The sequence below is a fragment of the Doryrhamphus excisus genome, chromosome 1 (assembly GCF_030265055.1).
Source record: "Doryrhamphus excisus isolate RoL2022-K1 chromosome 1, RoL_Dexc_1.0, whole genome shotgun sequence".
In the NCBI taxonomy this organism is placed as follows: Eukaryota; Metazoa; Chordata; class Actinopteri; order Syngnathiformes; family Syngnathidae; genus Doryrhamphus; species Doryrhamphus excisus.
In genome coordinates this window covers 37,976,451-38,105,536 of record NC_080466.1, presented here as the reverse complement: position 1 = coordinate 38,105,536, position 129,086 = coordinate 37,976,451, and the positions used below count along the sequence as shown (strand labels likewise).

At 39.8% G+C, this 129,086-nt stretch overlaps 1 protein-coding gene across 3 annotated transcripts; it reads right to left on the bottom strand.

Moving 5' to 3' along the window:
* Positions 1-41,857: 41,857 nt before the first annotated feature.
* Positions 41,858-126,498, bottom strand: slc2a9l2 (solute carrier family 2 member 9, like 2). Of its 3 annotated transcripts, none has more exons than XM_058072016.1 (13): positions 126,409-126,498; positions 123,283-123,362; positions 117,211-117,312; positions 111,318-111,478; positions 106,279-106,403; positions 105,331-105,476; positions 91,307-91,439; positions 86,426-86,613; positions 86,106-86,216; positions 80,722-80,823; positions 79,568-79,643; positions 63,165-63,292; positions 41,858-43,654 (listed from the first exon to the last, which is right to left on the bottom strand). In XM_058072016.1, the coding sequence occupies exons 2-13, from the start codon at positions 123,343-123,345 to the stop codon at positions 43,412-43,414; spliced, it is 1,578 nt and encodes a 525-aa protein (XP_057927999.1). In that variant the 5' UTR covers positions 123,346-123,362; positions 126,409-126,498; the 3' UTR covers positions 41,858-43,411. The 3 variants fall into 3 exon arrangements, with proteins under 3 accessions (XP_057927999.1, XP_057928015.1, XP_057928008.1); XM_058072032.1 differs by lacking the exon at positions 126,409-126,498 and adding an exon at positions 123,602-124,013; XM_058072025.1 differs by lacking the exon at positions 126,409-126,498 and adding an exon at positions 123,719-124,013.
* Positions 126,499-129,086: the final 2,588 nt, after the last annotated feature.

Below are 129,086 nucleotides of genomic sequence, written 5' to 3'. Positions count from 1 at the left end.
TTGGCGGTCTGGAATTATTTATGTGGATATACATTCTTGGATGGACATTTTTACCTCTGAGTCGGGGAAATGTGCATTTTTTTATAGGTTTGTTCATTCCTGGTTGTAATTCCTACTTTTTGGATAGTTTGTCGATATATACGATTATGGTTGTTTCAGTAAAGTGATTGCTGATCGACCACCTTTTTATCATTCTTTCAATGTCCGGGCAAAAGCTACAGTATTTTATATTATAACACAAAACCTGGAGGTATCAATTCAGATGTTTAATCGTGATTAATCACATCTTGTCCATGGTTAACTCACAATTAATTGCAGTTACTCATTCAATATCAAAGACCTTAAAATATGTTTATTTTTATAACCTGAATGCTCTCTTCAAGGGCGGCACGGCGGTCGAGTGGTTAGCGCGCAGACCTCACAGCTAGGAGACCAGGGTTCAATTCCACCCTTGGCTCCACATAGAGATGGAGTTTGCATGTGTGGGTTTTCTCCGGGTACTCCGGTTTCCTCCCAAAAACATGCTAGGTTAATTGGCGACTCCAAATTGTCCATAGGTATGAATGTGAGTGTGAATGGTTGTTTGTCTATATGTGCCCTGTGATTGGCTGGCCACTAGTCCAGGGTGTACCCCGCCTCTCGCCCGAAGACAGCTGTGATAGGCTCCAGCACCCTTGTGAGGAAAAGTGGTAGAAAATGAGTGAATGAATGCTCTCTTCAAAAAAAGGTTTTTATACGTAAATCACTGCCACTGCAGCCATATAAACGGCCACAAGGTGGCAGAAGCGCATTTTATAAGAGCTCGGCATGTATCTTTTGCATGTATTTACACACTCAACAGCAAAGTGGAAGAACAGCATGGAGGAGTGTAGTGTGCAGAAGGTTACACATTGCAGGGAAACTTTAAAGCATGCACACACACAGTTTAGTTCCAAATAGGAAAATTGTTCATAGTACATGTCATTATATTTGCAAATTATTTGATATTTTAATGTAAACATTTTTTTGTGTTTCTTATATTGCGGTGCATTTGTTAATATATTTCAGTTGTCACAAAAGCAAAAAAAATTGTTAATGTGAGAGTTATACACTAAAAGCTGTTTCCCTCTTTTTGTTGGGAACTGATATTTTCCTGAAACTGACCTGTTGTCCTGCTGAAGAACAGATAAAGCTTGAAACTAACTTTTTTTTGCTGATGGAAGATGAGAGTCTACTATTTCCTTTGGTAGGTTTACTTAGCAATGGAACACAATAATCTGTGTGCCTTGAAAAATCAGTCAAAATAGTCTAAGGGGTTCAATATTGAAAAATGGCTTAATCACCAATAGAAATATGTTTTTACTGTTACAGAAATGAGGTTTGGAAGTGTCACTGTATTATATTTCTAGTCAGTATTCAAGCACAAATCTTTGTATAAAAAACAAACAAGTGATGACAATATGAATACATAATTATGTTCCTCCAAGCAAAGATGTGTCCTTGCAAAATAAAAAAAAGTGAAAGGTGGTTTGACCTCGATATTCAGTCATGACAGGAGGGCTGGAGAGGAGGTGGGGGCACCCTTTGGGGGCTTGCACCATCCGTCAGGTCACATTCATCAAAATCACTCTGTGCACGTATATGTGTACATCCATGCACAACACACATTTAAAACATATACGTACATGACGCTCTTCTGTGTCTATTTCCTTTCTATTTTTTGTATGCTTTTCACTGCTTTATTGACAAATTCAATATTTTCCATCACTTGTGGAAAATCAGGAGTAGGAATCTTGTTTCTTTTTCCCCTCACCGCTCAGAGGAGCAGGCCGAGCATGGTGAGTGACGTGTCTTTGAGCTTATTACTGCATGGGAGCTTATTGATTGAATTCTGTTTTTTTGGACTCATTGTGACCGACCTGGGAAGGAGGTTGTGAGTAAGGTTGCTTCAAAATAACAACACAAACATTATTGTGTAAATAGCTGGCAACCCAAGTGCATACACAACATACACGTAATATTGACATATCTGCTCTACACACATGGTAGACCTTAGAATCAAGCCTGCCTCAACATTCCCAGCATCAGTGAGCGACATGAGGCTGTATTTTATCCAAGCAGAAGCAGTAGTAATTCTACATTTCAAAGTTAATCAAAGTTACTTAAGATTTGTCAGATCAAAACACATCTATGTGTGTCTCTGAACCTCTCAGCGGTTCTAATTGCTTCCTGTTCGTTTGTTCGTTGGTATTTGGCTTAATACCAACCGTACAAGCACCAGCAATCACCGGTTCTGCTTCATAACACACCTCATACTAAGAAGAGAACCGTGTTGACAATTTAGCAACCTTAAAAGTGAAAGTCAGGAAGTGTTTCGTTCATTCATTCATCATTAATTTTCTATGCCACTTAATTGCCATTAAGGTCATAGGGATATGCTAGAACCTGTCCCAGCTGACTCCAGAGGCGGAGTACACGCTAGACTGGTCGGCAGCCAATCACAAGGAAGTGTATCTTGCATCATGCATTCATTCGGAAAAGGCGCTTTACCTCTGATTATACATAAGTATCACTGTGTAATGCCAGTCTGAAAGTTGCATAAACCCCTCCATGATGCATCCCCCTGATTGTACATAAGTATCACCGTTTAATGCCAGTCTGAAAGCTGCATAAACCCCTCCATGATGCATCCCAAACTTTGACCAGCGACAGAACCAAGAAGGCAGAGCTTGGACACACTCCTTCTTCTACTAATAACTAATAAAACACAAAGCTTTTTCTTTAAATATATGTATAACTTTGTTTATAATGTTGTTTAAAAATATATTATATATTTATGATGAATATCAAAGCACAGCTTTGACATACTGTAAATACACAAAGAGAAGTAGATAAGACAAAAACAGTGAGCTAGTATTGTTGAAACTATTAATGCTGACACCCCTATTAAAAAGCCAGCATTACAAGAAATGCTGCAAATGTTTGAAAGACAATATGAATTGCCTGTGAGAATGTTTATTCACTCATTTTCTACCGCTTACCCTCACGAGGGGTGCTGGAGCCTATCCCAGCTGTCTTCGGACAAAAGGCTGGGTACACCCTGGACTGGTGGCCAGCCAATCACAGGGCACATATAGACAAACAACCATTCACACTCACATTCATACCTATGGACAATTTGGAGTGGCCAATTAACCTAGCATGTTTTTGGAATGTGGGAAGAAACCGGAGTACCCGGAGAAAATCCACGCATGCACGGGGAGAACATGCAAACTCCACACAGAGATGGCCGAGGGTGGAATTGAACTCGGGTCTTCCAGCTGTGAGGTCTGTGCGCTAGCCAATCATGTCAATGATTCACACATCGGGTGGTTAGTATTTATCAGTATAATACCCACTCCACATGAACATCTTTCCCCGGCGGTGTCATAGTACACGCTTTTGCCTTTCAAGGCAAAGTGCATGGGTTCAATTCCCAGCCAAGGTTGTGTCAAGAAGGGCATCCAGCATAAAAGCGAAACTAAAACCATTCATGCCTTTGACTCGCTGTGGCGACCCCTGACAGGGCAAAGCTTGAAGCAAAAAAATATGAACTTCTTTCTTGTGGGATGTGAATGCTTTCCCTGTCATATACGTCATTATGATGTTATTGTGGAATATGTTATGATAATATGCCATGATGGACAATGAGTCATTATCATTAGCTATTATTCATAGCAGACCTGTGTGAATCACATCAGTCCTTTGTCTCATCAGTTCACAAATGAGAAGGAATTATTTCTTGTCTCGTCTGCGCAATTACACCAAATTATGTTTTAACAATGGCAGTTAGGTAGAAAAGGTGGAATTGACTTCAAATCATGTGCAAATAACATAGCAGAAGCCTCTCAAAATTGATGCTTAAGCTGTATGCTCTGCTCAATTAGCAACTTTGCAAATGTGAAATTTGGATTTTCAAAGGCATCCCTCCTCGGCAAATATATGCACGAGATTCTCAATGCCACAAGAGTAAAACTGCAATTAGTACATCGGAGATCCAAATTGAGCCGACCTCTGCAAAAAATATTCAACGTTTTCCTCCCTCAGCTGTCCATTATCCTGTTTATTGAGCTATTTGGTGGGTTTAAAGAGGATCTAAGTGAGGAATTGTATTGTAACAGCTAAATGGCTGAAGCTGGAGGACAGTGTAAAACAACATGCACTTTTTTTTTTTTTCCGCATCCCTTGCAATTTTATCAGCTCCTCATCCTTGGCACATAGCCCACTTCAACTGTACACTTTAAAAAAATGACCAAGATGATGTTAAATGAGGTATCCCTTTATTAATTTGTGTAATATAATTTGAGGTGACACTTCTGTTCAGATATTGCATTTGTTGTTTGCTTTGGTTGCTTGTAATTCTATGCAAGTGTACAAATAAAACAACATAAATGGTTCCATGGATACGACTAGACTCTATGTTGTCATTACGAATATAAATAAAAAGCCTTGCAACTTTACAGTAATGTGAAGAATTGATTCATTCACTTACTGGAGGTCAGACCTTGTGTTGTCTGTGTAGAGGACTGTGATAAAAGCACAGTTTATTCACAGATGTGTCTTTATTAAATAAAATGCCACTTTTCTATCTGTCTATTTACTTCTATTGTGCAAAGTGGATGGTTGATGGTGTTCATTTTCAATGCCACTTGTCCTCTCTAGGGTCAAGTGGGTATTATAGGCGAGAGGCGGGGTACACCATGGACTGGTGGCCAGCCAATCACAGGGCACATATAAACAAACAACCATTCACACTCACATTCATACCTATGGACAATTTGGAGTCGCCAATTAACCTAGCATGTTTTTGGAATGTGGGAGGAAACCGGAGTACCCGGAGAAAACCCACACACGCAGAACACGCAAACCCAAATCTTCCACATCCCCTGTGGTCAACATGCTAACCACTGCTCCACTGCACCAACAGTCTTCATTAATTATTTATCATGATTTTTAAATACTAATAAAGAAGTGTAAGGTAATGGCATCATAAAGTCACATAAGGGTGATTTTTACCACCCAATAAATAATGATCATAGATATAACTATTGTAACGTCCCAAAGGGGTCTAGGGCAAATATAGGGCGTAACAAAAAGTGTAAAAAAAGTATTTAATTATAGGAGCAATAGAAAACACACGGCGCACGCCGCACGCCGCATTCTCCTATTTCTCCTTAATTCCACTTTTTTATGCTTGTTTTTTTTAATTTCCCAAATATTTCATGATTTACCTTCTAACTTTATGACTTTATTCCCATAATATTTTGACTTTATTATTGTAATATTAGAACTCTTTTGCAACCTAATTTTCAAAACATTGCAGCTTTATTTTTTGTTTTGTTTTGTTCGTAAAAAAATAACGTCTTTTAAAAAAAAAACCTTTTCATTAAAAAAAAAAAAATTTTAATTTAATTTAATTTTTTTCAGGTTCTATTTTTTCAATTGAATTAATTTTAAGTTTAATAATGATGTGTTTTTCCTCATAATATAATGACTTTATTCTTGTAAAATTAAGCATTTTTTGTGTAATATATGTTCATATTTATTCATTAGTTCGACTTGGTCCTCGTAAAATTACGACTGTTTTTTTTCCATTCGCTGGGGTTTTTTGGGGTCATTTTCTTGTTTGTAGTTTACAATGTGCCGTTGGCCAATGAAAAATAGCCGCGGGTCACGTATGGCACCCCTACCTTACTCGTGCCTACAGTGATCAAGACCAAAACACGTCTTTGGGCTGGTTTACACACTGTTAGGGCTACTGTATGTCTTGTGAGGCTCAGTAGGTTTCCCCCTAATACACCTCTAATGGGGAATAAAGCTTTCCACCCTGCTTTTTTCTTGCTGGAGGCTGCAGAAATGGAATAATTGCTCTCTGTTTTATGTTGGGCAGTGAAATGAGGTAAACAGATGCTGTTTTCCATGTTGTCTTTATTGTCTGTGATGCCTCACACACAAGTCAGCGGATGCCAACCGTTTTTCCTGGTGGACCACCGTAGTTGCGCCGCGGGCCAACAATAACAGACGATCGGCATAACACAAGAACTTCATTCTAATATAGGGATATTGCCAGAAGATCTAACATCACAATTGCTGTGCTCCATTTGAGCACTGATTGTCCTTATTGATGCTCTAATCAAAAAGCTGATTAGACTGAATCTTATGCCGCCTGCATGTGGGCAATTATAACTGGAATACGTCCATGGGTCTTGCTGATTGTGACTCCTGACATATTACTGTTACACCAGCTTCAAGCTTTTTTTTTTTTTTTTTTTAGAATCTAAAGGTTTCATCGTAAAAAAATCTGAGATTTTGAAAATAGAGTCGCAAATTCACGAAGGAAACTTTTCTCTTCCTTCAAGCGAGAATTTTATTCAAAATGTGGCAGCAAAACAATTTAGAAATTGTAAACAAATGTGATTTTCCCTTAGGCATTGCTGGCAACATAAACAGAGAGCTTATCTGGCTTACACCCACGCCCATATAAGGAAGTCGTCTCCTCTGTGACATCACAAAGGGACAGTTTCACCACGCCTTCTGAAACGGAGCATTTTAAGCCATCCCAAACTTTTTTCCAAATGCGCAAACCTCATTATCGGAACCTTTGTCATTGCTTAACACAAGAATACAACATTTTAACAACATTTATAGAAAAAGCATAACATATGATAGCATTATCGTATCATAAAAACCTCTTCTCAAATGTATACTGACTTCAGCCGTGTATCAATGGTAGAAGACCCAGTGCTCCACTGCCTTCCAACTCGAGGAGTCAGGTTGCAAGCAGTGTCAGCGGACATTCATGCATGCGTGGGTGTGACTTTGCAGAATAATGACACGTGTGTATGTGCAAGCCCCCCCCGGCCAAACTAGCCATACGTTTATTTTCAGCCCCCCCCCCCCATTGCAAAATGACTATCACTAACAGGGGTGTCTTCCCCACATCTCTTTGACTTAACTGACCCATTAAAAGCTATTTTATACTGAAATTTGATTTCAATGCAAATCAGTTTGATGTGTAAACACACACCTCATTGTTATGTACAATATGCTTCAAATTGTGCAATACTGGACTTATGTGCAATAAGTGCGATACTACATTTTGTTTACTGAAATTCCAAAATTTTGGTTACTGTATAGGTTATTGTTTTTGATGTACAATATACAATATAAATATAAAAGTGGCAGGTGCTGTACTGTGTAAATATAAAGTGTAAATATGGCACTCAAATTTTGTTGTATGCAATACAATGTCAATAAAGGTGATTCTGATTCTACACAGGAAAATATGCAAAGCAGGGACTGAACCCACACCATCTACTCTCAAAGGGAGCAGCTGTACCATTACACCAACAGGCTCTCACAGGGGAATAGATGCATTTGATTGGCTTTTTCTGCTGTAATGATTGTGACAAACTGTATCAGATTACCTTTGTCCCTCCTGACTTAGTCCTCCATGCTTCATGACAGTGATGCACATCCTTTTTACGCTTGCACAGAATGCACTCCCTTGTGCAAAACTCAAGGTCAAGTTCAAGGGAAACTGTCATCCCAGAGGGGCAATTATTAAAAATAACAATAATAAATACAGCACCGACACTACAATAATATTTTCATATAAGACTAATCTGCTTATGACAATCAGGACCACTGCAACATTTTGTTGTGCTGAATATTATAATACGCATAAGAACACAAAAGACCTACTCCAAGTGTGATGCCAGGAAAGAATAAGCTTCTAGTACACAAAAGAAATGGAAAGATAATGACTCACACAGAATTAGAATTAGTTAGAGAAAAGCTTCTTAAATGAACAGGACATTGTCCTATACAGACTGCATGTTGTGTTGCAAAGCATCACCATGGCAACTGTAGCTTGACATTGCTGTAAAGATGGATCTATGGATGTAAATACAGTTACAATCAAAATTATTCAATCCCAAATATAAATTACAAAAAAATTACCACTTCCACATGGATAGGGAGGATAACAGTTATTTAACCTTTAACATGAACATTAATCAAACGTAATATTTTTTTCTGGGTACATGATACCATACAGCATCCATATCAAACTTGCATCCATATCAAACTTTCATATGAAGGCGGGGGCCTCAAACTAGTGTCCTGCGTGCCACATTTTTGTGTTTCAGACCGCTGATTTAGGGCTATCTGAGTAAATAATGCAGAAGAGTAGTTCTTGGGAGTCTGAACTGGTGTGAATGAAACACAGAAACACCGGTGCTTTACAGTGAAATCATATATTGTAAGAGGGGGGTGGGGGGGGGGGTGGCAAAATAAACAAAATCAAATTTTCACAAAAGAGGATCACAGCAATCTTGGTCAAGTAGCTGGTCTAACAGTTTGACGAGTCTCTGGGGTAATGGTGGCTTTAGGAACTCCACTCTAGAGGAATGGTCCTTGATCCTCGAGTCCACTAGCCACAGAGTCAAAAGGAAAGACAGTCCTACCCATTCGCTGCCAGTTCGGAAGGCTTCCTTTGCCAAAACAGTCTAAAAAAAAACCTGACCTGTACAGGCCAGAAACAAACAGGTATTAACATATCAGTCAAAATGTACATAATTTACTGGTAAACATTCTAATTACAATTTCAATTCAAGATGGCCGTACTTCATAATCTCAGTAACAGTTCACTCGTGGCATTCATCACACTTTGCTGGCTAGCAAAGAGCTTAGCAGTTGAGACATACACCAACGCATGTAGCGGCCGCAGACGTGGAAGGTGAAATGGAAAAACTTACCGCAAAGTTGTTTTCTTTAGGTTTGATTTCAAACCTAAATGTGAAATGTGAGCATGTCGCTTGTTGACCAGCCACAGCAGGAGCCGCTGATTGCCTACACCTGCTGGCCCTTTAGTGCTTTCTTGCAGCACAGATAGCCAATCAGGAGGGGATCTCACGTCAGCTGACCGAGTCATATGACTGACTCCTCATTAGGGTGGTGGCATGACATGGGTTACGCCTACCACATACATACTCATACATACTCATATATCACTACCACATACTACATACTCATATATCACTACCACATACATAATCATATATCCCTACCTCATACATACTAATACACCCCTCAGGCACACAGATGACAGCCCTCCATATTTCTATGTATTTATTTCCTTAACTGGGCGGCACGGCGGTCGGGTGGTTAGGCCGCAGACCTCACAGCTAGCAGACTAGGGTTCAATTCCACCCTCTGCCATCTCTGTGTGGAGTTTCCATGTTCTCCCCGTGCATGCGTGGGTTTTTTTCTGGGGACTCCGGTTTCCTCCCACATTCCAAAAACATGCTAGGTTAATTAGCGACTCCAAATTGTCCATAGGTATGAATGTGAGTGTGAATGGTTGTTTGTCTATATGTGCCCTGTGATTGGCTGGCGATAAAGTTCAGGGTGTACCCTGCCTCTCGCCCGAAGACAGCTGGGATAGGCGCCAGCATCTCCTGTGACCCTCGTGAGGATAAGCGGTAGAAAATGAATGAATGAATGAAGTTTTCCTCCTATTCCATGCGGAAGTGGTACGTGTTCAGTCTTCAATCTCCGCTTGACAACAAACAAATAAGAGCTTGCTATTTGCTGTGGGCAGCAGCCCATCTCTTATGTCCCTTGTGCATTAGTGTTGCACAATGTAGTGTAAACAAAGAATAATAGGAGTGTAAATGTGACTATAGGGGTGTTATTACATGTCTACAGGGCTCTAATCATGGTTAAAAAAACATATTTAGTACAAAAATGTGTTTGTCTATATGTGTCCTGGGATTGGCTGAAGACCAGTCCAGCGTGTACCCCACCTCCACCCCCGTGACCCTCGTGAGGGAAAGCGGTAGAAAATGAATGAATGATCACATACATACATGGGTGGAGTGGGCTTGGGCTGTGGGTCCCCCTCTGCACTTTGGGTTGGGTCCGGTGTTCTCCGAGGGGCGGGGTTGCTTGCCATTGAGCTGTGTGGTAATGTCTTTTGACATTTATTCTAATGTTTTTTTTATTTTTCAAACCAAACCAACATTATGATCACTATAGCCAATTGGAATGTAAACAATATTACAATAAACATCAGGAACATTTGTGTCCTGTGGTATTAAATCAACTTAATCACAAAATAAAACAAACAAGGCAAGACAGGAGTGATAAGAAAAATAGACCAAGAATTAACCATGGAGTTATTTTCTGTGTAAATATTGGTCATTATAATATGGGGTCCGCTAAAATAGGCTTTCCATGAAGTGGATGGATTTGCACTCAAAAATGCTCCAGATTTTCTAACATTGGTGCAAAGTTTATGTACGCAGCTATTTTTAATAAATAGAGCAATGCCCCCCTAAACTTGTTCCAATATTCCAAACTATATCCATCAATGAAAAATTAATCTGCATACAAAGCAGCGTCTGGAGTAGTCATTTAATTTAGTCACAATAACTAATGTCTGAGGTTCCTGAGGCCGAGTGGTGAGCATGTTGGCCTCACAGTCAGGAGTTGGTGAGTTCGATTCTCTGTTGGAACATCTCTGTGTGGACATTTGTGTGTTTTTCCCATGCATGTGTGGGTTTATTCCATGTACTCCGGCTTCCTCCCAGTCCATGGTGTACTCCGCCTCTCGCTCAAAGACAGCTGGGATAGGCTCCAGCACCCCCGCAACCCCTGTGAGGAAAAAGCAGTAGAAAATGAATGAATGAATGAATTTGTGGGTTTATTCCATGTACTCCGGCTTCCTCCCAGTCCATGGTGTACTCCGCCTCTGGACCGAAGACAACTGGGATAGGTTCCAGCATACCCATGACCCTAGTGAAGATAAGAGGTATAGAAAATAAATGGATGAATTTCCTGAACTTTGTATTTCAAGCAACATTTTGCTGGAGCCTATCCCAATTGAACAGGCCATTCCCAACAGTCTAAAATCAAACTAGCATGCATGTTTTGGGACGGTTGTAAGAAACTGGAGTAAAGTCCTCCGATCGATCGTTTATTCAAGTGGTTTTGTTATCTTTTAATGCCTGGGTTGCCTCTTTACCAGCGAGACCTCCTGAGGATCATGTTCACCAAAAAGCTGCTCTGTGACTTTGTGTTTTTCTTGCTTGACATCGTCCTGTTTTGTAGTTTTAGTCCCGTCTGTCTCCTTTTCATGTCAACATCTGCAGTTTCAAAATCGATCCTCTGCTTTGGTTTCTTCATGTCTTTGTTGTTGTTGTTGTTTTTAGTTTTAATGCTTTGCAAATCTGAAAATTTTTTTTTTTTTCTTCTGCTCAATTCCGTAAGGTTTTTCCGTAAGGTCTGTTGATGTGTAATAGTGTGTCAGTGAGCCCATTTAGACGGGTCTGGTTTGTAAAGAGTAATTAAAGAAATGAACACCCTCCAGAGCGATCCCCAGGAGGCACACTATATCTGCACAATCACCTAACATGATACCACCCTTGTGACTTGAGTGTGTGTGCTTGAGTGTGTGTACATGCCATAGGCGTCACTGGCTTTTCAAGGGACTGCCAGCTGCCTTTAAAGATATGAATATAGTTTTTATATCCCATCTTTTCTTGTTGGAATAGGTAAGACATATCATAAATATAACCAAGTGGCTACGTTAAACTCATTCATTCATTCATTTATTTTCTAGTGCTTATCCCCACAAGGGTGCTGGAGCCTATCCCAGGGTATATAGACAAACAACCATTCACACTCACATTCATACCAATTTGGAGTCACCAATTAACCTAGCATGTTTTTGGAATTCATTCATTCATTTTCTGCCGCTTTTCCTCACGAGGGTCGCGGGGGTGCTGGAGCCTATCCCAGCTGTCTTTGGGCGAGAGGCGGGGTACACCCTGGACTGGTGGCCAGCCAATCACAGGGCACATATAGACAAACAACCATTCACACTCACATTCATACCTATGGACAATTTGGAGTCGCCAATTAACCTAGCATGTCTTTGGAATGTGGGAAGAACATGCGACATGCAAACTCCACACAGAGATGGCCGAGGGTGGAATCGAACTCGGGTCTCGTAGCTGTGAGGCCTGTGCTCTATAACCGCTATGTTGAACTAATATTGCATGATCATAACCACACAATGACTCCAAATGATTGGTCGCTAATTTGAGACTACTCTGTTTTATATGCATGTACTATAAACCCAGATGAGTAACAATATCAATATCAATATATTCGACTGTATATATTAATGTGTCTTTCCAAAAGTCACAGTCTTAATCATAAAAAAAAGTTCCAAACTTGCAGAAGTGCTTGGAACAAATCCCTTGTATACTTTGCAAGCAAGGCCTTGCCAGCTGGCACACATCAAGTCCACGATTCCTCATAAAAAAAAAATATATATATAAAATAAAAAAAAAAACAAGAGACCAGAGAAGATGTTAAGAGATGTTGGCGTTTCAATGCTTGGCATCGTCACTCCTTGTTCAATTTGAAAATGACAATTTCCCATAGTCCCATGATACCTGGATTTTTGTGTCCTTGTCTTCAGAGCAAATGGAGCACCAAGGTCAAAGCACTAAAATCCCTTCAGTAACTGTTAAGTGGCAGTACTGCTGTTTCCTCATAAAGGCACCTATGGATATAACGTATAGCAGATGGAGTTGTACTTACTCATTGTATTAAGTCAAAAGGCACCAAAAAACACAGAAATCTTCAACGCCGTGGCTGTCCAATCAAATACAGCTATTTTTTACAAGAACGTCCTGGTTATCACCTGAACATCTGCTCATGTGAACGCGGTTTCCACTCACCGGATTGGATTAAGACCAGAACGGATTCAGTGTGGGCCCAGCCTCACTAGATGTTTCTCAGTTCAAATCCCCCATGGTTCCATTGAGCTTTTTCTAACACCAATCAGATGCAGGAAGTCCATGGAAATGCTGGAAAAAGAGGTGCAGAACCTGAAATATCTAGAAAAGCTTTCTGTGCGGGTTATTGTGTGTAGCTGCTCTATAGGTGTTGAAAGCGCTGTTGAAATGAGCATAATTGGTGCAATGTCAGGCTGAACGGTGGACGAGTGGTTAGTGTTAGAGTTCAATTCCCCCTTGGGCATCTCTGTGTGGAGTTTGCATGTTTTCCCCTTGCATGCGTGGGTTTTTTTCCCTGGTACTCCGGTTTCCTCCCACATTCCAAAAACATGCTAGGTTAATTGGCGACTCCAAATTGTCCATAGGTATGAATGTGAGTGTGAATGGTTGTTTGTCTGTATGTGCCCTGTGATTGGCTGGCCACCAGTCCAGGGTGTACTTCCTTCGCCTCTTGCCCGAAGACAGCTGGGATAGGCTCCAGCACCCCCGCGACCCTCGTGAGGATAAGCGGTAGAAAATGAATGAATGAAGGTCCCCTGTCGCTATCCAAGGTGCTGACTCATGATGTGGTCAGTGGATGGGTTAAATGCAGACAAATTTTGCCTTCAATTGTCCATGAGTGAAAATAAAGGAATGGAACTGCATTGCATAGTGCAATATACTGTAACTTATTAATCAGATGTATCAAATCATATATATATATGTTTAATGTGTTGTAGTTGTAAATGTATCCTGTGATATATATAGAAGTGTGAAGTCCAAGAAAATTGGCATTTAATAAGCCAGAATTCAAATGTGTTGCTTTATGCTAATTAAGAGAAACTGGCAGTTGCTTCACAGAATAATACTAGCTTATTGGTAACACCTTTAAAAATACTATTTTGATTAGTGGTGCAAAGCCAAGGAGACTAAGGAGACTACATTATTGACACCATTCTCACCCCCCACTATGGATCATCATGTTTAGGGTGCTATTACAGTTGTAAATTCCATCCTGTGTGATGATGCCTTCCTAGTGTATTTATGAACTTGGCAGCAGCTCAATTTGGTAATTGACTTGCTTGTTTGCGTGTCTTTTAGAGGGTCTTAGTTTTGTCCTCATAAAGTGAAACAAATACCCTATTGGCTGGGAATCAGACCACCGACTTGACAGTTGGAGAATATTAAACATCTTCGCCATCAAAATGTGTTGAATTGCTTCCATACTATTTAGGATAAGTATTTGTTGGTACTTTGTTGGTACTACTCCAGGATCAGGATGTGGGTGGATTGTTCGTATTGGGTTTCTGAGACTGCTTATTTTCTGTGACTGGAGTTCAGACTTGAGTGGGTATGTTTGCTGAAATACTTTATGATTTGTGTCATAGTTTCACATTGCCACTTTTTTGGAGTGCCGGAGTCTCTGAGAATATAATATTTTGGGGAATGAACAAAGATGAGTCTGTCCACTCTGTCCACTTTTCTCTTCTGAGAACTCCTCCACCCCACTCATTAGCAAACCGACGGGGGAGGGGGGGCAAAAGGTGATCCAAACAACAGAACACATCAGCAACACACATGTGACGCACAACTGACCTACTGACCTACTGAACCATGTGTGCATATAAATAAATAAATATGCAAAACACCTGTGCCAAAATGACACCCGCAAGGCATGCTGAGTAGCTTGCAGTAATTTCTCTCACAACATTTTGCTGTCCTTGTCGCATTTTTGCTTGATAGCAAAATTTGTTGAGGAGGTCATCAGGGAAGTAAAAAAGAAGGGACATTACATTATATACACTTGATTGTAGCTCATTCTGTTGTTGCTGGACTACCCAGCATACCTTGCGGCACTTGTAAATAATAGTTTAAGTGACATTTTTTGTTTTTGTTCACCGATTCGCTGTCGTTTATCACACACGTATAAGTAGCAGTTTGATGTGATGTGTGTTGTGTTTTCATTTTGTTGCACCGTGAGCAAGTAGGTTGTTCTCTTTGATGATCAACATTGTATGGACAATATTTTTTTTACCCAAATGCAATTTTTGTCCTTTAATTTAATTAAATTTTTTCAATTTTTGTCCTTTAAATTTAGAGGCTAGTAGTTGTACACCTCTTATATGTACATGTAAATGATTTGTTTGCCATCTTTGAAGTGTCCATACCAGCATAGGAGTCGTGTTATTGTTCTGTCGCTCTGAAAGTAGGCCGACCTTTCAAGGAGAGCAGACAACCGTCTACGGTCTACATTTCATCTCGGAATCCTGCAGTCTTACAGGGTTACTTTTAACAGGCGGCACGGGGGAGGGGGGGGGGGGGGGGGCTCTCAGCAGAATGCTATTCATTTCCCAAATGTAAACTGTAAGGATCAGGTGACCTGGAATCCTGAGTAGCTTTGACCCATTTAGCAAAGCTGAAATGATAAGTGAACAATAGGTTTTATGGTGTGGTCTGCTGTTGAGATAGTGAAACACACCGAGGGAGAACCCCCCCCCGGCTCATAGTGGGGATCGATTCTCTCACTTTGAAACAATCATCAGGAAGAGACAGGATTGATACTTGGACTCCAAAGGCCGGCCGGGACTTAAATCATCTCAGTGATCATTGCTCTGCCACGGTAGGTAGAGCGTGACAAGAATGATTTATGACCAAAAGGCTTTGGGTGTGTTGAAGATCTCAAACTCTATGGACAAACCCTCTGGGACACAACTGTTACATCATCATCATCTGTTGCTGGGCTTGACCCCTTAAAGCAGGGATGTCCAAACTTTGTTCATGGAGAGCTGCATGCTGAAAAATACAAGAATGGATGGGCCACTTTCAAAATTTACATTTTGTAAACCCGTGTAGCTTTGTGATATCAGTGATTTTCCAAATCATTTCAATATTTTATTTTTTGTATTATTATTTTTTATTATTTTAGATTTTATTATTTGTATTATTATTATTTTTTATTATTTTAGATTTTATTATTTGTATTATTATTATTTTACTTCATTTATATAATATATTATTATTACTATTATTATTTATATAATATTTTATTATTTGACTCTCATAATATTATTTATCTATCTTTTATTTGTATTATATTGTAGTATCTTTTATGACCTAATTTTTCTAAATCTAAACAGTATTTTTTGTATTTTTCAGTTTCTCATAACATAGAAATATAACATATTTTTTAAAAATATTTCAACTTTAATATCATTTCATTTATTTCTTATTTTAATAATTATGTACCTTGTTCTCATAATATTACAACTTTATTGTCATGGAATTACAATCTTTTTATTTTAATATTATTACTTTTTTCTTCCAATATTTCAGCTTTATTCCTGTAAAATTACTGCTATTTTAAAAGTTTTTGTAGATTTTTAAAACATTTGTTTGTTTAACTCGGCTTTCAGAATATACCGTGGGCCAATTACAAACAAAACAGCCACAAAGGGCCCCCTGGACACACTTTGGACACACCATATCAGATTCTATGGTGATCATCACATCTTTCCTCCTTTTCTTTCACTGCTACCCTTGTTTGTGATGATTAAATAACCAACTGTATGACCTTATGGCATGCGAATTTAGAAATATGTTGGGTGAATGAACAGGGCAGGTTGGCAGCCGGCTGGTTGACACAGGGCACGCCGACAAGAAAGAACACTGGCGGTTTCTATCAATCAGACCGGGCAGGAAGCGGGCAAACAAAGATACATGAAAATGTATGAACAGTATTCCCAATACATAGTCTTGCTGTTAAGACAAGGTCTGGAGAAATATGACCTTGACTCTTCTTGGGAAATGTAAAATTGAGATCGCAGTGGATATTAATGGATATATTATTGTCATAATCTAGCCATGGGATGTGTTTTTTGTTTTTATTAAAAATAATCATGTTTCATCAGGTTGCATCAAACCTGGATGTTGCCTGAGTTCTGGTGTCAGGGTACGTGTGCTCTCAAGTGTAGTAAACTTGACATTGTGTGTGTTTGTGTGTGTTTGTGTGTGTGTGCAACGACACTTTTTAGAACCACTTCAAGCAGCTCTTCATTGAGTGGGTGAGATGAGAGCTTCTCATCAAGTGAGGCACCTGAAGAGCTGCTAAGAGACCACATCAGTCACAAATCTATCATATCCAACTCACAAACACACTGAATGAAGACTGGGATGTTTAAAATTATGTGTACTAACTACTCCAGTCCAATAAATAATTATTGTTAAATATGGCCTTGTATGAAGACATAGAGATTTTTTTGTTTGTTTTTTTTTGCCTCTTAAGTCAAGGTAATCCAACAAATTAGTAGATAACAATTCCAATGCCAATGCCGGAGAAAACAAACAAAACGGTCTGAAGAAATTTATGTGTATGCATTTGAAGTTAATTAAAGAAGAACAGGATACTAACGTAGCAAAAGAAAAGTCTTGGTGTTTGTTATTGCTGTGGTTGGAGCTCTACTCCAACCACAGAGTAGAATATTTCCCATATAAGACTTGCCTTTATTCGTTCCTCAGTAAAAACAGTAGCGTCGTAATCCGTTCCAAAAGGTCAGACTCGAACCAAAACGTACTCTAACCAAATCAATTCACCAAGTATTCACCACTTATCCTCACGAGGGTCGCGGGGGGTGCTGGAGCCTATCCCAGCTGTCTTCACACCCTGGACTGGTGGCCAGCCAATCACAGGGCACATATAGACAAACAACCATTCACACTCACATTCATACCTATGGACAATTTGGAGTGGCCAATTAACCTAGCATGTTTTTGGAATGTGGGAGGAAACCGGAGAAAACCCACGCATGCACGGGGAGAACATGCAAAAACTACACACAGAAATGGCAGAGGGTGGAATCGAACTCGGGTCTCCTAGCTGTGTGGCCTGCACGCTAACCACTCAAACTCTGTGCAGCCCCCAAAGTAGAACATTTCCCATATAAAACAGTAGCGTCGTAATCCGTTCCAAATGGTGAAACTCTAACCAAAACATACTCTAACCAAATCAATTTAACTAATAAAAATACATTAAATACTTAAGAAAAAAATGAACATTTAAGGTTACTTAGACCTTCATTGAAGACATGACTGATGAGTATTTCTCACCTCGAGTCTTTACTTTACTTTCGATCACGGCTGCAGACTAAATGATCATATTTTAGGGGTTCGTGCAATAAACTCTATTTTATTTGAGTCCATAATGATATCATCCACAATAGAAAACAAAGTTATTTGTAGTTGAACTGAACCAAAATGAAATATAAGATGCCATAATGACTATGTGGCACACACACAAACTGAGTACTCTGCACTCAGTCATGCTGTGCTGATAAACCCAAACCCAAACAGCAATTCCAAACATCTAGCTGCATGAGTCAGTACCTGAAAAATGAATGCACACCGCCCCTCCCCAAACAAACGAAATTTTGTCCAACTCCTGTGCATCATCATCCCGACAATGACAATCACATCACTTCACAAAAACGGCGGTGTTCTTGATTGAATAGAAGGTTGACACTGAACTGTAAATCATCTCAGCTTCTCAAATTGCTGCACCTATGAGGTTGACGTGCCCAATACCTACTTTGATTTGTGCAAGTAAATAACTCTTTAGCGGTAGCATATTCTAAGCAATTCAATTGTGGGAGTCCTGATTTGCTTTGACACGCTAGAGGAGTTATTGTATGTGTGACAATCCGAGTTGCCATTAATTATTAAAATGGGATTTTTTATCACCGCAGCTGATTTAATGGACATCTGGCTATTACAGTGATTGGTGGAGGTGACAGGAACAATTGGCAGATGTCTCACGTGAAGCCAGGAAATGGGAAAATAAACATAAGAAGCATATGTACCATTTTCCTATAACTTTATGGTAATCGTTCTGGGTGTCTTTCCCGGTGCTGTAAACAGATCCTGAGTGGAAAGTTGCATTGCAAATGAGAGTGTCAAGTGTTGGTTCTTAGCTTTGGAAGTGTATTATATGCAGGGTCAGAACAGCTCAGCAGCACTCGGATACAGGAATGATGTAACAGATAGCTGTGTGCTAGAATCTTACGGATAACCTGAACTTCCCGACACCTTAAAAAGTCATGCTGGTCGATGGATTGGGAGTCTGGGTTTTTTGTTTACAAAAACACTCCAGGAAGAACAGATATACGGCAAGTCCAACTTACTGGACGCTTGTGTAAAGTCAAGAATACAAAAGCTTCTTTCTGCATTGTTATATTCCACAAAGACAATTGTTCCAGTAGATTATAGCGCATTTGTTGTGAACGTTGTGCGTAGGTGTGTTTGTATATGTGATGAAGAAACATAAGCTGCTGGCTTCTGTTATAGCACATTATGTGTTTGGCGGAATTAACACAAAAAGTGGCCTAAAATATCACGTGTTAAAACAGACAGGAAAGGAATTGTGCCTTTTAAGCGTCTGACTCCGAAGCAGGACCTCTTAAGTTGATAGCCCAAATTCGGAATATGCCCCTAAAATCAAAATCAATAACTCACCATCAGGGTGTATTTCTATGTTTTACAGCAGTTATTTCAAAACAAGGAGCAGCCTTAACAAAGCTTGTAAGAAGAATATACCTTGGTTTTCATGACCCATGCATCTTCAAGCAGGATTCTTCTGTTCTATTCTTCTCACTTTCAAAAAGGAGCCCAGAAACCATTCATCCTGAATGCCTGAATAACACAGACAAGGACTTAGTCCAGAAAATGAGACGAGGAGCAATTCATTCATTTTCTACCACTTATCCACACAATGGGGGTGCTGGAGCCTATCCCAGATGTCTTCAAGCAAGAGGCGAGGTACACCCTGGGTATACCATTTAACTCATCCGCTGACCACATCTGGGTCATGGGTCAGCACCTTGGTCAGCGACAGTGGACCTTCATTCATTCATTAGTTTTCTACCGCTTCTCCTCACGAGGGTCGCGAGGGTGTTGGAGCCTATCCCAGCTGTCTTCCGGCGAGAGGCGGGGTACACCCTGGACTGGTGGCCAGCCAATCACAGAGCACATATAGACAAACAACCATTCACACTCAAATTCATACCTATGGACAATTTGGAGTCGCTAATTAACCTAGCATGTTTTTGGAATGTGGGAGGAAACCGGAGTACCCGGAGATGGCTGAGGGTGGAATTGAACTTGGGTCTCCTCGCTGTGTGGCCTTCTCGGTAACCACTTATCCGCCGTGCAGCCTAGTGTTTATATATTTTGGGTTATTTTACGTTTGGGTTTAATGCAGAAAAAAAGACTCATTCATTTTTTTGTGTTAATATTTTAAATTGCCAGTCCACGCTAGACAGACAGGTGGCTTTTAGGTATAACCCAGAAAACCATGGCCTAAATCCTTGCTATAATCTGTCAGAGCACACATACGCACACATCAAAAGTGCTGCATTTCATACTTCTAGGGCGCGTTCTCCTCGTTTTTTTAACTCAACTCCATCCCGTGAGTCCTCTTTGTGGTATTTTCTGGAAAAACTGCGGTGGCCAGAATATTATGCACAGTGATATGGTTTTCCTCTTACTTGTGCATCAACGCGACAGCTTGGAATGCTGCGGGCGAGTTTGTCTCTCTCTCTCTCTCCATTCCTTGTGATACTTTGGCCTGGTGTGGTGGAAGAGAGCCTTTTTCATTACCTTCCCCCCTGACGGCTTGTTCGAAACACCTCACTTGATGCGCTGGCAGCCAGAACACTCACCAGACACACAAGTATCAAGTTATTGATTCAACAATACATTTAATATTGTGCTTGCTGTGGTGTGGAATTGCACTGAATCACGCCGAGGCCTATTTTCCTAGCCATAATGTTAAATTATTACCTCTGGAAATGTTATTCATAATCATTGGGATGATTTCCTTTACAGCAGGCATTAGTGGAGGTGTATCTAATGACGCTATGCCTCTCACAGCAAATTAAATCAGAGACGCTACTCCACTAAAAGTCGAGTTAATCAAACAAATGTTTAAAAAAATCTACAAAAACTTTTAAAATAGCATTCATTTTACAGGAATAAAGCTGAAATATTAGGAGAACAAAGTAATAATATTACAATAAAAAGGTTGCAATTCCATGACAATAAAGTTGTAATATTATGAGAACAAAGCATATCATTATATAAAAAAAAAAGAAATAAATGAAATAATATTAAAGTTGAAATGTTTTTTTTAAAATACGTTATATTTCTATGTTATGAGAAACCGAAAAATACAAAAAATTCAGTTCAAATTTTGGAAAATTAAAAGATACTACAAAATAATACAAATAAAAAAATATATAAATAATAAATAAATAAAATATAAATGTAATATAATGTACAAATATAATATAAATATAAATGCAAGATCTGAACACTCTTACTGCAAGTGTGAAATCCAGATTGGTCTTGCAAGGATTTATCACGCTCAAACATTTCATTCTACACTTTTACGTTGTCATTTAGCACTGATCACTGTCAAAAATATAAATTTAAAGCAGTTGCATCATAATAAAAATCTGAAAATAACAACATATAGTAACATTCAGGGTACTATAACGGAAATACCAGACTCATAACGCCTGGTCGGCCTGAAAAAGGTTTGTTCCAGCCAGCTCCAAAACAACAGAAGTACTATTTAAGTATCCCAAAAGAGTCGTGACATTAAAGTGGAAAAGCCCATTGACTGCACGCTGCCTCCCGGAGTCCAATCTACACTCTGTTATTGCTTGAACACAATGAACATCATTTACTAGCTGATGTCCTACTTTTCTTTTTGGATGACGGCCGTAAAGACTGAAACCATCATGTTATTATCTCATGTATAGAATCGTATTGACAGTGATGTCACCAAATAAAGTTACACCTCTCTGTGTGATAATACCAATAGTAAGCAAGGGAATTGAGACCACAGAAGAGTCTTAATAGCACAAGGATGAAGTCGTAAAAACTCTAATTTTACAGAAAGAAATCCCATTGCAAAAAAACAGCACCATAGAATGGTGATGTTTGGGGGTCTTGTCAAGTTAGCGTAGGTTTCATAACAATAAAGACTCAGTGGTTTGAAATGAGGAAATGATAACACTTTTTTTGTTTCTTTACTTTATATGCGTTTTATTTAACCTACAAATGTGTCAGATCATTTTGCCTGACCCTATATATATGAAGACTCGTTTTGGGGGAGAATACCCACTCAATGTGCTCCAGGATTTTATCACTGCGTCATGTGGGGATCTGAACATGTTAATCTTCTAGATTAAGGCTGATTTCTGTGTTTTTTTCATGCTTTTTGTTCTTATGATGACACAGAGCAATGAACAATTTCATGCTCTGTGTCCTTTCTGCTCCATTCTCTTTGTGATGTGAGGTGTTCACATAATTCATTCATTCATTGATTTTCTACCTGCCCGAGGGTGGAATCAAACTCGGGTCTCGAAGCTGTGAGGCCTGCATGCTAACCACTCGTCCACCATGCAGCCTAGTCTAAAGTTCATTCATTCATTTTCTAACACTTTTCCTCACGAGGGTTGCGGGGGTGCTGGAGCCTATCCCAGCTGTCTTCGGGCGAGAGGCGGGGTACACCCTGGACTGGTCGCCAGCCAATCACAGGGCACATATAGACAACCATTCACACTCACATTCATACCTATGGACAATTTGGAGTCGCCAATTAACCTAGCATGTTTTTGGAATGTGGGAGGAAACCGGAGTACCCGGAGAAAACCCACGCATGCACGGCGAAAAAGTGCAAACTCCCCACAGAGATGGCCAAGGGGAAATCGAACTCTGTGCGCTAACCACTCGACCACCGTGCAGCCTGACATTGGACCTATTATGCTCATTTCATCAGCGCTTTCAACACCTATAGAGTAGCAACACACAATAACCTGCACAGAAAGCTTTTCTAGATATTTCAGGTTCTGCACCACAGGGCACATATAGGCAAACAACCATTCACACTCACATTCATACCAATTTGGAGTCACCAATTAACCTGGCATGTTTTTGGAATGTGGGAGGAAACCGGAGAAAACCCACGCATGCACAGGGAGAACACGCAAACTCCACACAGAGATGGCCAAGGGTGGAATTGAACCTGGGTCTCCTAGCTGTGAGGTCTGCACGCTAACCACTAGACCGCCGTGCAGCCCTAATTGTAAGAATTTTTTTTTAATTTATTCTCGTACCCCTCTATGACAATTGATGTACCCCTGGTGATACACGTACCCCACTTTGGGAACCCAGGATGCCAGTCTTTCCAGTATTGGATCTCATGAGTCTGTGCAGGTGCTCTGTCATAGTCAGTGAATGCATCACATTTATATTTGGTATTCAATGTGTTTACAAAAGCAATCAGGTCTCCTTCATTTGTTTTCATGGTTACTAATTATTTTGTCACATGCTGCCAAAGCCATCAGCTGCGCAATCACATCATTATCCTCACCTGGTACCCCCCCCATGCGTCCAAACCCTCACCTTCACATGCTTGTGTGTGTTCCCCTGCCAACTCACACTTAATCTCCTCTTCCATCTTGACCTTCACTTTTGGATTGCTGCCATTGTTTGACCTGTGTGTTTTTTATATCCTTGTACTTCTGCTGAGTAAAGACCTATCTTTTCTTCATCCTTTTAAGGAGTTGAGCGGATATACCCCTTTCTAGAAGTTAAACAAGATGCATCTTTATTGTTGTTTCGACAAAAATGACAAGTGGTACTTTCTTTATTACACCACAGGCAAGCTACATAACCTTAATGTCGTATTTACTGCAGGAACGGCATCAACAGATTGCCTCATTCTGGGCAGGAGAGTAAACATGAATAATTAAAGTGATTTGTTTTTTGTTTTTTTTCCTGAAAATGTGTTTACCCCCCCTCATTCCATTTCCCAACTTATCTATTCCTTGCGCCTGTTTGCCGAGTGCCTTCAAGCACCCCAACAACAATCTCCTCGTATCGGAAAATTGTACCTGACTGATATCATGGATTTCTGTGTAGCAGGGAAGCTATACAAAGAATGCTCTCTGCACACTGAAATCTGAGTAGGAGTACAGAACTTAGCTTGAACAGACATGCCTTGACATATATGGTTAAAGTCCTGCATACTTACAGTGGTGTTTGCCCCTTCCTCGTAAATGTTTCAGATCATCAAATTTAATTATGAGTCAATGACAACACAAAACATGCTATCCAAGGCGGATGCTAACCAAGGAACTTTGCACAGGACTGTATATATTTAATTTTCATTTCTCCTTTTCATGCATGCATTGAAATTACTTTTCATCTACTGTGTGCATCTTCAAGCAGGATTCTTCTGTTCTATTCTTCTCACTTTCAAAAAGGAGCCCAGCAACCATTCTTCCTGAATGCCTGAATAACACAGACAAGGACTTACTCCAGAAAATGAGACGAGGAGCAAAACACGTTACATCTGAAAAGTACACTGTTTATATTCATTCATTTTCTACCACTTATCCTCAGAAGGTGCTGGAGCCTATCCCAGCTGTCTTCGGGCGAGAGGCGGGGTACACCCTGGACTGGTGGCCAGCCAATCACAGGGCACATATAGACAAACAACCATTCACACTCACATTCATACCTATGGACAATTTGGAGTAGCTGATGAACCTAGCAAGTATTAGTCAATGACAACACAACTGAACAAAATACAGTTTTAAATATAACCTTTTGCTATTAAGGAAGAAAAATTTCCCACAAGAACGCAGTAACGACTCATCCAAGAGGTCACAAAAGACCCCACAACAACATCCAAAGAACTGAAGTACCATGAAGTACCAACAGTAAAATATAGTGGTGGTAGTGTGATGGTCTGGAGCTGTTTTCACAACCTTGAAAGACTTGCTGTGATAAATGGAATCATGAATTCTGCTGTCTAACATAAAAAATCCTGATGGAGAATGTCCGGTAACTAGGGTTCTGCAGCAGGACAATGATCCAAAACACACCAGCAAGTCCACCAAAGAATGGCTGAAGACCGAGTCCGAGACCTAGAGTGGCCCAGTCAAAGTTTGAGATGCTGGGGCATGATTTTAAAAAGGCGCTTCATACTGGAAAACCTTCCAATGTGGCGGAATTACAACAATTCTGCAAAGATGACCAAAATTCCTCCACAGCGTTGCAAGAGACTCATTGCAAGTTATTGCTTGATTGCAGTTGTTGTTTTATTTAGGGGGTAATCACTTTTTCACACTTTTTTTCCCTTGAAAAATAACTAATTTTAAATTTGGTAGATGATCTGAAACATTTTAGTGTCACAAACATTCCTTCATTCATTCATTTTCTACCGCTTTTTCCTCACAAGGGTCGCGGGGGGTGCTGGAGCCTATCCCAGCTGTCTTTAGGCGAGAGGCGGGGTACACCCTGGACTGGTCGCCAGCCAATCACAGGGCACATATAGACAAACAACCATTCACACTCACACTCATACCTATGGACAATTTGGAGTGGTGGAATTGAACACTGGTCTCCTAGCTGTGAGGTCTGCGCGCTAACCACTAGCCCGCTGTGCAGCCCTGTAAGAGACTCATTGCAAGTTATTGCTTGATTGCAGTTGTTATTATTAGATTCAGGGGGTAATTACTTTTTTTTTTACACTTTTTCTCTCTTTAAAAATAACTAATATTTAAATTTAGTGTCACAAACATGCAAACAAAAAAAAAAATTCCATATTTACTTGTGCTACAAATAGAGAACTATAGGTCAAACTGATGTACGTATACGTCTTTCCAGGAAAGTATATAAGATCTGTTTGCAAGTCAGAAACTTTATCATGCATTGTGTGTCCCTTTTTTGTAGCATTGTGATGATATATATAGTTATACGGTACAGTCGTCCTCCATCTAGTCGTCTGTCCATTCATTGTGTGTCCACTGCCATGCTATCACCCACTGTAACATTAATCTCCTTGTGGAGCTAGAGGACTTAATCAACCTCCAGTCACACTCGCTTAAATGGAAAAGTTCAAACACCTCCAAGCTCACGTTTCCCTCAAGTCCATAGAATCAAAATGAAAAGCAAGAAGATGAGCGTCAGAATGTGACAACCATTCTGCCCCCGCATCATCCACTTCTTCCTGTGCAAGTGAATTGAATTCAGTTTTTCTTATTAAAAGCCTGCTTATTTATTGATAACCTTTTATTGTCAAGTCCGGGACACACTAGGGAACATTTGTTGCTTAAAGACTTTAAGACATTACTAAAAAGGCCACACATTTCATCGCATTTGAAGCGATTTCAGAAGCATCACCATTAGTCACCAATATCTTCTTAACATGATTAACATAGGAAACAGCTCATCATTGTCCATAAAAGGGCATGAGACCACAGGCTTTTGAACAGACGCAGATTCCCAAATACTGAAAGCAAAGGGTAATTCAATTAGAGCGCAGCAGGTGATCAAAAAGGTGAGGTGGAGGCACCGCTGCAGCCTTAACGCAGGTTACAGCAACACCAACAAAAGCAAGCATGGGACGTTGCCACAGGAAGTGAAAAAGAAATAGTTACAGCTCAAATCCAAAGCCAAAAAGAAATGCAACATTTCAATAGGTGATGTAACAGACAGGAGGGGGGGGCAGCATACCCCCAAAACCTGTCTAACTTGGACCAGCGCATCGGGGCCATCAATTTTTGGTAGCGTGGATACAGATCTGAGCCCCGAGGCAACGCTTCCATCCCCTCCCTGTGCGGCTGCTACTCATTTTTTTGAACACTTTTTTTATTTTAAATGTGTGTTCTCGTCCCATGCTCCTCCATGCCTGATCTCCGTAGCTGTTGGACAATCAGGACAGGATAGCTGACATGCTAACACTCGCAACCACATCCATTCATTCATTCATTTTCTACCGCTTATCCTCACGAGGACCAGTCCAGGGTGTACCCCGCCTCTCGCCCAAAAGACAGCTGGGATAGGCTCCAGCACCTCCGCAACCCTTGTGAGGATAAGCGGCAGAAAATGAATGAATGAATAATTCCATATGCTAATTAAGCAATATAGAAAGTGCAGTAATGAAACTGTAATTGTTTTTATTGTACAGAGAACAGAAATCCCATTTCCTGCAGTTAAATTAGACTTAATTACCATCATAGATTACATATTCACATGAGAAGCAGGTTTTTAGTAAGACGCTACAAAAGTGGACATTGTTTAGTGCTCTTGGTTCCAGACTCAACAGTGATAAAAATTAATTTCCGCGATATATGAATCAATGTTAATAAATTGAATATTTTTGTACTTGGAGCATAAAAAACCTGCTTAAAACCTTCTAAGTACATTTTAAAAAAAAAAACATTATTAGGGCCCTGTAGAAATACCCCATAATCACCTTTAGACTTTTGTTTGTTTCCTCTGGCTTTTCCCTGATTACGGAGTCGCCACGGCAGATCTTTTTGATCCGCATACTGATTTTTGGTTTGAGCCCTTCCGGGTGCCCTTCCTGACGAACACCAGTGATGCTTACTAGTGGAGATTCAAACCCGAGCCATCTGCTCCAAAGTCCAGAACGCTGACCACTAACTACACGACGGCGGGCTCCCCATAATCACCTTTACACTCATATAACTTAATAATATAACTTAATAATATAACTTAATAGTATATAACTTAATAATGATAATAATGGCTAAATGAACTAAAATACTAATACAGTATAAGGAGAAGTATTGCATCTAGGTGTTAGTAATGTTACACTAATGTGACAATAACCACTGCAGGAAGCACTGTACAAAAGAGGAAAAGGACCATGTGTGAGTGTTTTACTTATTTTACTCTCTTATTATGACTACTATATTGGGTACTACGAGTAATACTACATGTAAATGTGACTATAGGGGTGTTAGTTCATGCATGGAGGGCTCTGATAATGTTAAAAAAAACTGTATCTTTTAAACAGGTTTTCTATGTTGTAACTACAAAAGTATTCAAGGAATCCTACTTTGCAGAAATTCACTTATCACTGTAGGGTCTAGAAATTAGGGATAACTGTACATGAAAGAGACCTGGGTCGGAATTACCCGGCAGTATGTGTCTTCATTAAACCATTAAATGTTCCTAGCGTTACATTCTTTCAGGACTACACTAATGTTTCTCACCACCCTGAGTCTGTATATACAGTATGTGAGTATATTTAGCTTCTTAAAAATGTACCGCAATCACTAACAAATACACTTACATGCTAAAACAACGCAAATAAGGTGGCAAGGATGCTGCTTGTGTCAGCATTTCTTTCAGGTGAAGAGGAAAGGCACTTCTCATTAAAGCTACGCAGGGATCAGGAGGACTGGAATTAACTTGGAGAATGTCCCCAAATAGGCAATTTATCCCATATAATGCTTTCCATCACCTTCACACGCGTAAGGCGATGGACAACATTTAATACCGCTATGTTCCTGTGGCCATGATCTACAAAGGTGCTGCTGAGGTTAATGAGGGGCTTCAGCAGTTGTAATAAATCTTTGCACCTCCACCACCGCACGTTCTCATGGTGAAGCTGCAAATGAATTTGGACATGAAGCGATTGCTAAATACAGCAGTGCAGTGTGAGAACATGTGGATGTTCAGAAAATGAGAATTCCTTGGACAATTGAAGTGTTCACTGTCAATCAGCGTGTCTGTCAGTCTATCAAGAAGTCGATCAAACTACATACGAGTCCCTCCGGTGGGACCATTTTAATTGTCTTTTGTCTCGTGTCATTTCAGTTGAAACCTGGACAGAATTTATCACATTTAAAGGAGTTTTAAACGGATTCGAGTTACAACCAGCAAGTCAAGTCACTATAAATGTAACTTCATGAATGTGAGTGTGAATGGTTGTTTGTCTATATGTGCCCTGTGATTGGCTGGCAACCAGTCCAGGGTGTACCCCGCCTCTCGCCCAAAGACAGCTGGGATAGGCTCCAGCATACCCGTGACCCTTGTGAGGATAAGCGGTAGAAACTGAATGAATGAATGAAAGTTTTCCTCCTATTCCATGTGGAAGTGGTACGTGTTCAGTCTTCTTCTGGCGCTTGAAACCCTTTCTTAAGTTGACAACAAATAAATAGGAGCTTGCTATTTGCTATGGGCAGCAGCCCATCTCTTATGTGCCTTGTGACCCCGTAGTGTAAACGAAAAATAATATGAGTGTAAAGGTGACTATAGGGGTGTTATTACATGTCTACAGGGCTCTAATCATGGTTAAACATATTTAGTACAAAAATTTGTTTGTCTATATGTGCCCTGAGATTGGCTGAAGACCAGTCCAGGGTGTACCCCGCCTCTTGCCCGAAGACAGCTGGGATAGGCTCCAGCTTGCCCGCAACCCTCGTGAGGAAAAAGCAGTAGAAGATGAATGAATGTTTATGACCTTCTAAAACCAATACTATTCTAATAAAAATAATATTAGAGCCCTGTAGACATGAAATAACAACCCTATAGTCACCGTTACACTCATATTCCCCAATGTAGTAGACATAATACAGTGTTTCTTTGTTTGTCTTGTTATTATTCTAAATTGGCAGAAATCGGACAACCAATTCTGTTCAAATTCATACCATCATGAGTGAAAAGAGTGACATTTTGATAAAGTTTCTGACCAGTATTGACGTTAAGATATTATCAATTGTGTACATTGTGTTCTCACTTTCCACCCCCGTGCACTGTGTGAAAAAAAAATCATCCTCTTTTGTTACTGCCGGTGCTAAAATGTATGATTATACCTACAACATCTGCTCAGTCGGAGAGAGACAAGTGCATGTAGGTCACAGCATGGGTCTGTTCTGTGCTCATCTCTTGAAAAAGTTTCAAATGACAGCGTGCCCAGTGCACCATCTGTATAGCAGCTGATTATGCCAAGCTACCAAACAGAAGGTTAATGTGGAAGTGGGCCACATTATTCCTGGCCGCTCCACACACATATAGACTCATGGGAAGTCGTCACTCACTCACTCACTGACAATGGTCTTGTGTGTAAAGCCTGTTTTTTTTTTGTCCAAAAGACAATACTTTTTCAGCTTGAAAATGACGGACTAAAGGGAAAACTTCATATACCTCACACACAACCGGCAGCGTGAAACCAGACATGTCGGCTCAGAGGCGGTAGGTGCGTAAATGTGGCTATGGAGAGGGGATGATGGGGGGGAATGAATAGTATGGTAATGTCCAAGCATCTCAAGTGGATGCATGATGGACTCATTCATTTTCATTTTGTTTAAAGGGAGATACCAACAGAAAAAAAAAAAAATTATAAAGCGAGAGCAAAATTTTGAGAAATATTTTGACGCTAAAGCCTTCACAAGAAAAAAAACAACTAAAAAACACCAATAATGTTCCATTTACATAACTACTAACTAACTACCCCGCCTCTCACCCGAAGACAGCTGGGATAGGCTCCAGCACCACCCGCAACCCTCGTGAGGATAAGCGGTAGAAAATGAATGAACAAATGAATGAAAAGTTTTCCTCCAATTCCATGCGGAAGTGGTACATGTTTGGCTTCTCAGTCTTCAAACTCCACTTGTGACCCCATAGCCTGTGCATTAGCATTGCACAATGTCGTGTAAAAAAAGAATAATAGGAGTGTAAAGGTGACTATAGGGGTGTTATTACATGTCTACAGGGCTCTAATCATAGTTAAAAAAAACATTCATTCATTCATTTTCTTCATAAATAAACTTCATATATAATTAAGAGAGCTATATTTGTATGGGATAAACAGTACTAGCACCATCTGACCGGAGAGAAAGGGGGGGGGGGGGTATTGCAGTAATTACACCGGATCAGCCCCTGTTTATACACAGCAAATCCCAGCAACATGTGACACTGCTATGTAATTATAATATGGATCATTTATGAAGAGAACACCTTCCACCCTCAAAACTGATAGACTTGGTGATTCCGTTGCTTTCAAGAGTCTATTTTTCATTTTAACATCTATCCAACACCGATTACTCCTTTGAAAAGGCGAGTTGGTTCAATCGTACCATCAAGGTCGAACCTTAATACCTCACACACAACTGGCAGCGTGAAACCAGACATGTCTGCTCAGAGGCGGTAGGTGCGTAAATGTGGCTATGGAGAGGGGATGATGGGGGGGAATGAATAGTATGGTAATGTCCAAGCATCTCAAGTGGATGCATGATGGACTCATTCATTTTCATTTTGATTAAAGGGAGATACCAACAGAAAAAAAAAATTTATAAAGAGAGGGAAAAATTTTGTAGTGAGAAACCTAAAATTATATTTTTTAGATACTTTTTATTGTGGTTATGTCTCCGGGTTCACAGCTGGATCTAATTGGATTTCCTGATATTGTAGAAGTATCCCTCATCAACATTATTTTTACAAGGTGATAGATGTCGTGTCTGAATCATTTTGTCAAGTGACCAATGGACTTCAGTGCGAATGGACTGAATGTTTCATCCACCATTATCTTGATTATGCTGCATTTACTGGTGTGCTGATTTATTTTAAATGTTCAATGCCTTTCCCAAAGTGTGGAGCGACCAGTTGATCAATTTCATGATTTATATTTGGAGAACAGGCTGCACGGTGGTCAAGTGGTTGGTGTGCAGAGGCCTCACAGCTAGGAGACCCGAGTTCAATTCCACCCTCGGTCATCTCTGTGTGGAGTTTGCATGCGTGGGTTTTCTCCAGGTACTTTCCTCCCACATTCCAAAAACATGCTAGGTTAATTGGCGACTCCAAATTGTCCATAGATATGAATGTGAGTGTGAATGGTTGTTTGTCTATATGTGCCCTGTGATTGGCTGGCCACCAGTCCAGGGTGTAACCCGTGACCCTCGTGAGGATAAGCTGTAGTAAATAAATGAATGAATGAATATTTGGAGAACAATATGGAGCAGTGAGATAGAAAAGTTTCAGTTAAAATGAAAGGAAAGGTATACAAAACTGTGGTGACAGTGCCACTGAGGAAACGACAGGAAGCAGAACCGGAGGTACTCGCAGAGATGAGGATGCTGAGGTTCCCATTGGGAGTGACCAGGATGGATAGGATCAGGAAGGAGTACATCAGAGGGACATTACATGTTAGAAGCCTTGTAGATAAAGTCAGTTATCGGCCAGACTGAGATGGTTGGGACATGTCCAGAGGAGAGATAGTGAATATATTGGTAGAAGGATGCTGTGTTTAGAATTGCCAGGTAGGATGCTGAGGTTCTCATTGAGAGTGACCAGGATGGATAGGATCAGGAATTGGTACGTCAAAGGGACATTACAGGCCTTGGAGATAAAGTCAGTTATCTGCCAGACTGAGATGGTTGGAACATGTCCAGAGGAGAGATAGTGAATATATTGGTAGAAGGATGTTACCAGGTAGGAGGCTTACATGAAGACCAAAGAGGAGGTTTAAGGACGTAATGAAGGAGGACATGATGGTAGCTGGTGTGAGAGAGACACCAGGTTGGATGGAGGAGATTGATTTGCTGTGGCGACCCTGAAGGGAAAAAAGCAGAACAATGGAGCCAACGAGACTTGAGAAGCAAAGCAGGGAAGATAAGGGAGAGGGAAAAGAAGCAACCACCTTCATTGACAGCCGGCAGAAGAAGACAAATGTTTATACTAGAGATGTTATGATCAGGGTTTTTCATGCTGCCAATACCAATCCTGATTGACTTCAATCAGGATTGGAGCATCCCTCGTTTATACTGTACATGGATACATGGAAATCTGCCCAATATCGTTTGTTAATAATTGAACAGTAAGGCAAATGATGCCTGATGTGGAACCATCATGGCGAGACTGCATGATTTCCTATAGCGACAGCTGGGGCTTAGAGATACAACACAGCTCTGATTACAGATTAAAAACTTCTAAATAATTACTCTTAATCTAATTATTTCATAATATAATACATAGAGTCCATCATTAAATAAATTATTCATCTACAGGTTGGCAGCGGGGGTGCATCAAACTGTGGAAAAGGTCAAAACTGACATCTTGATCTATTCACATGGGCTGATGACAAGGTTGGGATGAATAATACACTTCCGACAAAATCATAGTCTCTGGTGAATGGGTGATATCTTGGTTAGACTGCAATAGCTACAAAGGCAGCATCAATGGTCAGATTGCATTGCATTTATGGCCTGCAGCAACAAAGGCATTCAAACAATGATGACGTCAAAAAGGCCGTTCAGGAAAATGTCATGTTAAACCAATCAGATTGACTCTGAGTACCTGCAAGCTATGTTGCTAGCTTAAAAGTGGAAATTAAATATTTTAGAAACAACTGGCGGGACGGATTTAAATGCTTGGCGGGCCGGATGTGGACCTCGAGCTGCAGTTTGCCCACCCCTGGCTTACAACGGGCCACTCGGTTCTTTCTAAATCAGGCGTCTCAAACTCAATTTACTTGGGGGCCACTGGAGCTCGGGTCTGGGTGAGACTGGGCCGCATCAGGCCCCCCCCCCCCCCCCAAAAAAACGCATTTATTAAAAACAAAAAAATAAACTTTGCTTTGGTTCCAATTTTCTACAAGAAAAGCTCTGATAAAACATTCCACTGTTCTCAAATATCTTACTTTTTATTTTTCTACACAAAATAAGATGAAAAATAAATAAACAAATCAAGAATAAAGAAAATCAATCAATCAGTAATAAATAAATAAATATAATAATAATAATAATAAAACGGCAAATAATAAAAACTTAAGAAACCACATATAGTTGGTGGGTAGACAAATTATTTTTTTTCAGACTAAAATGAACAAAGCCTTATTAGAGCCCTGTAGACATGACAAAACACGACTATAGTCACACTTATACTCTTTTTATTTACAACATATTGCGCAACTGCAGGGTCTTGAGACACATGCTAACTCGCAAACTAGAGAGCTAGCGACCTAAACGATAGCCTTTACATTATTTCCTTTAAACTTAAATAGCCAAAAACTTACCACTTCCACACGGATAGGGAGGATAACTATTAACAGTTATTTAACCTTTAACATGAACATTAATCAAACGTACTAATTTTTGTCTGGGTACATGATACCATACAGCATCCATATCAAACTTTCGCGGGCCGCACTAACATTAAACTTTCATATCATAAACTCCTTCGTTTGGGGCAAGATCTCAGAAATGGTACTCCACCTTTTTCCAGGTGAGAACCATAGACTCCATAGACGTGTTCCAGTACTCTTAGGTGACTGTAGTTTAAGTTAGTCTTATCATTTTCCAGCCTGCGACTCGTTAGCACTGGCCAGTGAAGGTGCTGCTGCAACATTGAGCAACAAAATGTATTTCCCGCAGGGGTTGCTGGACCAGCGCCGATCATAATGGACGGTGAAATTGAACCCGATCCCTGAGTTGTACAAGAGTGTGGCTCTAAATGAATCAAATGATAGTCTTGAGATTCCTCAAATAAAATGGCTGCAAAGGTTGTAGCCAAGCTGCAAAATAACCTTTAGTTGTATTGATGAGAGGCTGCACGGCGGGCGAGTGGTTAGGAGACCAGAGTTCAATTCCACCCTCGGGCATCTCTGTGTGGAGTTTGCATGTTCTCCCCGTGCATGCGTGGGTTTTCTCCGGGTACTCCGGTTTCCTCCCACATTCCAAAAACATGCTAGGTTAATTGGCGACTCCAAATTGTCCATAGGTATGAATGTGAGTGTGAATGGTTGTTTGTCTATATGTGCCCTGTGATTGGCTGGCCACCAGTCCAGAGTGTACCTTGCCTCTCACCCGAAGACAGCTGGGATAGGCTCCAGCACCCCCCGGTGACCCTTGTGATGATAAGCCATAGAAAAGGAATGAAAGAATGAATTAAAAGTTTTCCTCCTATTCCATGCGGAAGTGGTACGTGTTTGGCTTCTCAGTCTTCAAACTCCGCTTGAAACCCTTTCTTAAGTTCATTCATTCATTCATTTTCTACCGCTTTTCCTCACGAGGGTCGCGAGGGTTACTGGAGCCTATCCCAGCTGTCTTCGGGCGAGAGGCGGGGTACACCCTGGACTGGTGGCCATCCAATCACAGGGCACATATAGACAAACAACCATTCACACTCACATTCATACCTATGGACAATTTGGAGTCGCTAATTAACCTAGCATGTTTTTGGAATGTGGGAGGAGTACCCGGAGAAAACCCACGCATGCACTTAGATTTATATACATATATATATATACAAATATATACATTGATATACATTTGTATCAATTGAAGAAATCTCACTATGACCTCTCTGACCTTCACACCAGTTCTTATGAAAGACCCCTGGTGCATTAAGTGATTGTAGGAGAAGAGTGACTAGTGTTCAAAGCCTTAGGCAGCCCGATGTCCACTTCCCCTCAATCCTTAGTGGACATGAAGCCACCCACTGCTTCACCTCAGCGTGTATCATCCACCTCATCATCATGTCTATTTTAGGAGTGCTTGAGTCTGACTAAGTAGCTCAGCAACATCCTCGTGCACAGAGTGACTTCCTGTTCAGCACAAAGTAAGCTTAAAAATGAAAAAAACGCATTTCTGTTACACGAAGGTAAAGTGAGTCGAGAGAGTGAAGGCAGGGATGGAAGACCGTGAGCCAGATGATGCATGGTAGAGTACCGTACCAAAATGATTAAGTCCCATCAAGACTGCCAGTGGGAAAAAATTCCTGCTGCCTGTGATTGTTAAACATGGATCATGTGATTACTATATTTACATCAAGTTTTAATTACAAGGTATTATGTTCGAGGTTTGTTGAAGTAATCACAGTATGAGTAATATGAGCGTCTACCTGGATGGATGTGTGTGTTGGGATTGGTTTCAACGTCACAAAAGATCCAGTGTACTCCGTTCTGTCCTCCAGACTACAAATAAGGTCAGTACATTTGTTTAAGGCCACCGGTCCAATTCCCATTATGAATGAATCACTAACTACTCATCATATTCTTATAATAAACACCTTGATCACCACATCCCTCTTTAACATCACAGATGGAATAGTCAATAATCTGTTGTGCTGTTGACATATTGTTTTATTTATTATTTATTATAATTTTTATATTTCTATATATTTTTATTATATTTTTATAAATTATTTTTTATTTATTATTTAGCTTTTATTTAGTTCACTTCCTGAAAATGCATAGAAACTGTATGCTGAATACAATAAACATACAGATCAAATAGTCAATAATCAGTCAATCTGTTGGGCTGTTGGCCAATGGCAATATTGTTTTATTTATTATTTATTATATATTTTTATAATTTGTTATATTTATATTTGTATATATTTTTTATTTATATTTTATATTTTTATAAATTATTTTTTTATTTATTATTTAGCTTTTATTTAGTTCACTTCCTGAAAATGCATGGAAACTGTATGCTGAATACAATAAACATACAGATCGAATAGTCAAATCAGTCAATAATCTGTTGGCATATGGCCATATTGTTTTATTTATTATTTATTATATTTTTATAAATGTTTATGTTTAGATTTTTAGATTTTTTCATCTATATTTATATTTCTATTAATTATTATTTTTTATTATTTAGCTTTTATTTAGTTCACTTCCTGAAAATGAATGGAAACCTTACATTTACTTACATTTACTTACATAGGCTCTGCCCCTGGAGGGTTGAATCAGAGTAGCCTCCACCTATACCCCTTCATTTCAGGTCTGGTCCCAGACCACATTTAGTTTCTAGGACTGTACACCCCTTAGCATGACCCCTAAACCCTTTTTAAAAAATAATAATTATTAGTATTTTTTTTAATTTTATTTATTTATTTTTTTCCGCTTAATTCCCCGCTTGATTCTGGTGAATGCACAAAATAGGTAGAATTGGAATTCATAATGCGCAGCGATCTGATGAACAGCCTGATTCAGACCCAACAGAAATGGAAATCGGATGTTGCAATATATTGCAATTGGCAGATAGCGTGGAAAGATCTACCCTCAAAAAATATTCTCTTTTGAAAAAAAAATGAATATGATTAGTTATTTGGAAGTGGTCCTTTGGCATCCAGAGGATTAGCTGATGATTTCTTACATAAAGAAAACTTGAACATGATTAAAAATTGGAATATAGGCTATATCTCCTTGCTGGTTCTTGAGGACAACTGACACAATTCATTCATTCATTCATTCATTCATTTTCTACTGCTTATCCTCACGAGGGTTGCAGGGGGTGCTGGAGCCTCTCACATCTGTATTCGGGCGAGAGGACTGGTGGTCAGCCAATCACAGGGCAAACAACCATTCACACTCACATTCATACCTATGGACAATTTGGAGTCGCCAATTAACCTAGCATGTTTTTGGAATGTAGGAGGAAACCGGAGTACCCGGAGAAAACCCACACATGCACGGGGAGAACATGCAAACTCCACACAAAGATGGAGAAATTAAACTTGGGCCTAGCTGTGAGGCCTGCATGCCAACCACTTGTCCGCCGTGTAAACTGACACATTTTACAAAATAAATAAATGCAAAATAATCCAGAAGTCAAAGCAAGCCTCCAAACTATATTCATATGCATAATAAAGTCATTTAATTAATGCAGTCACAACTTTCAGAAGTAATTAATGACACCCGACATCTTCAACAAAAAAATCATAACTCAAAATGAATTGGAAATAATAATCCACAAAGTCATACTAAACTGTATTTTCATTCATTTTCTACCGCTTATGGATGGGTTGCAGGGTTGCTGGAGCCTATCCCAGCTGTATACACCCTGGACTGGTCTCCAGCCAATCACAGGGCACATATAGACAAACAACCATTCACACTCACATTCATACCTATGGACAATTTGGAGTCGCTAATTATGTTAGTCCCCATGTATGAACAATGTAATTAACGCAATCATGGTTTCATTATAGATGCAAATTTGTCGTCGGAATTACGGGAGTGACATTTACCCATCCGATGAAGCCACTTAGCAATGGGTGGTTTGATTTCTGTGCCGTCAAAGACGGTTTGCGGCAGCGGAAGAAATTGAGACAACAGCTTGTGAGGGTGTTTGCAGTAAACGCCAGTTTTCCTAGCACACTATTTGCTATGTATTACTGTATATGAGATCATGGCCACATTGGAACATCCAAATACATCCCACGCACAGCTTCCAAGCTAATGAGTGCGGATTTGCCCCCCAGTGCAGTATTTTTTTTTTCCTCTCGTAAAATACTGCATTTCAACACGGTCCCTTGCTGCTGGCACAACAACATAGAATCTCTTTTTAAAACGTATATTAACACATTTTTATCTCATCACTGTGCTATTTTAGATCAACTTTAGATAACTTAACTCATGGTGACTTTAAGTAAAACCCCATAGATGTATGACTTTTGGATAAACAGTATAATATCATTTATATTCTGTAAGAAACGGCAAAAAAACCTTGAAAATATACCAGCGCTATAACTCAGAGCCGCCCCTTGCATATGCCTGAATTTTGTCATTAAAATTCATACATGATTCAGTAAGAAGAGAAAATGTGAAAGGATCAAATGTGCACCAATTTAATCGGTTCTTTTTTTGGCCCACGCCATAACTCCTCCACAAGGTTGCCTGGAAAATTGCTAAAGCACGGTACATTTTTATATAAACATGCTCATACATAAACACACAAAGAAGCAACAATGAAATGACTTGATCATTTCAAACATTAACATCCAGCGCAAAGAATAAGTCAAAATTATGTGTAATAACTTGAAAAGTTCAAATTGATTTGGATGAAATTTTTCGGAATTGTTGGAAATGGGATATGGAAGAACTGATTAAATTTTGGGGGTGATACGGGTCAATGTCTGGGTCCAAGAATTCTCTAAAATGATTCTTTAACATGGTGAGATAGGACCATTGTAGCATTTGTGTGCATGTAACGCTACGGTTACTTGAGCACTTGCTGGAGATGTTTAGCCTTCTCGGTACATTGCATCATGCTAGGTGTTAGCATGCTAACATTAGCATACTAGCATTTTTTTCTTTTTTCATGGGTAGACACAAATATAAACACCTAACACTACCATGCAAAGTGTCAGGATGCTAATGTTAGCTTGGTAGCAGTGCTAATATTAGCATAGTAGCATTTTTAGACATTTTCATAGGTAAACACTGTATGTGAACACTTAGCACTCAGCATTCTAGGTGTTATCATGTTAACAACATTTATGTTTTATATTATTTTATTATTTTATTATTTTATTATTTTATTATTTTATTATTTTATTATTTTATTATTTTATTATTTTATTATTTTATTATTTTATTATTTTATTATTTTTTATATTTTTGATATTTTTTATATTATTATTTATTATTATTATTATTATTTTATATTATATTATGTTTTATATTATATTAATATTACATGAAAATCTGAGCTGACACAAATCAACTAAAACATGTTTGTGTCAGCGTGAGAGGTCTCACTCGCTCACATTTTGTATTTGCTGAGTGTTTATGGGCGAGTTTAAGAGCAAATATGCTAATAATAAATAAAAAATAGTAATACAAAAATATGATTGTTTTTAAAAAATGGCCCAAAGTTCTGAAATTGATATATTTTTCCATAAAATTTGATGTAATTATTGTTGTACTTGCACATCGAATCTTTACAACAAAGAGATTTCCCCTACTTATTATGGATATAAAGTTTTTGATGTGCAATTAAATGTGATTAATTCTGAGTTAACTATGGACAAAAAATGTGATTAATCACAATCAAATATTTTAATCGATTGACAGCCCTAGTTAACACAGTAACATTTTTGGCATTTTTAGCATTTTCAGGGGTTGACACTTAGCAAAAACAATTTGCTAAGTGTTAGCATGCTAATGTTGGAATGTTAGCATTCTTTAAGTCATTCAAACTTTCGAATGGTATGTTTTCACAGTCAAGGAACCTAAATATATGTAGATAAAATAAATGTAGGATTAATGTTTATGGTGTAAATCATAATATGAGGGGGACAATTCTGCTTAATTGGCTGAGGTCTGAGCTCCTTTCCTGGTTATATCAATGCACTGGGGACAATTTGAGGTGCATTATGGAAATTTCTATATGATTCCCTCTTTCAGGTCAGACTCGGATCACGGTGGATGATGGTGTACTTTGAGTACTTTGAGTTCAGCTGGAATCGCTTCAGAGACAGCTGTTATTGCAGCGATGCGGTCAACCCGCAGCAACATGCCCACCAGCTTGAGTGACTCATTAGCTTCCCATTTACTAGTGAGAGGTGGCACATGAACGACCTTTCTCAAACCTTTAGAGGTCAATCTGGTTTCTGAAGCTGCAAATTTGGCCTCAGGTTGCAGAAGTGTTCCTTTGGTTTCCTCTGAGCTGCACTGCAAATGAATTCCCCATTCTTGAAGTCTACATTCAATCGTGTATTATGTGTTTGCTGTTATGAATGCCTTTATTATTCACAAAAGGACTACCCTGATGGAGGCAGAGTCAGGTATCCCGTATCCTGCCTCCATCTATCTGTCGACGTGTGATGTTGAAAGGCCTGTCATTGAATGTAAATGTAACAAATGAATCAGAGGGGAAGAGTCATTGAAGCAAGCCTGCTCTTTGTTATTTCGCTGTATACAAACACACAGCAGCGGTCCCAGACACATTTTCTGACGCAAACTATACCTGAGGGTGTCTAAAGTACTCACTGGGGGTGAACTAGCACTGCAGACAGAACCAGAGTGCAGCTACTTCAGGGGCCATGCTGCCTTTTAAGTAGAAGGGTCCTTCAGCCAAATCACTTGACTCTTTATTAAGTATTAAGTATAGTGCAAGTAAATTCATTCAGTCATTCATTCATTTTCTACCGCTTTTTCCTCACGAGGGTCGCGGAGGTGCTGGAGCCTATCCCAGCTGTCTTCGGGCAAGAGGCGGGGTACACCCTGGACTGGTGACCAGCCAATCACAGATAGACAAACAACCATTCACACTCACATTCATACCTATGGACAATTTGGAGTCGCTAATTAACCTAGCATGTTTTTGGAATGTGGGAGGAAACCGGAGTACCCGGAGAAAACCCACGCATGCACGGGGAGAACATGCAAACTCCACACAGAGATGGCCGAGGGTGGAATTGAACCCTGGTCTCCTAGCTGTGAGGTCTGCGCGCTAACCACTTGACCGCCGTGCCGCCCCGTGCAAGTAAATAAAACGTTAAAAAGCCATAGCATTTCAGTATGTGGAATCAAACTATGGAATGGATTGAGTAAGGAAATCAAACAATGCACAACGATGAGCCAATTCAAGAAACAATACAAGCAGTTGATGTTTGCTAAATACAAGGATGAAGAGTCTTGAACCAGTCATGATGTGCTATATATATCACTATATTGACACTTACTATGGTACACATTATGTCATTGGATGGTCATATCACCGCGTATTTCGGTACGGGACAAAAAATAAATTAAAAAAAAAAAAATAAATAACTTAAATTATATTAGGAAAGCAGGAAGTGAACAAATGTAACAGTTACTGATTGTAAAAGTACCAGATGGAGGGATAGGATTTAATAAGCTTTGCTTCTTCCTACTCCTTTTGGACATGTGGAACTGGGAACTGATTATGTGATGCATTCAATTGTAATCTGATGCATGTTCAAATGAAATAAAACCATTACCATTACCATAGTTGTTTCTGTAGTAGTCGTAGGTGTTTCGTGTTTCTATAGTTCCGTGAGTTCCAGCTCTTTTACTCTTAAGTGAATTGAACATATGTGCAGTTTGAACCCCTAGGAGCAGCGACAGAGGACAAAAGATTATTTTATTCCAAGGGTGATGGTGAAAAGACAGGTCCCAAGAACACACAGTGAATAAAGTCCAAAATAAACAGCAAGCCGGACCACCAGGCAGGAAGACTCACTAACAGATTAGAACTAAAAAGGATGACAATACCGCAGAAGGTCGTGGCAAAAGGTTAGCAAAAAATCGAATGTCCAAGATCCCTGGAAAACTTGCTTTTCCAGGTTGTCACGTTAATGCTTGCACATATTCAAAAGTACTTTAATACAATCAGGAAATAAACACAAAAGTATTAACACAAAAGTCATGTGTTAAGGTGCACAAGTAAAGCACAAGTCAAGACAGGTACTGAAAATCCATTTATTTTGGTAAAAGAATAAAACTATTATTTATGCAGGTAGAACAAAATAATCCAAAATAAAACAATCACATTTCAAGCACAACAATGATCCAACAAATTATATAATACACTAAGGAATCTAACCCATCAGGGCAGGCGTGGAGGTACTTGGCTGATGAGTAAGGAGCAGGGCACGCTCACAGAGTGTAAAACCAATAAAATGAGCATCATAAAAAAAATTAATCAAACATATCAGATATATAATAATATAAAATCCCTCGTTTAGATTAGTGAATTTCCACGATTTTCATTGTAAAGAGCATAGAAAAGTTGTTCAGACTTTCTAAATAACATTATTAGAGACCTGTCGGCATCAAATAACACCCCTATAGTCACATTTACACTGACTTCCAACAATATAGCAGACATTCATTCATTCATTATTTTCTACCGCTTTTCCTCACAAGAGTCGCGGGGGTTGCTGGAGCCTATCCCAGCTGTCTTTTGGGCGAGAGGCGGGGTACACCCTGGACTGGTGGCCAGCCAATCACAGATAGCACATATAGACAAACAACCATTCACACTCACATTCATACCTATGGACAATTTGGAGTCGCCAATTAACCTAGCATGTTTTTGGAATGTGGGAGGAAACCGGAGTACCAGGAGAAAAACCCCACGCATGCACGGGGAGAACATGCAGGGTGGAATTGAACCCTGGTCTCCTAGCTGTGAGGTCTGCGCGCTAATCACGTGACCGCCGTGCAGCCTTATAGATAAAGCCTTATAAATAAGTCATAAGTACGACTTATGGTCGTGTGTGTGGCTATAAATGTGTTTTATCGGGGAGCAGAGTGAGTGGCGGACAGGAAGTGACACGCCTTGCCGTGTGTTAAGTCGCCTGCGTTTTTATCATTACAGTAACATTACTGACCCCATTGGACCAGTTTAGAATACTACATATATAAATGTATTTTTAACGGTAATGCAGTAAAACACAAGGCTTTTGTTTCCTGTGTTGTAAATCCACAGTCAGTAAGGTTTTAGAATTGAGGAAGACATCCTAATGTCGAGTAAAACTGTACTGTCCGCCCAATTCCACGCTTGTCTGCCTCTGTCCACATCACTTCCTCCATCGACTCGCACCATCTGGTGGGTGGGAAGTAGCCACATCTCCTTTAGATTTGGGACGGTACCACAACTGTCCCCGTCTGATTTACTGTGTTTTTTTTTTTTTTTTTTTTTTTTAAACTATCTCCACTCCACACTTTTTCAGCTGTTTGGAGGTGCTCGACTCTGTGAAAAATCCCAGCACTGTAGTTATACCTCAGCATCACACGCCAGATGGCTATTTCCCTCAAGGGTTGTTGCAACAAAACAAGGAGAAAACACAAAACTGTGTGATTTACATGCAAATCGGAAATCACACTCTCAAGCTACCCTGAGAGGCCTTGAATGTGCAAAGAGCAAAAAAAAAAAAAATTAAGTATATACAAAATACACATTTCATTTTAGTGTGAAACATTTGTAAGATACTGTATGTACATTTACACCCAAATTTTGGCATTAAAAAGAACTTTCCCTCTTAAAGTGATTTTGCTCTTTTCCGTTCTTATCCGAACCTACACACAGAACCAGCTTCATTTCATGGCTCGGGGGGGAAACAGGGACTTTGTTGATCTTGGCAAAACTGTGGCTTATGTCCATGAATGTTTTATTTTTGGTTTCAGGGAGGATGACACAGAGGTAGATTGATGCTATGACACAGACCCCCACAAACACCAGAAAGGAAAATGTCCCCAGGGTCTCCTGTGCACAAAAAAAAAGAGAAACAGAAAATATTAGATGCCAAATCCAGTCAGTGTCTCATAATTTCTGATGTTACATTGTCAATGGGCAATCCAGTGTTCATGAGTATGGAATACATGAAATCAAAGGTGTCCAAAATGTGACCCGAAGGCCATTTATGGTCTGTAACTGTTTACTGAACCATTCTAAAAATATAATTAAACAAGAAAACAAAAAAAACCCCACAGTAACATGGAAAAAAAAGATGACAAAATATTTAATTTCTCAACTTTGTATTGAGTTGTGGTCTCCTATAGAGCAGCTACACACAATAACCCGAAAATAACAGAACACTTTTTCGATTTTGCAGAATCTGCACCTATTCCAGCTGTATTTCCTTTGATTCGTGGTTCCTGCCAAAACAGTCTATTTTAATTCAACTGAGGGGAATTCCGCCCCTCTGTGACATCACAAAGGGGCGGTTTTACCACGCCTTCTGAAACAGAGCATTTTGAGCCATCACTAACGTCTTTCAGGGCTCGCTTTCAAATACGCAAACCTCATTATCTTAAACTTTGGCATTGTCTAACACGAGAATACAACATTCTAACTACATTTATAGGTAAGAAAAGTGGAAAAAGCACAATAGTTTCCCTTTAAAAGAAAAATTGCAAGAAATTGAAATATCTGCTGGAAAGCTACGAGAAGAAACTTTAAATATGTGATTTTTAAAAATAAAAATAATGAAAGACCAGCATAAAAAGTAGAATTTAATGAGAAAAAGACGAGTGGTTAGTGCACAGGCCACACAGCTAGGAGACTGCAATTCGATTCCACCCTCAGCCATCTCTGTGTGGAGTTTGCATGTTCTCCCCGTGCATGCGTGGGTTTTCTCCGGGTACTCCGGTTTCCTCCCACATTCCAAAAACATGCTAGGTTAATTAGCGACTCCAAATTGTCCATAGGTATGAATGTGAGTGTGAATGGTTGTTTGTCTATATGTGCCCTGTGATTGGCTGGCGACCAGTCCAGGTTGTACCCCGCCTCTCGCCAGCTGGGATAGGCTCCAGGACCCCCGCAAGCCTTGTGAGGATAAGCAGTAGAAAATGAATGAATGAATGAATGAAACTATTTGGGCCATTTGCCATTGACATTAGAGCCCTGTAGATATGAAATAACACCCCTATAGTCACCTTTACATTCATATTATTAATTTTTTTACATTTTTAGAAAAGTTTTAAATATAACGAGAAACAACCAAAACTAAGAATAAAGTTGCAATTTTAGGAAAATTTGGTTACTATATTACAATAATACAATCAAAATATTATGTAAATAAATACACAATATTACAAGAAAAAAGTACAGACAGCTGCTGGAAAGCTACAAGAAGACACTTTAAATATGGGATTTTTTAAAATAAAAATAAGAAAAGACCATCTTTCCGTAAAAAAGTTCATATTAACAATACGCTTTTTGGTCAGGCTGTTTTTCCTTTAAATATCTTTGCAACAGTTTAGATGCAAAAGTGTCCCCCGCATCATTTCATATTTCAGTATATGGAAAGGTTTTGCCACCCCTGCATAAACCCATAGTTGGACATGCATATAGATGACTAACAATTGACTAATTTTTGATCTGCCCATGTCATAAACCACTAAGACAACGTGATCTGCGTTCATACAAGTCACTTAATGAACCAAATATCCAATTTATGTCAACTATTTGCCCTATGGAAAGATGTTGTCTAAAAAGCTACACTGAAGACACTTGCACAATTTAGCACTGAAACATCCTGCAGGCTCGTAACAAACAAACATTCAAGCTAACCTTGTCCGATGAATGATGCCAATAATAGAGATTGGACAGATATAAAACTGTGAAGTGATTACCCACAGGGAGAATTTGTGATGAAAAGGCTGTTTGTGTGTATGTCAGACAAATACACTTGACTGACCCTCAGCTGTGTGTGTATGTGTGTGTGTGTGTGTGTCCTTGCGGATAAAGGAAACGGTCAGGGTAATTGAGGTACTCTGCACGCACCTGCTGGAGTACAAATAACTACAACCTCATTGAAGAACTACTTAGTGTTTCCGCTGTTATATCACACATGTCGTTAGCCCCTGACACGGTTTTGCTGTATTGAGTGTATTTCATTCATTCATTCATTTTCTTCCGCTTTTTCCTCACGAGGGTCGCGGGGGGTGCTGGAGCCTATCTGGAGAACGTGCAAACTCCACACAGAGATGGAGAAATTGAACTTGGGCCTCCTAGCTGTGAGGCCTGCATGCCAACCACTTGCCGCTGTGCAAACTGACACATTTTACAACATAAATAAATGCAAGATAATCCAGAAGTCAAACCAAACATCCAAACTATATTCATATGCATAATAAAGTCATTTAATTACAAGCAATTAATGACAGCCGACACCTTCCACAAAATACTCATAACTCAAAATGAACTACAAATAATAATCTAAAAAGTCACACTAAACTGTATTTTCATTTTCATTCATTTTCTACCGCTTATCCTCACAAGGGTTGCAGGGGTGCTGGAGCCTATCCCAGCTGTCTTCGGGCGAGAGGCGGGGTACACCCTGGACTGGTAGCCAGCCAATCACAGGGTACATATATGTTAATATGAACTTTTTGTCATTATGTTACACTCTTGCTGGTCTTTTCTTATTTTTATTTTTAAAAATCCCATATTTAAAGTGTCTTCTCGTAGCTTTCCAGCAGCTGTCTGTACTTAAGCGTTTTTTCTTGTAGTATTGTGTATTTATTTACATAATATTTTGATTGTATTATTGTAATAGAGTAACCAAATTTTTCAAAAATTGCGACTTTATTCTTAGTTTTGGTTGTTTCTCGTGATATTTAAAACTTTTTTTAAAATGTAAAAAATTAATAATATGAATGTAAAGGTGACTATAGGGGTGTTATTTCATATCTACAGGGCTCTAATGTCAATGGCAAATGGCCCAAATGGTTTCATTCATTCATTCATTCATTCATTTTCTACCGCTTATCCTCACGAGGATCGCGAGGGTGCTGGAGCCTATCCCAGCTGGCGAGAGGCGGGGTACACGCTGGACTGGTAGCCAGCCAATCACAGGGCACATATAGACAAACAACCATTCACACTCACATTCATACGTATGGACAATTTGGAGTCGCCAATTAACCTAGCATGTTTTTGGAATGTGGGAGGAAACCGGAGTACCCGGAGAAAACCCACGCATGCACGGGGAGAACATGCAAACTCCACACAGAGATGCCCGAGGGTGGAATCAAACTTGGGTGTCCAAGCTGTGAGGCCAGAGTGCTAACCACTCGATCACCGTGCAGCCTAGTTTAAAGTTAATTAATTAATTCATTCATTTTCTTCCGCTTTTTCCTCACGAGGGTTGCGGGGGTGCTGGAGCCTATCCCAGCTGTCTTCGGGCGAGAGGCGGGGTACACCCTGGACTGGTGGCCAGCCAATCACAGGGCACATATAGACAAACAACCATTCACACTCACATTCATACCTATGGACAATTTGGAGTCGCCAATTAACCTAGCATGTTTTTGGAATGTGGGAGGAAACCGGAGTACCCGGAGAAAACCCACGCATGCACGGGGAGAACATGCTAACTCCACACAGAGATGGCCGAGGGTGGGATTTAACTCGGGTCTCCTAGCTGTGAGGTCTGCGCACTAACCACTAGTCTGCCGTGCCGCCAGTGTATTTCATAATAGCACTAAAAAAAAAAAAACAACAACAACATCGTGCAAAGAGCTTGACCCACTTTTCATGTGGTCTCTCAGTGACATAACGCTCATCTGCAAAGTCTAAAAAAAAAAAAGGCGGCTTTTCTCATTCTCTCCTTTGAGTTGTTCAGTGCAATGAGTCGTCTTCAAACGGGACGTTGTTACGAGCCTTGAGGATTGGAGTAAATTTGGCAGATAGGTCTTTGATAAAGAGATTGACTGAGGCGTTGACCCAGCTGGGTTGGTTTTAGACGTGCACACAAACAAGCAGGCAAACACACAAAGCCATCTGTGGGTGAAAGGAAGGAGACACTCAAGGGGATAAAGCTGAGCAGGTAGCAGAAGATGACAGGCTATAGCAGGGGTGTCAAACTCAATCACACAAGGGGTCCGGGACTCTAAAGCCTGCTTTAGGTTGTGGGGGGAAAGTGGATATTACCCCCCCCCCCCAATAATCCCACCACCCCAAACTTGTATTTTTCTTATGATTGAACCTGAAATTTTGATTCTGCTTGTTGAAATATTAAAAACCTTCAAATCTTGTCCTTTTAACCAACATACATGGTGAATGTCCATCATTAGGGTACACACCAGTAACCCCAGTAACCTATCCTCATTAGGGTTGCGGGGTACACCCTGGACTGGTCGGCAGCCAATCACATATAGTAGACAAACAACCATTCACACCTATGAGATTTGGCATGATTGTTCGTTTCAATAAAGTGATTGAAACGATTGACGACCTCTTCGTCATTCTCTCGATGTAACCGAAGAGTTTGCAGCTGTGGAATGAGCAGATTACACATTTCCCAGCATGCTTTGCTGTAGTTAAAATTATGGCTTTTAACTGTGTTAGATAGATGGATGGACGGATAAACAGAGTACAGTACAGTAGATAAATGCAGTGGATGGATGGATGGATAGGTGGGTGGGTTGGGTGGTAGGTAGGTAGGTAGGTAGGCATAGGGTGGATGGATGGATGGATGGATAAATAGATAGATGGATGGATGGATGGATGGGTGGGTGGGTGGTAGGTAGGTAGGTATGTGGGTGGATGGATGGATGGATAAATCGATAGATGAATAGATTGAGTACAGTACAGTAGATAAATACAGTGGATGGATGGATGGATGGATAGATAGAGTACAGTACCGTAGATAAATACAGTGGATGGATAGATGGATGGATGGATTGGGTTGGGTGGTAGGTAGGTAGGTATGTGGATGGCTGGATGGATGGGTGGGTGGTAGGTAGGTAGGTATGTGGATGGATGGCTGGATGGCTGGATGGCTGGATGGATGGATGGATAGAGTACAGTACCGTAGATGAATACAGTGGATGGATGGATGGATGGATAAATAGATAGATGAATAGATAGAGTACAGTACCTCCAGTAAAAACCTCCATCTGGTGATGTTGTGCAAAGAAATGTTGTACTGCATATACATGTACATATTGATGTAGTACAGTGGCAGTTGGAAGTACACAAGTGAAGTACACACTTAGAGTCCATCATGTAGATGTGTGTGTATGTGTGTGTGTGTGTGATGATAAAGTGCATGTGTGTGTGTGTTTATGGTGTTATGTGTCTTTAAGCTGTTATTTTGTACAGACAGGGTGTAATAGTTAAAGTGTTAGTCTTTCATAGGTGAACTATTTTGACTTTTGGTCTGAATGTGGCACCCTAATATGCAATATTGATTCTAGAATCCAAATAAAAATTCCAGAGGAGTAGTTCATCCCGGAGGAATCACTTAATTATGCAGCTCACTGTTAGCACTTTGATAAGGTCTGCGAGGCGAGCCAACTTCATGCTATTTTTCAAACAGTTCCTCATACCGGATGAAATTGCAGCACAGGTAAGATTTGGCCCCCAGGTCCAAGTCTGACACATATGGAGAGTGGAGCGAGTAGAACCTGGCTGTCTAGGGATGGGATGTACAATGTGGGACAGAGGTGGGTCAGGATGGGAATGCAATAGAGGAGGCTGTGTGGTCCTTTAATACCTGTGGGATAATTATGGAAATATATGCTCCTCCCGTTGGGGGGCACGGTTAAACAATCCAGTTTCTGGGACAGCATTTAGTCCTAATCTGTGGTGGAGGTGTGCTTAGTCACTACAGAGGGATTACGGCGCTTGCATGTGTGAGGGTTTTTATAGATTTGGCGAATACCGATGGAAGCCCACTGAAGGACGGTGCCTGTGGTGCGTGAATGACTAAACTGCACACGAGATTATAGGCGCATCCATGCACACTGAGCTGTTTTAGAGCTTTTATAGGTTATTGCATTTCTGATAATGGGGAGACACGGAGAAGCACAGTTATGGATTACATAGCTCATATGGTCACATACGTACGTACCAATATGGTCAGGATAATGGCTATTATGCTTTATTGTTGTCATACCGAATACTAATCATACATTTAACTGTGCCAGTAATGAGATTGAAACTATTTAATCATTTGAGTTCAGTGCATGACCTGCAATTAATTGCAAATTATTCTTGCAATTACTCTGCATATGCTAAAATGCTCTCATTGGCTAAATTTAGTTATGTAAATATAGGAATCCTCATGCATTTATGTGCACAGTGAATGAAAGCACAGTTTGTGTACAGTAGGTGCTTCACCTAGTGGTGAACTTGGAGAATTACACTTTAGTGAAGACATTCTTTGTGGACGGAAGCAAAACAGTTGGTCCAGGTGAGGTCACACACACGGCATCTGGTACCGTTACAAGCATGTTACACATGCTGTAAATAATATCTGTGTTTTGTACATATCAATCTCAGCAATCAATGAGTAGCAACACAACAACCATAAATTCCACCTATCCTGGTGGGATACCATCACAGTGTTTTTCCAAGAAAATTAATTGTTTTGGAAAAGCAAATCATCCTGCACATTGAAAGCTGCCGACACTCACATCTGGCCCCTTTGTATATGATAGTATTATTTTCTGCTAGTCCCATGTGGGGCATGTTGTTTTTGTAGCTTGAGGACATGAGCATTGGGAAATTGTGTTTTCTGTGAAGGGGTTTATTTGTGTACTGAAATAAAAATGGACTCATAAAAAACTCAGTCAATAATTAGTATACCACCGACAAGTTCCTGTATACTTATGGCAATATTTGTAAATCTGATGATAGTAAAACCTCATTTATCGTTGTTAATTGATTACAGACCCGACCGTAATAACTGGATTTCCATGAAGCAGAATTCCTTCTTTAGAAAAGTAATATTTTAGTATTTAAGAGCATATCAAACCATTTGGGGGCTGCACGGTGGTCGAGTGGTTAGCACACAGACCTCACAGCTAGGAGACCAGGGTTCAATTCCACCCCCGGCCATCTCTGTGTGGAGTTTGCATGTTCTCCCGTGCATGCATGGGATTTCGCCGGGTACTCCAGTTTCCTCCCACATTCCAAAAACATGCTAGGTTAATTGGCGACTCCAAATTGTCCATAGGTATGAATGTGAGTGTGAATGGTTGTTTGTCTATATGTGCCCTGTGATTGGCTGGCGACCATTCCAGTGTGTACCCCGCCTGTTGCCCGAAGACAGCTGGGATAGGCTTGAGCGCCATCTGCGACCCTCGTGAGGATAAGCGGTAGAAAATGAATGAATTAATGAATAAAACCATTTGGGCCTTTGACATTAGAGCCCTGTAGATATGAAATAACACCCCTATAGTCACCTTTACATTCATATTATTCATTTTTTTACACCACAAAACAACACCTATGCAGTAGGGACTCAAGATTTATTCTAAACGTATAAACCCAAAAACTACTTCCACATGTGATGGGAGAACTTTGCTTTCGTTCCATCATGATGTACATGCAGTGTTAAGTTTTGCGTCATTACTGCAGCCTAGTAACCAGGATATTACATATGAAGCAGTGATAGATCATCTCTAGAGAACTCCAATACTGTTAAAAAACATATTTAGAAGGTTGTAAACAGGTTTTCGGTGTTATAACTACTGATATATTAAATTTATAAATGAGGATTTCTACTTCAGTCAATTAACTTTTAGAGCCCTTTACAGTACACAAGGTGACCAAAGCGCTTTCCATTAAAATCAACATTAAAACAATTTAAATACAATATAATACAATTAAAATGGCAAAAAAAGTGTCTAAAATAATTACTGTGTATGAAAAACCACTTCCACATGTGACAGGAGAACTTTGCTTTTGCTTCATCATGATGTACATGCAGTGTTAAGTTTTGTGTCATTACTGCAGCCTAGTAACCAGTAATATTACAGACGATGTGTACTTCGATATGTTTTGACTAATAATAGACCATAGTTTACCATGTAACAGTGATCATTTCTGAAAAAAAAAAACACAATACAGCGAGAAAATACTAATTGAGACACTCATTGTTGACTAGGTTGTACTCCACCTCTCAACCAAAACCAGCTAAAATAGGACACAGTACAAAATGTGTGTAAAAAAAGAATGATGTAATGAAGTTAATCTGTCTTTTTAGAGTAGGTCGCAGTGACATTATCTGCGCATAACACAGATACTGACGAAATGACGACAGAAATGTTCTTTTTATTGTTTCGTCCAGATAAAAAACTTGGATATGACAGAAATATGGTAGTTTAGATTCACCTTTGCTAGATAATAGGGTTATCTAAGTGAATCTTGGGCCATTCTCAATCTCATTATGGACCTACAGCCTACCAGGATTCAAAGACATTGAATATTAATCACGGATAAATCCCTTTATCCCTTTGTCTCAAAGGAGCATCAAGAGTTCTCAGCGCTGAACTTTTGTTGACGTTGGAGGAATATGTCGATGCGGCAAGGTTCACGTGTCACAACAGGGGTCAGATGTGGTTTCAGGTGTGATTTGAATGGCTGACAATGCAATATTTGAGGAACTGGCTGGCTAAAAATAACATCCCGTTACTTCCTCACACCTCACCCTCAATTTATCTGGGGGACACTGGAGCTAGGGTCTGGGCAAGACTGGGCCGCATCAGGTTTTCCAAAAAAAAAACCCCAAAAACGTATTTATTAAATTTTCTTTTTAAACTTCGCTTTGGTTCCAATTTGGTTCCAGAAAAGCTCTGATAACACATTGCACTGTTCTCAAATACTTTTATTTTTCTACACAAAATAAATAAACAAATCAAGAATAAAGAAAATCAATCAATCAGTAATAAATAAATAAATATAATAATAATAATTAAAACGGCAAATAATAAAAACTTAAGAAACCACATATAGTTGGTGGGTAGACAAATTATTTTTTCAGATTAAAATGAACAAAGCATTATTAGAGCCCTGTAGACATGACAAAACACGACTATAGTCACATTTATACTCTTTTTATTTACAACATATTGCGCAACTGCAGGGTCTTGAGACACATGCTAACTCGCAAACTAGAGAGCTAGCGACCTAAACGGTAGCCTTCAAGTTATTTCCTTTAAACTTAAATAGCCAAAAACTTACCACTTCCACACGGATCGGGAGGATAACTATTAAGTTATTTAACCTTTAACATGAACATTAATCAAATGTAATATTTTTTTCTGGGTACATGATACCATACAGCATCCATATCAAACTTGCGCGGGCCGCACTAACATTAAACTTTCATATCGAGGCGAGGGCCTCAAACTAGTGTCCTGCGGGCCACATATGGAGACCCCTGCTCTAATGCAATTGCACACGGCATCGCTTGATCTTTGCTGGAAGTCTCTATTATCTGTATAATTGCACATTCCTCTCCGCGGAATCTTCATACCGGGGTGACGCCGGCAGTCATCGTCTCGCAAGCATCCATCAAATTGAAGCATTCATCATTGTTATCGTCACATTACGCCGCTACTCTCTGTCTTCCTTCAATCAGTGACGAACACAGACATGTACTAGACGTGTCGATTGCGAGCTTGTGATGTAAAAATGTAAGACACGGCCTGTCAGACATGGAGCACTTGAGGCATGAGTACCGTGTGCACACGTGTCTGGCTTTGGATTCTGTGGCGTACTGCTGATAAAATGATGCAGCGTTACCACTACCTGTGCTACAGCTGTACAGATGGATTAGGATGCAAAGCATTCCGTTAAAAGGAGCTCGAGAACTTATTGAGGCAAGTAAATTCAACATTATCCGGGAGCCAGGAGGTGCCAAAAACTCTTTCCAGTTAATCGTGTTTTTACCTTAACCGAGACAAGCCATCTGGTTCGGCAAACTCAAGATGCCATGATGAATTCCAAATTAGATTGTCATTTTGAATGAATACTTTTGTTTAGTCAAAAAACTAATGAGGACATTTATTCATTAATTTTCTACCACCACCTCACGAGGGTCGCGGGGGTGCTGGAGCCTATCCCAGCTGTCCTCGGGTGAGAGGCGGGGAGAACAACATGGCCGAGGGTGGAATTGAACTCGGGTCTCCTAGCTGTGAGGCTTGCGCGCTAACCACTCATTCGCTGTGCAGCCCTTTCCTGAACATTTTATGGTAATGGTAATGGTTTTATTTCATTTGAACATGCATCAGATTGCAATTGAATGCATCACATAATCAGTTCACAGTTCCACATGTCCAAAAGGAGTAGGAAGAAGCAAAGCTTATTAAATCCTACCCCTCCATCTGGTACTTTTACAATCAGTAACATTTGTCCACTTCCTGCTTTCCTAATAAGTTTTTTAAATTTTTTTTTAAGTTTTTTTAATTTTTTTTTAAGTTTTTTTAAAGTTTTTTTTAAGGTTTTTTTAATTTTTTAAAAAATTTTAATTTTTTTAAATTTTTAAATTTTTTAATTTTTTTCTTATTTTTGTCACGTACCGAAGTACAAGGTGATATGACCATCCAATGACATAATGTGTACCATAGTAAGTGTCAATATAGTGATATATATAGCACATCATGACTGGTTCAAGACTCTTCATCCTTGTATTTAGCAAACATCAACTGCTTGTATTGTTTCTTGAATTCACTCATCCTTGTGCATTTTTTGAGGGTCTTACTCAAACAATTTCTATTTTAGTGGGGTTAATGATTGTTTGCAATACATTTCTTACTCAAAAAGTGTTCGTGTCTCACTCCCATTTCATCTTTTTGAAGTTTGAAGCTCCACTTTGAACATCCAAAAAATCCAACCATCATCTTTTTCCTCTACCGCAAAAAAAAAACCTTTCACCATTCAAGACATTGAATGAAGGTACATAATTATGTGTAATAATATGCAATCAATGTGACAAATTATATGACATTGTGTCGTTTAAATATGCCACATTGTCCTTTGACGTTTGTCTTTTACTGATGATGGATGTGACAATTTATACCATTCTTCTCTTGGGTATTAAACACAACACGGCCAACCTTACAATAAGAGCAGGAAGCCAAAAGTCAAAGACTTTACGTCGCAGGCAGAAGAAGACAACCCCCTTACACACCATTTTTGTATCCAGATATTTTTCAATATTTGGATATTTCTTCATATAAGTATAAGTATATATCAAGTAGAAGCTTCTAAAAAAATTTTTATCCCACATAACAATCAATGCACTCATATGCATGAGTCAAACACACACAAAAAGCCTTAATTGCTCATCTTGGACCTTCAATTACATTTTGTTACTGCATAGGTTATTGTTTTTGATTAACATATATTTACACTTATTTTGAACAGCACCTGCCACTTTTATTTATTTTCTTATTCCTTGTTTTATTTTTATTCTTTCCTTATTTTAATTTTTACTTTCTACAAAATGCACTCAAATTTCATTGAATGCAAAACAATGACAATAAAGGCGATTCTGATTCTATTCTCATAATTTTTTTTACCATTATCCTAATATACATCATGCAGTTGCAGAACCCCTGCATGTATGCTTTTAACACTGTTTACTAGTACTGACCTTAGATCAGACAGGTGTGCTATCAATCACACCATGATTGATGAAAGTAAACCTGCATGGGAAGTATGGGAGATTGATGTTTGGACAGAGTGGATAAGGCACTAGTGGAGGGAGTAGACACAGAAAGGCATACGTCAAATTTATTGTTGCCTTTTGATTTCAACACTGCCGCAGCAGCAGATGAAGTTACAGCTCAGTGAATTATTTAGCCCAAGACCTTGGCTGAGAGATGTGAGGATACTACTGAGGACAAGCATACAGGGGGCATGTTAAAGGGATAGTTGTGATTTTTTTTTGACATGAAGTTGTAATACATCCCCATCAGCAGTGTAGTGCATCAAAGGTGATTTACCACCGATGCGGTCGCAGCCGTCTTGTTTACGTATGGGTTCAACTGCTGTTTTGTGATGCAAATGTATAATTACTCTTTTGAACGCATATTGTTTTGAGAAGCCAAACTCTAATCTTCTAAATCTTATGACTGTGGTTCATCCAAAATGAATTTTGAAGAGATCAAGGAGGTGATGGTTCTAAATTTCACTGCTTCAAAAGGATTGAAGCGCCAACAATGGTGCTCTCAAAACAGATTAGTTTTAACACAAATGGACATTTTATCCAGCAAAGAAAATGTGGCATTGAAGAAAAAGGGCTTTTCGAGCTCAGAAGTGTGAACTGTGAAGTTTGGAATCCCAAAAGTTGAACAAAATAAGCAGTTTTTCAGATTTCAATGAGATTTTTTCCCATTGCACATATAACCTTCAGTGATAGTTTGGAACTTGAGGCACAGCCTGACACTAATGCACACCAGTAAGTTCTTACATGAATATATCCAATTAGAAATCATGTCTGTATTGTGAATGTATTTGCTTGTGGTATGAGTTTTAAGCAACGTTAATAAAGAGAAAGCAATTAATAAAATGTAGTGCAATGAATTCTCCTTGAATTGCAATTCTGTAAAACCATATCCATTAAGGTGGTGAATTAACGATGTAGCCCAACAGCCTAAAACAGGAATTGATGCTTGTTTGTGTTGACATCTGTGAAGGTCATATATATACCTGCTTTATGATTCACTTCATTTTCATACTTGTCACAATAAACATTTGGGACTAGTACTATATAGATATGTATCAGCTGTAAAAATTAATCAATAAACTGCAGATTAATTAATTATCCAAATAATCAACAACTTTTTTAAATTAAAAAATCTAATTATCTGCTGATTTCAGCCTCTCAAATGTGAATATTTTTTTATTTCAATCATCCATGTGTTTTAAAATACAATTTGTATGAAATGTTTTATGACTATTGCCCTATTGTTTAGGTATTTTCATTTGTATATTTCATGAATGAACGGTGGATTGAGGCAAATCTTTAATATTATTAATAATTTCTGAATGTTCATAAGTAGGCTTTTTTACTTACAAACATTTAGAATTTAAAACTAGTATCTGAATAAAACTGAGTATTTGAGCTGACACCGTAGTTAAAAAAAAAACATTAAAATTTAAACATTGTTTTATTTGCTACATCTGTGGGTAAGTTTAAGAGCTACTATGCTAATAATAAAGAAATATTCATACAAAAATTCAAACAACTGACTGTATTGTTTTAAATAATGGCCCATAGTTCCGAAATTAATATCCTCTTACATAAATTTTGACGTAATTATTATTGTATGAGGTCAGGCAAATACATATTTGTAGGTTAAATAAAAGGCAAATAAAGTAAAATAACAAAAATTTGTTTTTATTTTTGAAAAGTACCTATAATGCCCTTTTGCTTTGTTTCTACTGCCAGAACTGATTCAATTTTTAAAACAAAATGAAACAGAATGGCATTATATGTACTTTTAGAAGATAAAAACAGTTTTGTTTCTTTACTTTATTTGCCTTTTATTTAACCTACAAATGTGTCAGATAATTTTGCCTAAATTTATACCAAATTTATACCAAAATTTGTTTGTCAGAACGGAATATGTACATAACTTAAGGACCACTTGTTAATGATGGCCATCGATCCTCAAAGTGGAAGAGGGTGAAAGAGAGACAACGTAATACTTAATACACACATAGGCTGTGCTATATGCATATTTAGTTTTCGATATCAACTGGAACAAAACATATGACTCCAAACAATAAATATCTTGACTAATAAACATCATTATCTTCGTCCTATTTCCCCTCAGTTGTGTTTGAAGTATGCAAAAAGAAGTCAGTGAACCCGTGTCATCGGCGTGTTCCCCCCATCTGCGGAGCTAATCATTCTTTGTCTTTGTCATTTTCATCTCCAATCCCTGAAGCATAACTTCAAAACAACCCATCTATTCCAATGAAAGGAGCTTGTTAAAAAGCACATTTATAGATTATTGTGAGGTCTCTAAGAAACTAAATATGTTCACAATAACATTACTGGTTTTCATTCCTGGCCCTGGGAGATGCTTTCAATGCAGGGCTGTGATATTTCTCATTAGCATAGCGGCAGTGATGCTGGCTTTGGAATTATGTTGCAAAATGCTTGATTCCAATCATATGGATGCTGAGCAGAATGTACCGGTGACAGTATCGGAGATGAAACACTAGAGCCGGCATTTCTTTGTCTGTGTCATTGACACTGAAGCCAACATTCCCAGATCATTTCATGGGTACACACGATGCCAGCCCAAGTCTGGTGTGACGTGTGAAAAACTTGCGACAAACGATTTCACACAACAGGGATGGATAAATTACTCTGAGGTATCATATCCACCATATTGGAATGCTATTTCTCGCTGCCTGTTATGCTTCTGATGCGACCACTAAAGCTGGCAAATTTTATTCCACCTGCCAGAAATGCACACAGTCATCTTTTGTCTTTAACAGGCACCGTGTAAGTGGCTAATAATTCAATGGTTTGAACTTCGGGGTGCTCTGATCGAGATTGGCCGAGATCAGTGAAAAAGCACGGTATCGATATCAGACGATACTTGCTTCATAACGCCGATCCCATCTGCTGATCAGCTCCAAATTGGTTCCAGACCTGATAAGTGAATTTTCTGTCCTTATTTATGAATGGAATATTTTGGTATCAAAACCGATTTAGGACTTACCGAATGAAATAACATGTGGTTAGTGCGCAGACCTCACAGCTAGGAGACCAGGGTTCAATCCCACCCTCGGCCATCTCTGTGTGGAGTTTGCATGTTCTCCCCGTGCATGCGTGGGTTTTCTCCGGGTAATCCGGTTTCCTCCCACATTCCAAAAACATGCTAGGTTAATTAGCGACTCCAAATTGTCCATAGGTATGAATGTGAGTGTGAATGGTTGTTTGTCTATATGTGCCCTGTGATTGGCTGGCCACCAGTCCAGGGTGTACCTCTGAGTGAATGAATGAATGAATGAATGAATGAACACCCCTATAGACTCACACGTGTTAGCACTGGGAGACTTCCTTGTTGTTGTTTCTTTTACGTCCGCTACTTCCCGCAGTGGCTATTGTCTCATCAATGTATCATCATAACATCGTAACATTACCGCCACCTAGTGACCAGTGCAGAATAGTAGATACCGCAGCATGCCTTTCAATGCATTTTGTTGTATTTGTATTTTAGCTCATTTAATCATTTAAATGCTTGAAACGACCACAAAATTTAGTATACAAATGTACTCAACTGGAAATAATTACAGTACATAGGGAAGTGAAGTTTCTCAATATAATGACAATGTACAATGTATAATGACATCCATTCATTCATTTTCTACCGCTTATCCTGACAAGGGTGGCCGAGAGGCTGGGTACACCCTGGACTGGTGGCCAGCCAATCACAGGGCACATATAGACAAACAACCATTCACACTCACATTCATACCTATGGACAATTTGGAGTCGCTAATTAACCTAGCATGTTTTTGGAATGTGGGAGAAAACCAGAGTACCCGGAGAAAACCCACGCATGCACGGGGAGAACATGCAAACTCCACACAGAGATGGCCGAGGGTGGAATTGAACTTGGGTCTCCTAGCTGCGTGGGTGCTAACCACTCGGCCGTGCAGCCCTGTATAATGACAATATAATGATAATATAATACCGTGACATAACGCATCAATTTATTCTACCACATTGTGGTTTTTGTATTTAAAAATCCCATATTTTGGAACCTGAAGATGTCCTTGAGAAATAGTGAAGCTTTTCTTTGTCTAGCATTTACAGAGTGGAGTCAAAAGGTTTGTTTAATGGTGTTTAAAAAACGGTCCAGCATGATCATTGCAGAGCATATGTAGCATACCATATGTAGCATACCATATGGAGCAATTATGCTCTTGAAGCAGCTTGCCCAACAGTTTGTTTGTGTGGAATATCAAATGACGCCGACAGACCCAGCCAGACATGAGTCGATCTCAGGTCTCTGGAGAATCCTCTGAACTAACAGACGTGAGTCACACGGGTATAGAGATATCATGGCTGTCTGTCTGGCATTAAATAACATGCATAACATCGGGGGGGGGGGGGGGGGGGGGGTTACAAACCCGTCATTAGTGGTCAATCGGAAAAATGAATGGATTATCTGATCAACCTCCATGTGCAATATTCATTCATTTTCTACCGCTTATCCTCATGAGGGAGGTGCTGGAGCCTATCCCAGCTGTCTTTTGGGCGAGAGGCGGGGTACACCCTGGACTGGTGGCCAGCCAATCACAGAGCACATATAGACAAACAACCATTCACACTCACATTCATACCTATGGACAATTCGGAGTCGCCAATTAAACTAGCATGTTTTTGGAATGTGGGAGGAAACCCACGCATGCACGGGGAGATCATGCAAACTCCACACAGAGATGGCCGAGGGTGGAATTGAACCATAGTCTCCTAGCTGTGAGGTCTGCGCGCTAACCACTCGACCACCGTGCCGCTCATATCTCATCTCGTTTCATATTATCTACATACTGTATTGTATATAACTCTGGGAAAAACTGTTAATTTTGTTAATACTTGGATTGTTTATATTGTTTATTTTTCTATATTGTGTATTTTTGTACTGCTTAACTGATTCTGTGCAATGCAAATTTCCCCACTGAGGGACGAATAAAGGCATATCTTAATCTTAATCTCTTAATCACATCAGATGCCCATACACGGAGCCTCTCTCCGGCCATCCGCCCTGCAAGTCCCAACCCCGAGCCCAGTCCCCAAAGCCCAGAGGTGCCAGTCTACAGCTCACGCTCTGCGGATTGTTAAGGCTGACTCTTGTAAAGCATCGACCAGCTTCAACAAAACTTCCCTTCCGTCCTCAACCACCATCGCTTGTCCGCAACAGGAAGCCATCAATCAAATAGACTTAGTGGTTTCCTCACAGAGCCGACGCCACGTATCAAACCCTGGCAACGGGCCACTAAATTAGTCCTCCCAAGGGGCCATCTGCGATCAATGGCTCATTTGTTGACAATCAGCCCCCGTAAAAAAACTGCAAATGTTACAACAGAGTAATCGACCCAATCAAAAAAAGTTTTGACACCAATAATAATAACTAATAACAATGCACAAATATTTCCGATATTGCTTCTTCGTGTTCTCCTGCCAGCAGCGCCAAGTGTGCAATAAACTTTGTTAATTACATGCCGTTTTCTTACCTCGTGTTGCTCACTTTTTTCAAGTTTGTTCTGCTCCATTTAGTCGGCTAATAAAGTCATTCAATCTCTTCCACATACGCCAACAAGGCTGCTGGTAAATTTCTATTATCCATTCTGGTGTTAATAGAGGTTTAATTACACTGATCACATTGTGAGATGAGGGGGGGGGGTGAACTCCTTTTCAGCACATCTCTCATTGCTATGCAAAGAAATGCTCTTGAATGCCATTATGTTTATATATGTTTAGTCTATTAAGCATGCTGCTTCATTACAGGGCTTTTACACGATGCCAGGAGAAGTTTTAATCCAAATACTCACTCAAAACTAATGTACTTTGATCGGTACTGTGCTGTAGGTCAGTGAGGCAAACACATTAGGTTAATACGTGTTGTACACAAACATGGCGTTGATTATGTGGACCTCCTGGCTGCCATAGACACCTCGCCACACTAGTCATATCAAACATTTCAAAACATTAAGCTTCACCAGCCAGCATCGCTACGACAATGAAGAAGCTGCACCAAAGCCAGCCGCAAAGAAAACCGAACAACTTCCAGCCATGGTTTGTAGTTTCGAACCGCCACTATTTATATTGGGATGTCATGGGAAAACACATCTATAGTTACAGTTTATCTCCACACTTCACTTTTTAACCTTAACCTCCATTTTCGGGGTCAGGGTGCCAAAGAAAAGAAAAGTGAAAATTGAAGAGAAATTCGACATTAGCCACGTTTACATTTTTCTCTTTCTGAATGGAATCTTTCCGAAAGCAATGGTATACATGGAAAGGAATATTCCAATCTCTTGTCTACATGCGCTGCTATAATCAACCAGAATAGTCAATGGGGCATGCGCAGTAAAGCGTAAACACCAACATCACATGATACCGACTTTCTCGAGTTTTTCTGTCACTTGTTGGAATAACTCCGTATTCCCAGTTTTTTGTTCGTCCAGTCTTGAAATTTAGTTTGAATCAAAAACAAACTTTCCACAGCAGTCCAGTGCCGATTGCTCGCCTCCATTTTTTAAAAATCAAAGAACGTCTCCAGCTGCGTGTTACGTCATATCTCAGCATTCGCTGAAAGAACGCCCCCGGGAACAGGAAAAGATAAAGTTCAATCTTGTTAATATTTTATAATTAAGCTGGGCATATGTTACATAGATATATATTTTCTTTTTTTAATAAAACTGGACTTGTGAATGGCGTATAGAAGGGTTTAGATTCTGTTCCACAGATGGCGATAATGCACACGAAAGCTGCTTGCCAACCGCCAATAAACAACAGAAGAAGAATGCACCCTGACAACTTTCCGATTGAGCGGGTACAAGATACCTCAATCGGATTGGGGAAAGGAATATTCCACCCCTGTGAATCCGATTATATGTTTATTCGGATTGGCACTTTTCTTTCGGAATGAGTTGTATACAAAGGTTACATTCTTTCCGTTTGAGCAAATAAATCAAATGGAATTGGAATATTTGGGTCCATGTAAACATGGCTATTGTTAAAGCTCAGGAAGTGGATAAATCATGTAAAAACATGTCAAACACAATGGCTTTAGAATAAGTGGCATTTCAAAAAAACACTCAAAAAAAACACATCTCTTGCAGAATTGATGGCGACCTGAGAAACACAAATTTCATAATGCTAAAGAACATTATGGGACAGAAATGCCCTTGTCCCTGTATTGTACAGACTGAACTCTGCAGGCTGCAGGCTGAGTACGATATCAGGTCTGCACTAATGGTCATCCCACTATTTGAGAAGCACTATATTAATTGAAAAATATTTTTTTGTTAGTTTATGGCGATGTATAACTGCACTGTATCATACTGAGAGCTGTTTGTATCTAACTTTTCCAGGTAGCGAAATGAGGTAACGTAAACAACATAAGCCAAGGATTTCTCTGAATGTACTAAAGAGACATAAAGAGACGAGGATGCCTGCTTGCTGTAAATCATCCTTGTGAAACTTCAGAGACTTAGTAAGCCTACATCTGACAAACTGACTGACAAGTGACAAGTGGATTGGAAAAAAAATACAGACTTTAAAGAGGTGCACTATTATGAAACACCATTAATGAGAAGAAGTAATGCATGGGTATTAGTCCTGATCAATCCTCAGTGGCCGAATTTTAATGGTGCTCATTAGATTGTCCTGGTGGTCATAACTCTGGTAAGTCGATGTACTGCTGCATTTAATGTAGTATAAGTAATACCTTCCATTATGTCAGTGCAACTTTTCCAGGACTGTACAGTGTAAAAAACTCACCTGTATAAATGGAAATAAGAGACCCACGGCAAAGTTGGACAGCCAGTTCACAGTGCCTGCGATCATGAAGGCAGCAGGCCTGTAGGCTTGCTCAAAGAGTTCACCGGTCAGGATAAAGGGGATTCCTCCTAGCAAAGGGGAAGAACACATCATCAATTATTAACTGAGCTACATTACTGCTTGGACATGCTCATGTTTGCATTGGTGGGGAAGCACAGACACATAGTAGTCTTAGATTAATCAACCAATCATTTGTCATTTATCAAAATTGTACCATTCTGACTCCACTTTAGTGCCCACGGCTGATTCTAAGTAGGGTTGGGCATCAAGTCTCTAGCAACAATGGGAATAGGGACTAACCAGGATCAGGGATCTGTCACATTCCGGCTTGAAAACTTTACGGTTTGACGCCATGATGCAGAGATGAGGACCCAATTGTAGGTAAAAATGAATTTATTGTTGCTATGCAGCAGAACGACGCACTAGTAAGTCCAACAGAAACAAAAGACAGTTACCCAAGAACGAAAGGAGCGCGCACCTGAACTAAATAGGCATAACAGAAAATGGGAAACAGGTGCGGGAGATAATGGAAAGCAATAGAAAACAGAACAGAGGAACACAGGAAGTGACTACAAAATAAGGGCATGAACCAGGAACTAAGGAAAAGAGGAAAACCAGGCGCTGTCACGAGGGGGAGAAGCCCAATTATGACAGGATCATTCCATTTTTTTTTAATGTACATTATTTTTATTTCATTTCATTACATTACATTACATTACATTACATTACATTACATTACATTTCATTTTATTTTATTTTATTTTATTTTATTTTATTTTATTTTATTTTATTTTATTTTATTTTATTTTTATTTTTTTAATTTATATTTTTTATATTTAATGTACATTTAATGAAAATTTTTTCATTCATTCATTTTCTACCGCTTTTCCTCACAAGGATCACAGCCATGCTGGAGCCTATCCCAGCTGTCTTCGGGCAAGAGGCGGGGTACACCCTGGACTGGTCGCCAGCCAATCACAGGGCACATATAGAAAAATTTATATCTATTTGGAGTCGCCAATTAAGCTAGCATGTTTTTTGGAATATGGGAGTAAGTACCCGGAGAAAAATCCATGCATGCATGGGGAGAACATGCAAACTCCACATCGAGATGCCTGAGAGGGGAATCGCCTGTGCGCTAACCACTCAATCACCGTGCAACCTAGATTCTTTGTTTCATGCTTGATTATTAAATCCTCACGAGGTAACCGTGGTCTGAAAAAAAAATGTTTAGAGACGAGGAAGTATACGTATGTACAGTCAATTTAATTGTTAGTCCTCCGACACCACACAGCATATGTGCTGTACACATTTAATTTATCATGTGTTTTTTTTTTGTAATGAAAAATCACCTGGGGTTGTCGGCCGTCACGTAATATGAGATGACAGCCAGTAAGCTTCAAACCACAGGGGTGTTGTGCGTATGCCTTTAGAGCCCACCCGACCCCCTGCTACTGATTTGATTGCAAGTGATGACACACTGTCACTATTCAAATAAGTTGACTCATACATCCATATTATTTTTAAGTTATTCATGGCTATTACTGTACTTCACGCATTTTCTCATGGCCATTAGGTTGCAATCCATTTTTTTAAAATAGCCTATATTCCAAAGTGGGTTAGACGTACCCCTTGGGGTACACGAATAAAAATGAAAAACAGTTACTATACCGCACCTAATACTGACATTGTTTTTGTTGAAGATTTCATTCATACAGTATTGTGTGCTAAACCAGAGATGGTCTTACAGGTTGTCAAAACACCAAAATGCCAAACATGTACTGCTAATTAATATACCTGAGACTACAATGACCTGGATGAATAGTAATATTCGTAGGCATAAAAGATATATTGCAAGATCGATACTTCTACGATCTATGTAATAATAGCAATATTCTCGCAGTATAGTAAGATCCCGCTGAGAATGACGATGATGATGGCTGGGTTTGCTTGACAGATGTGAATCCGACATTTTGATGAGGCGATATTGCGGAGACAGGGGTCTGATCAATTCCGAGCCAGGTGACATCATAATCTACACTTTTCAAGCTACAACTTTAAAAACTGGTAATGTCAACCATCCATTCATTGGATGAATAATAATATTCGCAGTCATAAAATATATATGGCAAGACTGATACTTCTACGATCTATATAATAATAGCAGCAATAATGGAGGTGCAGGTAGCAACGTTGTTCAAGGTCCCGCTGTGAATGACGATGATGATGGCTGGGTTTGCTTGACAGATGTGAATGCGACATTTTGATGAGCCTGTTGATGAGGCGATATTGTGGAGACAGGGGTCTGATAAATTCCGAGCCAGGTTACATAATAATATACACGTTTCAAGCTACAACTTTAAAAACTGGTAATGTCAACCATCCATTCATTGGATGAATAGTAATATTCGCAGTCATAAAATATATATGGCAAGATCGATACTTCTACGATCTATATAATCTATATAATAATAGCAGTAATAATGGACGTTGTTCAAGATCCCACTGTGAATGACGATGATGATGGCTGGGTTTGCTTGACAGATATGAATCCGACATTTTGATGAGCCTGTTGATGAGGCGATATTGCGGAGACAGGCGTCTGATAAATTCCGAGCCAGGTGACATCATAATATACACTTCAAGCTACAACTTTAAAAACTGGTCAAAAATGTCAACCATCCATTCATTCATTCATTCAAAACGTTTGAGACTTTATGCGACTGTAAACTGTAAAGTAATTGTGATGCAGATAAGCTTAATCTACACCCTGTGTAAAATTTAACAGATTATATACGTCCCCTAAGCTCTACAAGTTTGCAAGGAAATTGTATGTGGGTTAAATCCCTCTACTGTGTAACTAAGTAGCTAAGTAACCATCAATCTAGCCAACGGACCCAAGGCAATAGAAACAATACATCTTGCCTTTGCACAAACACCTCTCACAAGACCATTTGCGGTGGAGGTTCAGTGGGAGTAGAATGGAAAGAAATACGCTATATCTTGCCCAGAGTTCTTATAAGCGGAGATGCAACATCAAAATCTGTCTTGAAGAAACCCAAACCGCTCTCATTTACCAAGCAAGGTTGGCTCCAAGAAAACAGATTCATTCTCCAAGGGAATATAAAAACATGATCCCAATTCTCCACCTGGGTCCATCATCCCAGAGCATTCCGGTAACTGTGGATACTCGCATGGGATATGGAAAATAAGGTCAAAAAGACCAGAATGCTTTAGTTTTTCTTCGAGAAAGCTCTTCTAATGAACGTCTTCCCCGAGTTGGTACGGGGTCCGACTATGCCAGGTGCCGGCCAACTCCCCCACCCCCCCAGAGTGAAATTAATCTTTAGAGCTTTTCATTGCAGCTGTAGCTACCAAATGCTGCGGTGCCTTCAAGTACCACACACCAATTAAGTTGGATACAGTACAAGCTTGTGGCGGTCCAGAGGGAACAGTGTGGTTTGAATCGTGAGCGATAAATGCATACTATTTGTTTCCCCGCCAGCGTATATTCATGTGTAATGGTTGTTTGTTTTTACTTGATATCTCTGAAATGAATTTATGAACAAAACATGCCGAGAGGTACTGTAATACTGTAATGTATTTTGCATGAATTTTCATGTCATTCCCTCTATTACTGCTAATCTAAAACTGATTTTCAAGAGATTTCTGATTGGGCATTTTTCATGATGGGTAATCTTAGTTAATAATAGTAATAAGTCATGTTAAAAATAGAATAAATATACTTTAAATTACTGTAATGGCTGCACGGCGGTCGAGTGGTTAGCACGCAGACCTCACAGCTAGGAGATCGGAGTTCAATTCCACCCTCGGCCATCTCTGTGTGGAGTTTGCATGTTCTCCCCGTGCATGCGTGGGTTTTCTCCGGGTACTCCGGTTTGCTCCCACATTCCAAAAACATGCTAGGTTAATTGGCGACTCCAAATTGTCCATAGGTATGAATGTGAGTGTGAATGGTTGTTTGTCTATATGTGCCCTGTGATTGTCTATAACAGTATAGTGTATAAAAAATATTGTATATAACAATATAACAGTCACTAAAGTCATCATACAGCAACTTCACACCCAAATATACAAACATGTACCAATATGAATTTGTCTATATGTGCCCTGTGGTTGTATATAACAGTATAGTGTATAAAAATATTGTATATAACAATATAACAGTCACTAAAGTCATATACAGCAACTTCACACTCAAATATACAAACATGTACCAATATGAATTTGTCTATATGTGCCCTGTCATTGTATATAACAGTATAGTGTATAAAAAATATTGTATATAACAATACAACAGTCACTAAAGTCATCATACAGCAACTTCACACTCAAATATACAAACATGTACCAATATGAATATAAAAAACCCAACTCCTTAAAAGTTTTCAAACACCGTGGCAATAGGAATAAGCATCTCGAGCGTGGCTGATAAGGTTTCGTGTGTTGAAGTGTTGAAGTCCACACAATTGAGGCCATGTTTGTTTTATGACGGGTCGTTTGCAGCATCATCTCACGCTACTCAAATAGGGATGATTTTGTGTCTACAACCACTTTTATAGCCTTTTCACTGGTTTCACGGTTTATTTCCACATGATGAAGTTGTTGAAAGATATCCCTTCAGGTGATGATGTTGGTCGCCCTATTTTGCCCCATAAATGCGACGAGATAAAGCAGTGATTGATTGTAAAACTTGTCATTATTGCCATTTTTTTTTACAATCAAGCAGAACAAGCACATCATTCACCCAGCAAGAAGCCTTGCCCTTGTAACCACCGACATAACAGTCCATCGCAGAGTTGCGGCTGTAGCTGATAGAACACTAATCACTTCCACACAACATGTAGCAAGTAGCCAATACTATATTGATCGCGGCAATGGTACCACCGACAGTGGAACGTGTAATGTCCAATGCCACTTTAGTGGTCCAATTTGGAGCAGTTACCCTGCATGATATCAGCAACAACATGTTGTGTTAGACCTAAAAATAAAATAAAAAATCTTGCAAGGCCTCACTTTAAAGCAATACCTGGATTAGCTGAGTGTACTTTTTCTTTAGTTTGTTCATTTTTTCTTGCAATAACGCAAAATGGGGCTGTACGGCGGATGAGTGGTTAGCGCGCAGACCTCCCAACTAGGAGACCAGGGTTCAATCCCGCCTTCAGCCATCTCTGAGTGGAGTTTGCATGTTCTCCCCATGCATGCGTGGGTTTTCTGCGGGTACTCCGGTTTCCTCCCACATTCCAAAAACATGCTAGGTTAATTAGCGACTCCAAATTGTCCATAGGTATGAATGTGAGTGTGAATGGTTGTTTGTCTATATGTGCCCAGTGATTGTATATAACAGTATAGTGTATAAAATATTGTATATAACAATATAACATTCACTAAAGTCATCATACAGCAACCCATCACTCAAATATACAAACGTGTACCAATATGAATATATAAAAAAACAACTCCTTAAAAGTTTTCTTATACTGTATTGCATCTGAGCAACGCATTCATTGGGGTGCTGCAATGACATCAGGCCCTCTCTGGGCTCCTCAAATAAAGATACACATCATTAAAAGTACAAGATGCAGATGTATTTACTACACTAAAACGATCTGAAAGTTTAAGGAATGTTTCCTCCCACATTCCAAAAACATGCTAGGTTAATTGGCGACTCCAAATTGTCCATAGGTATGAATGTGAGTGTGAATGGTTGTTTGTCTATATGTGCGACCAGTCCAGAGTGTACCTCGCCTCTTGCCCGAAGACAGCTGGGATAGGCTCCAGCACCCCAGGCGACCCTCATGAGGAAAAGTGGTAGAAAATGAATGAATGAATGCAAAAGGGATACAAGTTGAAATGTCTGTTGCCACCTTATATTCTGGACAACGTGAAGGTTTCTCTGCTTGGAGCTGACACAGCACACCACATGAGTCCAATTTAAATTGTTACTAGATTTAGACCCTTCTCAAACCCTGCTAACAATTTCAAAAGTGTCGCTGGTATTGATGCGTATGACATTATAACTTGTCTGTGTAGCGGCTGAAAATGTCATGGAAAATCATTTCAGGGAAGAAGTTTGTATTGAAGATGAGGAGGAAAAAGGGAAGCCCCACCATCATTTCACAGCTGGCTCTAAGAGCCATTACATTATGAATTACACTTATTCCAATACGAAGCATCTTTTGTCATAATATGACAAGAGCCGCCTATATAGAGCTTATATATTTTACATTATTTCGGGGGAATGTTTTCATGGAATACTTTTCCATTCTTACCACACCAAACTATTGTGCTCAAATGCTCTGATTTTGTGGATTATTCTGAGTCTAATTTCCAGCTGTTTTGTTTATTTCTATTGTGCAATGTAGCAGCTGTTATTTAGAACTTGCAGAAGAAGCAATGACAATAATTAAGTAGTTAAAAACTTGCACAAATGAATGTAGATCTAGTGTAGGTTTTAACTTTGGGGCTTTTTTTTTTGAGGGTTGCGTTTGAGGAAAGCCAGTTAATTGGGTCCTCTCACAGCTGGAGGCTTTAAATTAGACTCTGTTTGGTCCTCAGAGGCAGTCATTTTTTTCAGGTGACACTGGTGACATCTGAAAAAAATTGCTTCAAGGTCATATTTTGAAATTTTTACAACATAGGTATGTTTTTCACTGCAAAATAACGCCATGTGTGTACATCTGTTTTCTGGAGTCATTTTATTATTTTAAAGGTGACATTTAATTGACATAGCCACGTCTTTTGTTATTTTTTATACATCTTTGTGGTCCTTCGTAATGAGCGGAATCATGTCATTAAATTGAAATAAAATACTTTTTAACCTCTGCATCTTTTCTGACATAGCCACATCTTTTGTTTTTTTTTTTTATAAATCTTTGTGGTCCTTCATAATGAGCAAAGTCATGTCATTAAATTGAAATAAAATACTTTTTAACCTCTGCATCTTTTCTCTTCTCTTGTGTCTAATATATATGGAAACAATTACTCACTTACATGGCTAATAAGAGTACACACATTGTGTCATTTTATAGACCCCGTGCAGCATTCCCCTCGCTACACTTATCAATTTAACCCCTTTTATACACAGTACATATAGAACCTTGAGCTGCCAGGACAAAAGAGACATTTATTCACTCCCAATAAAAGTAGCAAAAAGCATCCAATTTGAGCAGATTGAGATTTTCCTCATACGCCCACAGCATGCTCTTCTTCCATATGTTTTGCTGCCTTTTTCATTTTTTTCCCTCTTATTCCAATTAACTTGAGGACTGGGCTCTTTTGGCCATATGCAATATTTTACTATCATATCTATGATTCATGATCGTTATTACCCAATGGTAATACTGTGTTTCCCATTCACGAATTGATAGAGTGTCATCAACATGTGTGTACTGAAAGTACTACAGTGACTAAAACCTCTGCCATGGTCAATAATCCATCCTGTCAAAGTAGTAGTGGGACAGTATGTCGTTATTGTTATTATTGTTCTTATTATATTCCATCATTACCTCTGACAAACGCAAGTGCAGTGCGGGAGTTATGTTTTTCGTGGTATTTATCTGTTTGTCTACAAAATAACTTGAATTTAGATGGAATTTTCAGGATTAGCCGAAAATGGGGCTGCACGGTGGACGAGTGGTTAGCGCGCAGACCTCACAGCTAGGAGACCAGGGTTCAATTCCACCCTCGGCCATCTCTGTGTGGAGTTTGCATGTTCTCCCCGTGCATGTGTGGGTTTTCTCCGGGTTACTCCGGTTTCCTCCCACATTCCAAAAACATGCTAGGTTAATTGGCGACTCCAAATTGTCCATAGGTATGAATGTGAGTGTGAATGGTTGTTTGTCTATATGTGCCCTGTGATTGGCTGATGACCAGTCCAGGGTGTACCCTGCCTCTCGCCCGAAGACAGCTGGGATAGGCTCCAGCACCCCCGCAACCCTCATAAGGAAAAAGCGGTAGAAAATGAATGAATTAATGAGATACGGAACAATTGATTACATTTTGGGGATGATCCAGAATATAAATAATAACTGTATATTAGAATATATTGTAATAATTGTAACAGTAAAAGACTAAGTAAATGATTGCTAATGTATTATTGCAGAGTTGACCCCATTCAATGGTTGTGACGAGTGTGTTGTTATGGCTGATTATAGCACAGATCAAGATTTCTATTATATTTCCTTACATATGTAGCGATCTTATTTTATTTTTATTTGCAGGGAAAATTATGTGGGGCTGTGTGAATTGAGTTTTGGTCATATTTTTTCTCTATTAACAGTGTGAATAAATCATCATATAAATCATATAAATCATGCCTTGACAAGCGATAATACAATTTGTCAAATTTAAGCTTGTTTCTTCTAAAAAAAAATGGACTGGCAGACGAGATACTTGGTGTTTATAAGAAATGATTCTGCTTTTCTGCTCTTTGCCAAAGGCTGCAGCAGCTTTTTAATCAGTGGTTGGTTTACTTTTGCTTTTAAGCCCACCACATCGGAGAGAATATCTGTCCCGGCTATATACCTGTCAATCAAACTGCAATAGTCCCTATCTGTATACTTTATACTGCTAACCAAACCAGAATCTGTGCTTCCACATGCACAATTTTGGACTAATATGCCATATTCAACCATGAGTTATTATTATTAACATATGTTTGGATAACTATGATAGAATAAAGCAGCAAATAGCTGTATTTGCACCACAATGATGATAATCCTGCCTCACAGTTTAAAGATAAAGGACACACATCGTCATCATCCACTATGATTCACGTGTGATTTCAAAAGCAGTCCTCCCTCTTAAAGCTTTGCATTGTTGCACTTCCCACAATGTATCAGGAAGCAGCACAGCAGCGTTGTAATCCGTTAATAGAGGCTACATATCATCGTCTCATCTGTGAACAGCCGTGTGCTAAGTCTTGTTTTCTAATCTTGGTCTTAGGAGAGTTTCACTGGAGCTTTTGTGTTACAAATATTCAGTAAACATGGACGAGAAAGTAATCACGATGAAATTCTTGCATCAGTGGTTGTTTTCAAAGAGATAGGGAGATAGCGAAAATCAGGCATGGGAAGTTCATCCCAGATGTCATGGATGGGTGATTAATTGACTGGTGGCAAGAATGAAACTGCAAGACGTTAAAATGAGCGTTTGGTGGTTGTATTTATTCATTCATTCATTCATTTTCTACTGCTTTTTCTTCACGAAAGGCGGGGTACACCCTGGACTGGTGGCCAGCCAATCACAGGGCACATAAAGACAAACAACCATTCACACTCACATTCATACCTATGGACAATTTGGAGTCGACGTTTTTGGAATGTGGGAGGAAACCGGAGTACCCGGAGAAAACATGCAAACTCCACACAGAGATGGCCGAGGGTGGAATCGAATCTTGGTCTCCTAGCTGTGAGGTCTGCACGCTAACCACTCGACCGCCGTGCAGTTTGTATTTATTGTTAAATAAATCATAGATGTTTACTATTAATGGAGGTTAAATGTATTTGATTACAAAACATTCTACTGATTGTTTCCACACCATTCTGTGTCAACAGCGCTAGCCGTCGAGCTAAACGCACAGACTGTAACCACGACCTTCAACGCGACTCTTAAGGTTCATGAAGTGAAATTTACAAAACGTAGACTCCATTACAATCCATTATGCAGTCGTCCCTCGCTTACAGCATAGAACACCTGTTTATGACTTTCTTAGTATGTTTTCCACCATTATTAGAGCTCTGTAGACATGAAATAACACCCCTATAATTACCTTTACGCTTCTATTATTCTTTATTTACACCATTCTTTGTTTGCACTGGTTACGGGATCACTGCAGAGACAGGAGACGGCCACGGCTTGAAGCAGAACATGCTAGCGAGCTAACTTGTTAGCCTTGAGTGGATTTATTCTCAATTTAAGAAATGGTTTCAAATGGAGTGTTGAAAAAGGACTGAGTTAGAAGACAAAAATGTACCACTTCCACATGGAATGAGAGAACTCTTTTCCACTCTGCCATGGCTGACTCCATGCAGTGTGAAGGTAAAGTGATGTCATTTCTCATCAGTGACCAATGGCTAGTGACCGGAATACTACATATCAATATATTTATATTTTTGGACTAATAATGGGTTATAGGCAACCATGAAACAATGATTATTTATTTTAATTATGACATTTATGTAACACCACGATAGAATGAGAATGTTCAAACCGTGATGTTGCAAAGGACGACGACAGACTGGATGTCCAGAGCGACTCTTAACGTTCATCGAGTGAGGTTTACCAACATACACACACACACAGCCACACTGCATGGCATCCATTACGTCTACAATGTCACAACATTTATGTCCGTCCAAACCTGCATGAATTTGTGCCACTGCTCAATGTCCCTCCTGAATAATGCATTGGATTGTTTGAACCTGATTTTAATAGTTTCTGCTTTCTCCTTAGACATTTTCACATGCTTGATGCATGCTAATAATATCACCCTTCTGAAAAAGATTACCATCTTTTCCGCAACCTCGACTTTCGGCATGGTTGTTTACCAAATGAGAAGCTACTCATTGCATCAGTTGCCAACTGAAATTGCTTGTTGTCAGCTGAAACATAATCAACCATGCAGTATTTATCCAATGGGGGTACTATAAGTCTTCTAAATTCATGAGCTTTCCCAAAATCATTAATTCATTCATTTTCTACCGCTTATCCTCACAAGGGTTGTGGGGGAGTGCTGGAGCCTATCCCAGCTGTCTTCGGGCGAGAGGCGGGGTACACCCTGGACTGGTCGCCAGCCAATCACAGGGCACATATAGACAAACAACCATTTACACTCACATTCATACCTATGGACAATTTGGAGTCGCTAATTAACCTAGCATGTGTTTGGAATGTGGGAGGAAACCGGAGTACCCGGAGAAAACCCACGCATGCACGGGGAGAACATGCAAACTCCACACAGAGATGGAATTGAACTCGGATCTCCGAGCTGTGAGGTCTGGGCGCTAACCACTCGACTGCTGTGCAGCCCTCACAATGCACTATCATCATCTACAAAAACAAACAAGACGGAAATTGCATGGCATCATATTGATTACAGTAAGCGCGCAGGGCAGGCCTCACAGCAAGGAGACCTGAGTTCATTTCCACCATTGGCCATCTCAGTGTGGAGTTTGCATGTTGTGGGTTTTCTCCGGGTACTCCGGTTTCCTCCCACATTCCAAAAACATGCTAGGTTAATTACCGACTCCAAATTGTCCATAGGTATGAATGTGAGTGTGAATGGTTGTTTGTCTATATGTGCCCTGTGATTGGCTGGTGACCAGTCCAGGGTGTACCCCGCTGCTCTCCTGAAGACAGCTGGGATAGGCTCCAGCATCCCCCGCGACCCTCGTGAGGATAAGCGGTAGAAAATGAATGAATGAATGAATATTCAATTGGTGTGTGTAAAAAGATGACCTATCACAGCTCGGAGACCCGGGTTCAATTCCACTCTTGGCCATCTCTGTGTGGAGTTTGCATGTTTTCCCCGTGCATGCGTGGGTTTTCTCCGGGTACTCCGGTTTCCTCCCACATTCCAAAAACATGCTAGGTTAATTAGCGACTCCAAATTGTCCATAGGTATGAATGTGAGTGTGAATGGTTGTTTGTCTATATGTGCCCTGTGATTGGCTGGCAACCAATCCAGGGTGTAATCCGCCTCTCTCTCAAAGACAGCTGGGATAGGCTCCAGCACATTCATAGAAAATGAATGAATGAATCACATTGATTACTATAATGACAAAAAAGGTAGAACTACAACCTAAAGATGAACAGTGGTGCCCTTCAACGATACACAATCATTTAAAACAAGCGTCTGATGGTATGTGAATCACCTTGACGGCTGTGACTTTTTTTTACACCACAGGCAAAATATCTTGTGACCGAAGCGCTGAGAGGGGCCTGGGAGTGAATCCAAGCCAAGGTGAAACTTAATGATGAGTGGTAGCCATCATTGCAACAAGATGTAATTAGAGGAGCAAAATGAATGGAGGAAGTGAAAGACCGAAGTAGTGAAAGTGGAAATAACCATCTTATTTTACCCATGTGCAGAGCTTCATAATAATTCCCAGCATGCCCTATGCTGATAGAATTTTAACAACTTGCAACTTTGTTGTCATTCCTACAAATATCCCTGTAGACACGCCTACTGTGCAAATGAGCTTCGCCCATGGAGTTGACATGGGATTTAATCTCACCTTGATGTAAATCATATCCGGTAGTAGTGTTCCCTTAAAGAAACAGGACGACATTTTTCTCAGAGTGGGTTCTACAACTGCTGCATTTTTTCCCCGTTTTTTTCTCCTCAAGGGTTTATTCTACTTTACAACCGCTTTACATTAGTTGTGGAAGTGCTTGAAGAAGCTCCGTCTTTTGGATTCAACCCATGATCTACATCTTAGGTTCCCAAAGTAGGGAACGTAGGTTGGTGAGTGAATAAAAATTAAAAAATCTGAGATTTATGAAATGTGCTCGAACGCCTCATGTCAACAGCCGCCGGCGGCAGTACAGTGGAGAAACTAGGACAAAGTTGTTCATTGTTCTGTGTGCATTGAACATTAGTTAAAATGCTTTAAAAGTGTTTAATCTTCCAGATTCTATTCTTCCTTTAACTTGGTCCTTGTTCCCAAATGTTAATGTTGTGTATAAACTTATTGAATGGTGAGTATACAACCATGGGTGTTTTCCTCCACTTTTATGCCATGATAATTTAAAAAAAAAAAATTTTATACCATGATAAATTGATATCACGGCTTAAATCCGCCATATTTATCCAGTCTCATTCCTGTTAGTAGACATTTGTTGACGCAAATGTCGAACAAATCATGTTTAATTTGGATGTGATCCACATTCCAATTTAGGCAACATGGCAAGTCATTTTTAATGTCATGATTTTTGTATCTTAGTGAAGGTTTAATTAATTGAGATTTATATTTGTTTCCAAAAGAGCTGTGGAAAATGTCAATGCCAGATTCAAACATGTTCACTGATTAATTTTGCAGAGATTAAAGTTCAAGTATTCACAGTGTCTATAAGAGCTCTTGCTTCCAAGAGTGCGTCTGTTTGTTTTATTCACGGTAGTTAACAGCATAAATGATGCTTCATACATTGCAAGCATCTCTTGAAATTTATTTTGTTATTGACTTTAAAGCGTCATCTCTATGTGGAGTTTGAATGTTCTCCCTGTGTGTGTGTGGCGGTTTCTGCGGGAACTCCGGTTTCCTCCCATATTCCAATGCATATTCATATTCTCAAACAATGCACAACGATGAGCGAATACAAGAAACAATACAAGCAGTTGATGTTTGCTAAATACAAGGATGAAGAGTCTTGAACCAGTCATGATGTGCTATATATATCACTATATTGACGGTTACTATGGTACCCATTGTGTCATTGGATGGTCATATATGACAAAAAAATTACAAAAAAAATAAAAATATACAAAACATTTAAAAATTAAAATTAAAAAAGCAGGAAGTGAACAAATGTAACAGTTACTGATTGTAAAAGTACTAGGTGGCGGGGTAGGATTTAATAAGCTTTGCTTCTTCCTACTCCTTTTGGACATGTGGAACTGGGAACTGATTATGGGATGCATTCAATTGTAGTCTGATGCATGTTCAAATGAAATTAAACATAACATTCATGTTAGGTTAATAATATATATGTGCCCTGTGATTGGCTGGCAACCAGTCCAGGGTGTACCCTGCCTCTCACCCGAAGACAGCTGGGATAGGCTCCAGCACATCCTTTCGACCCTAATGTGGATAAACGGTATAGAAAAAACTTGGATGGATTTACACCTCTCTGGTATTTATATTTGACCAACTATTAGCTCTAAACTGGTATTAGAAGAAATGAATTGCTCTGTTGTCTTTCATCCATGTTGATTCACCCTGACCATTGAGAGGCATTTCTAGTGAAGGTCATTTCAAGTGAAGGTCAATTATGCAGTGTCACATTATCCCAGAGTGACTTCAGGCTGTGTGTGATCTCCACAGCCTTCAACAACAATGTGTTACTTGCTGCCTGGACATCCAAGGCTGCCCTTTTTATTCAAATAGTCTAAACCGCCTATCAGCAGGCCACACATCACCTGTGATGTCTATTGGGAGAGTATAGTTTGACAAATGCAGCTCAGTCGGTCTCGGGAAAGAACTGTGGAATCTCCCTTGTAATATAACAATGAGCATTTTTAAGCATAAAAATGGCTAAAAGGCATTCAGAAGATGCATTCAAAGACATGATGGATGCTATGAAGTGTTTGGCGTCAGTGACAAGACTGTAATGTTCGGTGAGACACACAAGCACCAGGCTTTTTCAATTATATCACCACAGGTACAATAATAACAGCATAATAATCATAATAATGACATTAACTACAGTTGCATTAGAACTCATCCTCTCTTCTGGTCCTCCACACATCCGGAACACATTTATTGCGACACACACAAACGAGAGTATAAGTGTAGAGGTGACTGTGGGGTGTTAGTTCATGTCTCGAGGGCATGATTCCATTTATAAGGAATCTGACTTGGAAGTGTACTTATCACAGTCGGGTCTAGAGACAAGTAACCACGGTAACCGAGGGATTACTGTATTAACTACTAAACACAAAAGTCTTGTTTTGGTATGACTTGTTCTGACTTTATCTCCAAGGACTCAAACATGTACTGTCCCTCTGATGTAATTATTTCCTGATCCTATCCATCCTGGTCATTCCCGATGAAAACCTGAGCATCCTCATCTCTGTTACCTACAGTTTTGCTTCCTGTCTTTTCCTCAGTGGCACTGTCTCTAGACCAGGGGTCTCAAACTCAATTTACCTGGGGGCCACTGGAGCTAGGGTCTGGGCAAGGCAAAAAAAAAAAAAAAAACGCAGTTATTAAAAACGGAAAAATATACAAACTTTTTCAGTGCTTTGGTTCCGATTTTCTACAAGAAAAGCTCTGATAAAACATTCCACTGTCCTCAAATATCTTAATTTTTATTTTTCTGCACAAAATAAGATGAAAAATAAATAAACAAATCAAGAATAAAGAAAATCAATCAATCAGTAATAAATAAATAAATATAATAATAATAATAATAAAACGGCAAATAATAGAAACTTAAGAAGCCACATACAGTTGGTGGGTAGACAAATTATTTTTTCAGATTAAAATGAACAAAGCATTATTAGAGCCCTGTAGACGTGACAAAACACGACTATAGTCACATTTATACTTTTTTTATTTACAACATATTGCAACTGCAGGGTCTTGAGACACATGCTAACTCGCAAACTAGAGAGCTAGCGACCTAAACGGTAGCCTTCAAGTTATTTCCTTTAAACTTAAATAGCCAAAAAAAAACTACCACTTCCACACGGATAGGGAGGATAACTATTAACAGTTATTTAACCTTTAACATGAACATTAATCAAACGTAATAATTTTTTCTGGGTACATGATACCATACAGCATCAAACTTGCGTGGGCCGCACTAACATTAAACTTTCATATCAATGTTTGAGACCCTTGCTCTAGACCAAACAACATGGCTGGTCTCACCACAGTTTTCTATACCTTTCATTTTAGCTGAAACTCTTCTATCACATCACGGCTGACATTTTTCTCCACCTGTTCCATCCTGCCTGCACATGCTCCGTCACCTCCTTTGCAGGAAGTTATTGGTATCAGCTTGAAAAAATACATAGTGCATCTATGTTGAATAGCATTACGATAACAATGTGAAATTATTGGATATTAAAGAAAACATCGCAATCGCAAGGTATGGGCACCAGATGTGACTTCCTGCTTCAGTTCCCTTTATCACCTTTGTGCCTAATTCACCGTACTCGTAAGCTGTAGTGGGATTAATTTCTTCCAATGAGCTCTGAGTCTCTGCCATGAAGTTGAAATAAGATGCTATTTCTCATTATTTCCCTCGCTCAAGTGTACCTATGCAAGGCATAAAAATGTTACAATGTCAAGTGGGGATGTCATTTGCTGAAAGAGCGCTGCAGTCTGCAAGGGGTGTGAATGTACAGGATGTGTGTGTTGAATACAAATAAAATTCTGCTTAGAGCCCCGATTTGGCCGGGGGACCAGATGACCTGGAGCGCTGCAAACGGTGCTCATTCCCTCCATCCCTTTGTCAGAGAGGACATATCCACACTTGGAGGCAACTCATGCTGATGATACCATAAATAACAAAAGAAGCCATGGTGGAATCTTCACAGCTTTCTAAGTCATTTAAAAGTCAGGAGACGCAGGATGATAACACAAAAGTATTACCTGGTCCAGAGCAGAAGGAAGCAATTACAGCCAGTATGCAGGCATAACTGAGGTAAGGCATCCATGACACACTGTCCTGGAAGGAGAAAAGGAAGGAAGTGATGTCGCAGTGACCAATAACTTCTCAACTAAAAATCCCTCTTCAACTAATGTCACATGTCCATGTCGTAAAATGGCTCAGAAAAGAAAAAAACTCAGAATGCTAAAATCATCACACAGCAACTTGACACTGAGAAGCCATGTAAGACATAAACAAGGCATTTCATCCCATAATGCATTTCGTCCCAGCAAAACATACAATTACTGCCAGGGGCACTGCAATGCTGTCTCTGTCCACTAGAGGTAGCCAGAGCAGCTTAGAGGGAGGCTGACGTTATTGCAGAGTTCTGGCAGCAATAACCAATAAAATGCTTTGCTGGGATGAAATGCATGATAGGCCGAAAATATTTTTATTTTAAACTCGTATTGGTACTTGTCTTGTATATTTCTTACCTAGCTTTTTTGTGTTAAGTAATGATTGTAGCATTCTTTGTAAGATGACATGACATGACCCAGTGGGTCAAGTTCGTTCTGAGTTGGCTAGGAGACGTCACAAGATTAGAACATAGTGAAATGTTGAAAGATTAAGAAAAAAGTAGCAACCTATTTTCTCTCTATGAATGTAACCATTGTATTGACAACAATAGTAAAAGAAGACTGACATGTACAGTACACTGCAAAGTGAGATGTATAGAAGCATAGAAGACTTAATTCATTCCTGCCTTGCCTCATATGGGTTTCAACGTCTTTTTATTAAAACATCTCCACTGTCTGTAAGGGTTTTATGATGACGATGGTCTGATACTACAATTGATCCCTCTGGGACTAATTGTTTTCAAATTAGAATTTGAATTGAATTAGATATTTTTAAATGCATCATATTAAAGCTAATGGGTTAAGCTATCTCTCTGTGGCATTAGCATTTGAATGATGTATAAATCCCTTTTTGTCTCCTTGTGCAAGTCCTAATCATCCACATACAAATGATGAGAGGATTGCATTTTCCTTCAAAATTTCTTCATTCCTTCAAATTCCTTCAAAATGTCACTGAACCACACTATACTGTCCCCGGACGACACTTGACTTGGAGAAGGGCGGCGGTAAGAGGCTCTTACCTGAAAATTGAGGAACACGGTAAGCAGGCTGAAGAACACGGCCATGGCGGTAAATCCAAATATGAGAAGAGGTTTTCTCCCGATACGTTCTATCACTAAACCCTGTAGAGAGGACAAAGACAGCGTTGTATCAATTAATCAATGGTTAATCCATTACCCAATTAATCGACAACTATTTTGGTAATGGATTAATATTTTTTTTTATTTAATATGTAAATATCCTCGGATTTCAGTCTCTCAAATGTGAATAATAAGGATATAATAATGGACATTTTTGCCTCTTTTCTGATATGTTGCAGATATGTTTTTATTTATATTAATCTGGACCATCTATGAAACAACAAGCTTCAGATTAATCGAAGAAAAGGATCATGATTGTATTTTTGTGTACGTTTATTGTTATACTTAAACAATTCTGTAACATTATTTTAACAGAATATTCAAGCGGTCGGTTCATATCTCCTATTTCTGAAATTAAAATCAATAAAAAAAATTGTTTTTTTAATTTGATTGAACGATTAATACAAAAATAATCAAATGATTAATCGCCTATTAAAATTATCATTAATTGAGGCCTTAGCTGTGTCTGTATGATCTTTGCTCTGTTTAAGACTAACTTCCCCCCCCCATGGGTGTTTTTAATAAATATTCTAAATATAGGATGGCAGATCCCTACTAAATTGTGTACAATTATTATCATGCTATCCTGTCTGTATTGTACTGTACTAGAGATGATTCAATCCCAAATGCAGTATTGAAGCTGTGCAGTGTATGTTCAGTTATTTGATTTCAAGTTCAATTCAAACTACCAATTAAGGCAATTAAAGGATCAGGAGGTTTTGCAGTTAATTTGCTGATTAAGATATGAACCAGTAGTTTACAATATTTAACTTTCTGACATTTGGGGTTGTTATTCTCTGTGAGCTATATCGAAATAAGGAAAAAAAGATTCTATTCTGTGTGTGGTGAATTTATAGGATATACAAGTTCTGAATGGCAGTACTGAACGCTTTAAACCTCAAAGGTTTGCAGCAAAGAATCCCAAGAGGTTCTACAATACTTGGATGTATTGTACATGAGATATTGGCTACATGTGGTTAAAGCTCCTTGGGGGGGGACAAGGTCATAGTTGCATGCATTTTCCCCTCTGGTAGCCTCAGAGGCAAGTGGAGGCGACATTATTCCGGGTGCTGGTCTCACTTCGCTAGTCGGATGAGGTTGGGGAAAAGGTCACTGCTATTTGTACAGTATACGTCCCAATGGCTCAGCAGAATCAAGGGGGGGAAGAGACCAGCAAGTATTTTGTGTGTGTATGTGTGTGTGTCTGGAATGGAAGGGGGACTATGGGATACCGTACACATTCAAATTCACCACATGTGTGTGTGCATCCCATTGGCCCTGGAGGCTCAGGACATCTCTCTTGCAGACATCTCTACAGCCATCACATAGTAGAACAGCATCACCAACAGAGCTGCAGCTCATTAGGAACTCTTAGGGTGTGATTCTGTCTCTGTGTGGCTGCAAGTTAACGAGTGTTGAACTTCTAACAAGATGTATGTTACGTGGGCAGAAAACATGTCCACTTCTCCCTGGGGTGTCCACTGTGGAACTCGACATATGGACAGCTTCCATTTTTATTTATGTCGACACAAATGGAATAATGATGTATGTTTCATAATGTATCCATGCAGTGTGCACACTTAAATTAATTATTGTGCCTTTTCCATGCATTGACATGCCAATTAGATTTTATTTATTGTTGATGTTTGGCTCATTTTCAGGTATTCTTGGTAATGGTAATGGTTATATTTCATTTGAACATGCATCAGATTACAATTGAATGCATCACATAATCAGTTCCCAGTTCCGCATGTCCAAAAGGAGTAGGAAGAAGCAAAGCTTATTAAATCCTACCCCTCCATCTGGTACTTTTACAATCAGTAACTGTTACATTTGTTCACTTCCTGCTTTCCTAATATATTTTAATTTTAATTTTAATTTTAATTTTAATTTTAATTTTAATTTTAATTTTAATTTTAATTTTAATTTTAATTTTAATTTTAATTTTAATTTTAATTTTAATTTTAATTTTAATTTTAATTTTAATTTTAATTTTAATTTTAATTTTAATTTTAATTTTTTGTCACATATGACCATCCAATGGCATAATGTGTACCATAGTAAGTGTCAATATAGTGATATATATAGCACATCATGACTGGTTCAAGACTCTTCATCCTTGTATTTAGCAAACATCAACTGCTTGTATTGTTTCTTGAATTGGCTCATCGTTGTGCATGGTTTGATTTCCTTACTCAATCCATTCCATAGTTTGATTCCACATACTGAAATGCTATGGCTTTTTAACGTAGTCCTAGCATAGAAGTGTTTCAAATGTAGTTCTTCCCTGAGATCATATTTCTCCTCTCTTGTAGAGAAGTATTGGATGACATTTTTAGGTAATTGGTTATTTTTAGCCTTATGCATTATTTTAGCTGTTTGAAGATGAACTATATCGGCAAGTTTAAGTATTTGTGATTTTAGAAATAAGGAGTTAGTATGTTCTCTGTAGGCGGCATTATGAATTATCCTTACTGACCATTTTTGCAGTACATTTAGCGAGTGAAGATTGCTTTTATAGTTATTACCCCATATGTTTTTATGTGAAAACTTGTATTATAGAGCAAAACATCATTGATAATGGTAAACCAAGCTTCTCCAACACTATGAATAATCCTCACTTCTTGGCAGAGTCAACAGAGGTCAAAGCCATGACTTTAGCACTCACGGTTGACAGGACTAAAACGTCTCGTCATTATTCATCACATCAAGAAGCAGACGAGCTATTAAAGACAAGTGTACATAGCTCCAGGCGCCACTGGCCCTTCACATGAGCTGCTGTTTTGGCACCATCCGCAGACAAACCCTTGGGAGAGGTGGTGAGCGCCAAAATGTGCTTTATTTGCTTTCACACCGGCGACAATTACACGACAAAGACACTAAAAGGACAATACTAGCGCACAGTTTGTGCAAGACTTGTGACTTCTGCTGTGCTGTAAAATAACTCCCTCCGGGGAAAGTCGTTCAAGAGATTGATCTTTTGAACCCTAATAAGCAGAGGTCACATTTTTGATGATTTCAGATGCGACTTGACAATATCGTCAAAGACTTGCAACTCAATTTGGACTTTCACACAGAATCTGCCTCATTGAACGCATCTATTAACATCCAGGTTTAAGAATAAACAACTTCGTCAAAGATTCTGAGGGTTATGAAACAAAAAAAGTCAAGTGGTTGACACAAAAAATGTCAATGGACCAAAGCAGGAGGATTCGATTGGCTGTCCATCAAGAAACGGGATGATCCTCAACACAAATGAAGGTTACTGGTGCCGAGTGGAGTCTAAAAACCAACATTTGGAACTTTCATGAGAGGACCAAACATGGGACATTGAAAGGTGGAAGAAAATTCATTCATTCATTCATTTTCTACCGCTTTTCCTCACAAGGGTCGCGGGGTTGCTGGAGCCTATCCCAGCTGTCTTCGGGCGTGAGGAGGGGTACACCCTGGACTGGTCGCCAGCCAATCACAGGGCACATATAGACAAACAACCATTCACACTCACATTCATACCTATGGACAATTTGGAGTGGCCAATTAACCTAGCATGTTTTTGGAATGTGGGAGGAAACCGGAGTACCCGGAGAAAACCCACGCATGCACGAGGAGAACATGCAAACTCCACACAGAGATGGCCGAGGGTGGAATTGAACCCTGGTCTCCTAGCTGTGAGGTCTGCGCGCTAACCACTAGTCCACCGTGCCGCGACTCTGAGGGTTATCAAACAAAAAATGTCAATGGACCAAAACAGGAGGATTCGATTGGCTGTCCATCAAGAAACAAGATGATCCTCAACACAAATGAAGGTTACTGGTTCCGAGTGGAGTCTAAAAACCAACATTTGGAACTTTCATGAGAGGACCAAACATGGGACATTGAAAGGTGGAAGAAAGTTTTCTTCATACAAAAGAAAAGTCCTGGTGGCTTCCAGCGTTACTGGAATGACAAGGAGATCCAATCTGAGATTTTTTTTCCACACAGCACAGTGGAAGAAGTGCTATCTTGATCTGAAGTGCTTTTTTCCCCCATCAATGGAACAATGGAGCTTCAGGTTGTGCAGGGGCGTCAAACGGCACAGCAGCTGGTTTACTCTTTTGGGCCGTCCTGCGTGTTTCCCTGATTTTTATCCAATTGAGAACATTTGGGAATGGATGGCAATGACAAAATTGGATATCCGTTCCAGACAGTGGAAGCCATCTTCATCACCTGGAGCAGCATTAGTCTTCTGCCGTACAAGGCATCAGCTGTACCATTACACCACCAGGGAATGACATTGCTCAACTGTCACTGAATTCTGACATTTTCTTCTCTTATTCTGCGACGTGCTGTCAATCAATGTAGCAACGAGCGCCATGTCAGATTACTCGTCTCCTTTTTTTTTGCCTCTCCTGCTTTGGGCTGACTTGGTGACTCACGGCAGCAACGCTTTTCCTTTGAGCGTTCGATACAGAAAGATTTTTGCATGTGACTGAACACTTTGCCCGTTTTTGAGGGTTATATGAAAATGAAAATGTTTAAATTATGCAACATCCAGAGCCAAAGTTCCAGTGCTGGTGCTGATGCTGAGCTTTAGTCTCGTACAAATGTGTCATTTTTCATGAAGAACAATGTCAAATATTCTGAATTGTCCCACTGGAAGAACATTTTATGTGTGTTTGATCTTTTTAGCTGTGATAGAGTTACAATGGAAATATTGTATTTGTCTAACAATGGAACTATCGGGCTATGACACTAAAAAGATAACAACTAAAGCAAGCCATTATTCCTATTTGATACTGAACAATAGATGGGGGCGTAAGGGGCTCACATCTGTGCCAATGGAGTTAATTAATTGCGGCAATTGTTCACGTACGTAATTAACACATGCACATCATCGCAGAATCACTAAGAGTCAGCCGCTGTTTTATTATTACCTTAACACATCAATAGCAGTGCAAAACTTGCTATACTATGCACATTTTGTAGTCTTTCCTTGTTAACAAGTACAATGTTTCTCTTGGGGACGTTTAAGTAGCTCCATCTAACCGCAAATGCAATAAATAAAATAAAGTGGCCATAAAATTAATCTATTGATGCAGTGTTGGCTGCCAGAGGCCTAGTTACTCCCTGTATACTTTAAAGTTACTAAATTATTCAGCATCATTGCGAAGGTCCTTTAACTAAGGTTAAAGCATGTAGTATGTTCAAACATGTGTTTAATAGGGTTTAAATACAGGATGTGACTTTTGCAGGGTGTCTGGATGATTTAAAGTGGTAATACTCACCGAGACAATGGCAGCCAAAGTCTCTATAGCGCCTGTGCTGAGGGTTATGTATGGGATAAGCGTCTCATCAAAGCCTGCTGCCTGTAGAATCCCATTGGTGTAGTACCAGAGCTGGAGAAACACAAATCAAACGGCACAATTCCTTCAGGGTACTCATTGATTCATCTTGTTTATTTGATACCCTGACTTTTCAATTCTTTTGTTCGATAAACAGAGAGAGCGAGAGAGAGAGAGAGAGAGAGCTAGAGGGGTAATATTGTAAGAAAAGTTCCAGGATTGTTTAAAAAGAAAAAGTAAGCAGTGTGTGCCGTATAGCTTACAGCATTGAGGCCACAGAGCTGATAGCAGGCCATGGTGACCATGGCGGTGATGAGCTGCCAACGGACAGCACGATTCTTCAGCAGCTGTAACGAGGAGACCGTAAGGAGATTTTCCTGAGCTCGAGCCTCGGCGTGGACCTCTTCCAACTCAACAGAAACATCCTTTTTTCCAAGGAACCTCTGGAAGGCTGGAATATACATTATACAGGAAAAGGAATTTAGAAATTAACATTTCTACCATCCTTCCAAGTGCATGGGTGGGTTTTCTCCGGATACTCCGGTTTCCTCCCACATTCCAAAAACATGCTAGGTTGATTGGCGACTCCAAATTGTCCATAGGTATGAATGTGAGTGTGAATGGTTGTTTGTCTATATGTGCCCTGTGATTGGCTGGAGACCAGTCCAGGGTGTACCCCGCCTTTTGCCCGAAGACAGCTGGGATAGGCCCCAGCACCTCCCGCGACCCTCGTGAGGATAAGCGGTAGAAAATGAATGAACGAATGTTGTGATCATCAGCTGCACGGCGGTCTAGTGGTTAGCGCACAGACCTCACAGCTAGGAGACCCGAGTTCAATTCCACCCCTAGCCATCTCTGTGTGGAGTTTGCATGTTCTCCCCGTGCATGCGTGGGTTTTCTCCGGGTACTCCGGTTTCTTCCCACATTCCAAAAACATGCTCGGTTAATTGGCGACTCCAAATTGTCCATAGGTATGAATGTGAGTGTGAATGGTTGTTTGTCTCTATGTGCCTTGTGATTGGCTGGCGACCAGTCCAGGGTGTACCCCCGCCTCTCGAAAACATGAGGATAAGCATTATGGATGAATACAACAAAATGTGTGCATTTTATGTGAATTCCCAGTTTACAAGCACTGCCTTTTTGAACAGCACTGGCGGATTTAATAGCAGACAATATTCTCACCCTTATTATAAGTCTCTGTGCTGCTTTAAGGGTCAAAGTATGTCACATTTATGCTCTGCGGTTTTCCAGAGCCGCCTGAAGCAGTTTCAGACTTTTTCCTATTCCCACTACCGTTGAAACAGATGAAACAGAAACATCAGACACTGTTCCCTAAACACCGTACAGCTTCAAAGAAAGTCAAATTCACCTTTTTGGAACGCTTTGGGATAATTAATAATGCAGATATAGTCATCTTGACATCTTAACTAATTGGGAATGATCCAATGCCATGATTGATCCAATACTGTATTTCTCAGTTAAAAAAAAAAAAATTCAAATGGCAGTTGTGTCCATGTAAATTTCTATAGGAGAAAAAACATCGGGGACATGTTATTGCTGCAGTCTAATCCTTGGCAATACCTCATGATGAAAGAAGGTAGCAACACCAAAGCCTTTAAAAGGACCATCACGGTCACTTTGAATCCCAACAGAAAAAATGGCATTACGTCATTTCAGCTAGTCACACCAAAAGATAAAATATGTCAGGCATTTTTCCTCCAATGGTATGCTTTTAGGGCACAATTCTACCAGCGAGTAAGCAGGAAAAGGTGGGCAGCTGTGCGGCGTTCTCCGTTTCTAACTCAAGTCTGTCAATGCGCACTTTCACTCAAGATACGTACACTCTGTGGAGCAACCCTAAAAGGTGAACGGCCTGAATCTGCCTCTTCTTTCTCTTCTTTCTCTTTGGGTTTTTTCCCTTCAGGGGTCGCCAGAGAACATCAATCTCTTCCATCCAACCCTGTCTTCCGCATCTGTATCGTCGTCCTCTACACCTCCTAACTGGCAGCTCTAAACGCAGCATCCTTCTACCAACATCTCTATGTCCCTCTGATGTACCCATTCCTGATCCTATCCATCCTGGTCACTCCCAATTAGAACCTCAGCATCCTACCTGGCAGCTCTAAACACAGCATCCTTCTACCAATATATTCACTATCTCTCCTCTGGACATGTCCCAACCATCTCAGTCTGGCCGATAACTGACTTTATCTCCAAGGCCTCTAACATGTAATGTCCCTCTGATGTACCCATTCCTGATCCTATCCATCCTGGTCACTCCCAATGAGAACCCCAGCATCCTACCTGGCAGCTCTGAACGCACCATCCTTCTACCAATATATTCACTATCTCTCCTCTGGACATGTCCCAACCATCTCAGTCTGGCCGATAACTGACTTTATCTCCAAGGCCTCTAACATGTAGGATGGATGGATGGATGGATAGACTTCCTTTATTGTTATTGTCATTGCACAATAACACAGCGGTGAAATTGCCAATGAAATGTTGTTGCCTGGCTCCCATATAATAATAAATCAAATATGAACAATGTAAAGCGTAAACAGTAATTTGTACAAATAATTTAATGTCCCTCTGATGTAATCGTACCTGATCCTATCCATCCTGGTCACTCCCAATGAGAACCTCAGCATCCTCATCTCTGCAACCCACAGTTCTGCTTCCTGTATTCTAGACCAAACCACATGGCTGATCTCACCACAAAAACTCTTATCTGCCTCTGTGATGTTTAAAATGGAGGTCAGCGTCACAGCACAAATGCACCATGACAAGGAGCGAGACAGGTTGCAGGGAGATACGCTGTTCCTGTCGGACGCTGGGTTGTTAATAAGGCCTTAGTGGGTTGTTAACACGGCCTTCCAGGGCCACCTTGGAAGACTTGTGCATGTCGACAACCATTGCAATACGAGCCAACCACACGGATCCACAGTGATGCTCATTTGTTCATTCATTCATTCATTCATTCATGCATTCATGCATTCATTCATGATGAGCTGAGGTTGTGCTCATCACATTTTGGCCCATAGAAAAAAAATATGAGGGGAGCCTGGCCAGGATATATTTTTTTGCCAACCACTCGTCTCCCTCAAGGACATACTCCAGCCACCCCAGATTGGCACTGGCTGTCTGAAGAGCCACAGATGCATGATCATTCCACTTGTAATTAAATATCACAGCAGCACAAATATGGATCACAGCATGACTGTTTCATGAATGGCATTATCTCCCAGCATGTCGAGCGACTTAAACGGTAAGACTCTTGACCCATCAACATTTTAGGTGTTAAAATGATGGAACATTTGAGTTTGATATGAACTGACAGTTTGCGGAGAGCATAAACAAAGACAGATGGCGGAGAGTAAATAATAATGATTGTGTCCCGTTGGAAAAAAAAAAAAACATCCTCAGGTGCATTCAGACATTGCATAAAGTTTGTAAGACGTATTCATATGTATATTACGTTTTGGGACAACAGACACAAAGAGGTGATGATGCAACTCCACAATAGAAGACAGCATGTTTGGTGCAGTCGAAATAACATTTTAAGGGTCATTTTAACAGGGTCAAAATCCTCAGCCTCTGCGCTTTTTTCCCCATACTCACTTTGGCCCTTGAAGGCACCATGCCATGACATGCTCACTTGGGTTCAATCACTCAATCGTTAAGCATGGAGCTATATAAGCTGCGCTGACTTCAGTCTCCTCAGTTGTGTGGGAAGAGAAGCCAGGGACACCAACTGCAGACCAGTGTCATTTTGCTGGACCTGTTGGGTCTGTGGGATTGAGTCCCCCGATGGTGACCTAACCTAGTGTTCTGGTAGGAGTGTCAGAAGCCTGTCCTCTTCTGTTGTAATAGTGGCTAAATGGGTATTTTTGTGTAAAATAACAACTTATTGTGTTGGTTATGATGTGGCATAGCTGTTTAGATATTTTGGCTTTATTATATATATGGCTGAATTTGTGTCGAAAGTGAAAGTTATGCTTGAAATTTATCTTTTCACAAAAAGCCCTTTTTTTGTTGAGAAGTGATATTTTGCTGGAACTTACCTATGTTCTACTGCTGATTACTACACAACAGAAAAAGGTAAAAACAACGTTTTTTTCCTGATGAAACATGACAGACTAGTCTTTATTTTGGTATATACCATTTCTATATAGCCCAATAAAACAATATTCTGTGTGCTTTGAAAAATCAGTCAAAATCATTAAAAAAATGGCTGCTACTGAGAGGGACAGCTTAGTTAAAAAAAAAATTAATAATGATTTTGTATAATCTAACAAAACAGGAGATCTAATATTTACCAGAGATCTTACCATCATTACATTTCTTATCAGTTGTGTACATTAGTACAAGAATTCCTTACTCGATGAGCCGGATACTCGTTATATCCGTTACAGATTACAGGTATTTTCGGTTAAACCAAACCCACTTTTGGTTTATGTCCCACCCACCCGGAATACGGATACAGATAATTTAGATGGGTGAACAGATAGTGGTGTACTCAACCAAGACTGTTGCTGTTGAAGTTTTCCAATTTCCAAAATAAAATATTGATTACAAATATATATTTTTTTTAATCATCAAAAGTTTAACTATAGTTCTGCAACGCTGAGCCCAGCTTTGAAAATCTCAAGAAAGTCACCCTCGAGAGAATTATCTTCAGCATCAAAGCACCACAAACCCCCTGGAGACAACTCTAATCAAAGTCTTATGTGACATAAGAGTTCTGCATGCTGAGCTAATGAATGTGGTTGAGCTACAGTATGCCCACATCCAATGCTGTATGGACTTATAGTATGTAGTTTGAACATGTAACTTCTTCTCCCTAGTGATATGTATTGTTTCAACTATCTTGTTTCCATTGACCATAAACCTTCCCTCGTTCAAGAGTGTGTGCGCCCTTGAACAACTCATATGTGCTCTATGTTTATTGTAGAGTAGAAGTAAGTAGAAGTTTGGGACTTTTCATTTCAAAACTAATTTTCAGCACCCGTGGTCTTGAACCTGGGCATCTCTAAAGATCAAGAAATTACCGGAACAATACAACAGTTTGAATGTGTTGTGGCGCTAAACCCGAGCAACAGTGGTGTCATTATTTATCTCTGTTGGTGTAAAATAAAAATTACCTCTCACTGCTGCAGCTTCATCCCTCCTGTCGATCAGCAGGAAGCGTGGACTCTCTGGGAGGAAAGGTAGAACACAGAGTTGCAGCACTGCAGGCACTGCCAGGAAAGAAAATAAGTAGTTCCACCTGGACTCCTGCAGTCAAAAATCAGACAAAAAAAAAACACAGTTGTTGTTATAAACAAAAATTTATGCTAAAGTTTTGATATTTCCTGTTGAGTGTGTACTTTGTGCACCACATCCACCAACAGTTCTTACGAATATATTTCTCTTGTGCTACTCTTTTATTGTTTCCATCAGAGAAAGTGGAGCATTCACAAATGTTTTCCAATGTGGAAATCATCACTCAACAGCATACTTGAGTGGCAACACAGCTGAGCAAAGAAAGTAGTTGTTGGGTTTTCTTGAATTTAAATTTGAACAGGAAATAACATTGTAGGATTTGTTTTTTAATGGAAAAAACTATCAGGCCGAGTGGTTAGTGGCATTACAAGTTGGAGAACATGCAAACTCCACACAGAGATGGCCGAGGGTGGAATTGAACTCGGGTCTCCTAGCTGTGAGGTCTGTGTGCTAACCACTCGACCGCCGTGCAGCCCTCACAAAGCACTATCATCATCTACAAAAACAAACACTAGACGGAAATTGCATGGCATCATATTGATTACGGTTAGCGCGCAGGCCTCACAGCTAGGAAACCCGAGTTCAATTCCACCCTAAGCCATCTCTGTGTGGAGTTTGCACGTTCTCCCCGTGCATGCATGGGTTTTCTCCGGGTACTCCGATTTCCTCCCACATTCCAAAAACATGCTAGGTTAATTGGTGACTCCAAATTGTCCATAGGTATGAATGTGAGTGTGAATGGTTGTTTGTCTATATGTGCCCTGTGATTGGCTGTCCAGGGTGTACCCCGCCTCTCGCCCAAAGACAGCTGGGATAGGCTCCAGCACCCACCGCGACCCTCGTGAGGATAAGCGGTAGAAAATGAATGAATGTTTTTATTCTGTATTGTTGCGATCATCGGCTACACGGCGGTCGAGTGGTTAACGCACAGACCTCACAGCTAGGAGACCCGACTTCAATTCCACCCTCGGCCATCTCTGTGTGGAGTACCCCGCCTCTCGCCCGAAGACAGCTGGGATAGGCTTCAGCACGCACCGCAATCCTCGTGAGGATAAGCGGTAGAAAATGGATGAATGAACGCTACCGAGTGAGGGGCGACTATCATCATGTGTTAACCTTGCAAGGTCTCGTGACACCCCAATGTATATTTTTTTTACTTGCAATTGGTGACACAATAATTAGTCGGATGTGCAAGAATAAAGTGGACTTCCATTGCTGTTTTGTGACAGTGACCGGGAGAGAGTTTGTAATGTTACTGCCATCTTGGCATCGGGAATAAAAAGAAAGCAGCAGGAAGAAGAAGCGGCGGTGCCATCAAATTCTATACAGGCTACCATACTATATAAATACTGAGATGCCATTTTTTATTACCATTGCTCTGCTGGGTGAAGCACAAAATTATCAACCGGTGATAAAGCCAATATCATAAATTGTGGCTATCAAAATAGGTTATTTCACGATTGTATCCTGCAGCGCTCTTCAGGGTGGCAGCAAAGATGGATAGCCAAACAGAGGTGGATTCATGAGAACAATCTTGACCATTTAGTTTCTCTCAGGTGCCGTATACGCCACATTATTCGCAGTGTATCACTGACGCTGCATATTTGTCATTCGCTGCCTGCTAGATTTATGGGCTTGGGTATGCAACATTTGCTTTTCAAGGGAACAAAAAAGAGCATTTGAAGCAATTTCACACTTTCTGCTACATGTACGTGAATATCAACAGTTTTGAGTGACAGCCAGTTATTTTATTCAGGCTGAAAGAAAATGTAATTCATAACTTCGTAACTAAAAATACAGACATTTTTTACAGAAAATGTTCTTGTAAACCTTTATTGTTAACATATACTAGCCGGTGGTGGCCTTTTTTTTTTTTGGTTTGCAAAAAATGTTATTTAGAGCGAATTGCATCCAGTCCTTTTAAATAAAGTTTAAAAATAATTTGTATTTACATTTAAGAATGCTGCACGATGGACCAGTGGTTACCGCACAGGCCACACAGCGAGGAGACCAGAGTTTGATTCCACCCTCGGGCCAGTTGCAGCCACTCATTTTAAATAAAGTTTATAAAATAATTTGTATTTACATTTAAGAAGGCTGCACGGTGATCGAGTGGTTAGTGCGCAGGCCACACAGCTATGAAAATCAAGTTCAATTCCACCTTCAACCAGTTGCATCCAGTCCTTTTAAATAAAGTTTATAAAATTACTTGTATTTACATTTAAGAAGGCTGCACAGTATGCGAGTGGTTTGTGTGCAGGCGACACAGCTATGAAACTCAAGTTCGATTCCACCTTCAACCTGTTGCATCCAGTCCTTTTAAATAAAGTTTATAAAATTATTTGTATTTACATTTAAGAAGGCTGCATAGTATGCGAGTGGTTTGTGTGCAGGCGACACAGCTATGAAACTCAAGTTCGATTCCACCTTCAACCTGTTGCATCCAGTCCTTTTAAATAAAGTTTATAAAATTATTTGTATTTACATTTAAGAAGGCTGCATAGTATGCAAGTGGTTTGCGTGCAGGCCACACAGCTAGGAGACCAGAGTTCGATTCCCCCCTCGGGCCAGTTGCCTTCAGTCCTTTTAAATAAAGTTTAAAAAATTATTTGTATTTGTATTTCCAGTGCACCACCTATTATTAGTAAAAAAAAATGAAATATGAAATAAAAAATGCATATTTAAGTACAAATTATCGGAAATGGCCAATACCGAGACGGACGGCTGTTGAAACATTGAAATTCACGTACTGGTCTGGAACCAATTAACCACGATAAACAAATAGACAACTACACATCCTTTAAAAGAAATGCATCGAGAGGTCTGCTTATGATTGACAATATTAATATGACTGTTCAAGCATGAAGTGTTTACCATTCAGTGACTGCACACACAAACACACACACACACACATCAATTTACTGGCCTGTTACTACAGCGAATTAGAACTCTGATTCCATACACCAGCCCTGCTCCCTAAATCCAAATAAGCTGTTCATGAATTTGAATCAGTGAGTGTTCGCTGTGTGGGATGTTGGTGCCTCTCTCGTTCTATCTCTCTCCGGGAAATAAATGGGCAGTACTCGTATAGCGTGATAAATGTGCTGTCTGATGTTTTATGGTAGATTTTCCAGTAAAACCCTGTCTGTGTGCTGTTTTCACATAAACTACAAATGACTCCATGGTCTTATCTATTTTGATAGGTTATCATCTAGCGCATATTAAAAACTGGAAGCTAAGGTATGATGCGGTGATGTGCTTTATGTATGAGCTGTACATCACGGAGTTAGGATTATGATTGATCGGTCTTTTCATGCTCTGATAGATTGTATGGTAAACATATTGTGCATGTAAGGGACTGAAAAGTGAAAGTCATTAAATAACTATTGGTTTACAGTAAACTGGTCAGTGTAAACAATGGCTTGTCCAGGGGGGAAAGTGGGAATATTGTTCCCACTACGATTTGTGGCTCTATCCGAGTTTTTTAAACACTGGTAGTCCCGCAAAAAAAATTTAATGACCACATTAGATGTTACCAATGCTGTAGAAAAGTGATCGATAAAATGATATTTACTATTGAGAGACATTTTCTTGAGAAAGTTCAGACTGTCCAGTCTCAACTTCCGGATCGGATTCAGGATCCAACACAATATGGCGGACATAAAGCGAACATTTGAAAAGGATAAATCCCACTTTATACTGTTTATGTACTCCTATGAAGTTGTGTTTGCAGCTAGTGGGACAACAAGTCCTTCTAAGCACTCGGGATTGTGACCAACCACAGCAAAGTGGGCGTGCCTGGAGGCGGGCCATTGGTGGAATACATTAAAACATTAAAGCACAGAATCCAAAGAAGTACAGCTGAATAGGTGCAGATTCTGGAAGAACTAGAAAGCTTTCTGTGCTGGTTATTGTGTGTAGCTGCTCTATAGGAATCCACAACTCAATACATTCATTCATTCATTTTCTACCGCTTTTTTCTCACGAGGGTCGCGGGGGGTACTGGAGCCTATCCCAGCTGTCTTTGGGCAAGAGGCGGGGTACACCCTGGACTGGTTGCCAGCCAATCACAGGGCACATATAGACAAACAACCATTCACACTCACATACCTATGGACAATTTGGAGTCGCCAATTAACCAGCATGTTTTTGGAATGTGGGAGGAAACCGGAGTACCCGGAGAAAACCCACGCATGCACTGGGAGAACATGCAAACTCCACACAGAGATGCCCGAGGGTGGAATTGAACCCTGGTCTCCTAGCCAACTCAATACAAAGGGACAAAAAATGAGCATAATAGGTCCCCTTTAATAAATACTCTCTAAATAAAAGGTTCAATGATGAGGTTGTTTTAATGAAATTCAGAATAAAGGTTAATTCCCCATGGGGTCTCAGCTATAAAAATGTGTGTGGGGGGGGGGGGGGGGGGATTCTGACTAAAAGTCTCCATTTGCCAGAAACCCAAAATGTGTCATACGGAGAAAAATATTCAGATTTACGCACACATTCACGCAATTGTGGTTATTTACGTATGTATTGATGCATCACATTGATGATGCATTCACATACAGTGGCAGCAGGTGATAAAGGAAAAGAACATACGTACGTATATAATATATACTGTATATAATATATACATATACAATACATAAGTGGGAAAAGCTGGTTTCAGCCAAATTCATGGAATTATCCTGTTTTTTTAAGTGCATGTAAACATACTGAGTGTATGTGTATGTGTGTGTGTGTGTATGGGGGTGTGGTGCCTTCAGGAGGCTCCGAATTTGCTGCTACGCTCCTGGGTGTGTCCCATGAGGCTAGTTGTTTTTTCCTTTCAGTCATCTAATGCCAGGTTGCTGGGATTGGAGGGTGTATGCTGTCATGCTGTGAATGACCAGAGCTGAAATGAAAGAAAAGTCCAGTCTGTCGTCCAACAGTCGAGAGGACGGAGAGCTGAAAGCACATTTAATGGCAGCTTCGTTCAAGTAAATGCAGGAGGCAGAGATGGGTTTGCGTCCATGGTAGGTAACATGTAATGGAAATGTCAGGTGGACCACATTGTTGAAGTTCTCCAATTATACTCTCGATGTTAGGTCAGTCTTGATTACTTTAGCTTAACCAAACAAATTCTCAAGCCAGAATGAACAACAACACGCTAGCTTGTTACGGGACAGCGACAGTTAACTGAAAATCTTTATTTCAACAGCAGTTGAGAGATTTAATTGGCTGTCGCTCACTTAGGGCTGTTTACAATCCAATGCATGATGGATTACGAGGCGCACCGCAGTAATTATCGGACACGAGCAGGCATACATAACGTTGGCCAGACGAATTGATTCGATGGAGGGGACTTTTGATTCTTTCACATGTTGAGCCATGTCAGGTCACGCATGTTTTTGCCGTTCACCAATTTATTCCTGAGGGATTTATACTGAGGGACCACCACTCGCCTTGTTGTTTATATTTGCTTTTTCATAGCCGTTATTCTGACATACACAAAAACAGTCAGTCATAAGACAGACACAATTAGGATTATGAGAAAAAATACAAAAATCAATGTCCATAACATTTTGTAGCGGGTGGCGTCTGGACTAAAGAAGAACCGAGGGTGACGATCTGGACAAAAAAAGTGGAAATACCGAAAGCCACTACTTTTTTCATAAACCTTGAACTAATTCATGGCTAACTTCTATTGTTGTAACTTCTATCTCCTTTACTTCAGAACTACAAACTACTAATTGTTTAAATACTGCGCCAATCAATAGCCATGTATACATGGACCCAAATATTCCAATTGCATTCGGTTTATTTGCTCAAACGGAAAGAAGGTAACCTTTGTATACACCTCATTCCGAAAGAAAAGTGCCAATTCGAATGAACATATAATGGGATATAATGGGATTTCCCCAATCCGATTGAGGTATCTTGTACCCGCTCAAACAGAAACTTGTTGGGTGCGTTCTTCTTCATCGTGTTTTTCTTCTTCTGTTCTTTATTGGCGGTTGGCAAGTAGCTTTCGGTGTGCATTACCGCCATCTATAGAAAAGATTCTAAACCCTTCTATACTTTATTCATAAGTCCAGTTTTTCTTTAAAAAGAAAATGTATATCTATATAAAACATATCCAGAGTTTAATTACCGTATTTTCTGGACTATAAGGCGCACTTTTTTTCATAGGTTGGCTGTTCCTACAACTTTATACTCCGAAGCGACTTATAAATGAAAAAACTGTTTATGTTACATGTTAGAACTTGCCTTCCAAGAGGACGTAATGTCTGTTTTGGTCGAGTAGTTTGTAAAATAAATTAGCAACTTATACTCCAGTGCGACTTATGTATGTTTTTTTCTACTTAATTATGCATTTCTGGCCTTGTGCGACTTATACTCCGGACTTATAGTCCAAAAAATGCGGTATAAATATTAGCAAGATTGAATTTTATCTTTTCCTGTTTAAATTTATCACAGGTGCGTTTTTTCAGCACATGCTCAGATGTGACGTAACACGTAGCTCAAGGCGTTCTTCGGTTTTAAAAATGGAGGTGAGCAATCGGCACTGGACTGCTGCGGAAAGTTTGTTTTTGATTCAAACTAAATTTCAAGACTGGACAAACAAAAAACTCGCAATACGTAGTTATTCCAACAAGTGAAAGTCGGTATCACGTGATGTTGATGTTTATGCTTTACTGCGCATGCCCCATTGACTATTCTGTTTAATTATAGCGGCGCATGTAGACAAGAGATTGGAATATTCCTTTCCATGTATACCGTTGTTTTCGGAAAAGTCATTCGAAAAGAGGAAAAACTCCTCATGTAAACATGACTAATGTAACAATCTGACTCACGGTGTCACTTAGTAAGAACATGCGGTATTGATGCTTCAACAGTCAGCTGTTACTCAGTCTGCGTCGCCATAAATACCTCCATATGCATATGCATATGGTTCAATATGACTTGTGGATGGCTGTCCTAATTCTACACATGACCTCTGTGACTGAGCCCTCTGCATGTAAATGAGGAGAGAATGCTCAGTGGGATGAGAAAGTCAAGCCTTTTTCCCCGGGTGGCAAATAACCGGAATATTCTCAACCCTAGAGAGAGTACGTTTCACCTAATAAGAACATAAGTGAAGGCAGCAAGACAAGCTGCAGTGAAGGATAAGGGGTAGGAAATGGGCAATTTGAATAAGCATTATAGTGTATAGAGATTCCGACCACATACGTATAAGACAAAATAACCGAACCAATAAAACTTTTAACTATATAAACTGTACCAAGACAGAATAGTATAACAATATATGTTTCCAAAATTCATTCATAGTGTTCTTAACATCGTCCAAGCTGACATTACCTGCAGGCAAATGTCAAAGTAATTTATAGTCTAGGTTAGTGTGACATCTTGTGTTTTGCATGGCAATCATGCGACTTGGAATCGATTGCATTTAAATGACAATCCACACATACAGAATAGATTTTTCAGGAGTAAAAAGCCTCTGGAAAGACTAAGAGAGTTGTGATTTGGAAGATACGGGTATAAATGAGAATTCATTATGGTCAATGAATCCCCAGCCTATCACACGTGCTGATGCATTCACTGGCGCAAAAGCTCAGTGATAGATCCCTCGCCTTGCTGTATTATTTGAATAAACGTGTTTCCCCGGCCAAAGAGTAGGCGATGCATGAAGGTTAGAGTAATTAGCATTTGTCAAAGCTTATCACCATTTCACACCCTATACCAGTGACATCTTTCACTCCTATTAATAGAACCTTCCACTGTGACAAAAAACGTCTTGACTCCTATAACCAAAGGCCAGCAAATTCAAATACCATGGTGGCATTATCTGGAGATACATTGCACGCTATACATCAAGCACGTTCCCATCAAATTACCGGACAAACAAACTGTCCTAACACACAGCACAGAGGTCACGTGAATAAATTGGCTGCTCAACTCAATTTCATTTCAAACCACATGGTGTAAAATTGTGTATGCGACAGGCCCGATACTTATGAATTAAAAATGAGTCTTGACTCATGTGATGCTCATGGGTAAAGGTCAGTGGAAAGTAATAGCGGAAGAAAATAAGCTAAAGGAAATGTCCTGCATCATTTGGTGGAAAAATAAGAGGGGTGTTCACAACAAATATGGACAAGTAGGCAGTGGATATGTAATCTCAATTCCGTATTTAGCCAGGATTTTTGAGTGAAGGGTGGGGGGCCTCAATCGCCGCACGATGGCGCTTGGGGCGCCCGGGCTTGGTGGGTGCTTCTTCTGGGAGACCTTATCACATACTACAGTATTAATTGGCCCTGTACCCTAGAAACCGCCCATGAATGATACGGGAAAAGGCCGAAATGATACTGATGTCAAAGCCCAGGGCAGTGATACTGATAAAATATAGAGTTTAACCATGTCCAGTATCTGCCCCCGTAGCTGTCCACTCAGAGCTAGTGGTTCGCGCGCAGACCTCACAGCTAGGAGACCACGGTTCAATTCCACCCCCGGCCATCTCTGTGTGGAGTTTGCATGTTCTCCCCGTGCATGTGTGGGTTTTCTCTGGGTACTCCGGTTTCCTCCCACATTCCAAAAACATGCTAGGTTAATTAGCGACTCCAAATTGTCCATAGGTATGAATGTGAGTGTGAATGGTTGTTTGTCTATATGTGCCCTGTGATTGTATATAACAATATAGTGTATATAGTGTATAAAACAGTCACTAAAGTCATCATATAGCAACTTCACACTCAAATATACAAACATTTACATTACAACGTTTACATAATTTGGGTGATGAAAACCTACTGTGTGCCTGGTGTGGACCACCAGCCACCTATTGAGGACCAGTTCTTTAGATGTTCAGGTATTTTTAGGTATTTAAATTTTGAAGTACTAATATAGGCTGTCTCTGGTTTCCTCCCACATTCCAAAAACATGCTAGGTTAATTGGCGACTCCAAATTGTCCATAGGTATGAATGTGAGTGTGAATGGTTGTTTGTCTATATGTGCCCTGTGATTGTATATAACAATATAGTGTATAAAAATATTGTATATAACAATATAACAGTCACTAAAGTCATCATAAAGCAACTTCACACTCAAATATACAAACATTTACATTACAACGTTTACATAATTTGGGTGATGAAAACCTACTGTGCGCCTGGTGTGGACCACCAGCCACCTATTGAGGACCAGTTCTTTAGATGTTCAGGTATTTTTAGGTATTTAAATTTTGAAGTACTAATATAGGCTGACTCTGGTTTCCTCCCACATTCCAAAAACATGCTAGGTTAATTGGCGACTCCAAATTGTGCATAGGTATGAATGTGAGTGTGAATGGTTGTTTGGATATACGTATGTGCCCTGTGATTGGCTGGCCACCAGTCCAGGGTGTACCCCGCCTCTCGCCCAAAGACAGCTGGGATAGGCTCCAGCACCCCCCGCAACCCTCGTGAGGAAAAAGCGGTAGAAAATGAATGAATGAATGAATTTCCCCACTGTGTACTCCGGCCCAGGACTGGGACTTGCGTTTCTCTTTAGATTCTAGCAGCTCGACAAGGTGACAGCCCTTTATTAAGCACAAGAAAGCATGGTGTAGAAAATAACAGGTCTGTTCGAGTCGCTCATTTGAGACAGTTTAAGGAAACAGAGAAAATTCACTTCCTCCTGGTGTAAATAATGAGTCTATAACAGGGGTCACTAACCTCTTTCAAACCGAGAGCTACTTCTTGGGTACTGATGAAAGCAAAGAGCTACTAGTTTGAAACAGCTTGAGTCTCTAGTCTTTATTCAATCTCTAGTCTTTATATTCAGTTATTTAGATTATGTTAAAATATTTACCAGCACCACAACATCTCAGGAAGAAGAAGACAGCCGAGTGAACCACTACACTAAAAGAGAACAGAAACAAAGGTCCCTTGAACAATACACGTCCTCTCAGCTGTCAGTCTTTCTGCTGTGTCCTCCACATTTCCATTTTTCTGACTCGACCAAGCACGTTGAACGCATCCAGGAGAGACACGCAGTAACCCCGGCAGGCTTATCACCTTGTGCAAATCAGTGGACAAAAAGAGGAACAAAAGCGCAGAGCAAAGCATCTTCCGCTGTGGTTTATCAAGGCGACCAGCATAAAAGACGTATTGGCGTCATCTATCCAATGCAAAACAATTTTCAGAAGCGAGTGAAAGAAAAACGAGCTCGGTAAGGTTGTGAATAACAATGCCGTGCAAATGGTAAGCAGGTGAGACATTTTTTTTTGTTCATAAAGCCGATATGTTTGCGATAGCTTCATAACTAATTAAAAAAAGGTGGATTTAGCCTTTCTTTAAAGCGGACCCATTATGCTAATTTCTCATCCCTTTGTATTGAGTTGTGGACTCCTATAGAACAGCTACACACAATAACCCGCACAAAAAACTTTATAGATCTTCTAGAATCGGCACCTATTCAGATGTATTTCTTTGGATTTCGTGCTTCCTGCGAAAGCGGTCGGTTTTAATGTATTTCACCCTTACTCCAAAGTGCTGAGAAGGACTTTGAGTGTTGTGCCGCTAGCTGTGGACCCAACTTTATCGAAGTTATTGATAAACAGTATAGGAGTTGATAATAAACGGCGATGTATCTTTTTAAAATATCCGCTTTATGCTTTATCCGGAAGTAGCAACTGGACTGGAAGTGTGGGTTTTCCACAGCATCGGTAACGTCTAATACGGTCATTACACATTTTTTGCGGGATTCCCAGTGTTGAAAAACTCCAGTAGAGCCGCTAAAATGTAGAAAATTGATATGAGCAACCCTGCTCCTTGTATGCACACTCTATAATGCTACACAGACAAGCGCTTTTGTTCCATGACTTACACAAAATAAACACAGTTTGGCATCGTTTAACACGAGAGTACAACATTCAAACTACATTTATAGTTCAGAATAGTAGAGAAAGCATAATAGGTCAACAAACTGGTTTCAGACAATAGACTTTGGCTCATTAAAATATAGATTTGCGGATCTTGAAGATTTTAAAAAGTGATGACAATCATTAGACGCAAGTTGTGGAATATTTTTTCTCCCCACCATCTGAGACGAGCTGAAGTTTGAATGTCAAGTTGGAATGAAACCCGCCCGCTGCAAGTGAGCTGTACAGCTGAAGACGTGACACTGAGGCTCATCCATCCAATCTCCTGACAGATGGAAAGTCTATTCCGTTTCAATCTAATTCCCACCTTCACTCTTCCAGATTGTTCAAGTCACTTGACAGATCATTTGCAGAGTCATCAGAATGACAACTATCTTTGTAAGAAATGATAATGATATTTTTTTTTCCTTTGTTAACAGTATTTGACAATAAGATGCTTTGTCAAAAGTAAGCACTAAATTTGAAATAAGAGGAATTAATGCTAACATGGATTTAAATAACAGGTCATGTTTTATTCTTATATTTATTGAACCTACCACTGTCTATCTAAACATATACCATATTGACCTGGATATAAGGTCTTTTTTTTCCCTTGGTGCCACCTTACGTTGGGCTCTAGCAATTTATATATGGAACCCAAACTACTTCTTCCCAGGCGAGTCACAGCTTTTCCTCCAAAGTCTGTCACTCTCATACACTAATGACCAGGTTGGAGAGATGCAGCTGCAACATAGAACCACTGATACAAAGTGCCTCAACGGGTTGGGTTAACAAACAACAGTGGCGACGTCATGATGCTAATTGTATGATAATGATAATCAGTGAAGCAGTGTCATCAAATTACTGTCGAGTAGCAGTTTTGTCTTATATTTGGTAAGGTTGGGTTGTGAATGATAAAACCCATGCAAGGATCGGTAGCAGCGTCCAGGATTGATAAGAATCATCCATAAATCAGATCATAAATTGTTAGGTTAATTGATTGTGGAGACATGCACCGGGTCTCTCCACTGGCTCCCATGGAATAAAGTCTTCCTGTTTGTGTTCAAGGCCATTAATGGTCCTGCTGTGGCATACTTTGCTGAAATTTTAACTGTCCATCACCAATCCCGTGGAAATCCCTTCCACCAGCGCTACGATCTATCACAGAGCTATCGGTCTTTAAATTTTAATAAAAAACTAAATTATTCAGACTGGCATTTGACATGTGATCAGTGGGGGTATTTTCGATGTGATTCTGTACCGCTTTTTCCTCACGAGGGTCGCGGGGGTGCTGGAGCCTATCCCAGCTGTCTTCGAGCAAGAGGCGGCGTACACCCTGGACTGGTGGCCAGCCAATCACAGGGCACATATAGACAAACAACCATTCACACTCACATTCATACCTATGGACAATTTGGAGTCGCCAATTAATCTAGCATGTTTTTGGAATGTGGGAGGAAACCGGAAAAAAACCCACGCATGCACGGGGAGACCGTGCAAACCTCACACAGAGATGGCCGAGGGTGGAATTGAACCCTGGTGTCCTAGCTGTGAGGTCGGCATCTATAATAGTTTTAGTTATTGTATTCTATTCTATTGTATTCTTATGAAGCACCTTGGGCACCATAGGGATGTTGTAAGGTGCTATACAAAAAAACTTTGATTTGATTTGATGTCCGCTGGTAGCACAACAAATATTAACAAGCAAGACCAGCAGAGAGAAAGCATGCTTCATTTTTTTTGGTTTGGAACTCGTTTTCCTTCAAATGCATTCCATTGGAAATATATTAAGACCAGTAATTCCATCAACCTCCATTTCATTTATTGTGTGACTGAATAATTTATCATTGTCCGAGTCCTAGCACCCACAAGATATATATTTTTTTCTGAACGAGAAATCTTCTCACATTTTAATCTTAAGATCTAGTTACTATTGTTATGACGTTTTGAGCAAAGCATTGTTTGCTTTCCCAACCTGACACACCATTTTAATTGCACCCATGTGGCAAATAGCGCTGTGCACTTGTCTTTGCCTGGACACATTTTTGCCACTTTTGAAGAAATTTGTCATTATTTCAGAGGCTTTGCACTATTTATTTATTTGTTATTATTGATTGAACTGAAGGCTAAGATGTCTGTTTTTTTATGGATACATTTAATATTGATCCCATCAAACAAAAATATGTCCATTCAGCTTCTTTTGTCTTTTTTTGGTCCATGTCTAAAAATAACTCCATTTGACATGTGATTCTGTTGTTGTTTGTTTTTTGACTTTATTCTTGCCTTGCAGGATGCTTGGGGAAATGTTGTGGTCTTTTACAAAATACTGTAGGAATACTGGACTCCTGTATTTTCTAATGTAAGATTAATGTCTACATCAATCATAGAATGAATCAAATACCATAAATTCAGGTGTCTAAGCTGCACCGGACAATAAACTGCACATGTACAAGTCATAAAACGGCATATTATGGCGCACACAAGTCTGTGACGACCAGCCAGCTCTTTATTTAGCAGGAGCCAATCATGAGCTATGAAAAGACTCACAAAAAGCTTGTCAAACCATTAGAAAGTACTGAATGTAACTGTCTGACTCACTGCGTCATCGTCCAAAGAACACTAGACTCATCACACAACAACTTAACACATATAATACCTAAGAAAAATACAAACATGTACCAATATCTGTTCAAATGGGGGAAAAAATCCAATAATGCTTTGGAGGGCAAGCGGCATAGAAAATGAATAAATGGTTTGTACTGTAATGCTGCCTTTGTCCACCAGAGAGAGCCAGAGGATCCCAGAGCATTGAGGGAGGCTGACATCATTGCAGCACCCCCCAGCAGCTTATAAACTTGAAATTACTGTATATTTTACAATATTTATTTTATCGTATGGTAACACATCTATCCAGATGTGTATTGTGTATGTGTGTCTATCAAGAGATTTATAACGCTAATATTTGGGTTTCAAAGGCATTAGAAAATGGATGGATGGAAAAAGATGATGAAACTTACCTGCCCCAGCAGCTCAGGTAGGCCCAGCACCTGACCAGTGAACACTCCAAGACAGATGAGAATGGAGTTGAACTGGCCAATGAAACCTCTGATATACCTTGGGGAAATTTCTCCAAGGTACATGGGTAGGACACTGAGAGCTATACCTATATAAAAAAAAGACAGATATTACATTCTTGAGCTAAGAAATTCATATTTAATGTGAGACATAACTGACCTTAAACATGTCAAGCAATCAAAATAAATACAAAAAAACATGACTTCACTTTTAAAGTGTGATTATATAATAGAACACAGTATAACCTTGGAGGGCGCATTGAGACACAGAATTACAGGTAAATACAAGTTTTCTGACAGATGCTATCTAGCCCTTAGAAAAACAAAACACTGATTAAAACAACTGAGGATATTACCGATACCATAGAGAACTAACAATGTGCATATTTATGTACGTGACACAAGCATTCAAGACAATTAATCATAACATCTTAATTAACAAATTAGAACAATATGGCATCTCTGTGGTTTTGAAGTGCGTGGAAAGCTACTTAACAAACAGGAAGCAATTTGTGAAGCTCAGAGAACACCACGGGTGAATAACGAGGCAAACAATCATAATGGAAATTAATTATGGTTTATTTATTTGTTATTTATAGTTGTGTGTCGTGACTGGCAACACTGTGGCCTCGAGTCCATCTGTTTATCATCTAATTAATGAATGGAATGTATTGTGCATTTCGCTTGTTATCTCCTATAACGAGTGAACAATAGCAATTGAAGAGAAAGGCTTCTGGAGCTGAATCTCATTTAACAATTCCAAAGGTCACTTTTATTGCAAATGTTGAACCAAAATCGGAGCAGAAAGTCAAGCAAGCAGGTGGGTTTAGAGTTTAAGAGCGAGCCACTCTGATGGCGTCGAACGTAAGACTGAAAGACAAAAACACTTACCAGAGTCCACTCCAATAATGAAGCGGCCAATGATGAGCATCTCAAAAGACCTTGCCCTCTCTCCGAAGGTCAGAAGCAATGCAGCTACCACAGCAAATACGTTGTTCACCAGTAAGGTTCCCTTTCTGTATGAGAAGAGAAACAGATTAATTTGAGCACATTATCTTGTAACTTTAACTTAATGTAAAACTCGACAAACATAAACATAGAACAACATGTACGTATAGAAGTTCAATTTAATTGGCATAACTGACAAAAAAATATTTAGCATGTCACTATTACGCTAAGAGTCCACTGGGCCGGCGCCAGTTGATGCCAGTTCGCGCCAATGCAATTTGGTGTGGCGCCCAGTGTCACCAGTAAGGTGCATAGTGGCGTGCAGTGGCTCAAAGTGCCTCCCAACTGGCTCGTGGTGGCCCGTAACGGCGGCAAAAATTTAGTTTGGCGGGAATTTGAAATTTCTAAATGTTTAAAATCTTCGTCGCGCCACTTGGGCCGGCGCCAGTTGGTGCCAGTTTGTGGGAAAAAATTATGTGATTGCCGCGTATTCCTCGCTGTGGTGCCGAATAACGGCAACATGCCGAGCGAACATTGATTCGACGAGCACCAACTGCCGGGGGCCCAGTGGACTTTCACTTGCATTAGTGAAAGTGAAAGTGTGTTTTTTTAATTGATTTGAATGGAAATACAAATGCTAATCAGACCCAGCAGGGGGGGTCACCATTTCAACATTCCCTCGCCATACATTTTGACCATTTCTTTAAGATCTTGACATTCTGTGTTGAATAATTCAAGAAAGAGAAGATATATGAAAAAAAAAACTACCACCCGGGAACATTTAATGATCTAGTCCGTTTCGAATTTACATAGTCTTCATCTCCTATCATACATTGAACTCTAACCTGTGAACTTTAACTTTTCTGAAAGAATCTTTAAAAAAGCACCAGCTGGTTAACTGATGTTGGAAGAAAAATTAATAATACATGCAAACTGAATATTTCAAACAATCTGTATGGATCACAAGAAATCCATAGGGAATTTTCTCAATTGTCGAAGAATATAAACTTTATACAAGCTTTAGAAGCCTAACCCTGCTGTCCAAGTGGTCAAGTGTTCAAGTCCTGGTCGGCTGTGGATGAATGATTCTTTTGAACATTATTTCAGGCTACTAAAGTTATTTTGTCCTCATAGGACTCAACCCCTGACAAAAGGTATAGAAGATACAGTACTTGAGTACTACAGTTCCAGACAGACATTTAGACATAGCTCACACATGTTCTATGGAGTTGAGCTTTGGGAACGCCATCCCAACAGTTGTATGGCGCTCCAGCCCATCCCAGCTGACTTGAGGAAAAAGGGGGAATACCACCTGGGCATTCATTCATTCATTTTCTACCGCTTATCTTCACGAGGGTTGTGGAGGGTGCTGGAGCCTATCCCAGCTGTCTTCAGGCGAGAGGCAAGGTACACCCTGGACTGGTCGCCAGCCAATCACAGGGCACATATAGACAAACAACCATTCACACTCACATTCATACCTATGGACGATTTGGAGTCACCAATTAACCTAGCATGTTTTTGGAATGTGGGAGGAAACCGGAGGGTGGGATTGAACCCTCATCTCCTAGCTGTGTCTGCGCGCTAACCACTCGACCGCCGTGCCACCCGGGCACATATATACAAACAGCCATTCACACTCACATTCATACCTATGGACAATTTGGAGTCGCCCAGCTGTGTGGCCTGCATGCTAACCACTCCACCGCCGTGCAGCCCCACCCGAGCATGTCGCCAGTAAATCACAAAGGACATAGACAACCATTCCGGATCATATTAACATCATCGCTGAGTGGGGACTGAAACCTTGCTGCCTACAACTGAAGGAAGAAGAGTCAGTGACCTCCATCCTCCAAATATTAATTGTAAGTCATTGTGAGCCAGCCAAAGGACGTCATACTCAAGTCCCATTACTGTTTGCACTTCTCAGGAGTAGCGCATTATTCACGGAGCATTCCAGCAGGAAAAAGGTGAATCATCAATCTGGTGCTTAGTCAGCTGAATCACAATTGATCCACAGCAGCTGCAACACAACCATAAATCATACTATTAAAGATAAATCAACCTTGCACATATGTCAACCATGATAAGTAAATAAACTTTTGTTTTTATGTTTTGTCAAAGTTTCTCTATGAATGAAATGCAATAATTTGGAGAATATAATATTATAGGAAATTGCTTTCATTAATGTGAAGCACAGGTTCACTTTTTAAGGACATTAAGTACAGTGGAGTTTCATAGATATACAGACACAATGGCTGCGACCTTGACGTCCCTTGTCGAGCCATATGGCCATGGGGACTTTCTTGGTTTGTTGGTGGAGCAGGTCCGAGACAGCAGCCTGATGCTGAACACGCTCCCCTGCCTGATTAATGTGATGTGCAAAGGGTGAAGGACATTTTCCAGGATGAAAACCCTGCCGTAGTCCTCGAGGATCCACCACAAAACCAGCCCACCTCACCTCAAGGTAGTAACATTCTTATTAGTGCTAAATCCCAAACACACCTCAGCATAAAACAGAATAGTGGCCACAACAGACTGGTAGAACATCTACACCAGCAGATTATTGCAAATATTCCTTAGGAAATACACCAGACCATGTCCTACGTACTTATCGGTCCTGACCACCTCCACCTCCAAACACTTGGAGACAAGATGAAGATGGAGTTTGTTCCATTCATTCATTTTCTACCGTTTTTTTCCTCACAAGGGTCGCGGGGGTGCTGGCGCCTATCCCAGCTGTCTTCGGGCGAGAGGCGGCGTACACCCTGGACTGGTCGCCAGCCAATCACAGGGCACATATAGACAAACAACCATTCACACTCACATTCATACCTATGGACAATTTGGAGTCGCTAATTAACCTAGCATGTTTTTGGAATGTGGGAGGAAACCGGAGTACCCGGAGAAAACCCATGCATGCACGGGGAGAACATGCAAACTCCACACAGAGATGGCCGAGGGTGGAATTGAACCCTGGTCTCCTAGCTGTGAGATCTGTGCGCTAACCACTCGACCGCCGCGCCGCCAAGTTTGTTCCAATGGACATCTAAAAGATTTCTGTAATGATAATGTTAAGTGGCTGCACGGTGGTCAAGTGGTTAGCACTGAGACCAGAATTCAATTCCACCCTTGGCCATCTCTGTGTGGGTTTTCTCCGGGTACTCCGGTTCCTCCCACATTCCAAAAACATGCTAGGTTAATTAGTGACTCCAAATTATCCATAGGTATGAATGTGAGTGTGAATGGTTGTTTGTCTATATGTGCCCTGTGATTGGATGGCAACCAGTCCAGGGTGTACCCCGCCCCTCGCCTGAAGACAGCTAGGATAGGTTCCAGCACCCCCGCGACCCTCGTGAGGATAAGCGGAAGAAAATTCAATGAATTCGATGAGGATGAACTGGCTTAAAATCAGGCTAATAGCTCGGTCGTTGCCATGGTGACCAAAATCACATACCACAGACCAGCTTGGACACCTCATGTTGTGTTGTCAGTGCTTATGAAGCTTAAAAAAATCACAATATTTTAAGACTATTGCACACACGAACACAACATTTTTTTCTAGCTAAGTCAATTTCAGTTGGGCGAAATGTAATTCACAGCTTTCCGAGGGTCAAATGGATGGTGGGAATGGATATTAACGACCTTGGTAGGCCAGTGCACCCACATTGCGTCTGTCTGTGCCCTGAAAAGACGTCTAATGGCATGTAACGACCTGTATGTCTCGACGCTGTTTCATCATTTTCTGAGGTAAAAGCCTATATTTTCAAGACACTTAGAGAAAAAAAGTGCAGAGAACCAAGCTATAGGCAATCGTGGTATGCACTTCAGAATGGCATTCACTCCTCCTGAGACAGCGACAGCGACAGTGGCTGTGTTATATACTAGCAACAAGTATGTAAATGATGCAGTTAAATGTGCAGATTGGTAATGACCCATCCATTCATCCATCTTGTATGCCATTTGTCCATACTAGGGTCATGGGGGTATGCTGGAGCCGATCCCAGCTGACTTTGAAACATGGCTGCGAATTCGCACCTAGAGCCTGTCTGCCCAAGGTGGGTGAAGTGCCTTGCCCGTTGACACAACAATATTGGCCACGTTTACATTAGGAGTTTTTCCTCTTTCCGAATGACTTTTCCGAAAGCAATGGTATACATGGAAAGGAATATTCCAATCTCTTGTCTACATGCGCCACTATAATCAACCAGAATAGAAATAGGGCATGCCCAGTAAAACGTAAACATCAACGTCACGTGATACCGACTTCCTGGAGTTTTTCTTTCATTTGTTGGAATTCGTTCGTCCAGTCTTGAAATTTAGTTTGAATCAAAAACAAACTTTCCGCAGCAGTCCAGTGCCGATTGCTCGCCTCCATTTTTAAAACCGAAGAACATCTCGAGCTGCTTGTTACGTCATATCTGAGCATGCGCTGAAAGAACGCACCCATTATGAATAAAGTATAGAAGGGTTTAGATGGCGGTAATGCACACCGAAATCTGCTTGCCAACCGCCAATAAACAACAGAAGAAGAAAAATACCACAAAGAAGAACGCACCCTGACAACTTTCCGTTTGAGCGGGTACAAGATACCTCAATCGGATTGGGGAAAGGAATATTCCACCCCCGGGAATCCGATTATATGTTCATTCGGATTGGCACTTTTCGTTCGGAATGAGGTGTATACAAAGGTTACATTCTTTCCGTTTGAGCAAATAAACCGAATGCAATTGGGTCCATGTATACATGGCTACTGAGTGCAGTGACTCATAGTGTATTAAGAATGCAAGAATTCTGATGTAAATATTCAGCATAAACATACAAGAATGAGTATGTAAGAGATTGACTCTTGAGATTTTCAGTTTCTAACCATTCATGGCCAGATGAAATCTTTATTCAATGACCTGACGTAGCCATGGAGGCTCTTCAGTAATGCGTGAAAGATGGATAAGAGTATGATTAATATACTGAGATATGCTCACCTTCCCAGGATTTTTATGAGCCAAGACACGGTAAGCGCTCCAAAAAGGCCCCCAATAGAAAATATGGACACTGTGACGGACCAAAGAAGCGTAGTTGTTTCGGCTCCAACAGGCTTGCCATATCTTTCCATCCATGTCTTATTGTAGAATTCTTTAATGTACTGCAAGAGAAAACACACATGGAAGGAGGTAACCATCACAATGCTGTCATGGAGGACAAGAGGATGATGATACAGTTCACTGCATAACAGTACAAGTTCATCTACAGATGTCAGTGACACAGGTTACATGTCAGTGGCAGAGCCAGACATTTTTCATTGAAGTGGAAAATGAGTTGATTTCTGAATTGTCTAGACAACCAGTGTGGTTGCCATGACTACCACTGGCCACACCATAGCTCAGCCAAAACAAAAAATAAATAATAAAATGAAACTAAAATACAGTAAAATTGCTTCCAACACTTTCAACACTTCTCATGTTAGACTTAATGGTTTACATAATTTGGGTGATGTTCGCTAGGCAAAATGAAAACCTACTGTGTGCCTGGTGTGGACCACCAGCCACCTATTGAGGACCAGTTCTTTAGATGCTCAGGTATTTTTAGGTATTTAAATTTTGAAGTACTAATATAGGCTTCCTCCCACATTCCAAAAACATGCTAGGTTAATTTGTGACTCCAAAATGTCCATAGGTATGGATGTGAGTGTGAATGGATGTTTGTCTATATGTGCCCTGTGATTGGCTGGCGACCAGTCCAGGGTGTACCCCGCCTCTCGCCCGAAGACAGCTGGAATAGGCTCCAGCACCCTCACGACCCTCGTGAGGAAAAGCGGTAGAAAATGAAGGAATGAATATAGGCTGCACGGCGGACGAGTGGCAAGCAGGCCACACAGCTAGGAGACCAGGGTTCAATTCCACCCTCGGCCATCTATGCGTGGGTTTTCTCCGAGTACTCCGGTTTCCTCCCACATTCCAAAAACATGCTGGGTTAATTAGCAACTCTAAATTGTCCATAGGTATGAATGTGAGTGTGAATGGTTGTTTGTCTATATGTGCCCTGTGATTGGCTGGCCACCAGTCCAGGGTGTACCCCGCCTCTCGCCCAAAGACAGCTGGGATAGGCTCCAGCACCCCCTTGTGAGGATAAACGGTAGAAAATGAATGAATGAATGAAGTTCTACTATACAGTACTAGTGGCAGAGCTACATGGCTCCGGCCACTCCACCACTGGCTCTGTTACTGTATAGTACTTTGAAAGAAAATGAAAGTAACCACCAGAAACATCCTCTTCAATTCTCTTGAGAGCAGAGTGTCAGTGTAATTTTTTGTAATGAGTTCTTGGAATTAGTGCTGATGGTAAACAGTGACTATGAATTTAAAAGCCTTATTACCTCATACAATATACAATGTATTTTTTGAGGGCATCAAATAAAGTTTTTACACTTTTTTTCCCCCAGGTTTCACTAGCATACAAAGGTTACTGAATGGACGTCATTCTATAATTTAAATTTTCTTATCAAAGATAGCAGCTCCAGTTTAATAATGAGAGATTTTAATGTCAAACACTTTTTTTATTGGATTCAAAGCGAGAGATATGGAATTGCATGAGACGGGAGCATTTGAAGTGACAGCACAGTGAAGCCTTATGATGAGAGCTCGGCTTAGTCCGCCCTGCATTATGAGATTACACCTGTATTAGTTCAATTTAGCAGGCTCATGTTTGAATTTACTCATTGGCCAAAGTGGATTTGGAATCATTTTATACACACAGATGCAAAGTGTTATTTCTTCCACGTAGGAATTTATATGCAAAACTCATCCGAGAGAGTTTACCAGGGGAAAAAAAAGAAGCTTTTCTTATTATGCGTGACCGCATTTCTCAAACACATCATATAATTAGCTTGTCACTGCCAGCATCCATTGCAGTCACATCATTTAAATTGATGAAGATATGTATATAAAATCACTGACTGACTGAATAAATAAATAAATGTGGCCAATTGTAAATCTCAGGGCACCCTGTCACACTGTGCACTGAGTTGAATCATGTTTGTCAGTTTCTGTTTGTCAGCATTTATTATATAGCATGACTTTTGACAGCAGGAAGTGTGACTTCATGATTATTGCTGATCAGACAATAAAATACATAGAAATGTAAAAAAGGCACTTGCCGTAATGCTGCATTCTAAAAGCTGGAAGGTGCTTGTCACTGCTGTTCTTCCATACAGGATTTTTTTTTTCCATTTTTTTTTTTTTTTACAGCAGCACTCGCTAGCAGAAATACCAATGCATTGAATGTACTTTTATGCTGTGCTGAATGAGTGAATAGATTTGATGGAGAATTATATACCTAAACTCCCCAGGATGTGATCAGAATTGTGCAACAAAGTATAAGAACTTTGTTGAAAGAAAAGGTCACATTGTTCCCTCATACATCGCGGGGGATAAATTCCCAAAATAGCCCACAATAACTGAAACCCCCAAAATAGCTTACTATATTTTTTTATATGTATATTTTATATATATTTAGTATGTTTTCAGGCTGTAAAACCATCACCATTCACATTTCTCTCTTGTTTAAACACTCAAAGTTCATTCATTAATTCATTAATTTTCTACCGCTTTTTCCTCACAAGGGTCGCAGGGGGTGCTGGAGCCTATCCCAGCTGTCTTCGGGCGAGAGGCGGGTTACACCCTGGACTGGTCGCCAGCCAATCACAGGGCACATATATACAAACAACCATTCACACTCACATTCATACCGATGGACAATTTGGAGTCGCCAATTAACCTAGCATGTTTTTGGAATGTGGGAGGAAACCGGAGTACCCGGAGAAAACCCACGCATGCAGAGGGAGAACATGCAAACTCCACACAGAGATGGCCAAGGGTGGAATTGAACCCTGGTCTCCTAGCTGTGAGGTTTGCGTGCTAACCACTCGACCGCTGTGCCACTCACTCAAAGTTTAAATTTAGGTTGGACACAAGAAACTATTAAGTATTAATTATTATTGTATGTAAGTATGACCATCTGGCACCATTCGGCTGTAGCGTTTTTGTGTCCTTGTTCAAATATAATGCTCCTGTCTATTGTTAACAGTATTGGCAGTGAGCAAGCGCTTCACAAAGTTAGCTAGTTCGGTATTCATGACCACAACAGGAGACGGCACAAAGAGATTGATTGACAACGGTCTACAGCCCATCAGGACGCAGAAGATAATGGGTGGTGCAGACAGAAGAGATGCCGCCTGCTTCTAAAGCGTAGAACCGTAACACTCACAATGCGGTAAGAACACAAAAGTTAATTTTTGTCTTATTTTTCGTGAACGTCCTCGCACGTGGCTGCTTAAGAGTAGTTTTTGACCATTAGCCAAATCATCACTTGTGATGCCTGCCAAGCCACTACCTCAAGCTGAAGCAATTAAAGATGTCACTTCACCCTGCCTAAGCGGAGGGGGGTCTCAAAGTCAAAAGAGAAGCAATCCACATGGCAACCTTCCCTGGAGAGGAATGATGTTAAATTCTTTAATTCTATGATTGTACTTGAATGATCCCTGAGGAGATATTCTGAGGTGGTTCAGGGGGCACCTTGGCAGTGCTCAGAGAAGAACTGGCCTCTCAGCATCTAATTGGAATTTCTGTGTATTTTTTATTCATGACAGGTCCTGAACCCGTCACTCTATAACGTCTTCATTCCAACAACCTCCAGAATTGAGTGACTTCCCCCCAATGTTTACACATTTACAAACAGATGTGGCTGCTGCCAAAACCAAGCATACCAACTGCCATACTCCTATAATCACCCCACCCAAGGTCCATCACTATCACTTTCTATAGACAACTATGAAATATTTATCTCTGTTATGACTCCCGCCACTCCCACTCACTGCATCACAATCACTCTCTGTATTCCCAAAGTGTGATACCATCATGGAATGTTCACTGAGCAAGACTAATCACATACAAAACTCAATTTCCCATCAGACAAAATACACCCATAATCAGTGCAGTGAGGGTCATAGCTGGTGAGGCACAGACTCCTTTGTTTTTTGTTTTACTTTAGTTGGTTTTTAATGTTAACACGGGGTTCTCATTAAAAAAAATAAAAATAAGAAGAGTTTGGGGGCGGCACGGCGGTCTAGTGGTTAGCGCACAGACCTCACAGCTAGGAGACCAGGGTTCAATTCCACCCTCGGGCATCTCTGTGTGGAGTTTGCATGTTCTCCCCGTGCATGCGTGGGTTTTCTCCGGGTACTCCGGTTTCCTCCCACATTCCAAAAACATGCTAGGTTAATTGGTGACTCCAAATTGTCCATAGGTATGAATGTGAGTGTGAATGGTTGTTTGTATATATGTGCCCTGTGATTGGCTGGCCACCAGTCCAGGGTGTAACCCTATTTTGACCAAAAATCTTGTGTACCCTGCCTCTCGCCCAAGACTGCTGGGATAGGCTCCAGCACCCCCGCGACCCTTGTGAGGAAAAGCGGTAGAAAATGAATGAATGAATGAAGAAGAGTTTGGTTTGTTTACAATGGAACCTTGGTTAGAATCATTAATCTTTTCCAGAAGGTCCGACTCTAAATGAAACGGATGCTAAATGAACCGAATCAATTGTTTCCATAAGAAATAATGTACATTCAATTAGCTCCCTTCAGTCATGAGGGATGCCCTCTGCAACATCCTCACATAACTGACTGCCGTTTGACGCCCCTGCACAACCTGAAGCTCCATTGTTCTAATGTTGTACCATCAAGGTTTTCATCAGAAAATCCAAATGGGCACTTTTCATGTGGACAGAGGATTGTCCCTTGTCTTGATGGACCGGGCCAGTGATGTTTTTTTTGGTTCCATAACCCTCTGGCTCTTTCAAGAAGTATCAAATTCCTGTCAACAGCACGCTGATTATGCGGCTCAACCACGAGAGAAAGCTTTTTTGCCTTTGCCATCGAGAGATCACTACAGAGATTACACATTTTTAACACAGTTGGACAAATAGTGTATTCATTCATTCATTTTCGCCCGGTGCTGGAGCCTATCCCAGCTGTCTTCAGGCGAGAGGCAGGGTACACCCTGGACTGGTGGCCAGCCAATCACAGGGCACATATAGACAAACAACCATTCACACTCACATTCATACCTATGGACAATTTGGAGTCGCCAATTAACCTAGCATGTTTTTGGAATGTGGGAGGAAACCGGAGTACCTGGAGAAAACCCACGCATGCACGGGGAGAACATGCAAACTCCCCACAAAGATGGCCGAGGGTGGAATTGAACCCCGGTCTGGACAAATATATTGTATGAGTAAAGAATATTGAATATATATATCCCAAATTTTCTTCATCGACTTGTGATACAACTGAATAAAGTGTGTCCATGTAATGAGTTGTCCCCAAGGCAGCTATCATTTTATCGTCTGCTCCTCTGCACCAGCCCCTCCAATCAAACATGGCCTAAGGTTTTTCCTCTTGGGATCAGTTTCCTCAACATTCTCCATCCCCCCCTAGGCTATTTGCCTGAGCAGCCGCTACCCTGTGGAATTTTAAGCCTCAAGGCTATTGCTTGAAACTACTCCTGACTGAGTCATTGCCCAAAAACCCTTGACTGCATTTCACTTCTGTTTCCAGGTGCCCTTGTCAGCTTAGCTTTTTTTTTTTTTTTTTACTTTTCGGCATCACTGTTTGATTCCACCCACAATAAGAAGGCTCTGGCTGTTTGTGTGAATTCTCTTCATAATCCTGGTTCATTCTACACTATAAAAAATAGTATATCAGGTCTGTTAGAAGACACTTAATTGGATGTTAATGACACAAATTGTAAAAAAAAAGTGATATGTATAGCGTATAAATAGAATCTAACTTTATTGTCATTGTACAGAGGGCGGTTTACTCACCAGCGCTGGAGCGTTGACGACAGAGAGGTTGTAGCCGTAAAGGAAAGACGAGCCCAGGGCACCAAAGAAGGCTGCACTCAACAGACAGGGTGTGATCGACGGCTGTTGGCAGACCATACAAAAACAAAATGGAGGTTGCGTTATCCATACAAACTCAGGTTAGAGGTCATTCTACTTTAGTGGAAGTTAAACTCCTGTTGATCACGGTCAAGGTCATGAGAACTGAGGTATTGCCCAACCATGAAAAAAAGCATACAGAGAATTTGCTGGCATTTACTGACAATTTATACAATCTAATTTTACAAATTATTGTCATATGACAAATAAATATTTATTAAGCCATCATGGTAACATGGATTTTATTTCATGGCATGTGGTGGTTTATATCATACATTTAATGGGGGAATCAGGGAAAATAAACATGTTTACAAAGAAGACAAAACATGAGGGTAGCAAACGGAATAGTCAGGGGTACCAGATGGAGTTTCTTGTTATCTGGACAAATAATTAAATTAAATAGTTAATTAATTAACTAATCTCAAAGCCTACCATGGGTTCTCTATGCGTTTTAAAGGCCACAATGATTGAGATTCAGCAACTGGACCACGAGATAACATGAGTCTTAGTCCTGTGGTGATCTGAATAAAAGGTACAGATACAGGAATTTATTTATTTCACAGTGATATTTTTTAATGGACACATCTGCCTCAATCAAATTAAAAAAAAACAGCATTTGTTTGTTTATCATGCTTCTGCACTGCTGTATTACACAACAGTTCTTGTGGCTGCTGAGGTCACTTGGTCAGCACTCTGGACAGCAACAGGTTATTTTTAAGTGTGTTTAAATACAGTTTTCAGCCTTAATGGGTATTTATGTAATATATATTTAGTATTTATAGTATTAATATTTATTATTTTGTCATATTCATTCATTCATTTTCTACCGCTTTTCCTCACAAGGGTCGCAGGCGGTGCTGGAGCCTATCCCAGCTGTCTTCGGGCGAGAGGCGGGGTACACCCTGGACTGGTCGCCAGCCAATCACAGTATTTTGTCACATTTGTAAATATATTTTTGATTTCATTTTCACAGCTGGAGGGCAGGTTAAATAATGAGGCCAAAATTGAGATGCAGGATCCCAAAGGAGTAGAAGGTTTGGAGGCCCTCAGTGACGTTCCACGGTGATTCCACATGTCGTTCCGTCCTGGAAGGCCAATTTATTCTATTTTTTTATTCTATAGTCTCATTGAAACTATTAACAATTGGCATTCATGGCTGAGAACTTGCACACTAGAGTGAATACTGGTGCTGCTTTTCAGCAGTGAGGAGAAGAAAAGTATTGAGTGTTGTGGCATTCCTGTTAATCTAGGGCTGTTAAAAATTGCGTGTTAATGATGGTAACTAATTTATTTCAGTAATTATGTTACCAGCTAGGAGACCCGGGTTCGATTCCCCCCTCGGGCATCTCTGTGTGGAGTTTGCATGTTCTCCCCGTGCATGCGTGGGTTTTTTCCGGGTACTCCGGTTTCCTCCCACATTCCAAAAACATGCTAGGTTAATTAGCGACTCCAAATTGTCCATAGGTATGGATGTGAGTGTGAATGGTTGTTTGTCTATATGTGCCCTGTGATTGGCTGGCCACCAGTCCAGAGTGTACCCCGCCTCTCGTCCAAACACAGCTGGGATAGGCTCCAGCACCCCCGCGGACCTTGTGAAGTTAAGCGGTAAAAAATGAATGAATTAATTAATTAATGCACATTTTACCTGTATTATAACGTTTATAAATGATCAATTTACAGCAAATGAATGTGTTTTCTGCTAGGAAAAAAAATACTTGGATACTTTAAAAAATATATACGTATGTTTATGTAATATATTTTGACCAAAAATCTTGTGTACCCCGCCTCTCGCCCAAAGACAGCTGGGATAGGCTCCAGCACCCCTGCCAATCTCATGGGAATAAGCGGTAGAAAATGAATGAATCACAATCTGTTTATCATCCTAAAAAAAGACTAAATAGCCCACAAACTAACCAACAAGCTGACAAACAAACACAAATATACTCATCCAATAATTGTTTCCCTTTTTGTAACATTTCTGCTTTGGCAATGTTAAGCACCAGTAGACACATCATGAAACTCCTTACAGAGACTAAACTTCTACTGCAGTGTATAAGATAAGAAATGCACAGAAGTGCTGAAAAGGCCAGAGTTTAATTTGAATCACTTTGACCCTTGAGACTTAATAAAAGTGCTTAAAAATCCATGGTACTGTGCTCATTAGATGATGAGACATTTTGCCTGCAAAGCTGACATTTAGGGCAAAATATGGTGCAGTGTTATAAAAAAAATTTGAACGAGTACCTAACAAAGTACTAGCTGACATGTTGTGGTTGAGTTTGAACATTTCCAGGTTTACTTCATTAATTCAATAATTGACTTTATTAACTTTAGTACTACTCTAAATCTACAGTGTTGTATGAAAGTGTTTGCCGCCTTCCTGATTTCTTATTTTTTAATATATTTGTCACACTTAAATGTTTACTATAGGCCACCTTTAGCAGCAACAACTGCAATCAAGTGTTTGTGATAACTTGCAATGAGTCTCTTACAGCGCTGGGGAGGAGTTTTGGCCTACTCATCTTTGCAGAATTGTTGTAATTCAGCCACATTTGAAGGTTTTCGTGTATGAAACAACTTTTTAAAGTCATTCCACAGCATCTCAATAGGATCTAGGTCAGGACTTTGACTAGACCACTCCAAAGTCTTCATTTTTTTTCTTCAGCCATTCAGAGGCGAACTTGCTGGTGTGTTTGGGATCATTGTCTGTTGCAGAACCCAAGTTGGTTTCAGCTTGAGGTCACAAATGGTCGGACATTTTGACTTCAGAATTGTTTAGTCGACAGCAGAATTCATGGTTCCGTTTATCATAGCAAGTCTTCCAGGTCCTGAAGCAGCAAAATAGCCCCAGACCGTCACACTACCACCACCATATTTTACCGTTAGTATGATGTTCTTTTTCAGCGTTACATTTATGCCAGATGTAATGGGACACACACCTTCCCAAAAAAGATGAACTTTCATCTCAGCAAAGCTTTCTAGATCTTCCAGAATCTGCACATATTCTGGCTGTATTTACTTGGATTTCGAAAATGGTCTGTTTGACTCACGGTAGAGGTCTACACGGAGCGGCTGGCCCCACGGCTGGCCGGACTCCTTGGCTAACGGGGCGGGGCGGGCTGAAGAAATCTCAAGAACATGGCCATGGCTGTGGCCACGGCTATGGAAAACTAATATAAAAATATTTTTAAAAATATTGATAGCCTCATTTGTTTCTTGAAAGGTCACCTATATTGTCCATAATCTTTCCTTATATCACCTTTTTCACACAATTTATGCTATCTTGAGCTGAAAAGAGGTCATTTAATTTTTGGCTGACGGCTGTGGCTGTCGTGCCACGGCTGTGGGGCGGGGTGGCCAAGGAAAAGCACAGCCGTGTAGACCTCTAACTCACGGTCTGTGATTGGCCCCAATCAGCTTGTACACAGGCATGCCCATACAAGGAAGTCCGGCTCACTGTGAGGTCACAGAAACCAAGCGTTCAAAACCATCCCAAACTTCTTTCAGGCCTCACTTCCAAATGCGCAAACCTCATTATCTCAAACTTTGGCATTGTTTAACACGAGAATACAACATTCTAACTACATTTATAAGTAAAAAAAGGGTGCAAACGTGCAAAAAATAAGGAATTTTTGACACCACTGTATTAGCACAAAAAAGATTGCTTCAAATTAAATGGACTCTCTTCCCTTTGCAGATTATTTGCTGTTGTACAGGTCATAGCCCACAAAGCTGGCCTACAGCTTTGTTTACATTTGCAAACATGGCGTAATTTGTTCACTCTGTCTGAAATGTCAGACTTGTTTGCCCAATATTGTGTTGACTGCAAGTGCACTGTACATGCAATAACCAGACTGGTAGAATATTACTAAGGCAAATTTGTATTATGAAGGCAAATAAAAACAGAAGGATCAAATGTTTCTAATCAAATTATGGTAAGATATTATGAAATTGATTTGGTGCTGCAAAAGTGGAACATGTCAAGTGGTTAGCACATCTGCTTCACAGCGAGAGTGTTCTGTGGTTTTCATCGAGGCTCTGACCTGTGGAGTGTGTATGGTGTGTAGTTGTGAATGCGAGTGGGAATATGAATATGAGTCGCCAATGAACATAACAAGCATGTTTTAGAAATGCAAGAGAACATTGAAACAGAGAATTGAACCCAGGTCTTCCCGATTATCCTGACTGCGTGGCCAACATGATAAGAACTCAGCCTTTGCTGCATATCTCATTCCTAATTTGACTTGTCTTCATCATACTCTTTATTGTTTTTATCTTCTCTGCTGCGATTGATGACACTGCATTACACTTTGATTCAGTCCCATCTTTGAACTTTGAACCTTTATATCTTGTGCAAAACCGCAAGTTATGTAAGTAAAGAAATTGCAGTATTTGCTGCACCTTGTGAACAGATTTGTGAACAGTATTTGAGACAGGTAGGCCTTTTGTGTACATAAGAAAGTCAGCTCATGAAAGATGGGAGCTAAAAAAAAAATGGGTTTATAAGTGTTTACATTTTTGTTGAATACAATAAAAATGTCTTTAAAGATAATCTTTTCAAGCAAAGTGAAAGGCAGCATGACTTACATAATGTCTGTGATTTGTCATTTCACAACTTCAACAGTACATTGCATTATCTTGTCAATGTTGACACAAAGGCTCATGTCGGCAGATTTAACAGATGGGCAAATATACCAACTAACCTATCAATGTGCGGTGATGTTCAAGGTAGTGGTGGCTGCAGCAATCCCAGTATGAATAGTACCAATACATAAAGCAGTTAGTATCAAGATGACAGTATTTTTCAGTGCTTTTGTCTATTTTTGCAAATATCTGTGTTATTCACATTGGTGACATTGTTATATTGTTTACAATGTCAAGTGGGCAAGTTTTGAAGAAAAACAAAGGATTTGTTAGAGTCATGGAATATAATATGTCTTTCTGCCAACATTAGATTGGCAACATGCTGAGAAACACAAACATCCAAACCCAATTTGTGAGGGTTTGTGCATTCAGAGGTAGAATTGAGCTCGTCGTTGTCTCACCTCTGATTTCTGCTCTGTATTTAATTGAGAAAAGTGCAATAAAATGTTTAAAATGATAGGTCCACACACAATGGGCCGTAATTTCCACCGTATAAGTCACTACTTCTTTTTTTTCACGGCGATGTGGCTAATTTATGGCTAATAACTGCATTTCCAATGGTGCTGGTAGTAAGTAAAAATCATATATTTAATGAAAAGTTAAAATAATCATTCTGTGTAACGTGGACAGTGATTGACAGTGGGATGGATTTGGCCACACAGTCAAGAGATTGTTTGAAAATAACCTTAAATTTTGGACATTTTTGGTACCCCTTTCAGGAAAATGGCCCGTATACTGACATGATGAGTCGGGATGTCCGATAATTATCTTTATTGATAATTATGGTAATAGTAATGGTAATGGTTTTATTTCATTTGAACATGCATCAGATTACAATTGAGTGCATCACATAATCACTTCCCAGTTCCACATGTCCAAAAGGAGTAGGAAGAAGCAAAGCTTATTAAATCCTACCCCTCCATCTGGTACTTTTACAATGAGTAAATGTTAAATTTGTTCACTTCCTGCTTTCCATAATACAGTTTAAGGTTTGTTTGGTTTTTTTTTGTTTTTGTTTTTTTAAATAATGTACCTCATACCGAAGTACGAGGTGATATGACCATACAATGACATAATGGGTACCATAGTAACTATCAGCCCAATATCTAGTAACTTTCAGCCCAATATCAGCATAAGATCATGAAAACCGATATTAAAAAATGTCATATAGAACACATATGTGTTCATTCCACTACAGGAGATATGTCATGTTACACATATCGTGTCGGAAAGTGAGAATAGGACAATATCGGACAACCCTAGTGATTCTTAGCTATGTAAAGTGAGTCCATCCATACTGTGTAGACTAACCTTTACTGGATTTTTCTCAGAGCTGCTCCGTCCAGCCAGGTCAGCCTTCTGTGATGTACCCATTTTAATGGTTCAGGGACCTTAAACGTGTAGGACATTAATGCATAAATCATACATTCAGCTAGTACAGAAGACAATATGAGCAGGAAAAAACATTTCACAACCAAGATGAGGAAGTGTGTGTGTGTGGGGGGGGGGGGGGGGGGGGCAGTAAAAATATGAGGGAGAAATGACTTTGCCATATTACAGAAGCAATCACAATATGGGTTTGATTTAAGACAAAGGTTTTGTTCTATTGACTAATAAAAACTGGACTTACAGCCACATGTTCCAAAACAATCTTTATGGCGTTTTGTTTGCAATGTAGGCAAATTGTCCCATTTAAAGCGAAAGAGTCATTCTGCCACCGAGTGGTCACAAAAATATCAACACTTACTGCCCAACACACATCCATCCACCCGTGTTTTATCCCGCTTATCCTGTGTGAATTCACACATTTGTTGTGATGTTTGGAGTGTCCCTGAATGCATCTCGCTGTCGTCCAGTGACAATAAGGAAGTGTCGTCCGATGACGAAGTGACTAGAGTTGTTTTTGTGAGTTGGAGATCTATACGTGATGTTGGAATTTCACTGCTGTTGATGTGTGAAGTTTAGAATCAAGTTTTTTAAAAGAGTATCGGACTTTGTGTGACTGTGTAGGGACGCTACACTACGGCTCCATCTGTGTTTATAACAGAGAGGCGTGTCTTGCCATGATGCGCATGCGTTCATTTAACTAAATACATTCAAATAAAGTTATTTTTGTATAAGCCTAATTCAACTATACCGTATTTCTCCATTATTAGCTAAACTGTATGCTACCTATATGACATCAATACTCCTAATGAAGGGAATGTCGCTTTTCACATGATTTTTTGTAATCTTTACAACAAACAGGCTGTTGTTGGTTTGGTAAATGGTAGCAGTCAGTGTCCAATTAAACCATTTTCTGTTCACTCGCCTTTTTGCCTGTAGAGCCAGAAGCTGTTGTTCAATTCAAGCTGTCCTATTTTCTGAGTCCACTTTGCTTTATAAAATCCATCCATCTATTTTCGACTGCTTTTCCAGTTCAAGCTAGCTAGGTGATGTTCAATTTTCGTCTCCAACCTCACATGTAACATGTTTTTAGGAGACAAACAAGTGAGAAAATGTGCAAACAGAAAGGTATCCTCAGGGCAGTTCCAGCTATTAAGTGGCTAAGTAGTTGAAAAACACCAATAAGACATAGTGGATTTTATTTAGTGATGGAGTGCTATTGCTGTTCAAGAGCAAGGCATGACCTCTGATGTTTTTCAAAGATAACCTCTCCGAGCAAAACGGAAGGTGTCATGACTTACATAATGTGTACACTGTGGTTGTCGGTGCATTGGGTTATGTCCACAATAGTATTGATTTCTGATGTCTTATGGACGGTTCTTTTTTGTTGCTTGTCTAGCCCTGACATGTGAAAGGAGGCTGTTGGCTCTAGCTAGACCGGGTCCAGTTTTGGCAAGAAAACACCCTTACAATATTTCTGCAGAAGAATTTCTCCTCTCATTCCGTGTGGAAGTGGTACATTATGGGATTTTTATTTTTTTGTTCTTCCAACTCCGTTTGAAACACTTTTTTAGGTTTAGAATAAATAAATTGGAGAAACTAACTAGTTAGCTCGGTATCTTGCTCTGCTTTTGTCCCTGCAGGGATTCCATATCCTGCACAATGTGATGTAAACAAAGAAAAACCGTAGTGTAAAAGTGACTATAGGGGTGTTATTTCAAGTATACAGGGCTCTAATAACTAGCATCCATACATTTTCTATGCCACTTATCCTCACTAGGGTCGCGGGTATGCTGGAGCCTATCCCAGCTGACTTTGTGGGATGGGCCGGGGTAAACCCTGGACTGGTCGCCAGCCAATCACAGGGCACATATAGACAAACAACCATTCACACTCACATTCATACCTATGGACAATTTGGAGTCGCCAATTAACATAGCATGTTTTTGGAATGTGGGAGGAAACTGGAGTACCCGGAGAAAACCCACGCATGCACGGGGAGAACATGCAAACTCCACAAGGGGATGGCTTAGGGTGGAATCGAACTTGGGTCTCCTAGCGTGTTTAATGTTCGACAAAATCAACAAGTTTAGATTTTGCCAGGGCGTTGAAGGCCCTCTAAAGAGAGTAAAAAAAACATTATCAGTGAAAATATAAAGATGTATAATTAGAATTATTAATTATAAAAAAATATAAAGATTTGGAGCATGTATGCTGTACATTTTACCTGTATTACATAAATTATTACCAACTTTTTTTTCTGAAAAATTGATGAAAAATAAGTAATAATTTTAATTTTTAAAATCAAAATTGTCATTTTTTTAGCTGTTATCAGATTGCGTAGCCACTACGATTTACTGTATTATTATCTGTATATCAACATTTTCTTGAAAAAAACAAGTTTCAGGCCACAATTGATAACCTATTATTATGCTAAGAAAATAATTAAAGCTACCAGTAACATAATTAAATGAAGTTCAGATATTTCAGAGTAAATGCAGAATGATGAGTACTATCAGTACAGTACTGAGCAAAGGTCTCTGACAGAATTATCATTAAAACACCTCTAATATATGTTTGCACAGTTCTCAGTAAGATATACTACGGAACATTCCAAAGTGAAGTGTTGTTGTAGTAAAAACTCAGATAAAGGCAAAGTATTCATGCCACTGTTAGCACCTGTATTAGTCTAATTATCTTAGTATATGTCCAAAGGCTGAGAAAAGGTAAATAAATTATGGAGTAGTACTGCACTACATGTTTGAATACTTGTCAAGATAAGCACTACACTACATGTAAGTACTAAAAGGTTATGACAATGAAGGGAAAACAAATAGAAAACAGACACCCTACCCGTATTTACATTTCAGAATCAGAACCAGAATGCCCTTTATTGTCATTTTACGTATAGTAGAATGAAATTGCAGCAGCTCCATTTTCAGTGCAAGACAGTATGACAGTACAAAATATAGAAATTAGAAATTAGAAGAATAAATAATAATACTAGTAATAATAATTTAGTAAAAAATTCTAGACTGGGGGAGTACTCACCCACGTGCGTGTCCAATGCGTGCAGGAGTTCTACTAACTAGCCCAGCACCTTAAGCTGTGATTCTGTCAATGTTCCGGCAATTATTAACTTCCACGGTTATCGTCTTGTATTTTTGCCAGCCTCCATGGGAAAAAAAAAAAAAGTGTTCCTTCCCATTCATTCAACTCAGCGTCACTGTGGACAGGATAATAGGCGGGATAGAAAATTGGCAGCAAATCAAACCACAACTGAGCCGTCAGGATTGTACATTGCATAACCAAAAGTATCATTTATTTATATGAATCACTATTAACTATAAGTTAATAGTACAAATAGTGAACATGATAGAAATTTTGAGTGCATGAGTTCCCAAATATAGGAAGCAAATAAAGGGGAAAAATGTCCATCTGTGAGCCACATGTTGGAAACATGCTGGAGGCTACTTTGCTGCAAAAACACTAAGAAAAGATTACCGTTCCCGTGGTTATTTCTTTTGCAAATCACAACCAAGAACAAATAAAAGTCTTTGTGCAAAGAGTATAATGTTCTCATAAACAAGGTAGTAAAACAACCGCTGAGGCATCACTTTGCTACGCCGATGAATGTACTCATCGTATTCTGTTCTTCATTTACAGGGTTGAGATAATCAAAGGTAGATTGAGGCAACAATGCTCCTCCTCTTACCATCAGATATTGGAGCATTCCGTCTCTGCTCATCCATGTTCCAATGGAGTTTTTTTTTTTTTTTTAGTCTTTTTGCATGTGCCTTTGTCCACAAAAGAGTCCTGATTTGTTGGCTGACTGATAGGAGTTTTGTAAAAGATGTCTTGATTTACTGTACAACATAAAATACGTTAACTACAGTAGGGGCGTTTCTGCTGCTGGTGCTGCTATGTGGGGCACGTAGCAGCTGAGCTATCTCCTGGGGGCAGTTTTTTCCTCTCATGAATGATTGCTTTATCCTCGCTTGGCTTTATTTTAGTGTTCTTAAATGACCAAATGTGCAACCATGAAGAAAGGTGCAAATACCACATAAAGTTCTACTACACTTCCAAATAGATGTGGTCGAAAGTAACAATAACAAGTGGGTTCTTTGAGCTGATATACGGCACAGTAATGAACCTAAGACTCTTAGGGTCACAACCCCCCCTCCTGAGAGACAGCCTTTCCCAAGCTTGGAACCTGGGTAACACAAGTATTACATTTCTCATTGTGAGCCCACAGTGGGATTCCACGAAATACTGCACTTTCTCCAACACAACAACAGACATGCCTCTACCTCTGTGTGCAATGTGGATAGCGTGCAATGTTGATGTGCTGCCAAAAAACACTCCAGTCCTAAAGGCGTGCATTGAAAATGTTGGCACTGTTCATCATGGAATATGCCATCGGCTGCATTTAAAATCAAACTTAGTACATTGCAAAATGCACAACAATAAAAAGTTGCAGAAACCTGCCTTCCAAATAGAACCCAGAGGAAGATTTTACTGCTTTTCTACAGCTCAGAAGTCTAAAAATGTTTACCATATGTTTCTCCTTAAAGGAGAAATAAAGTGAGACATCACCTGTATTTGGAGCATTGTTTATCTATACTATTGGTAATGGTAATGGTTTTATTTCATTTGAACATGCATCAGATTAATTTTTATTTCTTATTAAATTATTAAATAATGTTTAATGTTAATTTTTAGTTTTTGACACAAAATAAGATGGAAAAATAAATAAGCAAATCAAAAAACAAATGAACAAATTATTTTTTATTTATTATTAAATAAACGTTTCATGTTATTTTTTTATTTTTCGACACAAAATAAGATGGAAAAATAAGTAAGCAAATCAAAATACGAATGAAGCAAATTAACAAATTAAACTTTCATATCAAGGCAGGGGGGCCTCAAACTAGCGTCTCGTGGGCCGCATTTGGCCTGCGGGCCGCGAATTTCAGACCTCTGGTTTAAGGTTTTTTTGTTAGCCCGCTGACTCTCATGACTAGTGTATATGAATATATGGTAATGGTTTAATTTCATTTGAACATGCATCAGATTACAATTGAATGCATCACATAATCAGTTCCCAGTTCCACATGTCCAAAAGGAGTAGGAAGAAGCAAAGCTTATTAAATCCTACCCCTCCATCTGGTACTTTTACAATCAGTAACTGTTACATTTGTTCACTTCCTGCTTTCATAATTTTAATTTTAATTTTAATTTTAATTTTAATTTTAATTTTAATTTTAATTTTAATTTTAATTTTAATTTTAATTTTAATTTTAATTTTAATTTTAATTTTAATTTTAATTTTAATTTTAATTTTAATTTTAATTTTAATTTTAATTTTAATTTTAATTTTTGCAAACATCAACTGCTTGTATTGTTTCTTGAATTGGCTCATCGTTGTGCATTGTTTGATTTCCTTACTCAATCCATTCCATAGTTTGATTCCACATACTGAAATGCTATGGCTTTTTAACGTAGTCCTAGCATATAAGTGTTTCAAATGTTCTTCCCTGAGATCATATTTCTCCTCTCTTGTAGAGAAGTATTGGATGACATTTTTGGGTAATTGGTTATTTTTAGCCTTATGCATTATTTTAGCTGTTTGAAGATGAACCATATCAGCAAGTTGAAGTATTTGTGATTTTAGAAATAAGGAGTTAGTATGTTCTCTGTAGGCAGCAATACTATTGTATTAGGAAATA

Excerpts from the sequence above, each read along its gene's own strand:
- slc2a9l2 (XM_058072016.1), bottom strand. The coding sequence starts at position 123,345 with ATGGGTACATCACAGAAGGCTGACCTGGCTGGACGGAGCAGCTCTGAG. Across the intron at positions 105,477-106,278 it reads CATTATTGGAGTGGACTCTG|GTATAGCTCTCAGTGTCCTA; the intron begins GTAAGTGTTTTT and ends TTTTTTATATAG. Across the intron at positions 79,644-80,721 it reads CCGTGTTCCTCAATTTTCAG|GACAGTGTGTCATGGATGCC; the intron begins GTAAGAGCCTCT and ends TTCTCCTTCCAG.